Source organism: Mus caroli, unplaced genomic scaffold (assembly GCF_978045245.1).
Source record: "Mus caroli unplaced genomic scaffold, Mus_caroli_1 scaffold_9, whole genome shotgun sequence".
In the NCBI taxonomy this organism is placed as follows: domain Eukaryota; kingdom Metazoa; phylum Chordata; class Mammalia; order Rodentia; family Muridae; genus Mus; species Mus caroli.
Genome location: NW_028227264.1, coordinates 92,905,654 through 93,008,082, shown reverse-complemented (window position 1 = coordinate 93,008,082; position 102,429 = coordinate 92,905,654). Strand labels below are relative to the sequence as shown.

The 102,429-nt window shown below is 45.5% G+C and overlaps 2 protein-coding genes and 1 non-coding gene across 6 annotated transcripts; 1 reads left to right on the top strand and 2 right to left on the bottom strand.

Annotated features, from left to right (window-relative positions):
• Positions 1 to 3,543: 3,543 nt before the first annotated feature.
• Hal (histidine ammonia-lyase) lies at positions 3,544 to 32,656 on the bottom strand. The gene is made up of 20 exons (XM_021173846.3): positions 32,062 to 32,656; positions 31,498 to 31,558; positions 31,365 to 31,392; positions 30,578 to 30,652; positions 30,412 to 30,484; positions 30,234 to 30,300; positions 29,563 to 29,600; positions 28,831 to 28,956; positions 26,639 to 26,778; positions 24,758 to 24,805; positions 23,754 to 23,901; positions 22,586 to 22,681; positions 22,426 to 22,484; positions 20,771 to 20,851; positions 18,152 to 18,217; positions 17,910 to 18,075; positions 13,898 to 14,032; positions 7,823 to 7,931; positions 7,629 to 7,698; positions 3,544 to 5,796 (listed from the first exon to the last, which is right to left on the bottom strand). Exons 1-20 carry the CDS (start codon positions 32,306 to 32,308, stop codon positions 5,656 to 5,658), a joined length of 1,974 nt encoding a protein of 657 aa, XP_021029505.1. The 5' UTR covers positions 32,309 to 32,656; the 3' UTR covers positions 3,544 to 5,655.
• A 3,847-nt stretch (positions 32,657 to 36,503) lies between these two features.
• On the bottom strand, positions 36,504 to 69,818 carry Lta4h (leukotriene A4 hydrolase). Of its 4 annotated transcripts, none has more exons than XM_021173728.2 (19): positions 69,526 to 69,817; positions 63,216 to 63,346; positions 61,721 to 61,841; positions 58,615 to 58,683; positions 57,079 to 57,183; positions 55,953 to 56,005; positions 54,423 to 54,495; positions 54,052 to 54,192; positions 52,617 to 52,640; positions 52,078 to 52,148; positions 51,488 to 51,599; positions 50,392 to 50,536; positions 48,907 to 49,010; positions 48,493 to 48,563; positions 45,007 to 45,061; positions 42,682 to 42,777; positions 41,183 to 41,265; positions 40,432 to 40,536; positions 36,504 to 36,706 (listed from the first exon to the last, which is right to left on the bottom strand). In XM_021173728.2, the coding sequence occupies exons 1-19, from the start codon at positions 69,682 to 69,684 to the stop codon at positions 36,589 to 36,591; spliced, it is 1,836 nt and encodes a 611-aa protein (XP_021029387.1). In that variant the 5' UTR covers positions 69,685 to 69,817; the 3' UTR covers positions 36,504 to 36,588. The 4 variants fall into 4 exon arrangements, with proteins under 4 accessions (XP_021029387.1, XP_029338598.1, XP_029338597.1 ...); XM_029482737.2 differs by lacking the exon at positions 36,504 to 36,706 and adding an exon at positions 38,958 to 39,114 and having other exon boundaries at positions 69,526 to 69,818; XM_029482738.2 differs by lacking the exon at positions 41,183 to 41,265 and having other exon boundaries at positions 69,526 to 69,818.
• Positions 69,819 to 70,145: 327 nt separating this feature from the next.
• On the top strand, positions 70,146 to 70,217 carry Trnad-guc (transfer RNA aspartic acid (anticodon GUC)). The gene has a single exon. It is a non-coding gene; the product is annotated as a tRNA-Asp (tRNA).
• Positions 70,218 to 102,429: the final 32,212 nt, after the last annotated feature.

Sequence of the window (102,429 nt, the reverse complement as noted above, 5' to 3'; positions counted from 1 at the left end):
ATCTGTCTCTCTTTGGTTCTTTAAGATAGGATTTCTCTGTCCTGAGACAAGCTCTGTAGACAAGGCTAGCCTCGAACTCACAGAGATCCACTTGCCTCTGCCTCCTAAGTGCTGAAATCAAAGGTGTGTGCCACCACAGCCAAGTGCCTTAGTCTCTTTCAAAGACAACCCTCCACCACATGTGAGCTGGGGTGGTGATAGACTCCTGAAATTCTAGCACTGGGGAGGTACAGACAGAAGGATTGAGTCCCAGGCTGGTAGTCTGGGCTACTTATTGAGGCCCTGTCTCAAACATAGCAAAATAAAATTAAAAAAAGCAGAAAGGAGAGGGAAAAGGAACATGGGCCTATAGGACATCTTAGTTCACTTCAGTTTCATCTCTTTGCCTGCCAAGAAATTGCCTGTCAAGAAGTTTCCACCCTTTGGGAGGCGGCATCACCCTTCTGAGGTGAGAATGTGTGGGCCAGGTGCCATACAGGGTGGGCAAGCTAATGTGTTCGGAAAAGAAAGACACACACGAAGACCTCATCATGATTTTTTTTAATCTGCCTAGAAAATGCAGAGGTATCACCCTTTCTGTCTGAAGTTCTAGTTCTAAGCTGGGCATTGCCTTTGGAGGATTTGTGATCCTATTAAGGCCAAAATGGACACTAGAAATAAAGACAATGCCAGACAACCTTAAAATCTTCCTCCCTCAAAAGAACAACTCACTGATAAACACGCTAATTTCATATTTAGATTAGTTTTTTTTTTACCAGAAACTGAAATGTTCAACTCTTGGTCTAAGAAGAAGCATTTGAAAGGTGCGGCAATACCAACCTCTCTTATGGGGTTAAAAACCCAGAAACCACTCATCACTACCGAAGTCTGAACTGAACATCTGTATAAAGTCTGAACTGAACATCTGTACTAAGCCAGCAAACCTCTGCCTAGTGAGAAACGCTTCTCACAGAGCAGCCTCCAATGTATATTACCGGAAGGTTTTTAGAGACAAAGAACATAAGAGAATTACATCCTGGTTGGCTGTTGCAGGGGGAACCAAGCAAGCAGTTAAACAGAAGCCAAGAACATGCAGTTAGCTGAGCATTTCAACCCCAAGTTTCTAGAACGGGGCTGGGTGCTTTCTCATGGGACTTTTCAGGGGAGGTGATAGAAACAAAAGATGGCTTCAGCTGAGACAAGATGGAGAAACCTTTACTGTGTTACACATCTTAGCAAGAAGTCTTTTGCGCTGATGGAAAGTTACTCTACATTTTAGAGTCTAAAGTAGGAAGCTACGTGGGTTTTGGTTTTTTTTTTTTGTTTTTTATTGTTGGTTCTATGGAAGCTATCATGGGCAGGGGTCACCTAAGAACCCATGTGGTAGAAAATACACTATGCCAGTCTGGCCTTCCTCAGGCACTCTCAGGAGCTCAGAGATCCCATCCCCACCCCCAGCCCCACCCCCACCCCCACCATTACCTGAAGCCCACCCTCCCCCACTGTGCAGTTAGCGTGAATTATGCTCTCTATGACCTGGTTTCTGATCAGTTCTTCGCATCACCACCCATGATGACCATTTGTTTTCTCCTGGGCTGTAAGTTGTCAAAGGCAAAGACTCGGGGGATCTTGGTTACCACTTGTTTAGGAATTCATCCACCAAGTCTTAACTTCTGAGCCATTCGTTGCTCCAGCCTCATGCCAAATAACATTTTTAAAAAAGAAATTGCCACACACAAAACCACAGGAGTGATTTCCTGACATGAATATTTCCTGACACCAAAGGTTCCTTGAATTTCTTCTTTTTCTCCCTTCTCTTGACTCACACAAGCAAAGGCTGGTCCAGCCACCTCCCTCAGGCCTTTCTGGATGACCTAGTCATACTGCACTTGTTTGGTTCAGTAGTTATCACAGTATGTCCTCAACTAGAGGGGAAAATCCTTTAATACCAGACTGCAGGTATTGCAGGTGATACCTGGGTCATGCCACACACTGTGCTAGCTAGGTGGCATGATACTCATGACAGGAGTCAAAAACTTGACTAGATGTAACTTTACAAGCGTAAGGGCTGGGGGTGGGGTGTCAGAGATGGCTCCACCATTAAGAGTGCTGGCTGCTCTTCCAAGGACAGCTGTCTGTCTGTAAGGGAATCTGATATACTCTTCTGGCCTTCACAAGCACTAGGCATGGCACATGATGGACAGACATGCAGACAAAATACTTAGCATGTAAAATAAAAAAATAAAGTATGTAATTTTTTAAAAGTAAGGAGAAGTCAGGCCTGATGGTACAAGCTTGTTTTCCAGTTGCTTAGGAAACTGGGATGGGAGGATCATGAGTCCAAGGGCTGCTTAGACTACAGTGTGTTCATGATCAATCTAGTCCCATGGATGCTGCCCCTGTAGAAGGATCAGCACACCTTATAACTTATCCTGGACTTTGTCTAAGATACTAGACTCCGAGACCTCTTCCCGATTAAGTCTATACAAGGGAAGAGTTCTCTTCATTCTGTGGTTTTATTTCCTACCCTAGCATCCCCTGTTGTGCAGTGTTAGCAAAGGACTTGATTGCCCGACTCTCACATGTCTTAATACCCCTTTGTACAAAACCAGTGCACATTCCTCCCTTATGTATGAAAAACTAAAATGACAATTGGGGATATATAGTTCAGTGGTAGAGCCCTTGTCTGAATGTATGAGACCCTAAATTCAATCCCAAGGGAGGGAGGGAGGGAGGAAAGGAGGGAGGGACAGATGGAGGAAGGGAAGGAAAGGAAAAGGAAGGGCAGCGCAGCTTTTCCCAACTCACCATTGGAAATTCGGAAGCAGACCAAGTCCTCTTTGGTATTGGCAACTCAGCCTCAGAATGACCCAGATCCCTTCCTGCCTCTGCTCGGCCATCCAGCAATGCCTGGGTCTGGCTGTCAGTCAACAAACCCAGCTCCGTATGGCCTCACTCAGGTCAAGCAGGAGAGAAAGATGACTTCCCTAGCTCTCAGGAGATAAAATGCTTTCTCGGAAGCTGCCGATACATTCCTTCATGTCATTAGTTCTGTTACAACCCCAGGCTTTTCTTGAACTAAACAGGTAGCAGAAAGGACAGCATCATCTATGCTAAGATGTAGTGCTGTCTGTACTAAGCAGGTCTACCTGTAAGCCTAGTGAATGTTCTCTACTTTTGTTTGTTTTCAATGTTCACATCTAATATATTAGTACATTTAACAAAGGTAATCAAAAAGGGTAAAATGATCAATTGCTTATTTTTATTGTTTGTTTTCGAAAATTTTTGGTCAGCTGTTTATGACAGTGGTTCCCAACCTTCCTAATGCCACAAAACCCTTTAATACAGTTCCTTCCTCATGCCACAGTGGCCCCCTCCAACCATAAAATTATTTTTGTTGCTACTTCATTACTGTAATGTTGCTACTGTCTTGACTTTTGAATATCTGTGTTTTCCAATGGTCTTAGGTAACCCCTGTGAAAAGGGGTCGCGACCCAGAGGTCGAGAACCCTCAGTTTACACTATTATAATAACCAAATACAAAAGTAAACCACACGCATGATATAGTATGGAAAGCATCTCTTTTAAAATATTTATTGGGTTTCATAAATTGGGTAGATTATTTGAAAATGGCGACAGGTCTTAGTCTCCAACTTCCCACGTGGCTTGTGTTGGTCACTAGGGAATCAGCAAAAGTACCAACAGAAGTTTTGGAGGACTTCATGCTTGCTTGAGGGCTCACCTTCTCCTGTTGTCATAAGTGAAGAAGCCCAAGCCCAGGGAAAGGGAACCCCCATATAGTAGCCCATTCTCCACCACTCCACAGCAACAGACAGCACTGGGCTCAGCCCGTGGTCTAAGACCTGTTAATCTTTCTGATTGGAACTTTCAGAAGCTTGGAAAAGGCTTTCTCTAAAGAGATAGAGGTGTGTCTTAGTTAGCTTCACTTGATAACCTGACACAGCCTGGAGTCAACTGGGACAATTCAACTGGGACTACCTAGATCAGATTGGCCTGGGGCAATGTTTGCAAAGGATTATCTTGATTGATAACTGGTGTGGGAAGGTCCAACCCACTATGGGTGGCATCACCTCTAGGAAGATGGGCTGAGGCTGTAGACACAAATTAGAGGGTGACTCAGTCAACAGCCAGGAAGCCATGTTTCTACAGATTGCCGCCCTGACTACGCACCATGATGGACGGTCCATGGGAGTGTTAGCCAAAAGAAACCCTTTCCTCCATTCCTGCTTTGGCTGGAATGCCTTCTCAGAGAAGCAGAAAAGCAAATACGAGGTGTTAAAGTAAATACAAACAGGAGGTAGGCATGGAGCCCAGTGCCAGAGAGCATGCACACAACACACACAAGACCTTAGCTTCCATTTCTCCTCAAATAGAAGAACACAATGGAGCAAGCCACCGACACAGTTTGTAACCCGATGACCATATACTCTTGAACTAACAAAGCTTTATACAAAACTGAGGGATGGAATAATGTCAAAGGAAGGCAGGGCTGGACAGGAGTCCAGCACTTCCAAAACAGGAGTGAGAGCAGGAACCTGCTGGAGTCATTGCCCACTTGGGTGCAAGAATACATAAGGGGTGTGTTGTGTGTGTGCATATGTGTATGTTTACATTCAGCAAAAATGACACCAAGAATAACCTGCCCATAAGCCTGTTCCTGGGGAACACATCTTGGGCCCCTGTAGTTTGTGACCAGCTTGGGGTGCTGGCAAGTGCGTTGTTAACCAGCTGCAGTCTTTCCAGCCATGCTCTCAGACTCGTGCGCACGCAGTGTTTTGCACTTGTTTACCACAATGGGCACCAAGTCATCGATCTTAGCCTCTGGATAGCAAAGGGGTCACGGGACCCTTCTGACTAATTACACAAAGCCTTCCCAGGAGGTTCTTATCTGCTTCGGAGAGATATGGAGATTGGGCAATACATCCGAGGGCCCAGTCTAACCTGTGTCAACAAAGCTCATTTTAATGATTACCTATTGCAGGCAGTGGGTTGGCCCCCACCCCCACCCTCAAATGCCTCATTTGTGCAAGGGGAGGTTGCTTAGTGAAGTTACTACAACCATGTGAGTATTAAACTGTGGGAAATGGCAGGACTAACTTCAGGCTTCGACTTGAGCACATCACCAAGTGTTGAGGAGATATGTATCTGAGAAATATGAAAGGCATGCCTGAGACAAGGGCCATCATTATATTTATCCCCAAATACCTATTCATTCTTGGAGGGGTGGCTTAAGCCTGTAGTTAATAGGACACAGATAATCTCTGTAGGTAATGGCTTCAGGTCTGCTCAATATTCTCTCCCATTTCTCTTCTCTTCTCTTCTCTTCTCTTCTCTTCTCTTCTCTTCTCTTCTCTTCTCTTCTCTTCTCTTCTCTTCTCTTCTCTTCTCTTCTCTTCTCTTCTCTTCTCTTCTCTTCTCTTCTCTTCTCTTCTCTTCTCCTCTCCTCTCCTCTTCTCTTCTCTTCTCTTCTCTCTCTCTCTCTCTCTCTCTCTCTCTCTCTCTCTCTCTCTCTCTGTGTATGAGAGAGAGAGAGATTGTTTGATTGCTTGATAGTGTATGTGACAGATAAATAGTAGATAGATAGATAGATAGATAGATAGATAGTGCTGTGCTAAGCTCAGGCCCATCTGATGTGCCTGTCCTCGAGGAAGCCCGTTAAAGATCGTCAGACTCTGGGATTGTGGCTGAGTTCTTTCGGAGAGATTCTAGGGAGAACGCTGTTGGAGAAAGCGGTCTGGATTCCGGAATGTGCTCCATTCTGTATTTCTCGATGTACGGCGCCGCAACTTCCCAAACCTGAGAGCCAAGCAAGGAACAAAGTCGAAACATGGACAAGGTGTTTTCTCCAGGCTGTGATGAAACATGAGCTTTGCCCCAAGTCAAAACACCCTCTGGTCACACACATAACTGCAGCTTGCTTGCTTGGTTTTTTTTTTTTTTTTTTTTTTCTGTTTTTGAACCATTTGACACAGAATCTGTGTCAATTAATTGCTGGGTACATTTAAAGGGTTTTACGATACAAAGTCTAAAACCGTGCTCATGTTTTTTTTTTTGTTTTTGTTTTTTTTTAAAAGGTGTTTAAGCTGCTTCCTCCTCCCGAGCAAAACAAGCAAAAGCATGCGCACAAACACACACACACACTCACACACACCCCAACACACACCACCAGAGTCTTGGCAGCTCAGAGCAAAATGCCAGATGCTCACTCTAGGGAGGGTATAGTAGATACACCGAAGTACTGGACTTGGAAGCTGAAAGGTGAGACAGTGAATTCCCCCAAGGCTGTGTTTCTATGAGTATGCTAAGAGTATGCAAATATGCAAATATGGCCTGAGTCCCAGCCAATCAGAATGGGCTTCCACCCTTCAGCTGAGAATCATGGAATGGAAGCTGAGTTTGCATATGATAAGAGTCACATGCATAGAGCCAAGTTTTCCTTTTCATCTGCCAACCTATTAAGGCTCCATTTTTTTGGTCTGTAGCTTCCTCCGCCCCCCACCCCGCCACCAGTGTCCCCTGACAGCCAAGGAATCTTTCTGCTCTATGACCTTACAAAATAAATTCTCAGCTAGTGTGGTGGCTTCTGCTTGGATCCTAACACCCTTGCTTCTGGAATACTCTGAAGGAAGAAGATTGCTGAGAACCTGGGGCCAGCCTGGGCTGCTCAGTGAGTTCTGAGTCAGCCTGAGCTACATAGCGTGAGATACTGTCTTTAACAAAAATCCAGAAGAGAACATTTATTCTTTTCAAGCTAGCCCCTCACAAGCCTTTGTACTGGTGGCAGAGAAGAAGTGTCCCCTCAAAGGATATGGGGGTTTACTTCAAAATAAGAGATGCGAAGCTTACAAGGTAAGTTGTTTCCCCAGAGCAAAGTCACAGTTCTAAGGAAAATCAAGTGATTCTAGGTAATGGGACACTAATGATTCAAAGGGTTGTGTTTAAAGAATTAAAAATGTACATATATATATATATATATATGTATATATTCATACATACATGTGTGTATGTGTGTAAAGGGTATATGTATTAAATATACATTATGCATACACTTTATATAATAGACACACATAATGTAATATATACATATATATTACATATATAATATAATAGATACATATGGATTAATATGTATAGGATGTGTGTATGTGTGTGTCTATGTATTTTTAAAGATGGTTCAGCCTTTTAGTCATTTGTACCAACTGCCTAAGTCTATAGTCAGTATAACCAAAGGAGATAGGCAGTAAAGAAAACTGTATCTTGCCTAGCCAGGCAGGTACTGGACCACAGTGGAACCCTGGCACTTCACAGTGCCTTCTTCCCTGGTGGTGTCAGCTGTGCTAACACCAGCAGTACTTTAGCATCTCAGAACCACCACCGTCATAATGTCTGCACGCTCCATTTAAAAGCCAATCCTTCCATAGTCAGTATTTGGGTCCCAGCTGGGTCTTTAGGGGACTATCAGAGGTCTTTTAGTCTTCTTCCAAATCAGCTCTCTATTTTGTGTTCCCTTCCTACGAACAGCCAGGAAAGAATGGCTGAGACAGAGTCTCTCCACACCCAGCTCCCACTTCACTTCCCTCCCCCTTCCATCCCTCCCTTCATTCCCCCTCCCCAAGTTGTCAGCTTGCCTTTTGGTCAAGAAGCAACCTGTGTGCTGCCTCGATGTCTGGGGCCATGAAGCGATCTTTTATCCAGGGCCTACACAGAAAGAGAGAGAGAGAGCGAGAGCAGATCTAGGCAACAGCCACAAACAGACACCCACCGCTCTGCAGACACCCACCGCTCAGAAGTGGGGCAGGTCCCAAAGACCTGTTGACTTTACCTTACTACGGAGCGCACCAGGTCGTACACCTTCTCCAGCGGAGTGGTTGTTTTCAGGGGGCGCAGAAACTCTATACCCTGGCAGGCCGCGAGAAGCTCAATGGCCAGCACTAGAACAAATAGGGAGAAATAGCTGGTTAAAGTCTGGCTTCATCCTTACGGGGCTGAAACTACTCACAGTTACAACTCTCTGGAGCCGACTACACAGACGGGTGGTTTTCTATGTGTTGATAGAATAATAGCCTTACTACCGTGCTTTTAGTTTTTTATTATTGTTTTGATTTTGAGTCAGGATCTCAAGTATCCCAGACTAACCTCTAACTTTCTTTGTAGCCAAGGATGGTCTTTAATTCATGACCATCCTGCCTTCATCTCCTAGTGCCAGCATTACACGCATGCGCTATTGCAACCAGTTTATACAGGGTGGAGCTTGAATCCAGGGCCTGTACATGCCAGGAGGCAAGCACTATACTAGCTGTGCTACATACATCTCCAGCCCTAAGTTAGTTTGAAACCTTTTTCTAAGTTCCTGGTTTTATCTTCAGTGATGAGCTGGAGAACTGAAGCGTTTAGCAGGATAGATTACCAGCTTCCCTAATCCGCCAGTTCCCTTACTCACAAAGGGTTTGTCAGCCAGGTCTGTGTCGAGTGGATAGTGAGGGAAGTCTGCATGAGTGCCCCGACCCCTGCCTGGATCCTGAGTTTCACTAAATAAAGATGTGACTTTTCTTCTAGGTCCACAGTGGGCTATTTGTCCTCTCTCCCTTGTGAACTTTCTGTACTCACCTGAATTCATAATGTGCCTTATAAACCAAAAGTCAAGAAGTCAAATAATTTTAATACACCATCTGGGCTAACCTCTGTGAACTGAATTTCTCAGGGGGAGGGGGGTGGAGGAAGAGGGGGAGGGCGTGGAGGGAAGCCATACTTGTGTTAAAGATTCTACGAAGCTAATAAGCTGATTAGAACTTTGTGATTATTGAGGACTGAAATGCTGCAAAATCCAAAATCCAAACCATCTTAGGCCAACATAAGTCCCATTTAATAGCTATCAATGGCTATTGGTAGCGAATCAATCTCTGTGTCTGATCTGTTAGCCTCATGACTATCATGTGAAACCTTCTGGGACACAGCAACTTAGCATATCACCACCTCCCTCCAACCCCCAAACTAAGAATGGCACCAAATGGCAGGCATCTGAGACTCTGGCAGCGAGTTCTCTGCTCTGCGGTAACCCACCTACCTGATGCTCCCTCTTGATGCTTGGAAAAAACGGCTGGATTTAGGACACTCTAAATATAGTTCTAGCACTATAAAACGTTCACCCTTGGTTACCATGTTGGAAACATGGAACTTGGGGTAACCTAAATCTGTGTTCCTAGCCACTCAAAGAATCCACTCCAGAATGAACTATCTCTTATCCCCTCTGAGGTAAGAGCTGTGTTTCTTATGTTGAGTACTGAAGGTCATGGACTTGAACCTTGGTTTAGATCCCATCACTGACATTAAGACTGTACAGCTTTGGGTATACTGACCTCTGCTTTGGTTGCCATATTTGCCAAATGGGACTACACACCTCCTTAGGGTGACTACCTTATATTGTTATATTATAAATTAAATGAGTTAGAAGATTGGGTGCAGGCAGAGAATGTATGATATACGTCATATTATTTCCAAAGAGGAGTGGCTTTGCAATATGTTCTACCAAGGACAGAAAGCAACAAGGAACACCCATTTGAAAAATTAACATGAAACACTTTGGAAAACTCTTACTGATGAAACATTTCTCTCTGTAGCCAGCGGTTCTCCCTAAATCCATCAGCTGTGCCAGGGCTACAGTGTATCTTTATCCAGATGGATGCTTTTTAATACAGCGCTCTTTTGAAAGCAAACTCAAGGGCTACGCTAAGTGTGCAAGCTGTCATTCAAGCACACTGGTAATACCTGGTGAATCACGGTAATGCCCTCCAGTTTTAGGATTAATTTCTTCATTTAAGTAAAATTTACGTGGGTGAAAATTATCCAAAGGATGTCAGCTTTTAAGCCTTCAGTAGGGTCACTACTATCTGTGTAACCACAGAGCTTGAGAATAGAATGAGGGACTGGAGGAGGTGGCAGTTCTAAGGTAGGGGAAATAGAATGTATAGCTACTGAGAGGCAGTCTGGGAGGGCTGCAATGGGAAGATTAGATGGAGAAGGGGAAGGGTACAGGAAGGGTCAGCAAACATTAAGCATCCTATGGAAACCTAGTATAATAGAAGATTTTTAAAACATATCCATGTATGAAATAAATGTAAGTGGACTCACCAAAGAGCAGGGGAGACAGTGCCACAAATGGACTTCTTACACCACAAAGCGAAGGGTTACAGCTAATCGAGTTGTTGACCAAAAGGAGTCCCATAGAATCCCCCAAACAACCCAGGCCATTTCCAAGTCTACTGGTAACTTTCCACAAACAGACAACACCTATAATCTCATTGAACACAGAAGAGTTGAGGTGGCGCCTAACTGGAACCTTCACCCCTGTGAACTAGTATTCATGGGACTGGAAGTTTCTCTGTGTGCTACTAGACGAGAAAGCTAAAAACTAACTCAGGAACAAACCCCTCTGTCTACAATGGTGATCTGCCTGCAAGATATACTGGTATGTAGTGGCACAAAAAGTTGTGGGAGCAACCAGCCACTATCAGATTGGATTTAAGGCCTGCTCTCTGAGATGGAACCCAAGCCAGATACTGCTCAGGTAGCCAAGGACCTGAGACTAGATAGGCCTAGAGAAAAATCAAATACTACTATTCTAATAAAAGGACCTAGCCATAAAATGACTCTCAATGACATTCTGCTGTACTCATAAGTCAGCGTCTCACTTGGGCATCATCAGAGAAGATTCCTCCTGAAGTAGATGGGAACTCATATAGTTCCACCCACAGCTGGACAGCACACGAGAGGAAGGGATCTTTGAACACTGAGACCTAAATGAGATGTCCTCCTGGATCTCCCCTAGGCCCTAGGCCTCAGAGATCTATGCAGAGAAAGTAAAAAGATTGTAAGAGCCAATGGGACGGAAGACACCAAGGAAACAGTGCCTTCCAGATCAACAGGACACACACACACACTTGCCCATATGTTATTCTTGTCTTAATCTTGGGTTCTCCTTTGAGGATGTGTTTTTAGTCCCTTCAGATTTGATCAGGTTCTGCCTTTTCCTTCCTTAACTCTGCCCTTCAGCATTTTGTTAATGACTGCAAGGAGTTGTCAAGTTGGCCAGTGTCTGCTTCTCTGAATAGATGTTGGTTTCCACGTAGACTGAAGGTGAGTCCACCTTATTCACACTCTTACATACTCTGCTCAAGTGACACATGCCTTTCTACACTTTCCACACTCCTACACTGCTTACTTGAGCAAGAGTTCTGAGGGGGCTCAGTGATAAACAGGTTCGTGTCTCATGCTTAGAGCCAGGACTACTGGATCCCCAAATCTGGAGGTATTTGCTGACCATTTGTAATCGAATGGTCATGTATGTAATGGAACTGACGCTCGTTGGTTTGTGGCTGATTCGCCTTCCATTTTATAAACAGAGGGAACAACAGCGATGCACTAGGTAACCATCTGGACAGATGGTACCAACTTTACTGCCATGCAAATATCTGAGCAATAAATCTGAACCAGGTCGATCTAGTGATACGGTCAAGGTGGACGAGATTCTTGCCATTGCAGAAAGACAAACAAGCCCAGCTGTGTCAGAGGCACTGAGTGCTCCCAGAACAGAACAAAACAAAAATAAGAAGGGGGAGGGGGAAGCCAGGTGCTTCCCTAGCTGAGGCCAAGGACTCAGCTGTGTAAGAACTCTGGGCAGCTACATGGATGAAGTGAGGAAGGAAGCAGACATGCCCAGAGTCAAAGCTGCAGGCAATGTTTCCTGGCATTACAGGACATAACTGTGGTTCCGGGATATCAAGGGCATGGGAAAATGGGCAGAGGAAGTCTGATGTCAGATCTTGCCAGGCTTGCAGGCCTAAGGAATGGAGATGATGTGGTTTTAAGTGCTGCAGAGTAATTGGCAAATTCTCAGATGGGGCATGGTGTGGTCTAAATGAGGTCTGCAGAGGCTTGCCCTGTTTTGTAACACGTGGCAACTGCACAGATTAATCAGAAGTAGGGGATGGGCTTGATCTGGTGTGTCTGGTGGAGTTGGTGCCTTGATGAATTAGATAGGAGATGTGGGGGTAGATAAAAGGAACTCTTCAAGGTTTTTCAAGGCTATGGTTTCAGTGGAGAAGCATCCTATGTGTGGACATTCAGATAAGTGCTATGCTAGACAGAGAGCAAGTCCTGCCGTGCATGTGGAGACATGTCTTCAAATTCTGCCTGTAGGCGCGCAGCATGGTGCGTCCACTGCGGAGAGCCACCTCCGACTCTCCATAGAGGTGGGTGGGGAGCTGCTATATGAACTAACAATTCCAGTCCAGACAAACGAAAACACTCACCCCCATAAAAATTATTGCCTAGTAGCCAAAATGCACGAGCAAACCAGTCTTTCCACTAGGAGTGCATAGAGTAAATGAGAGTGTGGCTCAGGACAAGAAGAGCAGAACAAACCCGGTGGTGACATAAGCTAACACACCAACAAGCCCTTGAAAGCAGTGTGCAAGGTAAAAGAAACCAGACAAAAGGAACACACAGTGCATGATCCCGCTTATGTGAAAGGCCCACAACAGACAAATCTATGAGGACCTAAAATAGTGGTTGCCTAAGACAGGGGAAAATAGGGAGGATGGGGTGCGACGAGCTGAAGACTTCAGAGTTGGTGGGGGGCACAGATTGATGAACATGATCTAAGATTTAGGGTTGCGCAATTCAGTGAATATGCTGAAACCATTGAGCTGTACGCTTTAAAGGGGTGGGGTGAATTATAAATGAAAATAGCTGTTTATAGAAAAAAAATCTCAACTCACATTATCTTTTGCTTTGCTATTCTTTCCTCATGGGACAGGACCTGGGCAATTCTGCGTCAGCTCAAGAATTTAGGGAGGCTGTATGGGATGGAGGGCTATCACACTGTCACCAAAGATAAGCAGAGAGAGGGTGGCCTAGGGCAACTCTTCCAGTGATTTATCTCTGATAGCAGGGTAAATCTAAATCTCATTACATCTTTTATCTTTTGAATCAATGTCACCTTGTCAGAAATGCTTAAGCTAAGAGAAAATCCAGTCTTCCTACAGAACAAGTCTGGTTTCCTGCTGAGTCAACAGCTAGCAGGAAAACGGGGGGCGGGGGGTGATTCTAGATGAAGAGAGGCCTGGAATCATGCCACCAGAATTTAAAGTAGGGGGCCAGGGACTGGAGAGATGGCTCAGCGGATAAGAGCACTGATTGCTCTTCCAAAGGTCCTGAGTTCAAATCCCACCAACCACATGGTGGCTCACAACCATCTGTAATGGGATCTGATGCTCTCTTCTGGTGTGTCTGAAGATAGCTACAGTGCACTCACATACATAAAATAAATAAAACTTAAAAAACATATCGTATATAATAAATATCTATATTATATATATATGCATATTTATTATTATAGATTATAGTTGTTAGACCTAACCAGGACTCCAATGCTCTAAATGCTCTCAGGAGATCTGTGCTTTTTATATTTTAATGGAAGCAGCAATGAGGAAAGTTACTGAGGTTGGGGATATTTAAGGAGTGAGGCAGGGAAAGGGGCAGGTGTGGGAGATGCCCGTGGTCCCTCTGGTTACAGGGCTGCCTATATCCTGGTGGGGGAAGTAGCCTGAATATTTAAAAAAAAAAAAACCCACCTCATTGAAAATAAGGCTATATAAAGAGCCAGATGATCTCTGCATAGCTCCTTAGTTCTTAATCTTCAGTGCCAGACAGCATCGCCTAGAAATGGCTTTAGCCATACTCCCTCCCCTCCCTAGCATTTCTGGAAGGGGCCGGAGGACCTGCATTCCAAATGAGTCTCCAGAGAATACCGATTCTGCAGGCAGTGATTCTATTTCTTGAAAGACCCAGAAAACTAGTTTGTGAACAAACCAGGCCCACCTCCCACTGCTGGCTTTACCTTGTTCCACGTGCTCAACGACCCTGAGGGCTTTCCTGGCTGCCCATCCTCCCATGGAGACGTGGTCCTCTGTAGCAGCACTGGTCGAGAGTGAGTCCACAGATGAAGGGTGGCACAGAGCCTTGCTCTCAGACACTGCAAGAGACAAGGGCCAGTAACTCAGTGTCCCTAAAGGGAAACCCTGCCAAAACAGTACAGGGTGCCCTCAAAGTCTCCAGGGGTTCATGACCGTAACCCAAGCACGAGCCGGTGCTGAGCCACAGGGGGAAAACACGGGTCAATATTTTCCCAAAGTGGGAAGGATCTTAAAATCCTGGTGAGTTCTGAGATAAGATGAACATGAAAAAATGTGGGAATGCTAATAGTGTAAAACCCTGCCAAAACCACTAGACACATTTATTATGCTGGGAAGACGGGTGGGGGAAGGGTGGGGTGGAGTATGACAGATAAGACCATCTACTCAAAGATGATTTGCTTACTTTGAGGAAAGAGATCAGAATTTAGGGATGGCATTGAGAACCAAGGCTGGGCCTGTAGCTCTTGGGCAATACTGAGTAGTTGAGGAGGTTGGCTCCAACACCATGCAAGGAGGCAGTCTTGGTTTGAACATTAGTTCGCTGATAACCAGAGATATCTGGGAACTGAGGGTTATCCATACTGGGGTCTCCCAAGCCTGAGTTCCCACAAGAGCTCTCAGGTTTGGCCACAAAAAGATTATATCCTGAGGGTTGTACTGACCAGAACTTTTATAGAACATACAAACTTACTAGTACCAAGAAGATAAAGGACTGGATCAATAAGGGAAGGAACATTTTCAGTGAGAACGCCATCACCGGTGGGTAGCTTACGAGGCGGAAGTCATCCAAGCCAGTCTACCCAAGGGCCATCATTTCCTCTAGAAATCAATTACTGTTGCTCCACCTTAAAGTGGGGCATCTCTGTGCTAAGGATGTAGTTTAGAAACAATGGAGGGAACATACAGAAGATATTGGGCCAGAGAAGAAGGTGAACTCGTTGGTTCTTTCTTGGTTGATTGTACTGAGTTTTAGTGAGGAACTCAAGTGAGGAAGGGCTTGAGAATATATTATTGCTGGGCATCGTGTTGCATGCAGTCCAACACTAGGAAGTCAGAGGCAGGGGAATCTCTACAAGTTCCAGGTCAGCTTGGTCTACCTCTGAGTTCTCCACCAACTAGGGCTACACAGTGAGAACCTGTCTCCCAAAGAGATAATATTATTAAATAGAAATTACTGTTTACTTAGTGCTCATGTTGCAGGCAGAACACCAAGACTTTCTATGTACAGTTAGTTCATTTACCCTACATGACAACCCTATTAGGGACCATTGCCATTGTGGACTCTGCCTCGGGGAGCTAGCTGCAGAAGGAACAGGATGAGGAGACTTGCCAGCGCACAGTTATAAATGGCAGATCCGGGTTTTAGAGACAGGATTTCTCTGTCCTAGAGCTCCGTAGACCAGGCTGGCATTGAACTCACAGAGATCCACCTGCCTCTGCCTCCCCAGTGCTGGAATAAAGGAAGTATGCCGCCACCACCTGGCCCCACCAGATGCTTTTAATTAGCCATCATGTGACCTAGTTCTTTGAGATCAGGTTGTTAAAGAAAATACACTGTGCTCAGCTAAATTGGGAATTTTGAATAAAAAACACAATGTTTGGTTGGGGATTTTTTTGTTGTTGGTGGTGGTGGTGATTTTGTTTTGGTTTTAGCACAAGTAGGTTCTAAGTAATTCAAATAGCACTGGACATCCTATGTTTTTGTTTGTTGAATCTGCCCACTCTATTTTAGGATGAACACAGGATTCTTGATATTGATCAGTATCAGGAGCAGAGAGCAGACCCCAGAGACCCCAGAGCAGCCTCACTACCCAGCAGCCTAGTGGCCATCACATCTGGGAGAAGCCACAACTTTTGCAGTGTGTCCTGGCCACTGTCATGACAACCGACAGCATTTAAGCTGAGACCCCAGGCAGCCTTATGTGTGTACCTGCCCAGGATAGACAGTTTTCAGAACAGTAAAGTGCTTCATTGTAAGAAGCAGATATGGTTTTCCTCAAGAGGAAGGACATCAAGAAAGATGTGCAGAGGCAGGAAATGCTACAGGCCCTGGTGGAGTTTGAGCCCAAGGCAGTAAATACATAGCCTCTTACAACCATTGTAGACCCTCCTCGTGTAGTAGAGGTCCTCCAACAAGTTACCAGCAGGATTACCAGAATAATGAGAGTTAGGGAGAGACTGAGGACCTAAGAACACCCACCCTATTCTAGACAGAAGTTCCCCCCTTTCTACAAGCTGGGACCACCCTATTCTAACCCTCCTGTAAAGGGAGGCTAGATAGAGTGTGCTGGCAAGGTAGACGAGAGAGAGAGAGAGAGAGAGAGAGAGAGAGAGAGAGAGAGAGAGAGAGAGAGAGAGAGAGAGAGAGAGAGAGAGAGAGAAAGAGAGACTGTGTTTGAGATTACAGGCCATGATTCTGTGGCAGCCCCCCTCCCCAGAGACAGCCTAGAGAGGACAAGAAGAGGGTATGAAGCCTCACGGAGATGAGATCCAAGGTCAGCAGCCACCTCAAGTGTTGCAACTTCAACGACAACCCTAATACCTAGAGAATCTTAAACCACAGGATGGCAAAGAGATGCAAGCAGGCTATTCACCAGCAGAGGATTCCGCCTGTTAATGCAAAGCAGGGCGGGCTGGAATGAATGCCAGCTTATCGGTGAATAAACTCCATCAGCCAGTTTAGTCATCCAACAAGGGGGAAAAAGATGAACACAATAAGCAGGTCCAACAACAAGAAGTAAGAAGGTGGGAGCTGAAGACCTTAAGGATTTGTTTGTTTGTTTGTTTGTCAGTTGACCAAATATGATAAGAACTACCTGCCTTGTCTACAAAACATGCTGGGTTTTTTTTAAATTACTTTTACCTGAAGACATCTCCTTTTGGTGATGACAAATATAGGCTTTGCTGCTGTTGTTGCCTAGTTTATTTTTGTTTTGTTTCAATGACTGGTTTTTCTTGCCATTAAAGTTTTGTTTTGTTTTGTTTTTTACATTGTTTCATATGTGGTTGAGATTTTTAAAAACTTGTAACAAGTTGAATGCTTGATTTTCTTTTAAGTCAGCAAACTGAAAGTACCTGTTAATAAAGTTCTTAAATAATGGTGATAACTAGTGATAACTACTGATTAAAAAGAAAAAAAAGAGTTCCTTGTAGTGAGTGCACAAAATTGGGTATCACTGTGCCTGTGTTTGAGCTCTGACTACATGCAACTACTGTACAATGTTGGGAAAGCCACCTAGCCTCTTGGGTCTCTGATTATTCATCTGGCCAGTGCAGATTAACAGTACCTCCTTCCTTACGAAGAAATGAAGAGAAATAAGCAAGGCCATTGGCACTAACTTCGTGGCAGGCATCCCTCTGGTGAAGCCCCCTGCAATCTCCAATCAGAAATCAGCTGCACTGAAGCTCAGTGTCTATGAGGCCTATTGTTTCTTGGAGGTATATATATATATTATATATATATATATATATATATATATATATATGTGTGTGTGTGTGTGTGTGTGTGTGTGTGTGTTTCGAGAACATCTTAATCTTTTAGTGGATAGTAGATCTAATAGAATGTCTCCAAATTTAATCATTCAGTTTGCCATCAACTGTATTGCCTCTGTCTCCCTCACATCTCACTCCCACCTGCCCTTTTGGAAGACAAGCTACATCGATGAAGGTCAACTCAAAGTCAGATTCCTCTCTCTGGGGCAATAGTCCATCTCTGCCTGCCTGCTATCTTCCAGTATTGCATTGTTTTGGTTTTCTTTTCTCTATAAGACATGTGAAGAGTCAAGCTGCTTGCTAAGTTAGGCATGAGAGAGAGCAGACACACCAAAGTGGAGAAACGTCAGGGCTCCTTCCAAGGCAAAAGCTGATACTTTGGGGGAAAACTGGGAAGTGCCCTTGGTGGACAGGCTTGTGTTCTGACTAAGGGAGTGTCCTTACCCAGGGCTGCTGCGGTGCAGTGGGCTATCATGAACCCAGAATTGAGACCTCCTTCAGCCACCAGGAAGGCAGGCAGCTCGCTGAGGGAAGGATTACACAGCCTTTCGATTCTTCTTTCACTAATTGCCGCAAGTTCATGGACACCAATGGCCAAATAGTCCAGGGCCTAAAAGGACACCTCGGTTTAGCCGGCCTGCACTGGAATGCACTTTCAGGGTTAGGAGCATGTTTAGAAAGCTTACCTTGGCTGGGTATTCACCATGGAAGTTTCCTCCTGAAATTGTCTCCCCTCGACTGGCAAAGACCATCTTTCAAAACAGGTTAAGGCTTAAATGTAACATCGTTGGCCACTTCAAAGGTAGCTCCTGTCCCCATCTGCTTATTTTTAGTATTGAGGTGACTGTCATTATACAGATACAGGGGAGAGAACAAGTCTTCCTGTAAGCAGTTATTGATATAAAACAGTGTTTCTCAACCTGTGGGTTACAACCCCCAAAGACGATTGGAAAACACGGATATTTATATCACAATTCATAACAGTGGCAAGATTACCATTATGAAGAAATAATTTTGTGGTTGGAGGTCATTAAAGGGTCATAGCATTAGAAAGGTTGAGAACCACTGACATAAAGGAACACACACACACACACATACACTCACACATTGAAGGTAAATTGTGATCATGTAATTGGGACCCAAAAGCATGGGGCATGAAATGTTTTCTCTTGAGATCAAAGATGTCAACCCCCGTGACTTTTATCTTCTGCCAATTTAACAACACTTACAGTCAAAAATTTAACAACACTTACAGTCAAAAGCTAAAGCCACAAACATGAACCACCTGCTTGGAGCCAAATTCTATTTCATCCTTAGAGATGTAAACCCGTGTCCATAGAAGCTGTTAAATAGAAGACCTGGTTGTTGGGGTATCCATCCAAATGTCTCAAATACAATGCTGGGGATGTTTCCCCGCTCTGTCCTTTGAGTTCCTGCACCAGCCTTCAACAACAGACAGTAGCCAACAGACACACTTCAGCTGGAGGGAACTTTGGACTCACAGAGTGTGATTGCTCCCCAGAGATAGTTCCAGTCTTTCACACATTGCTTGGGCCAACAGGCACCAAGGCAGACAGTAATGGTTCCTCCTTCCTGGTTCTAAAAGCTAATTCATTCTCTCTCTCTCTGTCTCTCTCTCTCTCTCTCTCTCTCTCTCTCAACTTTACCAACAATACATTTAGCTGTTCATCACCAGAGTTTGCATCTGTGACATCAGCCAACCTCTGAATGACAATATTCAGACAAAATGTTGTGCCTATACTGTGTGCTGTCATTATTCCCTAAATAGTACAACAAAACAACTGCTTATATAGTGTTTACATTGTATTAGGTCATCTAGGGAGGAGTCAATATATACAAGAAGAAACCTATAGGTTATCCTCGAGTATCAAAGGGCTTTGCGCATATAAAGATTTTGCTATGGGAAGGTTGTCCTGCACTCACTCCCTGACACGCACAGTCTTCTCTCTGTCCCGCCAATCCCTGGATTGACTGGTTGCTGCTCTAATTTAGAAAATGAACATGTATTAGCCTCTGGTTACCCAATTCTGTTGGTCATTAGATTTCAGCAACTTCCACCTTCCCTAACACTGGGTGCAGTGGAACACTGAGAACCTGTTCCCTCAGGCAACATCCGTACTAGAGGCGCGCTCTCTCTCAACTACCTGCAAATCAAGAGGCTTTTAATGAAGAAAGCAGAGGACTCAGGGCTGGAATTTTGTCTGGGGGAAAACCAAATAGAAAACCGTCATCCCTATCCAGGAAGTTTCTGTTAATCCTTTCCCTTTGAACCTTTGGGTTACTCTTTAAGGTCTAACTGTTCCGGTATAGATAGCTTCATCCTAGAACAAACCAGAGAGCTGAGACTACAGAGCATGCGCGAAAACCACTGTTCCTTCTAGGGAGTGCGGTGGTGTTGGGATGTGTGGGGCGTTCTTAATTCCAAGGATTATCATGGAGCAACCCTAGAGAACTTAAAACGAAATCCTGAAATAGGCTTACAGGATAAGCACACTCAAACCTCAGGTGAGAAGCCCCACACAGCGGTTGAGTAACCAGCCTTTAGCTCACCCGGGCTGGGAGTGGCTCTCTCAGCCATTTCTCCAGTGTTCAGAAGGAAGACAGCTGTACAATGGGAAGAAAGGGCTCCTGAGAGGGTTACCTGTTTTCACAGACAGCAATGCCTCTGTGGAGGTGGTACCTTGGCTAATCATCACAACTTCAAAGAAAAAAAACCAAACCAAACAAACAAAAAAAAAACCCAGACTCTCTGGGGGAAAGTGATCCTGTGAAGAAACCTCTCCCTCTACCAAGAATGATTCTTACTGTGTGCACAGAAACATAAACTATGGCCTGAGTCAAGTCCTCGTCAGAAAGGAACCTGAAGCCTTAGCCCACCGGAAACATTTTGATGTGTTAGCATGGCGTTTCTGCCTAAGGCATCCTAGAACCAGGCTCCGAAAGTGAAGCCAGCCTATGAGACGCTAATCACATAACAGCTCCAGCATCGGGGTTTTCTGCCAGTGACTTTGTGAAACCATATCCACAAACGCTGAAAGTGGTCCTTTCATCTTTTATGGGTCCGTTTTGAAAGCACAGCATGGTAGGCTCAGAATCCAAGAGGAGGGTCACAGCTCCGAGTCTGACCTAGAAGAAGCCGCCCAAGTGCTCAGCCTCCGGGGACCAACTCATCGAACTATGAAACAGAATGACTCGACACAGACGCTTTAAGGAGGATTGTGTAAGCAGATCCTATCTCAGCCACTTGGAGAACGCTGCAAATGTGCGGAACATTGAAAAGATACAGGATTGTCTGTGGCACTGTTCAGTTCTGTAGTGATGATGTCCTTTACAAAGGCTATTGTGTCATTCACCACACCGTGGACCTAAAAGCACAATCAAAAATAAGACTGAATACCCAGAGACAGTCTCCAGGCTTTTCCTTGTAACTGCTTTGCAGTTATAATCATAAAAAGTATAACTGGCTTAGGACATGAAGACAACTGATAAAAGTTCTCAGTGAGCTGGGCAGTGGTGGCACATGCCTTTAATCCCAGCACTTGGGAGGCAGAGGTAGGCGGATTTCTGAGTTTGAGGCCAGCCTGGTCTACAGAGTGAGTTCCAGGACAGCCAGGGCTATACAGAGAAAAACCCTGTCTCGAAAAACAAAACAAAACAAAACAAAACAAAACAAACAAACAAAAGGTTCTCAGTAAAACAACTTAGAATAGAAAGAAATACATTAAAATAAATAAAATATATTAGACTAATATGCTAAACATTGTGATATTGGGAAAAAGTGCCAACTCTAGCCATAAAGAATCTCTCTTCTGTACCAGTGATAGGATGTGGGCAAGTTAGGTTTCTGCTTGAAACAGAAACAGATTTGGAATGCAGACGATGGATGCTACCTTACTGTTGAGAGGAAGTAAATAAGATGCTGTAGCATTTCTTGGATGTGAGTCACGGGGGTCACACAGATGGTAGCCATCAAGGGGATGCCGGTCATGAAGCATAAAGAACCACAGTAGAGATGCTCACAAGACAATAGTCACCCTGCACCTTGCCCCGGGAGACAGGGCACACTTAAGCGCTTCTCCCAGAAGTTCAGGAGATAATAATCTAGTGGTGTGATCTTGGGCACAGAAGGTACTGAACCCTGTTCATCAGATTCTGACTACAAAATGGGAGAATAGACCAACTACACTGTTGGGAAAATTCAGTGAATTAATAGTTGGAAGACACTGGTAATGGAGCCAGTCATGGTTCTTAGGGTAGCAGGGGCACTTAAGCCAGGACTTGTTCTAATGGCTCAGTTCATTTGGCAATTCTTTTCCATAGATGTTGTCAAACTATTATTTAATAAGGTACTTAAATAGGACTTACTGAGTCATACAAAATGAAGGTATTTACCTTAGAGAAAACACCCTTCTACTCTCTCTACCAGAACTTGACTGACAGATCATTTCTTGAGATGACTGTAATCTCTCACCAGTCAGATCAGGGAAAAAAAAAAAAGCTGCGCCCATTTCTTACTTAAAGTTGTATTAGAGACTCATGTATGACTGGTTTATACTTGATCATAAAATGCAGATAAGGTATGTCTCACAGGCACTTGAATTCTGAAAGACAGAGTGGAACTTTCCCATAAACATTCTAGGTTGATGGATTGTCGTCTTTCCCTCCTGGAAGAACCAGTAAGACTCTTCAAATGCTACCTAACTGTGTTGTAGTCTATCAACACAGGAGGTCAAGATACAGGAGGCTTAGCCTACCCAGTAAGAAGCTGAAAATAACTGGAGGCATGGAAGCATAAGCTAGGTACTATTTTTAACAGTAGCAGTAGAGAGATTTAGATTGCATTAGGTCATGACCTGATCTGGGTTTGCTTTTGTTTTGTTTTTTCCCTATGAATTATTGGAAAAGAGCCTTTGCTGGTCTCCTTGTTTCTTGACTTTACCTGTGGACAGCAGCGTAAGGTGTACGCATCCTGAACACGATCGCAGAACCTGTGGCTTTCTGTGCAAGGAGGGGCAAGGGGAAAGAAAACAGACAACACATTACCGATCTCTCCAGGGCACCCAGCACCAATGAGCCCACTCAAACAAACTTGTCCAGACCTGCGATTTCTGATGGATGGTGATCCGAGTCCAGGAGGGACCGGAATCGGAAAGCAACTTCAATTTGCCCGCGGTGAGGTCGGACAGCATGGATGTCTGGAATGGAAGGAGACAAACAAATCTGAGCAATTCCGACATTAGAATGAACCATGGAGGGTGGGGGACCATCCATGGTGCTGGCCAAGCCCTCTGAAGTCCTGGGGGTTCTCACCTTCATGCAGCATGCTAGACACTTCAACCCAAAGGCATATTTTTCCCTATCTACTTGATTGTCTACAATGAACATGTTGTGGTACTGTCTGGAGAGTACCCTAGAAACGTCAGTCAAGAGTCCAGGACCACGCTTAAAGCAACTGGACCGATGACAGCAGGGAGCATGAAGAGCGGCTTAATTTATCTAAGTCATTTTTGGACATTTTCCGCTCTTCTTATCATTAACATGGAGTTATTATTAACTCCATTCATTAATTGTATTTAGATAAGATGCAAATACTTATATCATTTTTGTCTTCCCAATTTTCTTATCCGAGCATTACTAACATGTGTGTGTGTGTGTGTGTGTCTGTCTGTCTGTCTGTCTGCCTGTCTGCACATGTGTAAATACATGAATGGGTGCCTGGGTGTAGATGTATGGAAGCCAGAGAAAGAGTGGATGTAAGAATCCCTTATGTACTCTCCATCTTTCCCCTCTTATTTTTCATTTCTCATTGGCTCGAAACTCATCAACTTTGCTAGCTTGCCCCAGGGATCTTTTTGTCTCCATCCCCTGAGCTCTGGGCACACAAGTAGGTACCGCCAAGTCCAATTTTTAAAAAGTCAGTTCTAGGGCTGAACTTAGGTCCCTTCTAGGTAAACAAGATCTTTCCCTACCTAATCTCTCCTCAACCCCTTCCACTGGAATGTCAAGTCTAACAAACTGACTCCTAAAACAATACCTAGCTTAGCATGCCAGATCCCCGGGTGACCTGGAGCCAGTTGCTTAGCTCTCCAGGTCAATGTCTGCCTTCAGAACGTAATTGTTACCAGATACTGACAGTGCTCAGGCGAGCCTGTGGCAGTTCTGGATCTTCTCGCTCTTCCCTGCTGCCCACACCCTCCACCTCCATGCCTAAAAATGCCAACCGACTCGCCCACGTTGAATGCGTAACCAAAGAGAGAACTTGCTGACCGGTATCGAAGGCTTTGGTGGTGCCCTTCAGCACCTCCAGGGTCAAGGCAGCCACAATATCAGCTTGCCGGGCAATGGCGCTGGCTCGCTCCAGGGCTTCACAGCCCAGGGAAGTGATCATCTGTGTCCCGTTGATGAGTGCCAGGCCCTGTGGGGGGAGGGAGCAAAGTTCCCTATTGTTCTCACTGTAATGAACACGCAGATAAACACATTTGGTGTCTTCTGCTTTGGTGGAGAGAAACTAGCCCAGCTGAGCCGGTGCCTCTGTGTTTTCGAAAGTGTGGGGCGATCCTGCGCGTTCACGAGCTTGATTAACACCATATCTGGAATCATTAGCCTGAATCTGACCAAAGGCTACCTGCCTACTGTGCCCCTGCCAAGGCAGCCGTGTGGCCCTGCAGTGCAGAGTGTTGTGTAGCATCTATGTTGGTTACTCATCTCTCACCCTCATAGATAAGGCATCCTAAGAATATCCTGGTCCAAACTTGTGGCTGAGAGCATCTTTTTGTTTTGTTTTTGTTTTGTTTTGTTTTGTTTTTGTTTGTTTTTGTTTTGTTTTGTTTTTGTTTTTGTTTTTGTTTTATTTTTGTTTTTGTTTTTTCAGACACGGTTTCTCTGTGTAGCCCTGGCCATCCTGGAACTCACTCTGTAGACCAGGCTGGCCTCGAACTCAGAAATCCACCTGCCTCTGCTTCCCAAGTGTTGGGATTAAAGGCGTGGGCCACCACTGCCGGCGGCTGAGAGCATCTTAAAGGGCCTTGACCGAGCATATCTCGTCAAGCTCTCTAGAAAGCTATATTTGACATTTACGTTCTTAGAGAACACTCAGGGACTTACAGCATGACTAATCTTACGTGCTCCCAGAGGAGCCCTTTCTTCAGTGAGCAACTGTCAATCAGCACATAAACTGTGTTTGGTTTAAGGAATCAGTGAGGCTGGTGCTAAGGATGAAAACAGCGCATATGTAAAGATTTGTTAACACAAACAAGTTTTTCTTGACTTACTTCTTTTGGTTTCAAGACAATTGGTTTCAGTCCATGGGCTTCTAGAACCTGTTGAATGATTAAAAGCATGTACATTGTTATTACTGGACATAGGAGCTTAGTTTTATTTTTATGTGAAGCCTATTGAAATACTTTCAGTACTAACATTTAAAAAGATTAAGCCTATACAAACTTGTTCTAACCGGGTTCTCGGGGCCAGCATCTATCTCTGTTTAGTTTGAAAGCAGACTTAGCAACTTTTAGACTCTTGAACCAAGGACTTGACTACTTACAGAACAAATTTTGCTTTCAAGTTCCTCTGTGTTGGGCCTCAAGCTTTGAGATTCACCTAGATACACCTACTCTCCAGTCAGGCTGGGCTCAAGGCTGGCTGTCCACATGCTTCCAAATCCAAAGCACGACCCCCAAACAGTCCTCTGCCCTTATTCCTGTGTCTTCTGTCACTGGGGGCAGGGCTTGGGGGGGGCAAATGTGTGTCCCCCAATGAGGAGGAGATTATGGTTCCCCTCAACTAGGTAGGACTAGCATCCCAAGAAGAAAGGGACAGACGCTCTTTCTTTTACACAACCGAAGGAAAAGGTGTTCTCCTGGTGAGGGAGAGGAAGGTGGAGCTAAAGTGGGAGAAAGACAGACAGGTGCCCCTTCACTCTGTCCATTTCTCCTGGTCCGGGTACCTCTCATTGCAGGTGATGGGCTGGGCTTGACTGTGGGAAGAGTAGAGACCCACACAGGCTGCATGCTTGAGGGCAGATATAGGAGGCAACTAAAAAGTAACCCATGTGTGTGGGTGGCCTGGAAGGATTAGAGGAGCAGAGGGGTAGATTCCTAGAAGAGTTTTCAGAAGAAAAAAGAAAGAGAATGGAAACAAAGCCCTGGGCCATTGGCTCAGTCCAGAGCACACTCAGCAGCTGGCTAACTGAAGTTTCTGCCAAGGAGAACCCGGGGAAGGAAGGACTGTGGGGAATCCCCCCCCCTTTTTTTTTTCAAGCCTGGGTTTCACCAGCCCTGGCTTTCCTGGAACTCGCTTTATAGACCAGGCTGGCCTCGAACTTAAGAGACTCTCCTGCCTCTGCCTCCTCAGTGCTGGGATTAAAGGCATGCACCACCACAGCCCAGCTGGGAAACACACTCTTGAAGCCACATTATGTCTGAACTTTATCCTGTAGCTGAGGGAAATGCTTGCAGGTCAAGCAGGATGTGTTTGGATTTGCTGTTAACCGAGGTCAGGCTGGCTGCCGTATAAAGGTGGGTGCAGAAACAATGTCCACTGAGACAGAACCAAGATGGGCTGCATTGAAGAAGGGTGACCTGGAAACCAGGTCCCCCAAAGGATGACCTAGTCTTTTCTTCCTCCTCCTTGGTCCTCTGTCCCTTTCCCTTACAGTTAGGGTGCCTCTCACCAGCTGCTCATAAAGGACACTTTAAATGATGCTGTGGGCTTCTCAGTTGCCATCGGGACAAGAAGAAAACATTAAAAGCTTTGTATAAAACATGCGCTTCTGAGGAGCTCATCAGGAAAACACCGTGCTTTCTAGAGACCACGGAGCAAGTCTTTCACAACTCTGTACCTGTAACATAAGCTCCCAAATGCAATGGTGACTCGGTGCAACCTCCCCAGTGGGCACCAGCAGTCATGTGAGTGCAGAATACATTCCTGAAATTAAAACTAGCAAGGATACCTTCCCCGCTGCATCCACATATCTGGGATGCTGGCGGGTGACTGTGGGAGCCAGTAAATACCCTTTCCTAGTCTGACTCTTAGGCTTGAATTGTCTGTAACTGAGTTGCTGGAGAGACAAGGACACAGAACAACCCACTGGAGTCTCCCGGCTCCGGCGGCAGAGAGGACCGCCACAGTTGGAGCTCTTGCATGAGGCTTACGTATTTAGCATCCGCCCAGCCACTCTTTGGGGACCACATCTTTCCTTCTCCGATGAGCCCCAGAGCGAGATGAGAGAGTGGGGCAAGGTCTCCGCTGGCACCCACAGTTCCTTTCTCTGGAACATAGGACAGGCAGGAGGCTGCAAGAGAAGTGGGCACCAGTTACCTCAACAGTGTGCAAGGCATTTTGGTTATCTTTGCATTACCTGTGAAGCCAGCCCTCACCTCCAACAGAGTGTAGAGTCGTTTTGTAGCACAAACACCCAAGAATGATAATTTAAGAGAACCAGTTAAGCCAGGCAGGGGTGGCCCACTCCTTAAATCCAGGAACTTGGGGAGGCAGAAGCAAGTGGATCTCTGTAAATCTGAGGCCAGCATGGTCTACAGAGAGACTTCCAGGACAGCCAGGACTACACAGAGAAACCCTGTCTCAAAAATCACACCCCTTCCCAAACTCCCTCCAAAGAAGCGGCTGAGCTCTTATGAAAGAGAAGGGTGAGGGTGGAGAGAAGAAAAGAGGAAGGGTGGCAGGAAGGGGGAAAATGAGAAAGAGAAAAGAAGGAAATCTATGTGGAGTCATATGGGTGGGGGACAGATGTCCCTAGGGAAGGACACAGTGCTCAGGCTGTCATGACTCCATTCCCAGGAGTCTAGAAATATCTCAGAAACACACTTATAAACTAGCTGCTGATCATCACGTTCTGGTTTATAAGACCAAAAGGTTAGAAATCACCAAAGTACGGAATTAAGAGCCATTCAGGTGATCAGATTATAAGGAGTCATTAAAAGCTGCTGGAGCATGCTTAGAAACGAGTAAACAGTTACTTTAAAAAATAAACAAACAAACAAACAAACAACAACAAAACCATGGACTGTTCTAGAAATATGGTCCACAAAACTATTATTAGCAAAGTTCTTTAAGGGTTATAAATTCATAGGCAAATCATACATTCCCTGTCTCTCTGTCTCTGTCTCTCTCTGTCCCTGTCTGCTCTCTCTCTCTGTCTCTCCCCTTGTCTCCAGTCATTCAGTTACCACCCCATACACTATCATTTTTTATACATGAGAATGTGCCTATTTTAGACCTTCCTCCCCAAAACGTTACCCCCAAAGAGAGGCTTCTGTTTCCTAAAATAAAAGTCCTGATGATGGTGTTCGTATTTCCCCAGCTGTTGCTAAGTAATATCAGTTAGACACATCACTGACAATCATGGACCACCTTCCTGACTGTAGCTGACCTGGGAAATTCTCAGAGCATCAGGGTCCCACAGATGCCTTAATCTATCAGAGCAGTGGTGAGCTCAAGGCTGCAGAGCTACTGTCTTGGGTTTGAGGCTTGTGGTGGAGTGGAGCTGGCTGATCACTATGTAGTGTAATGGGATCACTATGGACCTGTGTAGACCACCCTAGTCTAGCCTATAGATTGTGCCCTCCACTGGCCAGCATGTCACATTTATGAGTCCCCCGTGTCCTCAGCATAGCAACTAAAGCATTTGGTCTTCTCTGGATGACTTTGAGAGACTTTGTTTCCTTTCCCATTCCTTTTCCCCCAAGGAGCCCTGGGATTCCCATCGACCTGATGTTTTGTCCTCAGCTGTGTGAAGGTACAGCTTCCTGAGCCTTGAGAACCTGGTCTCCCCCTTTAAGCACTGAGTTTGGTTGCATCGTGTCTTATTCCACAATGGCTTCATGACTAGGTCAATTATTAACCTTGTCACATTTCTGACCCTACCTTTTTACAGAGTTAGATTTCTGTGTGTTGGTGTAACTTGTCCATCATCCAGGGAACTTTAAGACTTCAGGTTCCCCGGGTGCCAACTGGAACCATTGTCTTGGGGATGGAAATCATCCAGGAATTATGTTCCTGGATGACTTGGTGAGTCCTTGATCATATATAGGTGCCACTGAATAGAAAGCTCTGTATAGACCCGAACTTAAAGGCATAATGTCAGGGTGAATGCTTATCTTAAATGTTAGATCAAAGCTATGAGATGGCCCGTCCTTTATGGGAACAATTAAAGCTCCCAATTCTTGCTACCCGATTGCCAACCAGTTCTCCTTCTTGCCAAACCAGTTTTACACTCATTTTGATTATTTTCTTTTTAATCTCAGCATCTAGCCATCCAAGTCTACCTTTGTGGTGTGTAACCATCATCTCTCTGAAAGGCCGGACTAAGGACACGTTGCCTTACCATTAAATGCTTCAATAACTTGTTTCAGCGTCTCCAAGGAAATCCCACTGTAACCTTTGGCTAAGACGTTGATCCTCAAAGCCAAGAGCATCCGACACCTCTCAGGACTGAGCGGTTTCCCAACACCTACAAAGCAGAATTGCCATTTTCTTTGAGGAAAAAAAAATCCTTCTCCACCTCCTGCCTGCCCCCTTGCCCCCATCTTTCAGATCTTTTCCCAGTTTGCCAATCTCCCCCTGGCTTTCTGAAGCTGGGTGGATGGTGCTCCCTGTTGCCAGTCTTGCTTCTCAAAGCCTTGTCTGGACCAAGCTAGAGACCCAGGCTCTCCTCAACTCCTTCCTTAGCATCCTTCAGGGAACCTCACCTACCTAAATAGCTTCGAAATACTTCAGAGAGACCTTGGCACAAGCTCCTTCCATGTCATGGGCCCAGGGTTCATCCAGTCTAGCTCATGACCCCAATATTAGTGTTCCTTTTTCTCCCCTAAATGCAGTGGTCTCTTCCTAGGCTGGGACCCCATTTTTCCAAGGGGCTCTTTCTGTTTTCCAAGCTGCAGCAGAAAGCTGGTCTGTCCTGATGTCTCCCTCACACTCCTGGGTCCCGAGCATCCAGCCCTTGGAATGCATTTGGAGCACGCTAGCTGATGGGACTTGTAGCATGGGACTTACATGATGCTAGTCAATCACGTGAGCTACGTGGTTTGGGAGGCACCCAATACTAGGAAAAATTTACCTGAAGAATGGGAACGGACTAAGTTGACTTGAAGCTCCCTGGAAGAGAAGGATGAGAACCCTCTTAGACACCAGTGTGTGTATGTGTGTGTGTGTGTGTGTGTGAGAGAGAGAGAGGGGGGGGGGAACATGCTTTCTCAGCTGGGAGTATAAAGGGAACAACAGGGAAGACTTTAGATGAGTTGCTGCATGCAGGGAAAGGACACACATTAGGTCTCGTTCTCTCATGATGAGTTGGGTACAAGTCAACTGGAACCTTACACTGCCCATCCAGGAACGTGAGACGCTTGACTGTCTTCCAGGGTTGTGTGAGAATTTGCTGCCCATGGCTTGATCAAAAGCAGGGATTCTCAACCTGTGGGTCCCAATCCCTTTGGGACTCACATATCAGGATATCCTGTATATCAGAGATTTACTACGATTCGTAACTGTAGCCAAATTACCATTACGAAGTGGCAATGAAAATAATGTTGGGGAGCGAGGAGTCATCACAACATCCTCGAGGAACTGTATTAAAGGGTCGAAGCATTGAGAAGGTTGAGAACCACCGGTCTGAAGTGAGCTCTCAACAAATGTCAGTGTGCTTTAAAAAGAAAATGTGAATGATCTTCATGGGAACAAAACCTCCAAGTTGGGGCAGGTGGGGTTGTGGCGCCTTCATGGGAGACTTACTGTAGCTTATTGGCAGGGATTACAGTTCTAGCAAATTTTCCAAAACCTGTGGTGATGCCGTAAACAACTGGAGTACAAAAAAGAAAGAAACAGACACTTTGATTAGATGCCACAGGGGTTCTAGTCCTACGTTTGCCCGTAAACTAATGTTGGGACACCCCGAGAGAGAAAAGGATACCTGTTCTTTCTTTGATGATGCTGTCGATGACTTCCCGGGACTGCTGCACTTTCTTCTCAGCAATTGAAGTGAGCTAGGAGAGCATTGGCCAGGAGTGAGCATATGAAAGCCTTCCATGTCCAATGGGGACGGAAGGGCACTGTCCTTCCCGACCTCCCTCACGTACCTTTATCTTGTAACGTCCCTTGCCCAGGTTGACCAGATCCTCCGTGCTCAGACTGTCCCCATCTAGGGCAATGTACTGCACAAGACAGGTGAGGTTCAGTGAGTGGGAGGGGCTTTGAAGGAGTAGCCTTGGATTCTGCCTGGCTATCTCTGGATTCTATCTCTGCCCAAAGATAGTTTACTACCGGTCTGAGGCATTGATGTGCTAATTAAGAACATGGCTGGCTTACAGGAACACTGGGCAAGAAAAATCAGAAAAGCAGGGGCCAGGCTCCCCATAGTATACTCTGAGCTGGATGAAACCTGTCTTTAGTATAGTGCTCACCCAGGTATACCCCCCCTCCTCCTTCTCCTCCTCTTCTTCCTCCTCTTCTTCCTTCTCCTCCTCCTCCTCTTCCTCCTCCTCTTCCTCTTCCTCCTCCTCTTCCTCTTCCTCCTCCTCCTCTTCCTTCTCCCCCTCCTCTTCTTCCTCCTCCTCTTCCTCCTTCTCCTCTTCCTCCTTCTCCTCTTCCTCCTCCTCCCCCTCCTCCTTCTCCTCTTCATCCTCCTCCTCTTCCTCCTCCTCCTCCTCTTCCTTCTCCTCCTCCTTCTTTTCCTCCTCCTCCTCTTCCTCCTCCTCCTCCTCCTCTTCCTTCTCCTCCTCCTTCTTTTCCTCCTCTTCCTTCTCCTCATCTTCCTCCTCCTCTTCCTCCCCCTCCTCCTTCCCCTCCTTAAAGTGGTAGGTGGAAGGAGGCATATTTCAGACATGACAGAGTTCTATATTCCCCACAAAAAGGAAAATAGCTTACTTTTTCAGGCTCCCGGTATTTGCTGTATCTAAAGCCAAGTAAAGGAGCAGACTAGCAATGTGGAAAAGCCCCAGCCCCACCGCATCAGGACCAGCCCCCGCAGGGCTGACCAAAGGGGATGTACAAAGGATACAGGAAAACTCCTTCTGGCTGCGACGGAATGAAATCAGGAGACATCACATCACCTTCAATCACTGAAACAAGAAGGAGAGAGAGGGGCCTAGCAGGTCACAGGGTGTCACATCAGGGCAGGTGACAGACCCAGGAATGACCCCTCCATGCACTGAGCTTGTGTTTCATAGCAACGGCTGCTGGACCGTGACTTCCTACATTTTCACAGGGGCTTAGCATCTTTACACAGGAAAGCAAAAAGCAGAAAGGTAGCCGAGGGATGTACGTGGAAGATTGGTTCTAGCCTGCTTCTGTTTCTACTCTGGCAGTCACTTACAGAAGGATTTTGTCATTGCAAGGGACTCTAACCTGTAGCCTTGGGTTCAAGTCCAGACTGTCACTGTGGCCTGCCTCTCTCCATCTATTGCAGGTTGGGGGTGGGGGAGGTAGATGATAAAGCAAGGCTTGAGGCTCCCCCAGGGCAAGTACTGAAACCTTTTTTTCTTGCCATGTTCCCTGACACGGGGGGGGGGGGGTGACTTCCTCCAGGACATGCCAAGGCTCTATTCCCCTGAGGGCCACTCACCCACTTCTACGAAATCATTGTCCTCTAAGGCCACCTCCAGCTCGTCCTCATTGTCCAGCAGGCCCAGGCCCTTGCACCGATGCACAAGGAATTGTACTTCATCCACTGAGGTGAAGCCACCATTGTCCGGTTTGTTCTTCATGTAGCGCCGCACAGCCTCACGGCCCAGCCAGCCAACAGTGAGCTTCCCATCCTGACAGGGCACCGCCAGCCATTCCCCACGCACGTGCACCGTGTACCTAGGCATGGCTCAGATGCGATAGCCCTTCTGAGCAGCAGGCCACTGTAACCAAGGGCTGGCTCCTTTCCTACAGTCCTCGACTGGGGAGAGCCTTTATCCTTTACCGGGGAGGGGAGTGTCTGCTGGGGTGTGGTTGGCAGTGAGACTGAGAGTGGACTTTCAGAACACACCCCTTCCCTTGCCTGTAGCCATTCACACTTTGAACAAATATTGATTGCGGTCTCTGGTGTTCCTTTGGCCTTTCTGGGTGCTAAACTAGGTGCAGGAGAGAGGGATATGGGTAGCTGAGCCCACTTTTAATGTAGCCTTGTAGTTCTCTGACCCTGGAAGTCCTTCTGACCAGGATTCCCAGTTCTCTCTCTCCCTTTCTGAGTCTGCTTTGAAAGCTGCTTATAAACACCATGTTCCCCTCTTTAGGGAATTACTCAATTGGTAAAACGCATCCTCTCGGTCAATTGTGACACCCAGAGTGTAGCAATCCCCATTCATTTATTTATTCCACAAACACGCGTTGAGCAACGTCTCCCTGCCAATGCCCAGTGCTTCCGAAGCCATTGCGTTGTGCCTAGACACATGAATCACCGTAGCTTGGAGGCCCTCAGCTCACTACCCTGGGGTGAGTGAGTGATCTTCCCGTTTCCTAAGCCAAAGGCAAATTCTCTACTGTGATTCGTGGCATCTACCTGGGATAAATCCTGGCAGCTGGAAGGACAAAGTCAATTAGTGTATGTCAACCCTGAGGTCCATGCCTGCTGGATGGGGAGGCTCTAGATTACTCTCACCAGGACTTGGACTTTAACACTCCACATGCCCTCAAGAGTGTGTAGGTTGTGTGTGTGTGTGTGTGTGTGTGTGTGTGTGTGTGTGTGTGTGTGAATATTCCTTATCTTTGCCCCCTGGATATCCCTAATTCAGCTAAGCTTCTTCCCTGTCCCAAACCGATTCCCCTGCACCCCTCCCCCACCTAATTCTGCCCCACCTGTGTTAAGGAACACTGATAGCCCAAGAGATTCAAGGAATTGTGTGCGCTTTAGTAGTATGTCAGTTCTGAGAAATTTGATTGAAATAATCAGAAACCCTGGCCTGCCTTCTACTTCATTAGAACAGTGGCTCTGTAGACAGACACCCATATCCACATCCAGTGTCTTACCATCAGTCTATCAAAACGTACTCATCAGATACCCACACCCCGACTGTGCCCTGCAATTTGGCAACATCTCGATTTGCTATCAAGACAGAAGTTAGCTTCGGTTCAGTATTCCACCTCCAGCACACCGCCTTCCACCTCACTTAGCTCATCTCTGCCCACGGACCTGACCTCCGGTTAACCCTTTCTTCTCCTCCTGAACCCCACCGCTTAGGAAGCTATCCTAGCTGCTTATGTGGCTATGCTTAAACAGCTTCAAGGTCCTTGGGAAGCCAGGATCTATGTGTGTAATTTGGGATGAAACCCATACCCCGAGTCCTTACGCTGGACTGTCACCTGCTTACCCCAGCAGACTGATGTAACAAGTCCTATGATCCTGGGGATGATGGCACCACCCTTTGACTCATGCCTCCCCAGAGGGAATGCTCCAAGTCTTCCCTCTCTCCTCAACTTGCAGCTAATTCCCAGATACAGGCTTCATCTTTTACAACTCTGGGAAAACTGTGGCCCTCAGATGTGAACCACCTTCATTTATTCATTTATGTATTCATTCACCACCAAGTCCTGTCTGAATACCAGTTCAGATGTTGATGTCTGGAGATGAACAGATGCACCAAGGCTGAGATGTCCCACTACCCCTCAGGTTGAAATGTCATCCAAACTATCGGGTGCTCTTGCTGATATCCTAGGTAGACTCAGCTTTTGAGTGATTCCATGATACCAGTACCGGGCAATCAGTTCCTCCTAGTCATATGAAGATTCTACACAAACCCCAAATATCATGTGGCTGGCTTCTCATTTTTTTCTCTTCACACTATCTGGTCTCTACTGCGTGTCAGATAACTCCAGAGCTGTTGTCTCTGTTCACCTTTTGTGTAAGTCACCCTTAATCTAGGTTCGGTAGAATTCTTTGCCAGGCTATGTTAGCATGCCCATCTTTTTCATCATTTATACACTTCTGTTCTTTTAGTTCCTCGGGTGATCCTGTGCACTTGATCTGACTCAGAGACAACTCAGTGCATGTGTATTAGCTGAACTTGAGCCAGTGAGAATGCATCCTTGGTCCTAGGAAAACCAGTAGCAGGGTGTGTCTCTGGCGCCCTCTACCCTTTCCAGGGAAGAAATGCAAGTGAGAGCCAAGTGCTGGGAAACGGGATTATGCTGTAGCATGGATAAGATCACCAAAGAACACAACTGGATTCAAGGATTGGACAGGAACCATTTTCGGGGTGTTCTTAATCTTTACATTTTTAGGGGGTACCAGTGATGACACACACCCAAAGCTTATACTCTAAAACAACACTCCCCTTAGCTAGAGTTTATTTGACCAGGAGTGGGCTCAGCTGGAGAACTTGGAACTGTGATTGTCGTTCTATGTGTAACCCAGGGTAAGCTGGGTTCAGAGTGCACATTAAGGGTAAGAGAAACACATGAGACAGAAGCACCGATGGCTCTGTGTTGCAGACTCTCTGTGACCCTTAAATAACATCCTTCTGCTCTGGGGGGCTCCAATGCGCCCCCACCCCCCAGGTTCCCAAACTGCACGTGGAAATGCCCCGAGATGCAGGGTACTCTCTTAGGCCTGTCTTTTATTTGGTTCAAATTCAATCAATGGGTCTCCATATGCCGTGTGCTCTGGGGAGGTGGTGAGGCAGGCTGAATGGAGTGAGGGGACACTGGGATGCTCAGGGTGGTCACCTGACCTGTGAAGAACAGGAGACTGGGGTAAGTCCACTGGGGCAGCAGGATGGATCCAGGGCTGGGGAGCTGTGGTTTGCATATGCTCAGCCCAGGGAGTAGCACTATTAGATGTAGCCCTGTTGGAGTAGGTGTGTCACTGTGGGTGTGGGCTTTAAGACCCTCATCCTAGCTGCCTGGAAGCCAATATTCTGCTAGCAGCCTTCAGATGAAGACAGAGAACTCTCAGCTCCCCCTGCACTATGCCTGTCTGGAGCTGCCATGTTCCCTCCTTGATGATAATGGACTGAACCTCTGAACCTGTAAGGCAGCCCCAATTAAATGGCCTCTATAAGACTATAAAAATCTCATCATGGAAGCTGTAATATGTCCCAACGTATCCCATGTATTGGCTACACATCTTCACTTGCAAATGTTCATTTTGATGAGTCATTGGTTTGCTTCAAGAGCTTTGGCTTCTGTGACATCAACATGAGATTCTCATCAGGACTCTTGCTGGTTACCCTGCTGTTGCCCTGTGCCATGGAGATCCTGCAGCTTTGGAACAGCAGAACTCACCCTTTCACACACCCCAACCATTAGCAAATGATACAGATTTTGGGATGGGACAACTCAGAGAGCCCCGGATCTGGGCCTGGATGGCTGCTGAGCTGGTCAGCCTGACAGCTCTCCCCTATCTGCATCACCAGTGCGAGCACTTCAGCACTGCTCCAGGTAGGCCACACACTGCTGCCATCTACAGGAGGCTGGGGCAGCTCACCTGTGTCCATTCCACCAGGACCAGCTCTACTGTGTCAGTGACAGCAGGACTAGCTCTCCCATTCTCCTGATCCCAGGGTCAGCTCTCCTGGTTGCTGCAGGAGACAATGGGAAGGGTATCATCTTCCAATCCATGCCACCTCATGCCAGACAAGTGATGGGGCCAGCTATCCTGTGCTCTCACCCTTGGGGCCTGCTCACCTGCGCCCCTCAACCATGCCAGCCACACTCTGCTGCCCAGGTGAGTGAGGGGCAGGCCAGCTCATCTGCTCTCATACCCTCAGGGCTAGCTCACCTATGCCTCTGCCATCAGGGCCAGCTCCACTGTACTGCCCAGGCTAGGTGCAGTGCTGCAGCCAGCACGGGACAGGGCTAGCTCATCTGCTATCATGACCCCAGGGACAGTTATCCCAACTGCCACAGGAGGTGAGGGAGGGTTGGGGAGGGCATCACTCTCATATCCACATCTCGTGGCAGATGAATACTCCACATTGGTTTGTAAGGGGCAGAGAATATTAGTGAAATCATGAGAAAATAATTACAAAACAAACAAAAAAACAAAAAAAAAACCCTCACAAATGACACTTTAAAATACAATGAGAGCTAAAATTTTGTATTTAATAGGTTCAATTTTTTTTTTTTTTAAAAAAGGACTTTTCTGAAATCAGCAACAATCAGTTCCTTAATCCACTTTCAGATCTCTCCCCACCAGCATGGCAGTCACCGGATGCATACTGGCTTTATGCTCTTGGTAGGTGTGGACAGCTTGATCATGGGATTTGTCGAAGGCAGCGAGATCCCTGCAGAGCAAAGGGAAGAGGAGAGGCATCGGGAAGAGATGGAGAGAGGAGCAGAGATACCACGTCAGAGCTAAGGTTAAATTATAGATCACAACGGAACACCTAAGCATCACCCATGTAAAACCAGATGGTCCTGTACCATCTCTGCATCAAATGCTGGCCCAGAGAGCGCAGGTCACAGGAATTTGGAGGGAGCAACACAGAGGAGGCAGGCACAGCAAGGGGACAGCAGCGGTTACAGAGCAGTGTGGAGGGTGATTGGCTAAACACTGCCCTTGCATGAGAGGGCGGACCTCTATTATTTTGTCTTAAAAAAATTAATCTTTTCAAGTTTATGCTAATCAATCATTCAAGAGTAGAAACATTCTAACTTACAAAAGGAATTTCTGAAAGCTTCATCCAGTGAGAATAAAAATACCAAGTGTAGTGAAATGATTTGGCAAATGAACTGGGTAAGTATATGAAATGTAGGGTTAGTCACTTTAAGTATGGCTATTAGTTTGTGATACAAGACAGAACATTTATTTTTCCCATAAAAGGTATATTCTTAAGTTTATTTTTTAGGTGTGTATGTGTGAGAGAGACAGAGAGAGACAGAGAGAGAGAGAGAGAGAGAGAGAAACTGAGACTCTATGCCTCAAGTGCAATGGCAGTGAGATTTGTAAAAGATACGTTACTAAATCTCCAAACACAGGTTGAACCACACATAATAATGGGATATTTCAACTCTCTACACTCACCAGTGTACACGTCATCCAAAGAGCAATTAAAGACAGACTCAGTGTAAGTAAAAGAAGCTATGAACCAAATGAATTTAGCAGATATCCTCAGAACATTTCACTCCCAATTTTAAAAAGGATAGATTCTTGTAAACACACCATGGAACAGTCTATAAAGCTGACTATATAATCAAACCCCAAACAAGCCCTAACAGATACAAGAAGGTTGAGAGAATAGCATGCATTCTATCATATCACCAGGAACTAAGACTGGTCTTCAATAACAACAAGAACAACACAAAGCCCACATATTCATGGAAAGAGAAAAACTATCTACTCAATGATAACTTGGTCAGGAAAGAAAGTCTTTCTATGATTCAATAAAAACAAAGAAGGAGCATAATCCATCATTTGGGACACAAGGAAAAGCAGAGTTATCAGCAAAATCTTCAGGACTGAGTGCCTTGTGGAACTGGGGGTAGCGACCAGAAAGTACCAGATGGCAAGAAAGCAAGAGCCTCCCAGTACCTCCACTGGAATGACATTAGCTGAAATACCACACAAACTGGAGGGAGGACCTGCTGAGACAATATCCAGAGGTTAGGTATGGTCCCCGGTTGAGAGAAAGGGCCAACCACTCATCTCTAAGATTGTAACCCAGAATTGCTCCTGTCTAAAGGACATACAGAGACAAAGAATGAAGCAGAGACTGAAGGAAAGGCCATAAAGAGACTACCCAACTTGGGCATCCATCCACCATGCAGACACCAAAGCCAGACACTATTGTAGATGCCATGAACTGCTTGCTGACAGGAGATAGAGTGATAGAGCTGTCTTCTGAGATGCTCTGCTAGATCCTGATCAATACAGATGTGGATGCTCACAATCAACCATTGGACTGAGCACAGGGATCCCAATGGAGGAGTTAGGGGAAGAACTGAAAGAGCTGAAATGTCTTCACCTGGCATCAGTGGGAGGGGAGTCCCTTCATACTGTGGAGGCTTGATGCCCCAATGTAGAGGAATACAATGGTAGTGAGGCAGGAGTGGGTAGCTGGGTGTGGGAACACCCTCAAAGAAGCATGATAAGGGGGATGGCATAGGGTATTTGAAGAGGGGAAACCTGGAAAAGGGATACAATTTGAAAATCAAATAAATAAAATATCCAATTAAAGAAAAAAGAGTAAATTGGTGATATGAAAGAAAAAAAAAAAAAAAACAAAAAACCAGAATTTGGAGTCATCTTAATAAGGATGCCTGAAGAGCACACCTAAAACCTCTAAGGATGAAAAGAAGCAAACACATTTAATAGGAATAAATGGCAGGAAATACTCAAACTCAGGGCTGTAGTCAAGCAAATAGAAACAAAGAGCAAGATACGAAGAATCAAAGAAACCTAGAGCTGGTTTCTGAGAAAATCAACAAGACAGATAACCCCTTAGCCAAACGAACTAAAGGACACAAAGTACTAAAATTAAGAACATCAGAAACGAAAAGGGACACATAACAAAAGAAACTAAGGAACTAAAAATAAATAAAAGGACTTTTCTGAAATCAGCAACAATCAGTTCCTTAATCCACTTTCAGATCTCTCCCCACCAGCATGGCAGTCACCGGATGCATACTGGCTTAATGCTCTTGGTAGGTGTGGACAGCTTGATCATGGGATTTGTCGAAGGCAGGGAGATCCCTGCAGAGCAAAGGGGAAAGGAGAGGCATCGGGAAGAGATGGAGAGAGGAGCAGAGATATCACGTCAGAGCTAAGGTTAAATTAAAGATCACAACGGAACACCAAAGCGTCACCCATGTAAAACCAGATGATCCTGTACCATCTCTGCATCAAATGCTGGCCCAGAAGCGCAGGTCACAGGAATTTGGAGGGAGCTACACAGAGAAGGCCTGGCGAGGGGACAGCAGCGGTTACAGAGCAGTGTGGAGGGTGATTGGCTAAATACTGCCCTTGCATGAGAGGGCGGACCTTAGGTGTGTATGTGTGAAAGAGACAGAGAGAGAGAGACAGAGACAGACACAGAGAGACACAGACAGAGAGAGAGACTGGGACTCATAGTACAATTGGAGGTCAGAGGCCAGTCTTTGCAAGGTGTTTCCCTCTTCTACTATGTGAGTCCCAGGACTTGAACTCAGGATATCAGGTTTGGCCATAGATGCCTTGTCTGCCAAGCCATTTGCTGACCCCAAGGGTATATATTTGTATTTGAGGTATACATCACTCAATTTGCAGGTAGATTGGTTTTAATTCTGATAAGCTAGTGAAGTTTGCTTTAAAATACTTTAATAAAAATTAGTTTTGTGGCCATATTTAAGAAACCTGATAATTGTTTGCACTGACAGAATTTCACTATATTTAGGAACTGCGTCCCAGGCTGCCAGACTAATCATGAAATCTGATGCTGTGACTGTAACTTTTTAAGAACATGGAACAAATACCTTAATGGAGCTGTTCTTAACTTCCACCCTGTTGCTAACACACACTCTCCCTTATGTTCCTGCATTCCTCTTGAATATGTCAAGCAACACCCAACTCAGCTTGAACTATGTGCAAAAGTCTCTTTGTATTTAGTGTTAGATCCTTCCTTGGCCCCGTGCCCACTCGTCAGATTTTCTGCTTTCCAACTCCCTCTGTGTATCTAAGTTGTATCTATGCTGCCTTGAGTTTGTCTCCTTTGCACTCGCCTCCGCCCTATGGTAGCTAATCACATACTGGGCTCCTGCAGCAGCTAATGATGTTATTTTAAAATTTAAATGGTTATAAGTATTAACTCTTTATTTATGATAACAACTTGAATGCTCTTAGACCTATGCTATAGATGTCATTTTATGAAGTTATTTTTCCCACCAGGCTGACTGGGTATTGAACGTCTCGCTAAGGCACGCTAAGTGCTCCACTATGAAGCTACAGCCATGGCCACTTTAGAAACATTCACAGGAAACGTCTTCAGATTCTGCTTCCGGTCCCTCCCGGGTGCACAGCCTGAGGTGGCCTTACTTGAATAAAGGTCGTGTGAATTTCATCCTTCCTTGTTCAGTTGCCATCTTTAGGGCCAAAGGAATTGCTTCCTCCCATTTCGATTGAATGCAGAGCCGTAACCATCTGAAAGAAGGATTTATACAGGCGTGGGCAGGAGGGAAGGTGAGAACCGGGGAAAGGAATGAGCGGTACTCCTAAACACTCACGACCAACCATCCCATTCCAGCCACGCTGGGCACCTGCACTTCACCAATGCACTTCTGCACACACGCACAGTTAACAACGGGAGAAGAGACGTAGGAGGTACTGGGTTTTGGGAAAGGCCCTAAGTGTCAGGTCTGGACTGTGGGAGTGCTTGTGTGCGCAATAAAATCAGTTTCTGAAAGAAGTAGCTCTGACTTAAACCTAACACTACACATTTGAATTAAGGACGGTTAACATGTCACAGAATCAAAGGTGTCTGCCCACGCCCACTCAGAGCTGATCTGACAACGTGGGAAAGGAAGATTGTTTGCCATTAAACTCTTCATTCTAATTTTTTGTTTTTGTTTTTAAGTTTGAGGGAAGCTGAGAACCAAGTCTAGCAAAGAAAGATAAACATCGTGTTACAGACATCACAACTCTCCCTTCACTACTACTGTGGCCATCTATGTAGATGATGTGACGGGGGTTCTGAGGACTCGTGGGCTCCCGCACTCGGCTTCCCCTTTCTCCACTGTTTAAGCTACCACTCAGCTTTCTTCCACAGAGACAAGTTAAAATGATGTACCTGAATCGTATTTCAGAATTGTTAATGGCATTGAAGTTGTACACCTCTTGCATTCGCTTTATGTGCCCCAAGGGAAGAGGTGCCTAAGAGCGAAATGAAGACATATGAGGGATCATTTCAACAGGATTCCCTGGAAGAAAGGAGCTGGAGAGAAATTCTTAGCCAGATTACAGTCCTACATACCTTATAATACGGACATATGCTGGACAAGGGTAAAAGGAACAGATGCGAGCTGAAGCAAATGCCTAGCAACTAGCTCCTGAGAAGGGTGTTCTGGGAGAGCAGGGATGAGCTATCTTGTGGGGAACTGAGAGAAATAAAGGGGTGCTATGCTCTCCTCAGCCTAGACCATTCCTGAATCCATTAGGTTCTTCTCCACCTCGTACATAACTTAGACTTAGCCCACTCTGTAGATAACTCACCTCCTGGCATTTTCCTGATTGGTTTTATCTGTGTCTGTTTCTTCTGACATCACCTTTACATTATCTATATCCTTTTAAAATGGCCGCTCTTAACCTTTCACATCACAGACCCCTTTGGGATGATTAATATGGGCTCTGTCCTTGGTGGGGTGGGGTGCATTTTCCATATAAACACAGACGCCTGATACAAGTTCAGGGGATATCTGACCCTCCTGCACTCATGTTAACCCACACTAGAAGGGGAAACCAGTTTGGAAGGAGGAAAGGAGACAGGTTCAGTGTGGACAGACAGAACTTAAATTGCCTCTGGAGGACAGTCTGAGGTCCCTGGGGAGGCACTCCTTACCTGACAGGACTGCCTGTGAGCCAGCTCCATTCTCACTAACTGCTAAGCCTGTCCCAAGTTAGTACATTAGCTTCCAATGGACATATTGCAATTCCAAGTCCACCCTGTTAGGCCAGCCTCCTCCATCTCCCTACTCTCCCTGTTTTGCCCCACTTCCCTCCCCCCACCGTCAGCCTATCAGGCTTTCCTGTTTCTTCTCCATCCTAGATCACACCAGCCGCACCACAGAAAGCTATCAACCTGATGACTGGTGCACTAAAACCAAACTCTCTCTTACTAGGACAGGGCCTCTGGTGCCTCACCCAGCCCTACTGTTCGCTCAACGCAGGCCATGCTCCATGGGTGGAGCCTCCCTCAACCTAACTTCTACCATTCTGCTGGTAGCGAACCAAGGCTCAGTCCTCCACAAGACCTTCCTTGTTGATGATGCCTGTGAGGGCGGAGTCTTTCCTCACTGATCCATTCCAAATGGCTCCTGCCAACTGCCAGCGCCCATATCTTCCCCTCCTAGTGGATTATGTACTTTCTAGAACAAGAATTCTCCTTTCTTACACATGTTTTGATTTGAACAGTACTAATATCATAATTCAATAACTGCTGTTTCAAAAAAAAAAGTGGACTACGTAATTAATTTCTCTTCCCACACTTTCTTCATTAGTGTTTTTTCCTGCACTGTGCGCACTGTGCCTCTGAGCCCACTTTCATCTCCGGGGCTGGGAGCTGGGGCTCACCTTCTGAAGCACCTGAGCCAGGAACTCATTCAGCTGATGGGATGAGAGATCCTTCAGGTCTGCGATGCTGAATGAGTTTAAATCTTCCTCTTTGGCCTGAAATAAACATTACCGGGTTATTTCTGTTCAGGCGCAGTTTCGTAATATTGTTAGTCTGACACACCAGTAAAGATTAAGAAAAACAAATGAATTTGCAGCTGAGCTAACATAACCAGATGTTAAGGTACTATAACCTAAGAGGAGGGTGGTTCCTAAAATCTGTGTTACTATCTGTGTACATCATTCCTAGTGAGAATGCAGGGACAGTCGCCTGCCTTTGCTTTCTTGACAGTTTGAACCATTAGAAGTACAGTGACTTCCAAAGCAAGAAATGCTACATAAAGCATTTCAACTCACTTATAAACTAACTGAATACAGAAGAGACCTTTTATACATGAAATGAGAGCGGTGTTCCACAGACCCTAAGATGGCTGTGCTTCTCGTACTGGCGCTACACGGCTGCTGCTTTACATTGATTCTTATGCCTTACCACTGTTTCCTACGTGTATATTCCTGTGTGTGTGTGTGTGTGTGTGTGTGTGTGTGTGTGTGTGTGTGTGCGTAGCACGTGGAGGCCAGGGGGTGGCCCTGGGTATCATCCTCTGCTCGCTCTCCGCTCTTCCGAGTGTGTCCTCTTGCTGAACTTGCAGTTCCCAATTCAGGAGTCTAGGTAATCAGCTTACCCTGGGGGTCCCCTGTCTCCGCCTGCCTAGCACTGAGGTTACAGGAGCAGCCTGCCATCCCTGCCTGCCTCTCACACACACACACACACATACATATATATACACATATACCTTCACACACACACATACACATATACACATATATACACATATACCTTCATACACACACACACACACACACACATATACATATATATACACATATACCTTCAATACATGGGGGAAAGAACCAAGGCAACAGCTAAGGAGAGCTCTCATGGTAACCGTCCTCACTGTTAGCAAGTCCATCTGTTCCTTCTGATAGCTGAGATGTTTATAACCATCTGCCTTTCACTGCTGGGCCCAACAGCCTATCAGAGTGGAGATCAGCGGCAGCTTCTCCAGCACCAGGCGAGCTGCGTGCATTTCTCAAATTTAATAAGAGGGCTCCAGGAGACTCCCATTACAGGTGCTGCCTCCCACAGACGGCTCTCGTTCTCTCTCTGGCACGTCTGTGAGCTCAGAAAGACTGGGCTAAAAGATGGAGGCTCACATGTCAAGGTTTCTCTCCTTGGATACAAACAATTAAGCCTTTGGAAATGTTACAGGACGTCCACTAAACTACACTTTCTACACTCCAGGTAAAAATATCCTCAGCCAAGGATCCTGTGTATACAACCAATTCTCTGAAAGGCAGAGACTTACAAGACTTCAGTCTATTTGTTATGACTTGAGCCTCCAAAAACCTTACAGTCTACAGTGTTTTAAAGGAGACCCCATTCCTTCCTCCTTCTTTCTTTTTTGACATGTAGCTGGCCCTGAATTCACAGCCCTCCTGTCTGCAGGCGTCACATGTGTGTCATGAAGCTGGGCTGAGTTAGAGAACTGTCCACTGGTTTCTCACTTCTATTTCCTCCCTTATCCTCTTGCTTTGCTTTCTTCTTTCTCTCTTAAGTGTTGTCTCCCTACATGGGAGAAATGCTCTGCGTGCCCTGGGTTTGGTCGCCAGTATCCCCACCCCAGTAAATTAATTGCCCAACATAAAAGTCATGTGTGTCTAAATCTAATTTCTTTCATTAAACTACCTCAAATTTCTTTCATTGCCCCAAAAGGCAAGTCCACCTCTGTTTCTTTCACACTGGGAATCTCAACACTCGATATGTGGAAGATTGTCAAGAAATGCTGACCACGTAAACTTTAAAGATACATTTCAGAGAGCAGCATCAACAGTTGTTGTCAAGGTAAAGCAACTGTTAAGTTCTCTCTCAGTTTCTCTTCCAGACTCATCCAGGGCAGGTGCTCAGTCTGCTTCCCTGGGTGTCCGTCTGAGCACATACGTGTGGAAACCCCTTTTTAGGAGGGTTTACAGAAATGAACAGAACCAGAAGCCAGCAAACCGTCTGATCCTCCTGTTCCATAGTTGGCCTTAAACATTCACCCAACATCATTCAGATTCATCTACAGGTATTTGAAGCACCTCTTGAGTGAGGGGGGAGGGGCGAGGACAGTACCACCCCAGGGAAAGAATTAAAAACAACTGCTCACAGTTGAAACTACCCTCAATACACAAGAGGCGTCTTTGTACAATTCAGAAACGAGCCAGAAATCTTCCATCGCTACTTACAGTGACCCATCTTTGACTTAAGGCAATGCAAGCATTTGTGAGAGTCACGTCGTAACTGTGGAAATGAAAGGTAGTCAAGGTTAAATTTTGTAAACATATCCTTCTGTGCAAATGCATTTTTACGCTATAGAACATCCTTAAAAGTTTACATTTCTTTAAGGTAAAGAGCTCCTGATTGTTAGAAAAAGGAGGTCTACTGACTCATCTAAGAACCAAATCCACATGGGCACCACATAGATGCCACATCAATGAAGCTCCTGGCCATCCTTCATGAGAACACAGGCATCCCAGCACATGTCACATGCCCATGGAGGACTCGGGACAGGGTCAGGCCCAGTGAGGCACACTCAAGTGTCTCTGCCTGGCAACAACAGCTCCAGGCAATCGAGACAGCACGAAGACATCCCCAATCTCAGGGATTTTACTTTGGGTTGTTCCAAACTTCTCATCACCTAGCAAGTCAGCAAGCAGGCTAAGTAACAGGCACTGTTCCAGATAGCAAACTGGAGAGTCCAAAGTCACGGTGTGTGTGATAGCCTCATTCCTTTCTTTACGGGAGGTGGGATTAACCATTAAGCAAGATGATCTGTGTCTCTATGTGTGTGCTCCTAACCTGAATGTGTTGAGTAAACAAAATTCTTGCAAAACAGTCCTCTTTATCTAAACACCAAGCCTATTTGCTGTGAAACGCTCATCAGTGAAGAGGCCCACCTACTGCTGGTAGGGACCTACTATTTTTTTTTTTTTTTAATTCTATTCTTTTTCTAGGGAACGAACAGGGAGCCAGTTAACAGTTCTCTTTGAGGTAGGATCAGCAGGAAGTAATACCTAGCACGCTGCACTGGGACCCTGGCACTAAGTATACCCTAAGTGCTTTTGGGTTTGAATTTGAAAAGTCCTCCAAAGCCCCACCCATGAGCTGGGGCTCTGTCTTCAGCTGGCGTGGTATTTAGAGGTGACTGGATCATAAGGATACTAACTTCACCCATAAATTAATAGGCCATTAGGAGGGGAGGTCTGATTGGAAGTGGGTCTCTGTCTGTGTGTCTGTCTACCCCTGCACTACCTTCTCTGTGTTCTATTTCATTACAGGCTCGAAGTAATATGACCACAGACAGAAACAGAACTAAACTAGGTTTCCTCGAATCATGTTGGGGATTTTGTCCAGTGAAGGCATCAGAGTAGCACTAGGCCGGAGTAGCCACTTTAATCTCCACACAGCAGCCGGGCTGCTCACACTGAGTTCTTAAACACCAAGACACTAGAAAGGGTTGGCTGGTGTTTTTCTTAGGGTTCTGAGACTTCCTTCTCAGTATGGGTGACTAGACTAAGTAGGCTAAGTCAAGGGTTAGCTCAGGCAGAAGAAGTAATTGCTACTCACAAAAAAGCCCTACGAGAAGTAATGTGCAAACCAGACTTGAGCCTTGCTCTCCCTTGGGTGCAGTGACACAAAGAAGTGCTCAGTCACAGGAGAAAGTGAAAAGCTGCCCAATACAGCACCAGAGACGCTTAGATGCAAGGTCTGACCCGACAGAGGGGTTACGGGATGCTCCGTGAGGGAGTGGTTCCTAAGCTGAGGCTGGAATTTTCCGCGTAGAAGGAAGTGTGTGTCTGAGGAACAGGCTTGAATGAGGGCGGAGAGTCTGAGGAACCTCCTGACCGAAGCAAAGGGGGTGGGACATCAGGAGCTACATGGTCCCCATGAAAGGAAGGACTGGCTTCTGTCCAAGACCAGATGAGCACTAGAGAAGATGACTAGCAAGACCACAGATTGACACAGTTGTGTTTGTTATTGCTTGTCTGTCTGTCTGCCTTTCTGTCTCTATTATCTACCCATCCATCCATCATCTATCTATCTATCCATCTATCATCTATGTATCCATCTATCATCTTTCTATCAATCAATCAATCAATCAATCATCTATCTTTCTTCTCTCTCTCTTTTCTCTCTCTCTCTCTCTCTCTCTCTCTCTCTCTCTCTCTCTCTGTCATCTATCCATCTATCCATCCTCTATTTTTGAGACAGGATCTCTTTATTATGTAGCCTTGGCTGTCCTGGAACCCATCATGTAGACCAAGCCAGCCTTCAATTCACAGATACCTGTATGCTTCTGCATCCTGAGTCACACTGTGTTTTTAAATGTTTACTTCGGCTCTCTATCCAGACTGGTACAGGAGGAGGCCAGAAAACATCTAGGTGCACAGTTCAGAGGCCACAGCAGTCTTCCTGTGTGCTAAGGTCACAGTGAGTATGAGTGGAGGGGCAGGGAATGGAGAAAAGAGGCTACGCCTGGGAGACATTTGAATGCCCACAAGTGTGGAGAGTGCTGTAAGAACGTAGGAGTTACTGCATCTCTTTTGAGTACTCCTTTCTCAGCCTGGGCTCTCAAGAGGCGTGCCAAACACACAGGACCATGGCATCTTTATTTCTACCTCAACTTGTGATGCTCACCCTGCACCTCAATTAAGTCAGGCTATTTGGTGGGAGAGTGGCTGGTAAGAACTTTCCGTGATCTGAAGGAAGGGCAACCAAGAGCTGGAGTGTGCCAGAGTCAGCATCCTTACACGACAGCTGAACTCAAAGGTGCAACTAGCTCCCTGATGCCAGGGAGGTGTTTAACTTAAAGACAGGGGGTTAAGGCTCCAGGGATTTAAGGCTTACTATTTATGAGTTGTGCAATTTTGGGCAAGACACTTTGGTCAGCTAACTCTAAATTACTACTTCTAGAAATAGGGATAATAACTTATAATAGCTTAAGGGTAGATATAATATCTGTACATATTATTTAACAGTAAAATGCTATTTTTTTTCTTACTGAAAATGTGTATGTGTATTTTAGATCAAGTCTTGCTACTTGAACCCTGGGCTCATGATCCTCCTATCGCTTCCCAAGGGCTGGGGTGAGAGACAGCCACCATACCTGGCCTTCACAAAACCTTTAAAAGGAGAAAATATCTTACTCTTTCCTGAGTCCCTCTCCATATCTGGGTAGAAACAAAGCACTCGGTAATAACTGCAATCAGTTCAACAGATCTGTTTGTAAACCATGGAAATGGCTTTGGGCTTCAGGGAAAAAAGTCTAAGAAATCTAAGCCAGCCTCCCTGCACGCTTTGCTGACTGGTAACAGTTCAAGAAAAGCACATAGTCTTTCCAGATACTCCAAAAGGGATCCGGCTAGGTGTGTCCAATCTGCAGCCCTCAGCCACCTGTCCTGAGATAGCTACACGTGCAGTCCAACACATCTGTAGGTTAGTATGCTGCAAAGCAATAACGAGGTTAAATACTTGCTGTGTGGTGGTAACGCACACCATACTCCCAATGCTCGAGAGGCAGGCAGATTTTTGTGAGTCTGAGGCCAGCCTGGTCTACAGAGTGAGTTCTGGACAGCCAGGGCTACACACAGAAATCCTGTCCTGGGAAAACAATAAACAAACAAAATGGACAGGAAGAAGGAAAGGAAGCAGGTTAGCAGGCGGGTACGTACTTGGGCTTGACGGGAGGCAGGCCCGGAGCATAGAGCCAGGCGTTCCAATCAACTTGATTGAGAAGATCCACCTGTGAACAGGAAGACCAACCAGTTCGTGACAGATAGAGAGACTTGTCCTAGGTTGTAACAAACTCACAGATGCCCAACTGAAAACAAACCTGGGAGTGATCAGACACCATCTACTCTACGCTGCCATGTCGAGATCATTTCTAAATGTGGGACGATTAAATCTGACTAATTAACATACAAACTTACAGATATCACAAGTGCTCTGACAGGGAATCGGAATACAACAGTGGAGACTCTTGGGCAATTCCGAGCCAATACTTATGATTGAGAAATCCACACAGCCTAACAAGTACTTTACAGAGCTACATGGAGCATGAAAAGTAGGAAGAATTTAAAGCTGACCTTGTCTTTAAAGTGGGAATATAGGAAGCTCTTCCAGTCATCAGTGGTTACGCTTTGGTAGGAAAACTTCTTAACATAAGCCTTTAAGAATCCTAGAAACACCTCTAGGAGGAAAAAAAAAATTAAAAGAAAGAAGAATCAATTCACAGGAAGGCAATTCTTTGACGTCTTTTTTGCAGTTGACGTTGTTCCGGTAACCACGGGCAACAGAGAACAGTCAAAGGACCAAGGAGAGAATGTTCAGGACAGGAGGCAGGTCTCCACTTGGTCCTTGAAGTCTCCTTCCAGCCAGGATGACATAATGAAGACACAGAGCAAGAATAACCCAAGTTCTAAAGCAATAGCCTTCATCAATGAGAAAAAGGGGGAGTAGGCCCACAAATGGAATGGAAGGGCAGGCGCCTTCAAAGCCGATGGAAACGGGGACCCCGCCCAGGCCATCAATATAATGTCACATAATCCCAGCACATCTGTGTGTGAGAGAGTCACATGCCCTGAGTACGAGGATGCAAAACACTGAGCTTAGAAATTAAAAAAAAAAACAGATGCAGAACAAATACATAAGACAGTCGCACTCTCTTGCCTGTACAGCACCACACCCTACTGTATGGTCCTCCATGCGGACAGACCTGTGGGAAACTCTAATTCATGCTTGTGGCACAGGAAGAGGTTAACATCAGTAACTAGTAATGAAGCAGAATCATCAGAACACACTGTGATAGAAGTAACTCGACTGGTCTCTCCCCAAATCCTCTGCTAAGCCGCTCCGGTTCTCAGGGGCCCCACTGAGTCACACATGGCTTATGTTCCAGGAGTGCTTGTTGTATTTACTGAAGGGCACAGGGTGCAAGCCAACAACGGCACTGGCAATCTAGATATTCCAAAGTGAAGCCATGAGGTGCAAAGGTGAGGGGGGAAACCCTATGCTGAGGTGGCTAAGACCCACAGGAAGGAGAAAGCTGATGTAGGTGACGTCACATCCATGAAAACTTGAAGAAAGAAGAGAGAATTACAGCAACCGCTGGGAACTTCAATGGAGGAAGTGGACCCACCAATAAGAGTCTACAGGATCCCTGATTTTGTTATTAGAGTCATTCCGTGTATGTGTGTGTGTGTATGTGCGTGTGACTGACAGTCATCTACCCCTAGAATAAGATCTGGAGCCAGTGACATCAAAGTGCTAATGAGGTGACCCTGGGGCTGGCGAGGGCTACAGGAAGTTTGTCTATGGATATACGCTATTACCCTAACTCTTTAACTATAATGGGATTTTAAAAAAAGTCAAGCCCCCATTATCTAGATTAAGGGGTTGTGTAGAGTTTTGTGGATGAAGGCAACATCTGACAGCAACAGACATCTCTAGCAGAATGAAACCAGAAATATAAAAAGACTAGAAAGAGTTTACAGTTCATCTCTACTCTTCAATCACCCTCCCAGAGATAAAAACAAAAGGAACCCAACCGCCGGACAATGGCAGCCACTTACCTGGTCCCCCAAGAAGCTGTTCAAGGTAGAAGAGTAATGCGAAGCCCTTCTCATAGGGAATGGAGGAATAGGCTACATCGGGGTCTACGTCCTTCAGATCAACCACGAGCTTGGTGAAGGGATGGGACTCCCCAAATGTTTTTATCTGCAACCCAATAAAGTGAGATGAGTGCTCTCATAGGAAGAGGACTGTTACTGCGCCAGCAAGCTGTTGGGGAGGCTCTGTTTCACTCAGGCTTCTAAACCTTCAACGTACAGACTGGAAACAGTATGCTGCTATCACTCCTGGAGTCTAACTACGTGTATGTCTCGGATATTCCTTGCTAATAACAGGCTTTACTTTGACAAAAGAACTAGAAAGATGATTTAATGTCTGAGCGACACATTTAGAGTTGGGGAGAGTGTGTTTAAAAATTCACAAGTAGGGGTTGGAGAGATGGCTCGGCGGTTAAGAGCACTGACTGCTCTTCCGAAGGTCCTGAGTTCAAATCCCAGCAACCACATGGTGACTCACAACCATCTGTATTGAGATCTGACACCCTTTTCTGATGCGTATGAAGACAGCTACAGTATACTTAGATATAAGTAATAAATAAATAAATCTGCCTGGCAGTGGTGGTGCAGAGAAACCCTGTCTCGAAAAAAACAAAATAAATAAATACATTTTTGAAAAAAAAATTCCCAAGTATTAGGGCCAGGCAGTGGTGGTGCACACCTTCAACTGTAGCACTTGGGAGGCAGAGGCAAGCAGGCAGAGATCTCAGTGAGTTCAAGGTCTGCCTGGTCTACAGAGTGAGTTCCAAGATAGCTAGGGCTGTTACACAAATAACTCTGTCTCAAACAAACAAACAAACAAACAAATCACAAGTATTCACATAAATTTCTATGCAATAGTCATCTATGTTAGCAGTAAAGAACATATGTGTTTCTTGGTTCCCAGTTTAGAACAGAGCTATGCATGGCATGTGTCAGACAATTATATGGCACCTGCTACATCCTCTACACCCATGGCTACCCTATTGTTATACGTTATTAACCCAGTTTGGTAATGACTATGCAAGGCTGGGTGACTCTTGGAGAAGCCCACCCTACTTACTGTATTCTGTAGCTCTCCCCATCCTCCCAAAGCATGGAAATGTCTGAACTTTTCCCCAAACAACCGTCCACAAATGTGGCGCTCTAAGTAGACAGTATGTCCTTCGTTTAACCTGAAAGGGAACAAAACAAAAAACAACAACAGAATGGGTACTGTCCTAGCAGATAGAACACAGCATCTTAGCCAAGCGGATCTTTTCTTTGTGTCTTCCCAGGGAGGAGAGCCCTTATATAGCATGGCCTTTACATCCCAGCCCGTGCTGCCTAGAGAGGCCCAGGCAGTCAACTAAGACGATAGCAAGCCCAGACCAGCAGGTGGCAGCAGAGAAAAGGAAGCGGCAATCTTGCTATTGCCAAGTCTGTGTTAAAACGCGGCAATGTCAGAGTTAGCGGCAGGAATAAACTGCACACCTAGACTGCATCGACCTCTGTGACAGGTGTGGCAGGATCTTTTGAAACTCCGTGGATCATAGTGACCGTAGGGGAGAGAAACAAGAAGTGCAGAGGAGACAGCGGTGGCGGTGGGTGGGAAGCAGAAGGATCAACAAGAGCAACCAATAAAACAAAACAAAACAAAACAACCCATCATACCAAAAGTGATCCCACGTCTTGTTAGTCACTAGGTTTCCTGTCCAGCTATGAGATATTTCATGTGCAATAACCTGAGAGGACAGTGTTAAGGGATTAGTGGTCAGCCCGGATACCTCGTCCTAAAGCAAGTCCTTATTTAAATACTTTAGTGTCACATGACTCAATGTTTTTAAAAATGTATTAAAAATTACTTACTTCGGGAGGAAAATGCAATTTAAACAAAGACCAAAAAGGTATAGAACATGCTAATGGATTAGAAACAACTACCACAAAGGAAAAAAAAAAGACATGGAAAGTATTAAATTCAATGAACATGTAAGCCGATTAAAATGTTTCACACACAGGAAATAACAATACTTGTTTCTGTGATTATGTATCATATATATTTGGCTAAATTTTTCTATACTCTATTAAATCTAATGCTGAAGTAGCAAGAGGATAACCCCAGTTTTCTTTTACAATAATAACTTCTTAACAATACAGTGGGTATTTTAACAACTTCTTGAGTGTTAAGATTGTAACAAGAAATTTTCACTTACATTGGAGAGTGACTTGTCACCTGCCTACAAAAAAGAAAACATCTTAGAATTTCCATCATCAGATCGACAGGCTGCAGCTGACGACATCAACCTTACATCTCAGACCTGGCCTGAAGGGTCACTGTATGTCTACTCTGTATGTCAACAGGTTCAACGCACAGGCATTAGGAAGCAAAACCTGCCTTCTTTCCTTCCCTAACCACAGAAACCTTTTTACCATCACTAGGACTAATAGGCTTCTCTCTAACCCCAGAGAGAGCTCTTTACTTCCACTTCATGTATCTACCTCTCTCTTTCCTTCTGTGTGTATGTATGTGCATGTATGTGCATGTATGTGCGTGTATGTATCTGTGTGCATGTGTGTGTGCATGTGTATGTGTGTGTGAGTGTGTGTGTATGTATTTGTGTGTATATATGTATGTGTGTGTGGACATGTGTATGTGTGTGTGCATGTGTGTGTATATGTTATGTATGTGTATGTGTGTGTGTATGTATGTGTGTGTGCGTGTGTAGGTGCACGCATGTATGCCTTTTCTACTGAGGCAGGGTCTCTCAATCAAACCCAGAGCTCTGTGCTATGGCGAGTTTTGATAGGTAGCCTGCTCTGGGAATGTCATCTCTGCTTTCTGTCTACACGAGGGCTTTAGTAAGCACAACCTCCCACTCCCTCCTTTCTTTTAATTGACAATATATTAAAGGAAAGTTTATACTGTCCAATGTGTTCTATGGCGAATTCCAATCTACTTAGGTCCTAGTTAAGTCCTTAACTAGGATTCCTAGAACTCCAAGCGGCTCACTAGGTCTCTAAAGCAGCATTGTGCGGTAGGCCAGTCTTCCCTTAGATGCTGGGCACTAAGTTTCTGTGCCTCGTACCTGACTGCCAAGTATGAATGATGTGGATCCTTTGTCTGGATACACAATTCGTCCAAAGTGCGTTGCATGGCAGGGCTACTCTCAACATTTCAAATTACTATATAACGTTCCCTTTCCCAGTGGCCAAATAAGTCTCCTTTGAAAAAGTGAAATTCCAATAACCACAACTAGCAATAAAATTAGAAATAAGGGGCTATACAAACAAAAATATATTAAAAATATTACTACCATCCAAAGTTCTTCCCATCTGTGTATGTGTGCTTCCATGTGTTTCCATATGGAACAGCCTTAGATTCTATTATTCACATGTTGCCCTCCTTGGATTTTGAGACAGTATCTCTCATTGGCCTGGGCCAAGGGAGAAGGCTATGGTCTAGGACCTGCTGTCTCCACCTCCCTGGTCCAGGATTAGTGTATACAACCGACTTTTCACTTTTCTGGGAAGTCAAACTTAAGTCCTCATTAATTATGCAGCAAGACCTTTATCAGCTGAGCTATGCCCCAGCCCTTCACCCAGGCTTATTTTTGGGACCTCCATTTCAAATGAAGAAATCTTTCTCACCAGTAGCGTAGGCGTTACGAATGTGAGACAAGGGTTCTCCATGCCGCCGTACGGGAAGGATGGGGGCAGAACCAAGAGGTCGTACTGCCCCCAAACATAGGGCCCCCCCAGATCTTCTGCAATTTTAAGCATGGATTCAGTCTGGAAAAAAAATGAATGCATACACATCTCCTCTTAATGGTCATAATAGTCATTTCTTAAAAGTGCAAAACGGCTTTCTGTGAAGGCTGCTTTACTATAGAAATCTTTACTGAAATGATAAGCAGGAAGTAGCAACTACAAACACATCGGACAGTGCTCACAGCTATGGCATTACCCACGAACCTAAAATCTACCGCCTCATACTACTAGGAAGGGTATGTCTGACCAACCTCAGAAAATTCATAAGCAGATTTCTCCACCTGCTCTTTCTCGGACCACACCAGAGTTCTTGGGCCAATTTGTCTGAAAAATGCAAAAGCTTCATAAGAGAAATTCCAGTCAAATTACTCATCTGGGTCTAAGAAGAATCTAGACGTTTTGTAGTAACAAACCCTTATAAAGTAAGACGGGATTGGTTGTGCACTGGCAGGGAGAGAGGAGGCCAAATCACTTAAGGTAGCTAATCTGCTGTTAAACACACAACAAGAACTCTCCGCAGAGGCACAGTGCATGGAAAGGAAAGGAAAGGAAAGGAAAGGAAAGGAAAGGAAAGGAAAGGAAAGGAAAGGAAAGGAAAGGAAAGGAAAGGAAAGGAAAGGAAAACAGAGGCATGAAGTGCCCCCGAAGGGTTAGCTCCTGGCTGTGTGCTAAGACCTCTGGGAATACAGGCTCCTCTCTCTACCTACCAGTGAAGAGGCCCAGGCAGAGATTGTACAAGATAATCCCAGAATAGGGACAGACACACACTGGACATGCATGTAATAAGTCAGTGGAAGAAGCAAGAAGTCTTGTTACACAATGTAACATAGCTAAGCCTCATGTATACAATGCTCAATGAAATACAGTGGCCAGCAAGAGGCGCATGCTGCATTTTTCTATTCCTATGAATTAACCAACGCAGACTGTAGGTGTGTAAGCAGAACAGTGGTTCCCAAGAGTGCACAGGAACTATATGCCCAACACACATAAATGCACCTGCCACAGATACGTACACACGTGGATAAAAATTCTAAATAAGAAACTGGGTGAGGCTGGACGGTGGTGAAGCACGCCTTTAATCCCAGCACTTGGGAGGCAGAGGCAGGCGGATTTCTGAGTTCGAGGCCAGCCTGGTCTACAAAGTGAGTTCCAGGACAGCCAGGGCTATACAGAGAAACTCTGTCTCGAAAAACCAAAAAAAAAAAAAGAAACTGGGTGTGGTGGTGCACACCTTTCCTCACAGCACGTGGGAGGCAGAGGCAGGTACATCTCTGTGCATTCAAAGCCAGCCTGGTCTACATAGTGGGCCAGCCAGAGCTATATATAATGAGATTCTGGCTACAAAACACAATAACCAACCAAACGAAAGAACACTTTCGCTATTGGTAAAACTTTAATCAAAATACCCTATATCTGTACTATTTCTAGGACTCCAAGGGCTTTATATATCTTATCTCCTGAGGCTACCTTATGAGGCTGGAGTGGCAGATTATAGTTTCCAGGAGAAGGAAATGGAGAATGTACGACATGACTTGTTGAAGCTCACATCAGATCTTGCTCTCAGCCTAAACTTAAGAGCATGCTCACTTTACTTTGGAAAACTTAAGGCACAGTGGTAAAGACTTTGTAATCAAAATTAATTTGCTGTCTGCAATTCATAACTATTTGAATTTCTTTCCAGCTGTCGGCCTGACACCGTAGGCAATGCACAACCCTGCCTGCAGTTCAACTTGCCCATGGTCTCACCTTTTTATAAACCTCAAAATTTGGGCAAAACTCACCTGCTTTCTAAAGCTCCAACAACCAAAGCAATCAGGTAGCATGGTATGGGAACCTGGAGGAGACAAAAACACACAGTGCGCGCTGCATCAGTGCATAGGAACGGGGTGAACCGGACAGGTCCGATTTAAAATTACAGGATTCTTCTTTAAATCCCCAAGCATTGCTATGAACTATCGCTCAGTCCTTCTCAAATAGTTCAAACGTAAGACACAGAAACACTTCAAAACATTCATTCCCCTCTCATTCTACAAAAGGGAAGGCTACTGACAGGCAAAACCCAGGGCTGAACAAATCTAAACGGTACGGTAAGCATCTCTCAAAAAGCAACAGCTAAGTACACAGGTGCTTTCCCTCGTGTTTCTGGATTTTTCTTCCCCCTTCCAACTTTTAAAACATTTCCCCCTAAATTCCTTTATATTTTAAACCAGTAGTAAGTAGATGCCAAAGCTATGATATCATAGGTCCCAAATGGAAGCAACACTGTCCGCTCTGAAGACAATTAAGAAAACACATCTCACAGGTGGGTATACACAGACAGGTCCATTCTGCCCGCTGAAGGTCAAAGACACAAGTTCGGTTAAGTCCCAGCTGTGTCGGGGTCTTAACACACTGGGCCGTCACACTGTCCTTTTCTGGTAACCGTCCCATTTTCTGGCCAGCCATAGTTTACACTGATGTGTGAGGCCAACGAGAAAATGAGCACTTAAAGAAAACATGAAGCCAGGCTGGGTACTGGGTACTCCTCTAATCCCTGCACTTGGGAGGCAGAGGCAGGCGGATCTTGGAGGTCGAGGCCAGCCTGGTCTACAGAGTGAGTTCCAGGACAACCAGGACTACACAGAGAAACCAAGTCTCAAACAACCAAAGAGAGAGAGAGAGAGAGAGAGAGAGAGAGAGAGAGAGAGAGAGAGACCAGGAAGCCAACTAGGACTGGATCCAGAAATGGGGTCAGGCATCCCTATCCATGCCTTCTCAGCAACCTCTTCCTGTAAAGTGACAATCAGGAGAGAGGAGGCGAGAAAGGCTGTGTTTTAAAGCCTACGATGTTCCAGGACTCCCTGGATAGGTGCGTTTCCTTTGAAGTTCACCACTGAGACAAAAATGTAGGCGCTGATCTGACCTTACCCTCTGGTTGAATCTGTAAATCTTCCTGCTGGGGTCTTCTGGGTCAGGGGCTTCTCCATCACGGATGGCACTCATGAGAGCCACCAGTTCTTTCGGGACAGACACCTAGTCAGAAGAAAGACAAAATCCCTTCTTCTAATTATAAGGCAGGGGTCTATGCAGCTTAAAACAAAAAGGTAAATGCTTTTTTCCCACCACTTCTTGACGATCTACATGAGAAACCGACTCTGGACTTAAAATGCACACGCATGTGAGTTCTGTAAACAGGGCCAGCAACGTGGCAAACTGCCTAAATCATGAATGTGACAGATCTTTCTACTCATCCAGAAATATTAAGAGCAGGATTTGGAAAGAAACGACAGTAGAACACTATCTTAGTAGTCTTTCCACCAAGTATGGGTCAAATGTCACAGGCTTTCTGCAAGGAAGAATAAAAATGAAGAGACCAGCAGCACCACAAGTTAGACTGGCAGCCACCAACTGTCCCCTCCATGCCCCCAAACAAACTCAATAGATGATATACTTGCAGCAGGCCAGAGAATACAGCTTTGGCCATCTTACATTTAGAACTCAGAGGGACAAACAATATTTTCTAAGGGGAAGTAACTACAACTCTGGCTGGAAACCATGAAATCAGTTTTTTTCCTGGAAATCATAAAACAGAGGGTCACAGATGTGTGTCCCTTCACTCTGGCATCCTGAGACCCATGAGTGTTCGTAATGTAGCAAGGACACTCAGGTTTGACCTTCTGTCCTTGCACGGATCAGGCCTCTCAGCTATAATGGAGACAAGCACAGAACAGCAGGAGTCAGCTTCATCCTCTCTCATCGGTTAGGTAATAAGATGTTCACGGGACAACAGTGGCCCTCAGGCGCTAAAAGCAGGGTTAGGGATGGTTCATGACTGCCCTCCCACCCCCTGCTGTGAACATTCAGACTTGCTGTGGTCACACAATTCGGTGGTAGAGAAGAGTCTTGAACTCGGAGGTCCCGGGCCTGCAAGCATAATTTTCTATAGCACTAGTAAAGCCTGTCTGGGCTACAGAGAAACTGGGGAAGACAGCAAATCCCATGAATAAACATTGGTCTTCCTTTCATTTGCTTGGTCTAAGGAGCCCCAGCCTTTGGAAGGGTTCTCAGTAATTATAATCCAACCTTCACCAAAGGGCCGAGCAGCACCAGTGACAGAGGAACTGGACACACAGACACACACAGACAAGCCCAACAGCTGCCGCCCGGGACATCCGCACACAGGCGTCATGCTGCAGAAGGTACTCTTAGGAAAAAAAAATGGTCCTAAATTCTTAAATCTTTAGATCTAGAATTTTAATATCTTTTTTGAAATGAGAACAAGATAGTTTCCCTTTTTCATAATTAGAATGTTTAAAACTACCTTTTTATTAGAGATCCAAAATGAGATCTGCAGGCTCAGTGGAAACGTATTAAGTACAATATTTCCACCTCAGAAATTTGACTTGTCTCCCCTTATCACTACACATTTACTTATTTAATTCGGCTACACTCTGTAATGCTTACCTCTGCAGTGTACGTTAATTTCACAGAAGGAGTGTCTTGGCAAGGGAGGATGGCCCTGCAGTGGATGGCCTAAAAGGGAAAAAGATGAAGAAACACAGAAATTATTAGTCACAGCACAGATTTTACGTAGCTTCTGTCTAAAGAATAATAGTCTTCAAATCTCTCGGGATCTTTTAGAGCAGCAAGGATAGATCCGTGGGCTTAAGGTAATCTGATTTCGGGGCTGAGAAGCCGGTTCACTGAATAAATCAGACAGGAGAGCCGGAGGACCTGCGTTTGGATGCACTCTCGGTTTCCTTTTGTTTTTGGGTTTTTTTTTTTGTTTGTTTGTTTGGTTGGTTTGGTTTGGTTAACACTGTTTTGTTTTTATAAAGCTTAGTCCTAAGACACACTCCTGTAATCCTGGTGCTGGGGAGGTGGAGGCAGGGGGAGTCACTGGACCTCACTAGCTTGTCAGTCTAGCTAAGTTGATGAGATCCAGGTTCAATGAGATATTTTGTATCCAAACATTAGAAGGAAAGAGACTGGAGAAGTCACCTGATGTCAATCTCTGTCTTCCGGACACATGCAAACAACACCCCACATGTGTATATACACACACACACACACAATGCAAGCACTGACGCATGCAAACTTCTTTATCTCCCGTGAGCCCTCCCAATTCCCTATGAATCGTTACATAGACTGTTCATCACTGTTGACAGTTACATCTGTAGAGGAACTCACAGGAGCCCTGAGGGGAAAATGCGCTATTATGAAACAAACTTGCATGCTTATCACACTGTCTTGCATCAGTCTGTGGGAAACAGCGCTCCAACAAAGAATGGACACAATACACTCTGCACTTCTTTAAGCTGCCTGTGTCTGATCGACTCTTACCAAGCAAAGACTCCGGGTTTCATCAGGACAGTGTGCTGTTCTTAAGGGAGAAGTCATACTAACATCCCTCTCTGAAGCTGCTAAAACTCCTGGAATTCCTTAAAATCCCTAGGCTCTCCTAGATATATTTTGTTTAAAACAATGCCATAATGAGATGTGTCATAATACGTTATGTGCTGATTTTAACAGTAAAATAAAAACTTGCAAAACTCCTCAGTCTACTAAAACACACTGAAAATGTCATAGCTCTCTAGGTGTGGTGGCACGTGCCCTTAATTCCACATTCCCGAAGAAGAGGCTGGAGGAGCTGAGTCCAAGGACAGCCAGGGAGGGATACACAGAGAAACCCGGTTTTGAAACTCCCACTACCACCATTAACACTCCCTACCTAGCCACACCCCCACCCCCACCAAAAATACCACACTTGTTACTCTTGCAGAGGACTGGGGTTCAGCTGTCAACACCTACATGCCCTCTAACAGTTGTCTGTAACTATAGCTCCAGACACTCTCTTCTGGCTTTCTTGGGCACTACATATATGTGGTGCACAGACATATATGCAGGCAAAACAGCCATAAACATACAATAAAAATGGATACATATTTTAATATGTATATTTAATATTGGGATAAAGTACAGCCCAAAGAACTAACTAGTTCCTTCTCCTGAGGTAGGTTCCCAGAACACACTGCCTGAGTTTTCTCACCAGCTGTGGACAGGTGTCCTGGCAACACTACAGCATTTCTAGATGACTTTCACTGGGCAAATCAACTTGAGTACAGAAATATGTGGACAACAGCTGAAAGCACCCATCAAAGTCACATCTGCAGGCTTCCCAGCAACTGCAATGGATTCTTAGCCCATTTGCCGTACTTTAAATACCACTGCCAGGAAAAACCGGGAAGGACATATTTAAATTTGACATTCTTGGGATTTACACGCACTACATTTCTTGTTAACTTTACCTTATAGACAATTCTACGAGAAATGCCAATTTCAGAATCAACTATTATGAAGTAATACGGCGTACATGACTCGTAATATTCTTGTCTAAAACTTTTTGCCATTTTCAAGTCATTTTCTGTGGGTTTTGTTGTTGTTTTGGGGTGTTGGGGTGTTTGTCTTTTTTTTTGAGACAGGGTCTCATGTAGCCAGTGCTGGCCTCCAGTTAGCTATGTAACCAAGGATACCTTGTAACCTTGGGGGTGGGGGAGAATAGCAGTTGAGACAGGGTTTCTCTAGGTAACATTGGCTGTCTTGGAAGTGACTCTATAGACCAGACAGGCTTGGAGCTCACAGAGATCAGCCCATTTCTGCCTCCCATGTGCCACCACTGCCTGGCAACCTTGTATTTCCGATCCCTCTGCTTCTACACACTTACCAGATGCTGGGAACACAAACATTCACCGCCACAGCCTGTTCATGGGGTGCTGGGGACCCCACCCAAGGCTTCAGGTTAGCTACAGCCCCAGCCCTCTTCCAAATAATTTTCTTAGATTAAAAAGATTATTTCAAGCAGTGTCCTACAAAGTAAGTATGTTTAAGGCGTGCTTTGATACTTTATGTATAAAAAAGCTGCACTTGAGTTTAATGGACAGTTAGCACACAGGGGTGTTAAGATAACTAAACAGGCAGAGTGTCTGACCTGAGGTCTGGAAATAGAGGAAATGTTTAATGAGGGGCTTTCTTTAGTCATAGGTGATTTGATTATTAACACAATTAGGACTTTTTTGTCTAGAGAAGTTTTGTATTTATCCTTGTAACAGACTACCTCTAACTGCAGTGTATTGTATCTCTAGCTTTAAAATGGAGCATGGAAGTGTTTGAAATCATGTCATTTAAAAAGTATACTTAATATATTTCACAATCAGGAACTCAGTCTTTCAGGGTTCTCTTTCTCACCGGCAGCCTTTCTGCAACCAACACACATGGCGGCTTTCGTTTACTGAACTCTCCTTGCATTTCAGGGCCATTCACTGAGTCCCCATTCAAGGGCAGGTTGTAGTCTATGTGTTTGGGAAGTTAAATATGAATAAGCCCCTATATACTTCCATTTAGATGGGCTGTTTCCAAATTTAAAAAATCTGACTTTTAAAAGCAGCTGTATTAATAGCAACATATAAATGAGAATATATGTTGTTCTATGTAATATGAAACAAACGAGCGTGTTTGTCCGCGGGGCCTGCACATGCTGGGAACTTCCCAGCGTCTCTGAGCATTCTTTTACCTGGCACTGACTGAAGAGATACGGATGCTGCTTCCCTGACGTCTGCTCAGGAGTGAGCCACTGGAGAGCAGAGGATTTGGGAGACGTCTCAAAGGAAATTTCTATAACGATCTCTTGATTTCTGCATGAGACAAATACAGATATTAATGGAGTATAAATTACGCCTCACAGGATTTGTATTCAGAACACGCACAGGGAACAGCATGAGCGCTCTCCTGAGGTCTCATCGGTTTAGAGTGAGTTCGAGAAACAGCAGCTCACATAAACCTGACTCTTTGCTATTGGATGCCAGCCTGAGGTTTCTTCTCACCCTCATACGAATGAACACATGATGGGTTGACAATCAGCCAAGTGGCCCACAGTGTGTCACGTACTTTGCATCTGTGATCGTGTTTTCTGTGACAGTGGGGATGTCGGAGGACCAATGCCATCACCCTACCTCAGTGGTGGGTGGCAGCATGTGACCCAGCCCAGTGATGCTGGGTGACATGATAAGTCACACCAAGGGAAAGAAGCTTGTAGTGATTTTTGTAGCTGTAGAATCTAATTTAAAAAAAAAAAAAACAAAACAAAAACCCTCTTCCTCTGAGTAATTCATACATAGTGATTTTCTAAGTAGCCATCTGTGATAGACTACAGGAAACAAAAACTGATTCTTCATCCTAGAGTTTCAGAAACTTTGATGATGAGGGAGGAGCAAGAGCTTTGGAGCCAGGCAGCCCAACCTGGACCGAAACCCTGACCCCACCACTGTACGCTTGGGCAACGACTTGACCTCAATGTACCAGTTTCTTAACCTGTAGAATAAATAATTCTGTCGCCCATGCTATGCTTGGGTTTCTCTTCTCATTCTTAAAGGGGAGAAGGCATAAAGGTATCGGAAGATGACAGTAGATCACCTTTGTTTCAGGATAATGGTTTTTACTCTTTCTCCTCCCCCCCCCCCCCCCCCCCAGGTATCAAAGAGTGAGATACACTCCCCGTGTGATGATCCTGGCTACTTTTTTCTTAAATGAGCGACTTTCTCGGTGAGTCGCTTTCCTCGTTTGGAAGCGCAGCTCCTAGGCAGAGGGTGGCTTAGAGAACTAAAGGAGCCCTTTAAGCACCGACATGGGGAGTGGCAGGAAGTCAGCCTCCCTACTTTCCAAATGATCACTCCAGTGACAGTGGCCAGCCTCTGGGGCAGAATGGCTTCACGTATTCCCCAGGTCCTCTAGAAATGGCATGCTCCCCGCCACCAGACACCAGTGAAGTGATGGGCGGCTCCGGCAACGTTACCCAGTGCCCTTCCCACCAGTGCTTCATGCACTCCATGTCTTCAGGATCTGAAGAACTTACCGTTTTTTTCACTGCCAGCACCAATGTGCATGGATTACAGAAGTGATCGCCAATCACTACATACAAACAAATATAAGGAACACGGGAAAGACGGCTGACTTCTTTTAAGATATATCTTGCCATTACTTAAGTCATAAAAGGAGGGGAACATCCATACTTGCTCAGGGCGATGGGAAGAGAGATTTCCATCGGTGACCCTTTGTAACCTTGACTTTCTCCAAGGGTGTATTTGACTTCTTGTCCATTGATCACCACTTTTTCTATTGTGAGGTCTTTTGTGTCCAAAGTCTAAAATCAAATTAAATAAGAAGATAGTTTTACGTATCAGAACAAATACTACCTAGAGGTTTATTACAGTGAGGAGAAAACTAGCTACTTATAGAAAGTAAAACAGAGTGAAAACTAAGAACTAAAGGCAGATGTATGACAGTTTTAACTGTCAATTTGACACAATCTAGAATCAGGAAGAGAATCTCAATAAGAGATTGTCTGGATTACTTTGGTCTATGGGCATGTCTGTGAGGCATTGCCTTGTTTGTATTCATTGTGGTGGGAAGAGCGCCCCCCCCCCCCCACCATGGGTGGTTCATTCCCTAGGTGTGGATGCAGAACTGAATAAATGTAGAAATGGGGCTGAGCACAAGTAAGCAGGCATTCAGTCATTCTCTGCTTTTTGCTGCGGACGTAACGGCTGCTTCAAATTCCTGCCTTTTCTTCCCAGTAATGATGGACTACAACCTCAAACTAGAAGTCAAAAAGAAACCCCTTTTCCCTCATAGATGCTTTTGTCAAGGTATTTTGTCAAAGTAATAGAGACGAAACTGAAATAAGTAGTCAACAGCAGAGAAGGACTCTTACTTTTCAACATTCTAAGCAACTTGAAAAATTTGGAGTTTTGGGACTTGCCTATATAATGAATTCTGAGATGCTCACATATACTTTGGACTAATTCTTTAATTCTCTGTTATAAAAATCTTCACCTGTGATTCAGTTTGACATATTAACATCTCGCTACATATTCTTTGGAAGAAAACACAGAGCCCAACTCCTACCATGTACTTTTGTAAACCCCCAAATTGAAACAAATGCTGGCACTCACTAGGCACTATTGTTATACAGCTAAACAAAGGTCAGCCCTGGAAGGCAGCATGCCCAGCTGAGTCTGCAGAAGGTTGAAACAACCGTGCCTACTTACTTTGGCCAATTCAGGGCAGCAGCCTTGGGCAGCAGCAAATCTGAGTTCCCATCCTGTTACTCCCCTTAGAAACCTTAGGATACTTTCATTATGTCCAACTAAGCTCTTCTTTCAGAATTTTCAACCTTCCTACAGCACCAAGCTGTCTCCCAGCAGCCTAACAGAGCCTCTCACAGTACTGAAGACTCAGCTCTGCCCATCCACTTACTAACTCGTCTGTTTTTCTTTGTTTTTTTTCTTTTTTAAACTGAGGGCAATCTAAGATGGCTGCTTCCATTATCCCATCATTTCCTCCCCCTCTTTGCTGGCTTCTAGCACCTTGGCCCACAAGTCTCCCTGGCCCACAAGATCTTTTCTGGTAACTTGACCACTGTCTATCCTCACTCTTGTGGGTTTGGCCACTCGGCCCCACAGGGGATTCTGACTCTCCATGAAAATGGTTCTCTGACTACTTTTACAGTCCTGCCTCTCTTTTCTTTAATCCTGAATACAGGTACTGCCCAATGTGAGCCTTGGCCCTCTGGCTCTAGCTCATGCCCACACACATATTCAGCCAGACTCTTTCATTTTGTTTGCTTTTCAACATAAGGTCCTGTCATGAAGGCTGGACTAGGCCTTGAACTTGCAATCTTCTTGTCTTAGCATTCCTACTATGTGCACTGAGATTATAGAGATATGTCACCACACCCTGCTTTGCCAGCTGTATCCTTTCCTGTGATGTTAACTGGACATCTGCAACTGCCTAACACCCCAGGCAATACCACCTCACACTTAATAGGCTTCTAAAACTGACACCATCACTGTATCCATTCCCCCCCCCCCCCCGCCCCAACAAGTCAGCTCCCTCCTCTGGCATCTAGAATCTTTTATTAGAACTCCTGAAGGTACCAAATGTTTGTCTGGCACAATCCACAAACTGGTCTCAAATCCTTCCTAAGTCCCAGAGTCCTTTCTTTATATTGTTTTTTACACTCTCTTCTCTTTCCATTCACCACCACCATCATTGGTCCTAACCCTGCAGTTAGAATTCTACTATGTCTCATCTCCCTACCTTCCAAAGCTTTATTCCTGTCCCTGATGAGCCTGGAAAAGGACCGGAAGTTAGACTGCTTAGAGACAGTCACTCTCCAGTACCTCCCTTAGACTAATGGGTGACAAGCCCAGAAAGTCACAGGGAGGCTGAGGGTGTAGCTCAGTTAGCTGAGTGCTTTCCTATCATGATGAAAATCCTGGGGCCCATCCCCAGCACCAACACATACCAGGAGCGGTGGTTGCCTGTAATCCCAGCACTCAGCAAGTAGAGGCAGAAAGATGAGAAGTTCAAGGTCAACCTTGGCTTCCTACTGAATGAGGCCAACCCGGGATACATAAGACACTGTCAAAGGAAAATAGGGCCCAGGGGAGAGCTCTAGATTTGATTTCTGACACCAACAACGTTTATGTGGGGAAAGAGTAGTTAGTTTCAAAGTTACCCTGGGCACTATCCACTCCTGTTCTGAGGACAACTGTTTCTTTCAAATTCCTTTTTGTGGTACCCAACTATTACTTCAACCAGAACGGGCTCATCTTTTCACACTTGCATATTCACAATATATGATTTCATTAATAATTCTACAGTATTATTAATATAATAACATTAATTAATCTTGTCCCTTCATGGTCTAATCACTTTTTGTCTGAACATGGAATTGATTTTAAGAATATAATTTGAATATGTTCATATCAAACTTTAAGAAAATAAAGATGGGGCTGGAGAGATGGCTCAGCCATTTAAAGCCTAGGCTCACAACCAAAAATATAAGAAAATAAAGATGGATTGACTGCGTCATTTCCCAATGGAACACATCCTATTTTCTGTATCGCCTAAATCTTTCAAATCTGTTCAGGATCAGAAGAGCTAGCTATTGTGATGACTCCTTTGTGCGAAGCTCCTTTCTGATCTCCTGATGGTTCTAATAGTTGGCCTTGCGCTCTCAAACGGCATCTACTGCACTTTTATATTATGGCTGGGGATGCTTAAAGAGACTGTTACCTTGATTTGCATCCCCATGGTTGTAGCTCAGTATCTGAAAATATGAGGTGACAATTTACCCACAAAGCAAGCTCTACACCAAAACAAGACAGAAAGTGAAATTTTAAGCTACAGAGCCCATCCCAAACCTCAACCTTTATTTCCAAATATTACAAGAAGGTCCCCTTCAAATTTTACTCATGTTACTAACCATCATTGTCACTAAAAACTGTAGTAGCAAAATAAAGGATACTGGATAACTGAAGTGTCAGCATTAGACCTTCTGGCAGACACTTAACTGAGTGCTGCCAACTAGCACAGCAGCAAGCTACCTACATCATTATAAGAAACTGTCACAGTGTCCCTCTTTAGACAACACCCAAAAAAGCTCTGTACGTCTGAACAGATGACATGCAACACACGTAAGCCACGTCATTATGCCTTTCGCATAGGCTGTTGGGAAGTTCCATGCCAACTTTATAGCACACCACTGTCTTCCATTTACTCTCCTCTTCTAGACTCCTTTTAAAAATAGTATACCATATATGCTGTTTTAATTTTACTTTTCCAGGTCCTAAGGATGAGACCCAAGGGGTCATGCATGCTAGGCAAACCCTAAATCACAAAACTACATGGCTAGTTTTTGCACATGTTGTGTTTCAAGACAGGGTTTCTTTGTGTAGCCTGGGCTGTCCTAGAACCAGCTCTGTAGACCAGAGCTGGCCTCGAAATCAGAGATTTGACTGTCTCTGTCTCCGGAGTGCTGGGGTTAAAGGTATGCACCACCATTGCCTGAACCAAGTTCTTTCTAAATAAAAGCAGGTTTGGATAGAGAGAGGCTTATGCCTCTATACCATATTCCTACTTTTTAAACTTATCCACAGACTGCTTTGAGAAAACAAACAAACAAACAAGGGCATATGGAATGAAATCAAAATTAAAACTCCAAACCATCTGGATGTGATATTCAGCTCAGCCACTGTATTTAACGGCACCCAGAACCTGAACAGCAGGAAGACTCAATACCTGTCTCCCTCCATTCCCTAGTGGCTGATCAGTGACACAAAACCCTCTAGGCCACTAACAGAAGAACATCTAAACAGAACTGGAAATTTCAAGGTAAACAAATGCTTGGAAGTTACGAATTCTGAGTACCAAGGTTCAGTGCAAGCAACCTAAAACTAGAAAGGCTTCTAGAAAGGTGGGAATTAGTCCTCTTAGAGGGACCATCGGCCCCACCATCACAAACTCCAAGAAAGGCATGGAAAAGACCTGCTCACTTAGTGGTACAGAGCCAGGGGTGGAAGGGCATGATGTCATGCCACCTTTGGGATGCGGACAGCACTGTTGGCCATGAAGCCTATATTAGGCTTAAGCACTGCTTTCTAATTGAATTTGTTCCATTAAATCAGTCCCTCGGTGTCCTCTGCATGCCAAGCGCTACACGAGGAATTTGAATTATAGAGAGAAAAGACAGTTTCTTCCTGCCGTAAATCTACGTCAGGAGTTGTGGTTTATGTCTCTAGTCCCAGAACTCAGGAACTTGAGATAGGCGAATCAGTAGTTTGAGGCCAGTCTGAGCTACTTATTGGGTTTAAGGTCAATATAAGCTATAGAGAGACCCTGTCTCTGAAAGGGATCCCTAATCTACTGAGAGAAACAAGCCAACTTCAAATAAATACAAGTAGGACCAAGCATTTGGCCTCTGGCTGTTGCCATAAACAAGCAAAACAATTACAAACAGATGCTACTTTGTCCTATAACAACCTCTTCTGAAGAGGACGGGACATCATAATTCCAATCGCATTACTAAACAGATATGCCAACCAGCAATCAGAATTTCCAAGTCTTACTTTTCTGTAGTTTAGGGGATTGTGAAGATAACATAACTTTTAAGATTGGGACACAGTTAAAAACTTAAGCCTCCTAACTCCTGCCTCCTGGCTGAGCAGAAAGTGCTAGAGCTTTCTATCTACAGATAAAGGGCAGTGTACAGTCATAGGAAGCACTGATAAGCAAGCAACATTGTCCTTAATAAAAGGAAACTGAGTCCAAAGGCTAAACTTCTGTCCTGCTGGGGCAAAGCTGCCCCTGCAATAAAAGATAGCAAGTACCGTATGTACCTCGAGACCAAAGTGCAGTTGACTTATAAGGAAATAGCCTCTTTTGTCACCGATGAGGCTTCATTTTTCTTTCTTACAGTATTTGTAAGTCAAACAACAACAAAAGATCTTAAGAGGCAAAATTACCGTTCTTATCTGCACTTCTAATTCAATCAAATATTAACCCTTGTTAATTTCGACTCCTAAATTCCAGCCCTGGTTGCTTAGCTGGCATACTTCAGCAGAGATAACCATACAACGCTGCAACACTGGCTGGTTAGCAGGCTGGATACAGCCGGTCTTTTCATGTTCCTCTTATTTCTAAAACGGTCCTCTGACTTTTCTCCTCAAGGAAAAGGTTCCATCCTAATACCATCAGACAACGTAAGAACACTGACTGTTGACTTTATGAAACAGGTCAAACCATCGTGTGTTTCATGATTCTAGATACATCTTTATTCAAATGGTTAGAGTTTATAGAAGTACATATTTTATAATAAGTGCAATAATGACTTGTTCCTTGGAACCACTCATTAAAAATTGCATTGGGTCATCCTTAGAAAGCTGGACTATATACCACCTGTCCTTAAACTATCAGAAGATAATCGTAATAAGAAGCAAAGGCAGGAAGAGTCTCTGAAGAGCAAGGGTTGCACCTGCTCTTAGAGAGCAGACACTGGAAACCTTAAAACGGGGTGGAAAGGGCAGGGAACCCTAAGGGGCTTGAAACACAGGATGTTGGATCTGAGAGTTGGGGTGGCCTGCGGAGTAAGGACGGTGCACTGGGGAGCTGGCAAAGTCTGGGGCCTGGGGAGGGGGATTCTGGGAAGTGGGCCAAGGAAGAAGGGGGCCACAAGGTTGGGAGTAGTAAGCGAGGGGACTGCGATGGGGAGGAGGACGAAATATCCCAAGAGTGGGTGAGGGGCGAGGCGTGGAGCGGGCGCTAGGACGCTAGGATGTGTCCAGGAAAAGGGGAGGGAGCGGGAGGAGACCGTCATACGTGGAAGGCGAAGGAGAGAGTGCTGATGTAAAAGTGGGGCTGAGAAAGAGGTACAGAAGCCCGAGGGAAGGCCAGCGATCTCAGGGCTCGCGGGGAGCAGGGGCGAAGAGCGGGAGGAGAGCGGCCCGGGAGAAGCGGCGCTGCACAGACGCCCCGTACCAGGCTGCGCAGATTCTCCTCCTGTGACTGGACCGTGAGCGCGGCCGTCCCGGTCAGCGCCCGGCGAGCGAAGTCGACGCTGCAGCGAAGATGGAGGTGCTGGGTTCGGCAGACCGAGGCTGGAGAAGCCAAGGAGCAAGTATCCACGACCTCGGGCATGGTTGTGGGAGATCCGCCGCACGTCAGCCAGCACCCAGACACTCTACCGCCAGACTTTCACCGCGAGCCCGAGAACGGAGGGAAGCACAGAGGGTAGATGGCGCGGTGCACCCCGGGAAAGGGAGGCACCGAGCCTCCGAGGGGCTTAGTGGAAGGCAGGATGGAACTACCAATCCCATGATGCAGCGCGAACAGGCTAGCGCTAGACAGCATGGGATTGGGGGGGCGGTGCGGGGAGGAACCGAGGGGTGTCTGCGGCAGGGGTAGGGTGGGTTAGGGGAAAACGCTGAGTGGAGTGGGGACACAGCTAATGGAACGCTTTCATTTTAGTTCTGTTCAGTTGCGATAGGAGCCATGATGGCATCACGAAAAGCAAAAACTATTGGTGTACGGTTTTTGAGGGCGGGGCGGTCTTGAATATCTATTCAAGAGGCCTATCAGAAAGGGAACCACTGTGCAATTCCTCGTTAGTATAGTGGTGAGTATCCCCGCCTGTCACGCGGGAGACCGGGGTTCGATTCCCCGACGGGGAGGCACATTGATTTTTTTTTTTTTTTTTATTTATTGGTAATATTGCCACTTTTTCTGGTTCTCTCGTGTATTCCCAGCTATAAGTACCTAAACCGAAATAAAACATTAACATCTGAGAAGCGAATTATGACATGTGCACTGACTACAGTGGCAATAATAGAACAGCAGCAAGCCTACTGTGAAAAATCTAAGGAATGTTGAAAGATACTTGGCAATTTAATTCTAAACAACTTTTAAGGAGACCGGAGAAATGAGAAACAGCCCGTGTTATTCAGCAAAACAGATCACACCAGATTAAGTTCCTGAAAAGGGCTTGTAACATTGCAAACATTATATGTTTTGAAAGACAGGAAAACTCACCTCTTCTACCGCTTGCAAAGACTTCTCATTTCCCCGTCTTGTTTCACGTAGACTTTCTGCGAGTGTTTAGTGTAATTTTCAGATAAGTGCACTCTGCCACACTAGCCGCCTAGGAAAGAGCTGTGGGGACGAGGGATCTGTATTCAAACTAGTGATCAATGTTCACTCTGCTGCCAGATGCTCCTGTGATGACCTAATCCATCATGGTGCTTGGCTGCAAGACAGGGCCCAGGGAGCACGATACATGCAGTTCTGGAGGGGCAAGTATGACCTCCTTGGTAAGGGTCAGGAGTAACAACATAGAGGGCAAAACATCTGAGGTGGGCTTTGAAAGCCATGAGGAGAGCAGAGAAACCAAGGAAACAGCAGGAATTGAAAACGGAGGCATGGGCTGAAACAGCGGGGCTGGGGATGCGGGAGAACAGTTCTAGGTATTCAAAATCCAACTGTTTAACAGAAATCCTTTAACCACACATTAAAGTTTCTTTGTGTAGTCCTGTCTGTTTGTCCTGGAATGCTCTCTGTAGACCAGGCTGGCCTCAACTCAGAGATCTGCCTGCCTCTGCCTCCTGAGTGTTGGGATTAAGGACATGCGCCACAACTGCGTGGTGGTGGTGGTGGTGGTGGTGGTGTAACTTTCTTTCCTCTGTGGGCTGTGTTTGGTTTGATGTAAATATGAGTTGTCTCTAAAATCTGTCTCTTTTCATCCTTAGTAATAGGAATTTAGCTGGACACATGACTGCCCAGAAAGAAGGTCTTACCTGTTGCTTCTTTGCATTTAGACCTTGAAATTAGATTCTGACCAGTAGAAGGTCAGCAGATTGTCAAGTGAGGTTTCTATGAAGTATCTTCACACACACACACACACACACACACACACACACACACACAAACAAACAAAAAACAAAAACAAACAAACAAACCAAAAACCAAAAACCCTATTCTGTCCTTTCAAACATAGACATATGGTCTAAAGCTCTAACTGCACATTATAGCACGAGGAGCATTAGAGCTATGTGCTAAGAAAGATAGAGAAGCGAAATCAGAGAAGCCACGAAGCAGAAATGCCCCGAGTCATCAGGACCATGGAACCCCTCTGTGTACTGCCTCAGATTTCTTTTGAGAGAGAAATAAATGCATTTGTTTAAGACAGAGTTATTTCGGGATAGTCTGTCATTGAGGGGTTGCTGGTCTTGGGTAAGAGTTGGTCTCAGTCGAAAGTCCATCACTCCCAGGACTTGCCCATGCCTGTCAGTTTGCCATTATTTGGGAGTGGGGTACCTGAATTTTTTAATTGAAAAATATTTTTCATACACTAGAGTTTGATTATGTTCTCTCCTCTCCCATTTCCTCCGACATTCTGTCCACCTCTTTACTCACCCAACTCCTCCTCCTCCTCCTTCTTCCTCTCTCTCTCTCTCTCTCTCTCTCTCTCTCTCTCTCTCTGTGTGTGTGTGTGTGTGTGTGTGTGTCTAACTCTCTTTCTCTCATAAAACAACAACAAAGAAACAAACAAACAAAAAAAGCCAAAGGAAACAAAAAGTCTACAAAATTACCACTGAGTTTGTCTCATGTTGACCAAAACTACTCCTGGGGATGGGGCCTCTCCAGAAGTGTGGTTCATATACCCTGTGAGACTGTATTGGAGAAAACCAATTTTGTAGTTGCCAGTCGGTATCTGAGCATTTGCTGTCATTTTATCGGGGTCTAGTGGGTCAGTCTGAAAACTGTTGTTTATCAAGCTAGTCTTGCTTCGTCTTCCTTGTGTCATCTGCCTGAGCATTCTCTGAGATTCAACCATCTCACTTCCTCGCTTAACTCTCAGGGAGAGAAAGCTAGTTTTCTTCAAGCTTTCCCCAGTGCTGCGGGAAAGAGCTCTGTTCCCATTTGCAATCAGGAGACATCAGTTGGACTTAGTAAGTTTTATATGAAAAATATAAAGTTGGGAGGGAAGGAGAGACTTTGGAGGAGTTGGAGGTGGACTGGGGAAGAGATTTGATTGAAATAACGTGCAAACAACAGCAATGACAACGGTAATAATAATAAACTTTACAGGGTCTCACCAGTGTAGACATACTGTAATGTTTGGGCATGCAATGATGTATCTTAGTTTCTCTTCATTGCCACGACTAAAATCTGAGACCAACTTCAAGAAGGAGAGATTTATTTTGGCTCATGGTTTTGGAGGGTTCAGTCCCTGGGTGCGTGACCCTGTGACCTGACACAGAACATGGAGACAGCAAACACTGTATTAAGGAGGGGGCTGTATATCTCCTGGCCAGCAGGAGAGAGAGAGAAAGATAAGAAAGGACAAGATCCTCCAAGTACCCGCCACCAGTGACCTAATTCCTCCCTATGCCCCACCTTCTAACATTTCCAGGGCTCCCCCAAAGGGTACCATCAGCTGGAGAACAAGCTTCCATCACAGGAGCCTTTGCAGAGACACTTCGTATTCAGATCATAACATAATCCAAAAGATTTAGCAGATGAAAGTAATATTCATTTTTAAAGAAAGCTTTGGCATTAAAAAAAATGACCTATCACTCACAGACTACAATAGAGAGCTAATATATTGTGTGCTTTCATGATTTTTAAATGAAAATTATATTAAAGGAATAAAAGGTGAGTCTTGTTTCATTTTAAGGCCATTGTTATGTAGTGGTACAGGTTGCTGGCTTTGCATTTGATTTTTCTCAGAGTTGAGAACTCTGGTTTGCTTAGATTTGACATGGAAAAACATTTACCAATAAATTTCTCAGTTGGACATTCTTCAAGATTGGGTCAGCATCTGAACAGTGGCTCCCTGCCTTATTTAGCCTGGTCATCCTCTGATGAAATCTCACTGAGTTGCCTCCTGCCTCTTTCTTGAAGAAATGCACACCCTGCTTTATCCCATGTGTCTTAGTTAGTGTCTCCTTTGCTGTAAGGAGACACCATGACCAAGGCAACTCTTATAAGGATAACATTTAATTGGGGCTGGCTTCCAGGTTCTGAGGTTCAGTCCACTAACATAATGGCAGGAAGCATGGCAGTGTCCAGGCAGGCACGGTACTGGAGAAGGAGGTGAGAGTGCTCTACATCTTGTTCCAAAGGCCAACAGAATAAGACTGTCTCCTACATAGCTAGGAGGAGGATCTCAAAGCCCATCCCTCTCAGTGGCACACTTCCTCTAAGAAGGCCACACCCACCCCTACAAGGCCACACCTCCTAATAGTTGCCACTCCCTGGGCCAAACATATTCAAACCACCACAGCATGTCACTCAGTTGCATACTCTATATGACAGAGATTGCCAGACAGGTTGATATCCAACCTAATGATTCTACTTGTTTTTCAGTAGAAATGTTTCTGATTGTTGACTGACAGAAACACCAGCCAGAGAGACCTTTGGATCCAGTTCCTCTTTTCCTTTCCAATTTTATCCTTCTCCTTTACCTCCAAAGCACTCTGTCCTCTGGTTATACCTACTTGCTCTTGCCTTCATGCCAGCCTAGAACACAAATATATTTCTCTTCATACTTTATCTTTCCAAGAACATTTTCTCCTCTTTCCCATCACCAAATCCCTCCTGGAAATGCCCTGGCTAGCAACTCTGGGTAGTTAATGATACAAGACTCTGTAAGGCCTGGGAGGTGAACTGAAGAGAAAGTGCAGGAGCCCGAGGGAGCCCCGGACACCATGAGAAGGCTGTTGAGATGATGCTAAGGGACATGCATGGGGAGTGGCTCCTGTTGTTAAATCCAGACACACTGAGGCATCGCTGAAATGAAAGGGGTGAGTGATCAGTGGCTGCTAGCGAGAAATGGTCCAGGTCCTGAGACAACTTCACAGCTTCAAGCAGCAAGGGTGGAAAGCGACTGGACACAAGCGGACACAAGAGATGAGAGCATTTTAATAAGGAAAGCATGAGCTCATGCTGAACTTTTATCAGCTGTAGACAATCAACTGTAGCCCAGAGAGGTAGACAGTGTGTTATGAGAATGCTTGGGTAAGATCTGAGGGATAACAGCTTCGGTCGTTGTTATCAACAAGTTGAAGGGCTTAATCTTCTGGTCTGGCCTCAGTTAATGTTCTGACAAGTTTCCCCAGAGACAAGGGACAGATATTTGAGCCACTGCTCTAAGATACACTCAGGAATATGGCCCAGTCTTTTTTTCTTTCAGGAACTGTGTTAACTGATTGTCCTACAGGTCTCTCCACACACCCCTTACCATCAGCCTTCGCTATTAAATTTAGGACCACTCAGAATTTTTTTCTTCTATTATGTTTTTAAAAATGCTTTTCTCTGGCAGAATATCAGATTGAGGGGGTTACACACTGAGAGATACAAGCAAGAAAAAAGAAAAACAGGACATGGAACTTCAAGTCCTCCTTCCTATTGTTTTCCTTCCTTCCTTCCTTCCTTCCTTCCTTCCTTCCTTCCTTCCTTCCTTCCTTTCTTTCTTTTTACTTCTGTCCTTTCTTTCTCTTTTTCTTTCTTCCTTTCTCTCCTTGTTTCTCTCTCTCTCTCTCTCTCTCTCTCTCTCTCACTCTCTCTCTCTCTCTCTCTTTCTCTTGAAAAACATGTCTCTTATTTCCATTTAGTAGCATTTAACTGATGATCACAGAAAAACAGAGTAGAGGGAAGAGGTCTGAGGTGGGAAACCACTGTAGCTCAGACCACAGTTCCAAGTAACATTGAAAAAGTGCAGTCGAATCCAGCGTGGGTTCTGAAGGCAGAGTTGATAGGATTCCTGGTCAGATTCAAGAAGGACAAGAAGGGAAAGGGAGGAATTCACAGCTGTTGGTGCAAGACATCAGGAGACTGAAATTTGATTAGCCAAGATGGGGTACGGGGGTGCTGTGTGAAAAGTGGGCATGAGCAGGGCTCCATCTTTCACATGGTAAATTTGAGGCGTCAGCTCCTCATCTAGGGGAGATGCTGAGTACGTGGGACGTGTGGGAACTGAGGTCCTCTGCAGCAGCTATGCTCTGTTCAGCTAACAGATGACTCTTAACCGATTGGAGCATAATGACTGAAGTGAGATGGAATGTAGCGAATCAAGTAGCCCCGTTATCTTGGCCTTTCTTTAGCCCCTTTCAGCGACTGCTTACTGTCAAACTCTGTGCCTGACGTAGCATCTTGGTGACTACCAGATAAAAGTTCTCACAATGTATACGAAGATTGCTGAACCTCAGGCTTGGAAAACATCTGAGTCCAAGGAAGATTTTTTTTTTTTATGTTTGCTAGGCTTGATGATGCATGAGTGTCAACACCACTTTTGGAGAAGCTGAAATAAGAAGATTGCAAGTTGATGGACTGACACGGTGAGAAAACGTCTGTCTCGAAAATCAGTAAGTGGGACTGGAGAGATGGCTCAGCAGTTAAGAGCACTGGCTGCTCTTCCAGAGGACCCAGGTTTGATCCCTAGCACCCACACGGCAGCTCACAAAGCATCTATAAGTCCAGTTCTAGGGGATCCTATGTCCTCTTCTGGCCTCTGGGGGCACCTGGTATTCAAGTGGGACGCAGACATATTAAATAAACAAACACACAAGCACAAAAGGAAACAAACCGGAAGGATTCCCACAGTCTGCTAAAGACCTCTGAATCCTACAGAAGATGGGCCCCTGCCTCATGCAGTCACCCTATGTAATGATTTCACCCACTCGCTTTTGTGATGACAGCTTCCACAACTTCTTTCATGGAAGAAAGGTCATGCGTAACTGGAGTCTGTGTTCTAGAGAACGGACACTCAGACTGGCTGAGAATGAACTATTTTCTTATTTCAGTAGAGTTATTTGACACAGACTGTATGGAATCCCAAGGGAAAGCTGGGGCTGGGCTAAATGTGATTTGGGGAGCTCACCAAGGGGATGGCATAAGAGAGAAAAGGTTGCCACGGAGACTTGGGGACAATAGCTCCTTATATAGACAGACAGGCAATGGAAAACGCATCTCAGAGAAGAAAGGGAGAGAACACTTCTAGAAAAGAGCTATCAGCTGCGTGGAATGCTGCTGCTTACTCAATAAGATAAGGGTTAGCAACGTGGACGTCACTGAAGTTGCTTTACAATAATGTCAGGCCATGAAAACCTAACTAAAGAAGGTTGGGGAAGACTGGGAAGCAACATAAACAGATTTGTGTGTGTTGAAGAACGTTATGAAGGAGATCAGGAAAAAGGGCATAGGAGGAGTCATAGCTGTAGAGAAGAGTGAGCCAAGAGAAGGATTTCTGAGTTGGAAGAAATAAAAGTATATTTGCTGGCTGTTGGGACCATTCAGTAGAGATGAGGTTACTAGAAATGAAGGCAAGAAGGGTGAGGAGAGGCTGGGATAATGTCTCCCTAGGCCACCAGAGGCTGAGGTCCTGGCTACAAGCGCAGAAGCTGGCTTTAGCCAAAGGATGGGTAGTAATTTACCCATAACCACGGATGGTAGGCACAGTGTGGTGCAGATGAAAGTGTAGGGTCAGACACAGGTAAGTGAACCAAAGAGGATTTGGGGACCTTCTTGTCTAAAGCAGGAAACAAAATCATCAGTCAAGAGTGAGGTGAGAGATGAACAAGGCTGAGGAGAATGCAAGGGAGAAGAAAGAGATAAGAAGTCTGTGGCCAGAGAGACTGGTTTGTGGCCAGGCATCTCTAAGCCCCCCCCCCCCCCAGGGCCTTCCTTAATTATAGATGTTAGCTTAGCAAGGTTAACTCTTAGCAAGGTTCTCCTCCCTCCCCACCAGGCCTCTATTCCCTTCCATTTGGGATACAACCACGGTTCTCAACCCATGCGTGGGTCTCGACCCCATCGTGGTCAAACAACCTTTCCACAGGGGTTGCCTAAGGCCATCCGGAGAACGAAGATCTTTACATCGTGATTCCTAAGAGTAACAAAAATACAGTTATGAAGTAACAACAAAAGTAATTTTATGGCTGGGGGTGGGGTGGGTGGAGCCCACTGTGAGGAACTGTATGAAAGGGTCCACGGGTAAAGCGTGGTTGAGAGCCGCTGAGCTAGTGTGGGAGCCCAGCAAGTTTCTCCCCCGAGGACGTTTGAGAAAGGTGGAGGAACTCATTCAACCGCCACTTTTGCGTTTAACTTACACAATGGTTAAAGCAATACTGAGCCGTTTGCTGCATGGTTTTCCTTTTTTTTTTTTTTTTTGTAAATCCTTGTGTGGCAAGGATTCTGTACTTAAAAGTACAAGGCACAGGAGACAACATTTGGCTAACTTTGTAAAGCAGTCTAAATGGCCTCCTCCCGGCTCCCCAGCTGCTCCCCCCACACCGTGGCTCACAGCGGGCAGGGACTGTTGAGTGTCTCCCACACTAGCTTGCCTCTTGTCTCTCTGTGTACTCCTGAGAAGCAGACCTGCCTGAACAAAATAGGCTGTCTGGCAGTCCTTTGTGGAGCCTGAGTAGCCTGCTGGTCAGGTGACTCTCTCTTTCCCCACACACACGAGGTAAGGGAGGACCAACGGCATTGCCACCAAAAAGCCTCATTAGAAACGAAGAGCTCAGAGAACGGGAGTCTGCATCTTTCTCCAGATCCCCTGATGATTCGTGTGCATAGGAAGTTAGAGGCTAAAGGGTCACCTTTGGAACTGAAGGAAGTTTAGTTCAGGAGTTCACCAACTACATCAGGACCCACTCTTTGGAGATCCACTGCGCTGGCTACTTCAGTATTCCCTTGTTGCACTAAAGCGCATCCTACAACCAAATAGTAGAGACCCAAATCACCCATTTTCCTTCTCTGAGCCTGGTTGTTCAATGATTGAATACGTTGGTAAATAGATGGATGAATGGGATTTCATGTGAGGGTCTAGCCATTCTTTATTTTTATCTCTCTATCTATCTAATATCTATTTTTATGTACATTGGTGTTTTGCTTGCTTGTATATCTGTGTAAGGGTGTCAAGTCCCTTGGAATTGGGGTTATAGACAGCTGTGAGCTGCCATGTGGGTGCTGAGAATTGAGCCCAGGTCTTCTGGAAAAGTAACACCCCCCCCCATTTCTCCAGCCCCAAGTATCTAACCAATCTTATATTTGATGCTTTACTCAGTGTTGCACCCTGAATTTAAAGTCAGAAATAATCGTGTTGTTAGTACTCAGTTAAAAAACAAAAATACCCACCACCTGGTAAAACCCCCTTCCCTAAATTCCTTTCAGGATGTTTTCTTTTTTTGGGGGGGGTTGAGACATGGTTTCATGTAGCCCCAAGTGACCTCAGTGTCTCTAAGTAGCCAAGGCTGACCTTGAACCTCTGATCCTCCAGCCCCCCCCCACATATATATATATATATATATATATATATATATATATATATTACGTATTTTCCTCAATTACATTTCCAATGCTATCCCAAAAGTCCCCCATACCCTCCCCCCCCACTCCCCTCCCCCCCATTCCCACTTTTTGGCCCTGGCGTTCCCCTGTACTGGGGCATATAAAGTTTGCATATCCAATGGGCCTCTCTTTCCAGTGATGGTCAACTAGGACATCTTTTGATACATATGCAGCTAGAGTCAAGAGCTCCGGGGTACTGGTTAGTTCATAAAGTTGTTGCACCTACAGGGTTGCAGATCTCTTTAGCTCCTTGGGCACTTTCTCTAGCTCCTCCATTGGGGGCCCTGTGATCCATCCAATAGCTGACTGTGAGCATCCACTTCTGTGTTTGCTAGGCCCTGGCATAGTCTCACAAGAGACAGCTATATCAGGGTCCTTTCAGCAAAATCTTGCTGGTGTATGCAATGGTGTCATCGTTTGGAGGCTAATTATGGGATGGATCCCCGGGTATGGCAGTTTCTAGATGGTCCATCCTTTTGTCTCAGCTCCAAACTTTGTCTCTCTAACTCCTTCCATGGGTGTTTTGTTCTCAATTCTAAGAAGGGGCAAAGTGTCCACACTTTGGTCTTCATTCTTCTTCAGTTTCATGTGTTTTACAAATTGTCTCTTATATCTGGGGTATACTAATCAGGATGTTTTCAATCTCGCTCCCTGAGGCTAACTACTTACTGCCTATGATTTGCATATCGCTTTGACCTATTTTGCTGTTGATTTGTTGCTATTTCTTTTATTTATGAGCAGACGTGTACACCTCTCCTTTCCACACTTAGCTCCTTGGGCTGACCGTGATGTGTGTGAGATTCTTCCATATTGCTGTCTACACTTCTAGATTGTGTATTCTCACTGCTTTGAGGCATTGTTCCCTGTGTGGACACACGGCATTCCAGACCCTGGGTCATTACGACTGATGGTCCCACCGGCATCCTACTGTATGCCTGGTGGCAAACAGACTGTGTAGCCAGATGTCTACGGGGTGTTTTGGAGTCTGGGAGGGCTGAACCTGAAGGGATTCTAACCAGCTCAGGCCTGCTGAACGTGGCTCTGGCAGGCCTTGCCCTTCCCCCTCCCACTATTGCCTCTACCTTGCTAAACTGTTAGATTACATTCCTAGAGCTACCCACTATGGCCTAGCCCATTATTTGACCACTCCCTCCTCCTGAGGCTAACTCCCAAGGTCCAGCTATCAAAGCACTGAAGTCCAGTGACCAAAAGCTCCTTTTGGCTCATTAAGTAACATTGAACACCTCATCCAAACATGGGTTTCCCCCTTTCCCTTCATAAACCGCCATTTTCCTATGTATGGGCTATGTCTATCTCCTCTCTATCCAGAGGCTGTCCTTTGTCCCATTCTAGGACAAATATCCCTTCCCCCTCTCCCTTGTTCTCTTCCTCTTCTCCCTCATCCTCTAGCTCCTGTCTTTGTGTCTTATTCCAGGCTCCTTGTCCCTCTGGGCCAGATTAATCTCCTTTGTGCTGAGAACTTGGTCTTGAGGCTCCTGAGCCAATACCAAACGTTACACAACCCGTGTCTGGGAATTTTCTTCTGGGCGTCTTGGCCAAATAAGAGCACTCACCGCAGCAAAGAGTCTCTGGCTTTTGGAGTTTTTCTACAGAGGCAGCAGCTGCCTGGCTCGGGTAGAGGTGACCATAACGGAAGCAGCTGTGGTCAGGTCATGGGGACAAGGTGGTTGCAGCTGTAGGTTTACAGTCTTCCTTGTTGCTTCTGTTTCTTATGGAGGTGCGCCTGCCTGCCAGCCCAGCTCCACCAGTAGTGATCTGACTCAGGGATTTCAGCTCTGTTTATGTCTCCCCCCAGCTACCCAGGGCTATCTCATGACAGCAGGAATTTACACTTTTGTCCCAAGCACCCAAAGCATGAAGAGGGTTTGACAAGCAACTGTAGGATTTCTGTGGGGTGTTGGCTGGCTTTGAGCCCAGTGTCTCTTGCCCACAGGGTGGTTTCTTCCTGCTGGCACATGACATGTTTGTATGGGTGAGGGCCCTCCATGAAAGCTTCCCTCCTATGCCTTCTTCTCATCATTTGAGGAAGTATGGTTTTGTCATCTCTCACTAATGGCCTGTCTTACTGATTCAGAGTTGAACAAACCCATATATGGAACCTATGAGTGTGTGTGGGTGTGTGTGTGCATGCAATATGAAGGTCAGGGGTCAACCTCTGGTGTCATTTCTCCAGCATCATCCTTCTTGCTTATGAGCTTGGAGCTGGCTAGATAAGCAAGGCCATCTGGCCAGTGAATCCCAGGGATTTGCTTATCTGTCTGTGCCTGACTGATGCTGGAATGACAAGTATGTGTCACAGAGCCTTGCCTTTTGATGTGAATTCTGGGACTGAGTTCTGGGTCCTCATGCATGCGCTTTGACAAGCACGTAACTGACTGAACACTGCCTCCCGGGCCCTCAGTTTGTCTGGCCTTTCTCTTTCTCACACAGATGTGTCACCATCTCTCTTTTACATATTGACAAAATATAATTGCACACGGTTATAGGGTACAAATGGAGGATCTGAGCTCTTTTAATATAACTTGGGATGACCAAACAGAGATAAGCAACCTATCTAGCCCTTTACCTCAGACATGTGACATCTTCTGGGATGAGAAGACTGTAGGTCTACCCTTCCAGGGACATTCCAGTGCACCACATTTAGCTCCGAGCTCTAATCTCTGTATTGTGCAAGAATCTTCAAAAAGAGAGAAAGAAAGCTAACTTCCCGAGTCTGGAGCTTTGGACTCTGTAGATGGAACCACAGACTTCCAAGGACTCCCCCCAGATCCGGCCTCCCCTCCCTTCCAAGTTGCTTTCTCTTGCCTTTCAAAGAAGCTCTTCCTGCAGCCAAATTCTGCTTCCTTTGTCACAGACACCAAACCTCACTCTGCAGCCCCATGAAAGCCGTTGTCAGAGAAGACCCCCAGCAGCCTCACCTCTGTCCCCGATCTTTTTTCTCCACAATCCTTTGCCCTGGGTTCGTCCCTAATATCCAGATCGTGGCCTTTATGTGTGCAAATCCTTAGTCACCAACGTTCCTCAATTCAGCTTTTTCAGATCCACCTACAGTTAGAACTTGCTCCCCTAAACCACCACTCCCAGAGCTTTACAGCCTGGCACTCCAGACTGACAACTGAAAAAGGTGAACCACAGAGGTATAGTTGCAACCATGGTGATTCAGGTACACTCAGGTACACTTGGCTTTTTTTTTTTTAATTTATTTTTTTTTACTCTGTTCTCATACTTTCTGGGAGCAAGCGTTGCTTTACAGTTCAGCATTTTGTCTCCCCTGACCCCAATTTTATGTCATCCCCTCTTATGCTTTTGTTTAAAATATCTCACAATAGCTTGGCATGGTGGCACATGCCTTTAATTCCAGTACTTGGGAGACTTAGGCAGGTGGATTTCTGTAAATTCAAGACCATCCTGATCTACAAATGGACTACAAATGGAATGCATGGTGTTCATCTGTGCAAGGCTGGGGTGTGCTTTAGAGGGAACAGGCATCTTAACAAAGCCAGGTTCCACACACATGTGATAGGGAAGCCGGGTTCAGGCATGACTTAGTCTGGTAGTTGTGAGTCCAATGTTAATGAGCCAGTCCTCTATTCCATAAACAGAAACATATTAAAAATGAGAGTATGTGCGGATTAGCTGATGAAAATGTTGTGATGGGAGATTCCCTGAGAACAGTGGCTCACTCTTCACTAATTCTGCATTTACTACAGCTTTACAAATCATAGCTCCCATGAATAAAGAAAAATGAATACATATGTGCACATATACACATATATACACATATAAACATATACTCATGTACACATATATACATATCCACATATATACATATAAACATGCATGCATATACATATATACATACACATATATACACATATCCACCCATATACACATATCCACATATACACACATATACACCTATATACACACATACACGTATATACACATATAAACATGTAACATATAAACATACACACATATATACATATATATGCATATACATACACACAAATTATATAACAATACATATGCATAAAATATGCATAGCACATGCATAACATTCATATCATATCCATCTTATACATATACACATACCTATACATCATCTACACGTACATATTTATCTTTTATTTCTATCACAGCATCCAGCTTGATACAAACAGCACAATTAGAGCCCCGAAAGAAGAGGAATAAAGGAAAGTAGGGATAGGAGGGAGGATGGAGGGAAAGAAGGCCGGCAGGAAAATAAAAGCCACCGGAAAGCAGGTGGGGCTTTTGCAGAAGAGGACACAGCTTCCTGAGAACACCCATCTCCTTTTTTTTTTTTTTAAAAACCAGGCTCCTCTTTTTTTAAGATTCATTTTTATTATTTCTCATTCTGAGGCAGGAGTACGCACACTAGTGCACGAGTTCATCCATGAGGTCAAAAGAGGCCTCTGGGACCTCTAGTTAAGGGTGCTGGTGAGCCATCCTGCAGGAGTGAGTGCTGGGAACCAACCCCAGGCCGCCTGGAACAGGGTGTGCTCTCCACCACTGAGACCTCTCTCCAGCCCTACTACTCTCTTCTTTATTTCCAAGGAAAATCACTGGATTAGGAAAAAAAAATGTAATGAGAAATTAAGTAATAGCTCACGATCAACTTGTCTGCTCTATAATGAAGCCAATTCAATAAGCTTCCAGAGTCTTTTGAGGTTTTCAACTTTTCCCCCTTCCCTCTACCCTTTGGGTTTTATTTGGAGATGGCTTACTCTAGAAAGCCCAAACTCTAGGACAAACAGTGGCCATTCATGACAGGCATAAAAGCATATTTTTCCAGGATTAACAGGCACCCTTAGTGGTTATTTTAACATTCTGGATAGTCACTTGTTCTTAGAAAGTTCATAAGCTTACTGGAAAATGAGGACCATAATGTAAAACTGTGGGACCCCGACTTAAAGTGTTTCTCCCTGGAAGGTAAAACCCTTGGACGTTCCCCAAGCTTGTTTTCCCTGATCTCTAAAAATACAGCCAGAGCCGGGTGTGGTGGCGCATGCCTTTAATCCCAGCACTTGGGAGGCAGAGGCAGGCGGATTTCTGAGTTCGAGGCCAGCCTGGTCTACAAAGAGAGTTCCAGGACAGCCAGGGCTACACAGAGAAACCCTGTCTCGAAAAACCAAAAAAAAAAAAAAAAAATACAGCCAGAAAGAAGCTCTTTGTTCTCTATAGCCAGCAAAAAGTCTTTTTGTTTCTATACTTTACAACCAGAGATGCGATAATTGTAAAAGACCCAGCCAAGCACTTGCCTGGCTTCTTGTGCCGAGAACACGGAGATAAAAATTCAGAAAGAACTCACTCCCCAATCCTTCTGCCTTGTAAATTTCACCAAGGACACCCAGAAGAGAAGAACTCCGCCCAGCTCCTCCCAACTCCTCCCAATTCCTCAGCTAGCTGTTAAAAGCCCCCTACTGTCACCGCTCTGGGTCGAACTCCCCTGCCCTGCACTGCGGAGGGATTATGTCCTCAACTAGCTGATAATAAGACCTCTTGCAGTTTGCATCAGGTGTGGTTTTCTCTCCGGTCACTGGGGTGTTGGCCAGCTCATCCCTGGACTTGAGCGGAGGCCCAGCTTCGGGGGGTCGTACAAAACCAGCAATGACCAGTATGGGAGACTGAGTGCAGCTGAGGTAAAGCTATCCAGAGATAACCTCATCCATCACAAGTTAAAAATCTTATAAGGAAAAAAAAAATGTAGATGCTGGGCGTGATGGCACGCCTTTAATCCCAGCACTCAGGAGGCAGAAGAAGAGATGGGCAGAACTCTGAGTTCGAGGCCATCCTGGTCTATAAAGTGAGTCCCAGAACAGTCAGGGATGTTACACAGAGAAACGCTGTCTCAACCTTTCCCTCAAAAAACCAAAATGAAACGAAACAAAACATCGGTACATCATAACCTGACAAACACTCAGCCTTGCAACCCAGTGTGCTGGAGGCTAGCAGTTATTTACTTAACCTTGTGTTTCCATGTATTTTAAAGACCCTCAAACTCACAACATTTTGGTTAGAGGAGTTGGTTTGTTGATATTGCTTTGTTTGTTCTGTTGACCTTGCCCTGGAGCAGACAGATTTGGTCCTAGCATTTACACGTTGCTTCCGGTTGCCTATGTTGGGTTACTTCCGGTTGCCTTTGTTGACTGTGACAGAAATGGACTCCAGGAGTAGATCTACTCAAACACGTAACTATGGGGATGCAGATTTAATCTTGGGTGGAAGCTACTTGAGGCAGAGGCAAGCAACAGCTGAGGTCGCTATCAGTGGATGGGTAGAGATGATAGGAGGCCTGAAAGAGGAAGAGGGGAGAGCAGGAGAGAGAGAACCTCCCCGGCTTTCTGACAACTACAAGACAATTATGAGAGAAGCACTGTGGAGCGAAAGCCATCCTGATGGGGGATAAAATCCGTGTTGTAAGTGGGCAAAGGCTCGCTGCTTACTGAGTTGCATGTGTAGGCCCTACTATTTTGTGGAAGATAAGACTCATCAGCTGTGAAGTTGTAAGGTGAAATGAGGGAATGCTGAAACAGTGTTGAAAGAGCATTGTGGATCCCTCCTGACTGCTGACAATAAAATAGAAAAAAAAAAAAAAAAAAACAGAACAAAACCCAAACCAAAACCTATGCAAGTTAAAGAAGAAATTATGAATCAAAAAGGAGCCAGAACTTATAGGTGGGGGGAAAAAATCCCTCAACTTTATATAATACAAAATAAGAAAGTATGTCTTGAAGAAAAGCGCTGTTGGGCGTGGCTTGAGAAGGAGGTTAGTGTGAAGACGTAGTCTCACTCAGGCACCTCAACAGAAGCCAGGAATGGAGATGGGACAATTCTAACACAAACAAGTGCCAGCTGGGACTAAAGGGAACAGAGAAACCAAGACAGGATGGCATAAGTTTGTAAAAAAAAAAAAAAAGAGCTCTACAAGACAAGGGTGGAAGGACCCTGAAAGTCACTGTGACATCCCCAGGTGGCCACCCCACAGCAGACCAGGCTTCATGCACAGGCTCCCTCTCCCCCTCCACCCCACGCCCACCCCAACAAGGCTGCCACCCCAGCTTCAAAGGACTCTGCTACTTGGCAGTCTTGTGGGAGGAGCCCACACTGAAACAGTGTGGGCAGTGCGTCCCAAAGCTGACGGGACAGGGCCACCCCCAAAGAATGCCATTTTGAAGGCCTCCAATGCATCCTGACGGCAGGACCACTGTCTTAGAGCGTCTGTGAAGTAGAGAAGGTTTGCGTATGATGGTTTACTGGAGTCTGCCTTCCTAGTTTGGGCTTCCTTGGGACTCATTACCCCCTGAGCCCCCCACTCCCCTGCCCTTCCTGTTTCTCCTATTTAGACTAGCAGAAGACCTGAGCCTTCCCTAGCATTTTCTTTAGGGAGCACAGAAGCAGTAAACTTGCCTGGGTGCACAGCTGGAAAGGAGGTTGATTCTGGACGGGTCTCCAGTCTCACACGTGTTTGCTTTAGATCACCTTTTGGATGAGACCTGAGCGCTAGAATTGAGATTGTTACGGTAGAAAGAAATAGTTTTGCATCCAAGAGACTCACGAATCTGAGAGGGCCGTCATGTACGTTGGAGCCCTAAAATGATGCTTTAGGGATGTGAGAATGCTAATTCTGTTTCTATGAGGTCAGAAAGGTAGTGCCCTGCACCAGTTCCCTTCTGAGACAAGGAAGAGAGATGCCAGCTTCCTCTCCACATAATGAAAATACAACAAGAAGACCAGAGCCAGGAAGAGGCCCTCAGCAGACGTCACATCTGTCTTTGGATTTTTGACCTCCCAGACCCTAGAATCCTGAGAATAATGGTTTGTTTTTCTATATTGTTCTATTGTGGTAGCCTGCATGGACTAAGATACTCAGTAATGACTAAAAGATTCACTTCTGCTTGAGTCCTAAATTGGGGCTGCAGTTGGTGAAACGTGATCATAGACTTTCAGGTTTTCCAAGCATCCATATATGATTTTGAACCTATACGTGGTTTTATCCAGCTCTGGTGGGAAACCTGGCCCCTTGAGAAAACGTAAAAGGAAGATGAGTAAGAGAGAGTTATATGGACACCTCATGAACCGTGCCTGTGAAACAGGCCAGGGACACACTTACGACTACAGATTTTCCGTCTTGAGCCAACAACACTCAAGTGTTTGCCACCTGTGTGTTTCTATCACACTGCGGAACCCCATCCTGAACAAATGCATTAAGCATGACCCCTCCATCGCGTGAGGATACAGTGAGCACCTGGAGCTTGCCTCCGGAATGGTGAGAGCCACATTTCTGTTGTTTACAAGACAGGTAGCTTATGCATTTGGTTTTGGAAACCATATGGATGGTTAATCTCTCAAGCGTATTCCCAAAGGAGGATGAATCCGTCCCAGCTTACATGAGACGACTGTCCACACTGAGGTTCTCAAATCTACCATGGCTGACAATCAGTACCGGAGTCACTGATGCGCTTCCTGATCCCAGAAGCAGAGGAAACAGAAGCCACTGGAAATCAGCCTTTCTACCCTTTGGATAACATTCTGGCCCTTGGAAAGCGGCACACAGACCAGCCCCAATCTGATAGGTGGGAACTGCACAATGACACAGGAGGGCTGAGGGGTGGCTGTCGTCAGAAGACTTTTGGAGGCTTATACCATGAAATATTATCCACCCTATTTTAGAGAGGAAGAAATGGAAGCTCTAGTGAGTGAATCCTTATCTCAGATCCCTCAACTTGAACTAGCAGAGCTAGGGAGGGAGTTGTTGTTGAAAGCCAGACAAAGAGACCTCAGACCACATTCTTTTATTGCATAGCCCTGGACCCTGGCCTCAACCATAGACATTTTTTTCTCCTAACTTCCTTTTCCACCCACCGCATGAAAAATTGCAAATGAGATGTATTTCCTTTCACTTAGACCGTTTCAAGAGCCATTGTTACTTAAGCGAGGAGGTTGGATGGCTTCCAAAGACTGAAATATACAGAAAACATCTGGCCGTGCTCTCTAGCACATCCACACTTAGGAGCATGCCACAGGCAGACCAGGAAGACCACATTTGCCATCCCACAGCTTGGCTTTGAATACAAAGCAGAGTAGGCTGTGTGTGTGTGTGTGTGTGAGCAGTCTGCTAAACTCTCTCTGTGCAGGATTATTTGGGTCACTGTTGTCCCATGAGATCAAGTGGGCCAATTTGAGCAATCTTTTGCTCAACTATGTCTGTAAGATTAGGTCCTTAGGAAACCAGGTACAGAAAGAGAAATGATATTTTCATAAGATGTGTTACTGTAAGATAATAGAATGGCTGTATACACACACATACACACAAATACACACACAGAAACATAGAAACGCACACATATACAAATACACACATAAATACACACACACACAAATCCACATACAGGACTACACACATACACAAATACACAGGAACACACACACACAAATGCACACACAGGAACACACACAAACATAGAAACACACACATATACAAATACATACACAAACACACACACATACACAAACACACATACACAAATACACATAGGAGCACACAAACACACACACAAATGTACACACACACAAACACACATACACAAAGACACACACAGGAACAAACACAAACATACAAACACACACATATACAAATACACACACAAACACACACATACACAAATACACACACAAACACACACACACACCCCAATGAAGGAACTATAATGTAAGCTGCATGTGATGTCACCTGTGCTACAAGGATCACTAGAAAGTAAGGCCATGCTATTTGTTTGTTCTGATCCTTGTAGCCAAATTTGTTGTATGTTGCACCAAATTATTGTAGATTAGGTCATAGGAGTGTTGTTAATTAACAAGCATACTTGTTTTGCTTTATTATACGTAGTTAACATTTTTAGTACTGTCTATGTATCAGGTCTGTTCTAAGTGCTCAGGATACTTTAGTGTATTACAGCTAAGCCTGGTAAGGACCAGGGGAATAGCCATGCTCCTGTATATTCAACACTGAAGCAGAGGCAGGAGAATTAACCGTCACATGCATGCTAGCCAGGAACTCAGTATGTAGCCCAAGCTGGCCTAGAACTTGCAGCAACGCTCTTTCCTCAGCTTTCTGTTGTTTGTTTGCTTGTTTGTTTATTTTAAAGCAGAATCTCAATCATTCGATTTTATTAATGAGGAATAGGAAGCCAGATGCTGGGGTGAAAGCCGGCTAGCTCAGCAGAGAAGGCACCCAACTGACCTCAGCCCACATCCCTGCAGCAATTCCCCTCTCTCACATAGGCTCAAAAACCTCCTCCAACCTGGATGTCCCTCCTGTCTACTTCCTGTATTCCTCTCTATCTGTCCTCCTGACTCCCCCTTACTCTCTATGGTTTTTTTCTTAATAATCCAATGTTCACTGCCTGACAACTGGCTACTTGCTCCTCCTCTTGACTTATGGTTGACTTTATTAAATCCAGTTTTCAATATTCAAGCGGAAAGCTTTTGGATCAAAGATGCGTGCTGAGACAGAGCCACCCCACAGCTGTAAACAGGTTTTTCCAGTCAATAGCACCGTCTCAGGGTTCAGAGTGTGATCAAATATCCTGCAACAGCTTTCCAAGTACTAGAAATTGTGGTAATCCTCCTGCCTCAGATGCCAAAGTGCTGCGGTTGGTTACTGATTACTGGGATTGGAAACCAGCTTTGTGTGAGGAGGGGAGGAGGTGGGGGATGTGGATGTGTGAAGGTGGTTACGTGTGTGTGTGTGTGTGTGTGTGTGTGTGTGTGTGTGTGTGTGTGTGTGTGTGTGTGTGCACGCAGAGGCCAGAGGTATCAACCGATGTCTTCCTCGATTGCTTTGCACCTTAGTTCTTAGGACAGGGTCTCTCCCTGAATCAGGAGCTCGCTTATTGGCTAAACTGGCTGTTCAGCAAACCCAGGACATCCTCCTGTTTCTATTTCCCAAGTGCTGGGGTTCTGAGCTCAGGCCCTCATGTTTGAGTATTTACTGCACGAGCCATCTCCTCAGCCTGGCTCAGAGCCTCAGCCAGGCACTGAAAGGCAGAGAGGTGTCTCTTTTATGATTCTGCCCTGGCTATTCTCACCATGAGTCAGTCTCCCTCTCCCTCTCCCTCTCCCTCTCCCTCTCCCTCTCCCTCTCCCTCTCCCTCTCCCTCTCCCTCTCCCTCTCCCTCTCCCTCTCCCTCTCCCTCTCCCTCTCCCTCTCCCTCTCCCTCTCCCTCTCCCTCTCCCTCTCCCTCTCCCTCTCCCTCTCCCTCTCCCTCTCCCTCTCCCTCTCCCTCTCCCTCTCCCTCTCCCTCTCCCTCTCCCTCTCCCTCTCCCTCTCCCTCCCCTCCCCGTCCTCTCACTACCCTGCAAGCGGCTACTTTTTTATTTTTTTAAACAGTCAACCCAAATTTCTTCCGTGAGGAAAACGGGCACAGCCTCAGTCCTGTGTGCTGTCTTTTCCATGTCTTATTCACACTATAGAGACATTTACTCTTTTTTTCCCTCCCAGTATTAAATAAAATCATCAAGATGTCATCGGCCTGAGGCTGTCTCTCTCCTCTGAGTTTCTGTACAACAAATCACAATCTAAGGTACGTAAATAAAGCAAAACCTAATTTAGGGATATATTTTTGTAACAGAGAGCTAGGCATAAGCCGGAGCCTGGCTGTGAGCTCATCAGATCATGCCCAGCTAAGACAGATGTTTCTTCTTCGTTAGTCCCCCAAAGCTGGCTATTGGCAGCGCTGGGCCAGGCAGCTCTCTGAACCTCTTCTTGCTCTCACTGCTGCCTGCTTCATGAGTCATCTTTTGCTCAAATAAACAGCATTGAATCCCGTTCGCCTAACGCTTTCAACGGGAGCTCCCAATCTGGCTTCCAGTCTCCCCTCTCCGGTGATGGTCCTGTGACCCACATCCCTACTTGGGAGGCAGCTCATATGATTCAAGTCAAGCCAGGGAGAAGAACAAGTAGCCACAGTTCAGAAGCAACCACGTGACCCACAGCTGTCTGACTGCGGGGACTCCTGGTGGAAGACTGAACAGGGGAGAGGCTGAAGCTGCCAGCCAACTTGTCTGCATGGAGGGGGCAGGGGGAGTGGGGGGGAGGGGGGTGCGGGGTAGCGACTGCCAAATGCAGAGCCCTGAAGGAGAGAGGGATAGAACTTGCTAGTAGCAATTCTCTATCTTCCTGATTGTACACTACCTACAGTTAAGATAATTGTGTAGTATTTTATTCACTAGCAAAGCCCAGCTTAAGCTGGAGAGATGGCCTGTCAATAAAGCGCTTTGTTGCTCACATGTGAGGATGTGAGCTCAACCTTCTGTAAAATACTGGGTGTGGTTAGGTTCGGAATCCCAGTGCTGGAGAGGCACAGACAGAAGGATCACTGGACAGCCAACCTAGCCAAGTTGGTGAGCCCCAGGTTCTAGTGTGAATACAGGACACATTGTACCTACGGAGGTCTGACACCCAAGACTGTCTCTGACCTTCCCATGCACCCACCCCTACACCCTTCCACACCCATCCCATTGTTTGCAGCTAGAGGAGTATTAGGTACTGATAGATTTTATTATTTCTCTATCTACCATCTATCTCCTGATGCAATGTGTCTCCCCCCTAAACTATAATTCCTCATGGGCAGCAGATGGTTGGTACTTTTTTTTTTTTTTGAGTGAATCTAACTAACGTGGGTTTACAGGGCATTGAACTGACAGCAGACATCCTTGAGGAGTCTCGTAAACTTAACTTGAAACACAACCTTTGTCAGGTTGGAGGGTGGGATTGAAGGGAAAGGGCAGGTGCTGGACAGTAACATATTTACTGGGTCGTGATGCAGACCGGCAGGGCAATGGTTAGATCAAAGTGTGACGCCACCCCATTCTGAGAACGTGTATCCCTTGCCTTTGCCAAATTTCTCTTTGGCAGCCAGTATAAATCAAACTGTTGTTTGATCAGCTGTTTATGACTGGCCTAAATCACCCATATTTGTCAGTTTGTCACTAAGGGGAAAAAATTAACGTTAGTGAATCAGGCTGTTGTACGAATGAATAAAAAAGGTAACAACATGACAGCACAGAAAGATTTCATCGTGTGTGTGTGTGTGTGTGTGTGTGTGTGTGTGTGTGTGTGTGTGTGTGTGTGAAGCATGATGACCATGACACTATGGAAAGACTTCATGCTTTGATCACATTCTAAGTTCAGGTCTTCGTCGCAGGGATAAGGCTGCAGGCTTAGGGGAACACGAAAGCCAGCTCACAGTGAAGGGTGGGCTGCTGTGGGGTGGGGGAGGCAAGACGGAGCGCCAGCCGTCACAAAGGCCCCAGGCAAAGGAGCCAGGGAGACAAAGCTCTCTCTGCCTTTTCTAAGAACGCGCTAAGATGGCACCCCTCGGAGAGCTGTGAGCTCAGCGCCCAGTGACCAGCTCCAGGACTCGGTAGCCAGAAGGAGAGGGGACCTTCTTAGTCTCCAGACAGCTGCTCCGAGCCTGTCATTGTGGCAGAGTCGGGCACCGGATGGTCCTTTCCAAGCTTGCACTTCCGCTCTTAGCCTTATAGCTAGCCTGCAGGCTTCAGCGGCAAAGTCCATGGAGCGGCTCATTCTCCAGGATGAGGGGTACTCAGCGGTGCTGCTGAAGGACTTTTGATGACCTCGCAACATTTGATATCGATGCAGACCACTAAGATAAGCACAAAGCCCGGGTGGCCATTGAGCGCTTTAAGCTGCAGCTAGCTCAACCGAGGAAGTAGATGTTAGTTTAACTTAACAATCGTCAGTTAAAAATGTAGGGGATGGGGAGATGGTTCAGTGGGCAAAATACTTGTTACAATGGGGACCCGAGCTTCATCCCCAAACTGTGTCAAAGCTAGATGTGACACCACTTGCTTTTAATCCTTGCGATGAGGAAATGGGATGATCGTGGGGCTTGCTGGCTAGGAGGGCTAGCAAAAGCAGTGAGCTCAGGTTGGGTTGGGTGAGTGATCCTGACTCAAACACTAAGGTAGTGAGTGACTGAACTGAGGGAGACATTGGACACTGTTGACATCTGGCCTTCACACATGCACACACACACACACACACACACACAGAGTTTAGGGGCTACTATATTGGATAGCATAACTCTATATAGTTTCTCTCTCTTCTTACTCCTCCTGTATCCCTCTCTCTTGTAGAACGTAGACTTTCTATTCAGTTTTGGCCGGATGCTCCAAACCCAAGGACTTACGGTGTTAGCCGAATGTGCCCTCCATTAACTCTTGACAGCGAATCAAAGCCAGAATCTAAGAGGACAGGCTATATGTTACCCTGCCATTTCTCATCACTGTTCTTTTACGTGACTCTTTTTAAGCAGTTGGTTTGTAAGACGAAGACTCTCTAATAGCCTCCGTAGCAAAAAGCGTGTTTGTAGAGTCCCCAAGCCAGGCTCCCTGGTGAAGGTTGGATTCTCCCACTGACTGGCTGTCTGTCAATTGGCTTGTCAACGGGTTGGCTTGTTAATGTCTCAGGATCTCGGCTTTCTCCTCTGTGAAACAGAAGTCCTAGTACTTATGCCAGAGGGTTGTACTAAAGCTTGAATAATTTCCCTATGCAAAGCACGCGGGAGCCCACGCCTGTAATCCCAGCACTTGAGAAGTTGGCATTGCCAATTCCAGGCCATCCTGGATTTCATAGTGAGATCTTGTCTGGAAGAAAAAGATGGGGGCGGGGGGAGAGAGAGAAAAGGGGAAAGTAGCAATATTCAACAATGGGTGTTAATCAGTGTTCACCAGCATCACAGAATGCCTTGCCCATTTGGAATGGCCCATGAATGAATGAATGAATGAATGAGTTAATTATGTTGCCACTAGATGGCAGTAGAGCCTCATTTGCAAAGACTGAGCTAAAAGACATCCGGTGTTTGCTCCTGAAGCCCAGTGGTGTGAAGGGATCTGACCCTCCAGGCCATTCCCTACACTCCCATCTCTCTGCCTGCTCTTTCCTGTCACAAACAGTGCCCCCTTTCTCCATTTAATACAAACTACTTCACTTAGGCTTCAGTGACAAAACCCCAGACCAAGTAGCTTAAACACACTCCTTTTCTCTCAGTGCTTGAGGCTGGAAGTCCATTGTCGTAGTTTGCTTTCCAGAGCTGTGATACAGCTCCGTGCCCCAAAGCAAGCTGCCAAGAGGAAAGGGTTTATCACTACTTATAACCCAAGGTTCATCGTGAAAGGACGTCAAGGCAGAAACCCAAGGCAGGAAGCTGGAGGCAGAAACCGAAGCGCAGTCCCTCTTACCCAGAGGGGGCACCACCCGCAGTGACCTAGGCTCTCCCACATCAGTCATTAACAGAGAAAAGGCTAGCCCACAGACATGTCCACAGGCCAATCTGCTGGAGGCACTTTCTCAATGTAGGTTCTTTTTTTCCTAGAGGACTCTAGTTTGTGTTAGGAAACAAAATAACATCCATGTTCAAAGCCAGGTTTTCTTCCTCTTCTGTGAGAACACCAGCTCTAGGGGCTTAGGTCATGCCCCAGGACTTCAGTTAACTCTCAAGATGTCCAAGAAGGACCTATCAGACTGAGGGTTAAGACATCCATATGTGGACCAGCAGAGTTGGTCCTAGTACTCACCTGTAAACCTAATTCTCAGTGTCTCACACCTCCTGGCAGTGTGCTTTCTCTGAGATAGTCCCTTTGCGTCATGCCCTGCTGAGCACTTAATCTTTGATTGGCTTTAGCAGGATTACCAGTATTGGCCATCAACGGAGAAATTAAAAGAAGGGGGCTGGTGAGATGGCTCAGTGGGTAAGAGCACCCGACTGCTCTTCCGAAGGTCCAGAGTTCAAATCCCAGCAACCACATGGTGGCTCACAACCATCCTTAACGAGATCTGGTGCCCTCTTCTGGAGTGTCTGAAGACAGCTACAGTGTACTTACATATAATAAATAAATAAATCTTTAAAAAAAAAAGAAATTAAAAGAAAACCAACATGTAACAGTAGCGTGGATTCATGTGTTCTGATAATGTTAAGGCAAGGGGCAGTACCTGCTCTGTAGACCAGGCTGGCCTCGAACTCAGAGATCTGCCTGCCTCTGCCTCCAGTTGTTCTTTCTTCAGCTTCTCTTCTTCTTTATCCTTCTCTCGAGATAAAGCCCTTGATGCTGATAAAGAGGCCATTGCATTGAAATCACTCATTGTTCCAGATTCCTTTGGGGGGCCTGAACCTCTCTGGGTAACAGATAGTTCACTCTGTTTTTTCATCTTTAAGACAATCGGACCCCGACTGTCAACATGCGATAGAAGGACCCTTTGGCATCCTTGGGTCATTCTGGCTCCATCTTTATCTAAGCACAGATGTCAGGTTCCAAGGGAGAGGAGAGATACATTTGGTAGCAGCACAGACCACTCTCTGTGAATACTTTGGTGCAGTGTGTAGTTCTGTTCCTTGCCGTTCATAAAATTATCAAAATGGCCTTAGGAGAAATCTAAGCTGCAAAGAACGTGGTGGAGATTCCCAATTGTTCCCTGATTTCCATTTTCTCTTCTTTCTTTCTCTTTCTTTCTTTCTTTCTTTCTTTCTTTCTTTCTTTCTTTCTTTCTTTCTTTCTTTCTTTCTTTCTTTCCTCCCTCCCTCCCTCTCTCCCGCCTTTCTTTCTTTCTTTCTTTCTTTCTTTCTTTCTTTCTTTCTTTCTTTCTTTCTTTCTCTCTCTCTCTCTCTCTCTCTCTTTCTTTCTTTCTTTCCTCCCTCCCTCTCTCCTCCTTTCTTTCTTTCTTTCTTTCTTTCTTTCTTTCTTTCTTTCTTTCTTTCTTTCTTTCTTTCTTTCTCTCTTTTTCTCTTTCTTCCTTCCTTCCTTCCTTCCTTCCTTTCTTTCTTTCTTTCTTTCTTTCTTTCTTTCTTTCTTTCTTTCTTTCTTTCTCTCTTCCTTCCTTTCTTTCTTTCTTTCTTTCTTTCTCTCTTCCTTCCTTTCTTTCTTTCTTTCTTTCTTTCTTTCTTTCTTTCTTTCTTTCTTTCTTTCTTTCTTTCTTATCATTTGTTTTTTTGAGACAGGGTTTCTCTGTGTACAACCCTGGCTATCCTAGAACCCCTTTTGTAGACCAGGCTGACCTCAGAAAACTCTCAGAAACTATGAAGGAGACTAGGAAATTGCACAACCACAGGCCCAATAGAAATAACGGACTTGCACTGATTAATGGAAAGACGAGCCAAGTGTGGTAGTGCATGCCTTTAATTCCAGCACTGGGGACACCGAGGCAGGCGGTACAGGATTTCCATGCAATGTGCACACATCCCTATGTATAACTTCAATCATTTCTAGATGTCTTACAACACCTAGCATGGTGTAGGTGCTACTCTGTTTATGGAATGAAAGAAAAATCTCTATCTCTCAACCAACTTTTGTTGACCAATTGTGTTAATACTTAACGTAGAAAGGAACTCGAATGTGCCTGCTTGTCTGTATGCTCAGATACAGATGGCAATTCCTGGCCTCTCTGGCTGTAAGGTATGGCTTGGTGAATATAGGTTTTAGCTGTTGGGAAATAGGAAGTACTAAGTCTCGAGGCCAGCTCGTGTTTAATAACAACAACAACAACATCCACCCATTCTTTACTTTCCCTTGGATCCACTTTTATGAACTGGGAGGTGTCATTGACAATCGAACTCTAAACAAGCCTAAAAATGTCAGAACATCACAATGGAACCCCTCATACAGCAAGGCTAGTTCACGTGAAGAAAATAAATGCTTTTTTTTTGAACCATTGTTTTTTTTTAAAAAATACTTTAAATTTTTTTGTTTTGTTTTGTTTTGTTTTTTGTGTTTCAAGACAGAGTTTTTCTGTATAGCTCTGGCTGTCCTGAAACTCACTTTGTAGACCAGGCTGGCCTCAAACTCAGAAATCTGCCTGCCTCTGCCTCCCAAGTGCTAGGATTAAAGGCATGTGCTACCACCGCTGGCCAAATTGTTTTTTTTTTTTTTTTTATATGGAACACTTTTCTTGGGGAGATTTCTTTTCTGTGCTAGTGCGCGTGCACACACACACACACCAACTGGACACGTGCACACAAGTGCATGAACACAGACATATGCATGTACATGCACACACTCGTACACTCACACAGATGCACATTCAGGGAAGCAGGAAGGGAGGGAGGGAGGGAAGGAGGGAGAGAGGGATTGTTCTCTGTCACTCTAGAACAATGACTGATGTCTTGTGACCATGAAGGGGCTATAGCCGGATCAAGGTTGACCTGTTGAATGAGACCTGAATCTTTGACTTTCAGAGCCATTATATTGTCTAGCTTTGTACTTTATCTCACCCTAAGGCCTCTTATTAACCAAGCAATAAATTTTCATATCATTTCAGGCATTTAGAGAGTCCTTCCAAGAACCTGCCTCTCTCTCTCTCTCTCTTACTCTCTCTCTAGTAAAGTACAACTCCTTTGTAAACATGTTCAGATTCTTACTAACTCACTTAGCTTTCCTCCCTCCTCCTCTTCCTCTTTCTCCTCCTCCTCCTCTCCTTTCTCTTCCTCCTCTCTTTCTCCCCTTCTGCACTCTATGTTCATTTGTGCTTTGCCTGCATGTATGCCTATGTGAGTGTGTCACAAGCCCTACAAACAGGTGTGAGCCTCTATGTGGGTGCTAGGAGTTGAACCCAGGTCCTCTGGGAGAGCAGTCAGTACTGAGCTATCTCTCCAGCCCCCCACTGCACACTTCTGATGTAATTCCCCTAAGACATTGGAATCTGAGGTGTCACTGCTTTCATTGATATTAAGGGGTTTTTAGAAGGTGAGGTCTGTAGGGAAAACCTGCAGCTACTGGCCCCTGTGAGCTTCCTGCTTCAAGACTAGGACGATCCCACTGAGCTGGTGTGAAGTTGAATAGGAGGCTCAACTTTCAAGAAGTTAGAATGTAGTAAGTTGTGTGGGGTGTCCTCCGCAGTGAAGTGGTGTGGGCCTGGAAGCACCATTTGTGTGTCAATGGCGCCCTCTAGTGTCCACAAGGCTTCACTTGCATGACTATTTTGAGGTAATGACTAGTCATTCTCCATGGCTTCTAAGAGAGCCTCACCCTAGCCCTGCCCAGGTATGCTGCTGGGGCACTCCCTAAAGTTCCTGCTAACCAGCTTGTGAAGCCAGAAAGCTCTTTAGATGCTCTTGAAATGAAAGCATGTCTATACCAGGAAGCAAGGGCAAACAAGCCCCCTTGCTTTCTTCTCCTTTTGTGCCTGTGCTCTATGGAAGGGCCAGGCAACAGTGAGCCTCCCTTTACTTCCTGCCAGCAGCTTTTGGACTCATCTCAGATCACTTACAACAGTCAATTTACCTCCTCACTCTTCCGGAAGCATCTCTGGGAAGCAATGTTAAAACCAGCGGGCCCCTCATCATCCCACTACCATGCCCTGTGACTGCAAATGTCCCCTTGAGACAGTAATTCCTTTGCACACAGCTGTTTAGCCCTTCCTTGAAGGATGGATTCACACATGCTGGCACATAGGCACAGACACACCGGCTCACGTGTGCACCCATACACACACCTTCTACAACCTGATTGAAAACAGGATGCACGGTGAGACCGTGCAGCACCCACTGTTTAGCGTTATTAAGCCAGCAAAGGTGGCTCAGGCCTGCAATCCCAGCACACTGGAGGCTGAGTCAGGAGTATTACCACAAATGTGAGGCCATCCTGGGCTATGTAGAGAGTCTGTGGTCAGCCTGAACTTCCGGGTGTAAGCTTGTCCCTCCCCCCCCCACACACACACACAAATAAAGTTAAAAATTTACAAACTAAGATGGTAGTAGCATTATACTGTTGGCTCCTCATCTCTACAGGGTACACTCAACCTGCAGCCTGTGGATTGCATGATGCCGAGAGTAACTGTGAACATCACTCAACAAAAATACACTTAAAACATTATGAGACTCTCCCACCCCCCGACCCCCGATTTTTAAAACCTCAAATATGTGTTTATCAAAAATAAACTTTTGGGGTGACATCTTCATATCAGTGTCAAAGGGTTAAATACACACTCTCCTTCAAGCCTCACCCAACCAAGATTCCTTGTCTTTATTCAGAGCACCCCAACTCTGTCCTTGTGCGTTGGCGTTAAGGTTTGCAGCTGCGCGGTGAAGGTACATATATTCAGAGTTCCCATGTGAGTGCTGTATCTTCAGAGATACCCAAGCAAAGTGTCCACAGGCCTCGGCAGAGTGGACAGCAGCTTTCACCTCCTGGAGCATGGATCTGCTAGGAGAGGTTTAGGATAACTGTGTGTGCGATGTGCGTGAGAGATAGATGTGTGTCTCTCCCTTCTCTGCTCCTTCCAGAGCTTCACCATGTCCTAAAGAGACTGCGCACGGCGGAAACTAGAAGAGGAAGCTCTGTTTTTCTTGCTGTTGGAGTCAGGTGGATGCAGGTCAAACCCCATCATAGACAATCCCCACCCTGGGCACCAAGCCCATAGATCATAAAATATCAGGGCTCTCACACTCGTGTGATTGACTGTGGGTGAAACACCAAGAATAGTGTCTGGCACCACATACATGACACTTAGGGCCAGATGTTACCTCTTGCATCTCCCACTATGAGGCCTGCGCTATTGTCAGGGGTCTGCTCGATGAAGGATGAGAACATTCAGCTCTGAGCAGCCCCGCAGCACCAGCTGTCCCCCTGGGCTGGCCTCTTGGCTTGTTCTTTTTTCAATATATCCCATGCAAAGTATCTCCATGATTGAAGTCCAAATTTTGAACAAAGCAGGGTTAGCCTTTCAGGCTTGTTCCCAGCCCAGAAGCCGCTGGCTTTTCGATGATCTGGGTTGGCAGGAAAGACATCAGGAAGCGGAAACCAATGGGATAATAGTTGCTTTAAGCAGGGCCCTGCAGGAAGTAATGGTGGTCTCTGAAAATGTGGTTGTACCAGATTTTATACACAACAAGGAAAGTCGGCTCCTGCTGTTAAAAGAAAGCCAAAGATTCCTTTAAGAAGAAATTGACTCCATCTGCAAGGCAGGAAATCTCAAGGCACTCGCTGGACAGGGAGAGGGACGGGCACCTCCCCACGGTGACTCATTGGTTTCTCCTGAACCCAGAAACTCAAGGCCAATTAAGAGTGGGTTTTTGACATATCTCTTACTATATCCCCCAAGAATGTGCCCTGGGAGAAACTTCACACCCTACAGCATAGCCTCTCATGCTCGCCATGGTAGACAGCCCAGTGGCCTCTGCACGGTCCCTGGCAAGCTCTGTCCGATACACAGTGTGCCCTCCTCTGTAAATTAGGGGACTCTGTCACCCTCGTAACTGTCTTTCTGGAGTTCTTCGGTTGCACAGCCTTCAATGTTATGAACCAACAGGAGATGCGTGTTGATTTCATCCCAGGGTTCGAGGTTCCCTGCCCCTCACTTCAGAACCTCATGACCTTCATCCGTCATTTATGAAGACACCAGGCACACACTGTTGGGGGCTGGCTGGCTTAATGGCCGAAGAGTTTTCTTGGGAGGCAATGGAGCACGAGAAAGAGGAGGGTGATGGGAAGTTCTGCTGAGCTAACTTGTTCACTTAGAGATGATTAATTGTATGTGGGTTTCATCTCCGTGAAATTACTCCCCCTTGCCAAATACTGGCCCCATCACAGACAAACAGGTTCAGGGAAATAAACACTCTACACGGAGGAATGAGGAAATGACAGGAAATACTCGATGCTTGGGTTTGTCTTCTCAAAGACCCCAGTGTAGAGAGAGACCAAGGGGCTGAAGGGCACACAAGCTGAGCTGTTCATCAGGTGAACTAGTCTGCACCTCGTGGGCTGTGTAGACTTCGGCCATGCTTCGTCAGTGAGTCACTGGGCTGCCACGGAGCTAAAGGGGCTTGAAGGCTTAATTGTTACAACCCAACATGACTTCTTTTTGTGAGGGTTCCCTTGGCTGGCTTGACAACAATTAGTTCCTCAGATTGTCAACCTAAAGTGTCTTTGGGGAGGTGCCCATTGTCTCCCTGTCCAGTGAGTGACTTGAGATGACTTGACTCCAGCCTTATAGATGGAGTGGACGGCTCAGCGCTAGGACAGAGCTCAGTGGCAGGGCACGGGAATCAGCATTGCCCATGAGAAAGAAAATAATGTAAAGAGCAGTTTCAATAGCGAGGACCCCGGGGTTAATTGTACAAGGAAAGGCATTCGCTTGGGATCCCATTCACAGCCACCCTCCATAGAAGTTTCTGGAAGCACCTGTACTCCGATTAGGGTTGTCAGAGAGAAGATAGGGTGTCCTGTTAAAGTTGAACTTCAGATGAAGGATAAATACATCAAAATTAATTTTTCTTAGTTTTTTGTTCCTGGGCATGGGTATTTTGTCTGCATGCATGTCTGTGCATCACATGCATGTCTGGTGCCAGAGGAGGCCAGAAGAAAAGTGTCAGATCCCCTGGGACTGGAGTGATAGATGGTTATGAGTAGCCGTATGGAGGCCCAGGTCCTTTGGAGGAGCAGCCAGTGCTCTTAACCATGTAACAATCTTCCCGGCCCAATGGTCTGTCTTTTATATTGACAAGATGACATATTTTTATGGCATTTGACAAGATGTTTTGGAATAAGTATGCATAGTGAATGGGTGAATCCAGCTAACAGTTGAGTCAGTCCACATAGCTGTCTCTGTGGTAAGAATGCTTGCAGTCCACTCTGAGTGCTTTGAAGTGCACAGCACACCGGTGATCACTGCGATTAGTCACCACATTGCACAATAGATCTTTAACACACATCCTGCCTGTTTGACTGAAATGTGCGCGTTGAACTACAGCACCTCAGATCCAGGCCCCATGCCGACACTCTGCCTTAGAGAGTTCAACTTTTATTTTAAATTTACTTATTTATTTTTTATTTTAAATTTACTTATTTATTTTCTGTTTATGTGTGGGTGCTGTGCCTTCGTGTCTGTCTGTATCTCAACCATGTGCATGATGAGTGCCCGAGGAGGCCAGAAGGGGGCGTCAGATGCCCTGGAACTGGAGTCACAGATACAAAGGTGTGAACTGCCATGTGGGTGCTGGGAATAGAACCCTAGTCCTCTGGAAGAGCAGCCAGTGCTCCTAAACATAGGATCCTCTCTCCAGTCCTGACTTCTTTCTTTAAAATTATTTATTTATTCTCTCTTCCCTGTTCTCTCTCTCTCTCTCTCTCTCTCTCTCTCTCTCTCTCTCTCTCTCTGTCTCTCTCTCTGTCTGTGTGTTAGTATCAGTGCAGGTCATAGTTCAAGTATGTTCAACCTCATAGTTCAACCTCTGTCAGATGACAACTTCCAGAAGTTGGTTCTTTCCACTCTGTTTCTGAGACACGGTTAGTCCCTTGTTTTCACCGATGTCCAGGAATTTCTGGCCCACTCTCCCATTGCCACCACCCATCCCTTGAGTTTGGATGGGTGCAGGCCTCCAGACTCAACTCCTCACGCTTGTGCAGCCACAACATTTGCTGACAGACCCATCTCCTCAGCCCAGAGTAGAAGTTTCTTGCTGTAACCCTCCTGGAAGT

What these genes read in the sequence shown, in the direction of transcription:
- Lta4h (XM_021173728.2), bottom strand. Translation starts at nt 69,684, where the DNA reads ATGCCCGAGGTCGTGGATACTTGCTCCTTGGCTTCTCCAGCCTCGGTC. An exon ending in GTGACAAGTCACTCTCCAAT is followed by an intron (nt 52,149 to 52,616) that starts GTAAGTGAAAAT and finishes CTGTCCTCTCAG; the next exon opens with GTTATTGCACATGAAATATC. An exon ending in GGGGAGAGCTACAGAATACA is followed by an intron (nt 50,537 to 51,487) that starts GTAAGTAGGGTG and finishes ATTGGGTTGCAG; the next exon opens with ATAAAAACATTTGGGGAGTC.
- Hal (XM_021173846.3), bottom strand. Translation starts at nt 32,308, where the DNA reads ATGCCTAGGTACACGGTGCACGTGCGTGGGGAATGGCTGGCGGTGCCC. An exon ending in GCTGGGCGGATGCTAAATAC is followed by an intron (nt 24,806 to 26,638) that starts GTAAGCCTCATG and finishes ATCATTCAACAG; the next exon opens with GTTCTAGAAGCCCATGGACT. An exon ending in CCTTACGCTGCTGTCCACAG is followed by an intron (nt 20,852 to 22,425) that starts GTAAAGTCAAGA and finishes TTGTGCTTTTAG; the next exon opens with GTCCACGGTGTGGTGAATGA.